Consider the following 144,179-nt stretch of genomic DNA (forward strand, 5'->3'; position numbering starts at 1 on the left):
ACATCAAAATGGTAGGTAATCGTACATTAGAGGAGAGTACATGAAGAGGTGTTTTAGACTGCAAGACCTTGGAAGGCATGTGATTAAGGAGGTATACCGTTGCAGTTACCGCATCGTCCCAATGGCGAGTGGGAACATGGGTGTCAGGAAGGAGAACACATGTTGTCTCCAAGATATGACGATTTTTCCGTTCGGCAACACTATTTTGTTGTGGAGTTTGTGAGCATGAGGTCTCATGAAAAATACCATGTTGTTGGAAGTATGCTTTAAATTGATGGTTAACAAACTCCCCTCCATTATCTGACCGAAGAATTTGAATCTTGGCTGAAAACTGATTCTGAATCATGACATGAAAATTCCAAAATATTTGAAACACTTCATCTTTAGTCTTCATCAAATAAAGCCATCTCATTCGTGTGCAATCATCGACAAATATTACTAACCAACAATGATCAGATAAACTAGTCCTAGGGGAAGGTCCCTACACATCAGAGTGTATTAGAGAAAAAGGAACACTTTTCATTCAAACTCATATGATAGGAGGTTCTATGGCTTTTAGCTAGAATTCAAGTATTATAGGTAAACTCAACATTTTTTAAATTTAAAAATAAATCTGGAAATAAGTGTCTCAAATAACCGAATGATGGATGTCCCAATCGACGATGCCACAACCATATTTCACGTTCTTTGTCACTAACCTGGTGGTGCCCATGATATGTAGTATAGGCCCCCCCCACCCCCTACCCTTCCCCTCCCCCCCCCCCCCCCCCCCCCCCCTTCTTAGTACCACACCCAATAATCTTCTTGCTGAGAACATCCTGAAGAAGGAAAAAAGTATAGTACATCAATACCACACAATTGAGTAAACACATTTCTAGATAGAAGAATGACAGTAAAAAACTGAATGGTCTACTTCATTGCGTTTTAGCCCAAATTTTTGAACAATGGAGCTAAACTTTCCAAACCAAGCAAGTGGAGATTGCTTGAGGCCATATAAAGATCGATGCAATTTGCATACCATACCAGTCTCCCCCCAAGCAACAAACCCAGGAGGTTGCTCCATATAAACTTCTTCCTCAAGATCACCATGTAAGAAGGCATTCTTAATATCCAATTGATGAAGTGGCCAGTGAGAAATGACTGCCATGGCAAAGAAGAGGCGAATAATAGTCATCTTGGCTACAGGAGAGAAAGTGTCACAATGATCAAGACCATAAACCTGAGTGTAACCTTTTGTAACAAGCCGAGCTTTGAGCCAATCAATTTCACCATTAGGGCCAACTTTAACTGCATACACTCATCGACAACCAACTGCCTTTTTCCCTAGGGGAAGGGGCACCAGCTCCCAAGTATTACTATGGTCAAGAGCCTGCATTTCTGCAATCATAGCTTGTCGCCATCCAGAATGATCAAGTGCTTCTTTCACATTCTTGGGTACAACAACAAAGGACACTGAGGATAAAAGAGAAAAATAGGAGGGTGACAATCGATGATATCTTAGAAAATTATAAATGGGATGAGGCTTTCAAGTGGAACGAGTACCTTTTCTGAGGACAATAGGCCATGCTGAATCATTTTCACCAGGAGACGTGGGAGGAGGTGACGAGGGAGAAGAATATGAAGTAGGAGATTCACCATTGTCTTAGGGATGTGGACTATCCATTGGGACCATGTGTGGGATGATCTCAGTATGTGGAGAAACGGGTGTAGGAGGATTGTGATCAAGACTTGGATTGACAGAGACAGTGGAGCTATTTGACTCAGCCATTGGAATAGGAAGGACCTGCTGAAGGATAGAAACATCCTGAACATATGGAGAGAAGTAAGGGGTCTATTCAAAGAATGTGACATTGACAGACATGTAATACTTCTTGGTTTCAAGAGAGTAACACCAATATCCTTTTTGAAGTCGAGAATAGCCTAAAAAGACACATTTGAGAGCTCGAGTGGAGAGTTTGTCTAGACCTGGAGACATGTCATGAACAAAACATACACAGCCAAACACTCGAGGAGATGTATGAAAGAGAGGATCATTTGGAAACAAAATGGAGAAAGGGACTTTATTATCAAGAGAGGAGGAGAGCATCCTATTAATAAGATAACATGCAGTTAAGATGACATCCCCCTAGTGATGGACAAGAATATGAGCACAAAGGAAAAGGGTATGAGCAGTTTCAACAAAGTGTCTATTTTTTCGTTCTGCTATACCATTTTGCTGCGATGTATGAGGATAAGTAGACTGATGTAAGATACCATGGGAACTCAAGATGGTAGAAAAGGAGGATGAAAAATAATCTTTTGCATTATCACTTCTTAATATTTTGATTACTTGACCAAATTGATTCTTGATTTCATTCAAAAAGGATGTAAAGATAGCTAACAATTCAGAACGATTTTTCATAAGATAAAACCAAGTACATCTTGAATATTCATGAATAAAGGTAACAAAATATCTAAAACCAAAGGAGGAGATACGACTAGGTCCCCATATATGAGAATGAATGATGGAAAAACTAGAATTACATATTGATTGAGACCTTTTAGGAAAGGAAGATCTAACATGTTTTCCTAATACACATGACTCACATTCTAAGGTTTGGAGACCACTAAGTTCAAGACACATCTTTTTTAATTTGGACAAATGAGGATGGCCAAGTCGATCATGTAGCACTTTAGGATTAGGAGCAGTAACATAGGACATCCTTGGACGAGATCCAAAATGGTATAATCCGCTAGCTTCATATCCTTCTCCATTTTGTCTCCCCGAACCACGCTCCTGTATAACAAAAGATTTATGATCAAAGGTTATTGAAAAATTTAACATTTTGGTCAACTGGCTTAGGGAAATTAAATTAAAAGGACAATTAGGGACAAAAAGGACAGAGTTGAGATTGGGGGAGGGAGACAAAGAAACATGACCGACTCCTTTGGAGGAAGTTTTATATCCATTTGCAAGGGTTATGAAATGAGGTTTTTCTCGAAAGGAAATAAATGAAAACAAAGAGGTATTATCAGAAATGTGATCAGAAGCACCTGAGTCAATTATCCATGAATTTTGACCTTCTATAGATTGAGAAACGCAGGCGATTGATGTACTGGGAGATTGAGATGGTTGTGCCAATATGTTAGACTTTAACCTTAAATACTCTAGATATTCATCCTCAGAAAAAATAGAAGTGGAAGTTTCAGTCTTCGAAGTGGATGTTTCAGTCTTCGAAATATTGGCGGTTTTGGAAGGGAAACCATGTAAGGAGTATCAATTCTCTTGAGTATGTGCATTGAGGACGTCCCCGACCTCCTCGTCCTCCTCCTCTAGTGTCACGTCCTCCTCTTCCTCGTGTGGCAACCATGACAGATGGTTCCACTAGTTCATGCGTTTCTTGAGTTTGAGGTACCAGGACACGCAAAAGGCAAGTGGTCAATGTTTCCATGAAGGGGACCTCATGACTAGTTAGAAGTTGATCTTTGAGGTGATCAAAATCGGGATGTAGGGCACGAAGGATCAACACCATGTAAAATTTGTCTAGTTTCTTTTTAATATCCTCTAATGGGTCCGCTTCCATAAACATCCTGAGTTCTTCGACAAAAGATTGGGCTTCAGCCATGAAAGACACCATATCATGGTCTGCCATTTTAAGATATGCAAGCTTGTTCGTAGTGTCATAGAGACGTTGAATATCGTGGGCATAAATGCTTTGGGCTTTCTTCCAAAAGGAGTAACAATTTTTGAAAGCCCTCAAAGATACAAGAAGTTTGGGTTCCACTGATTGCCATAACAGGACATACAACTGGAAATCTTCCTGTTTCCACTGATCAGCTTTTTCAGTAGGCACATGGCTTCCATCTCACTCAAGGTGGTCATAATGTCCTTGGCCAAGGAACCACATTTCAACGGCAGCAAACCATGATAGATAATTTTTTCCATTCAGCTTCTCGGAGGTAATTGATGGACTTCCGAAGAAGGAAAGAGTACCGCTAGACGCCATTTCTGAAGAAGACGAATAGTACCAGCGAGGAACAAGAAAAACCTAAGGGTTTAGACGAACGAAACTGTGATACCGATGGATGACGGTGGCCGACGACAGACGACAGTGGCAGACGGGCAGTGACAGACGATGGCGAGCGGTGACAGACTGTGGTGCCGGACAGATATTACGAGACAGAAACCAGAGCGGGATCGACCCGCTCTGATACCAACTTGAGAATTAAATTGTGAAATAATTCTAGAGGCTTGATTGATCCCTCTCATGATCTTCTATTTATAAGAATAAATTGATACAAATGTACATTATAAATGGGGTAACCTAGACACAATATAATCATGATAAATAGGGTAATCCTAGACACAATATAATCATGATAAATAGGGTAACCCTTAACCCACTATAATGATGATAAAATAGGACAAATATCCTAACAAAAACAAAAGAAACCAAGAACTAAGAAAATGATAAATATTCTGTCATATATTTTTGCCTGGTATGCTTTGCTCGTAGCTTTTCAAGCTTTAGATTGTTTTTCAAAAGCTTCATTTCTGTACTTTCAGCTTTAACCTTGTGAGTAGTCATTTGAACAAGTTTTATCAAGGACGAGAGTAAGGATCTTCTGTTTGAAATTCTCAATTGTCTTCTTATCCTCTTCTAACTGTTGAGACATCTTATCATCAAGACATTTCTTTTTCCAGAAACCTTATTTTTCTCTTCTCCAAGTAGCTTGCAAACTTCATTGCCTTTCTTGTTCTCAGAATCATACCTTCTCTTCTCTGTCTCGACAAACTCCTTGAGTCTACCTATTTCCTTTTCCTTTTCAGCAACCATATTCTTCTCATCTTCTAGCAATTTGACAGCTTCAACAGCTTTCTTCTTCTCAGAATCAGCCCTTTGCTTCTCCACCTCTAGCAGCTCCTTGAACTTACCATTTTCCTTTTCCCTATCAGTTTTTATGGTCTCATTCTCATCTTCATGGTTGCTGCACCATGCTGTGTTGAGGGAGTTATGATGACTTGTTTATAGTACACTTTTCACGACCATTACATGTTAAAGCTGTAAGCTTTTTTTTTAATCTTTTTCAAATTAGATGCGAGAAAAACAGTAAATAACTTTATTTACTTGGTCATTTATTTTGGTTCACATGCTTTGTGAGCCCTTCGTATACCTTAACTAAAGAAAAAAAAATTGGAAAAGAAAAAGGAAAGAGAAACATCATGTAATGATAAGCAAATGAGGCTTTGCAAATTGCATTCAATCACAGAGCAAGCTTGCAAATGAGTTGATAGAAGGAGAAACAAAGTAGTCTAATAATGAGATTGGTTTCTTAACATTTTTTAAGACCCCTACTCCTTGATGAAAAGGACGTTGATGTGGAGCAATTCAAATCCCCTTCCACAAATGAAAACAAAAGAAACCCAGAACTAAAGAAATGATAATTGGAAAAGTAAAAAAAAGCAAAAAATTATGTATTAGTTGTTAAAGGGGATTCTTTTCAATTGCCCTTCTATGTTATATCTGCTCGGGAATCGAGAAACACAATGCAAACAAAAACCCAAAATCTTTGTATCATCTTTCATATAATCACGTACATGTTACCTTCTATCAAACTAGTAAACCAAGGTTTACAAGTTACAACACATATTAAACAATTGTTTTCTTTTCTTTTTTTTAAGAACTCTTCCAACATTTTATTCGAAAAATGTTTCTCTTTTATGCTAGTTCAAATTCGTAAGTTAAAATGTATAACTAACTGAGGGTTAATAAAAAAAATTCATCAGAGCAATCAAAGCCAAGGACAGATCTATCACTGTTAAAAAGAATTTGAAAACTTTATTCATTAGGAGAAATTTTCTTTACATGTTTTTCCAGATGAATACAATATATTCCTACAAGAAAGAAGTAAGCTAAAATCACTGAAAGATAAATCATTTTGGCTTTATCTAATAACCAAAAGCTAATAAACTAGAACTGCATGTCCCCTTTTGTGTCAGATGTTATTGCATAGAATCACATCAATCTAAACAAAAAACCTTCATGCATCAACCTGAGTTAAAGCTGGACCATCAAAATAATCTTCAGCAAAGATGCCTATGTCTTTGAAAGAGAAGTTTGACCAGTACTCCATATCTAAATCTGAAAACTTAACGTGTGATAGATCCAACTGTGAATGCTCCTTCTCTGTTTCTGGGATGGAAAACTCATTTGGTATTGAATTTTCCAAAAATACATGAGAGGCATTGCAGTCTAATTCCCTCTTATCTTCTGTGTCAGAATCTGAACTTATAGGAGAAGGGTGAAGGCTGGGTTTGGGATTAGGGATTAGCCTCTGAAAGGAACGATAAGCATAGACGACATTTTGCACTTCCTGCACCAATTTCTCAACTCTGTACTTTTCTTGCATGATCGCAACCCTTTCTTGATTCAAGATTAAGTTTTTTCTCTTCAAAAATATATAATCATCGAGTATATGCTTTAAATTTAACGAAGGCTTGTATATCTAGAAAACAAAAAAGGAAAAATTAAATGAATTTGGTTAAGAGAGAAAGAGAAAAAGAGTTGTGCATTGTTAAAAGGAGAAAAAGAAAACCTGATTGAATGAGGAACCGGCGAAGAGGGAGGATGCTTCCATGCGGAAGGTGGCACGCGTATGCGATAAGTTGTTGGCGCAGAGATACTGGTCTACTATGAATGCAACTTGACTCGGCGAAATGTTAACCTTTCCGAACGATTCTTCCACTCCCAGGCTTTCTTGCATCATCATTTTTTATTTCTTAGAATGCAAGCAAAGAGAAATCGTGATGGCACTGTGTGAGGACAGTTTGTATTTAAACACACCAGTTTCCCACCTCTTGAATAATTTTTTTAAAATATTTTATGTTTTTTTCACTTTTAATTTCCCCTTATCCTTTTATTCAATTCTTTTCTTCACTTCTATTTACTTAAAAATAGTTATTCTAAACTCTAATCACTCTTTTGAAATTCCAAGAAAAATCTATTAATTAGATTCAATTATTCACTCTCAATTATAAATAACTTATATTTAATCAAATCTATGTTAATATATCAGTAAATTAACAATCTTTTATTTTCTAAATTTATAAATATTTTTTTAAAAATTATTCATTTTTCATCCAAAATAAAGTATATTTGAGATTGTTACTTTTAACCCACTACCTAATCTAATTAAAAAGTTGTGTATTGAAAATAAATTCTCGAAATGTTCTTTTTTCTTATATCTTTTGGTTATAAAATTACAAATAGTAAAATGTTTATAACGCATTAGAAAATTCTATGAAATTGTCCATATTTGTGCATAGTTACATTTATTATTAAACTTTCAATCCTCAATTCATGTTGTAGTACTAAGGAAAGGGTTTCAGTAATTAAATGGATTTGAGAGGATTTAAAGTTAATTTTTTTATTGTTTATTTCAGTGGATTTTGGAAGTAAAGTTTGTGAGAATTAGTGTAGAATTTGATTGATGTGACAGATCAAAAAATTTTACTTCCAAATTCATTCTCACTTACCTCCAAAATCCACTCAAATATATAACAAAAGATTTACCTTCAAATCCTCCCAAATTCATTCAAGTGAACAAGGGCCAAAATTTGAGTTCTAATTACATCAAACTCATCATTCAACCTACTAAGGAACTTTATAATGCAATCTTCTTTACCAATTTGTTTTTCGTCGTTGCTAGCTACATAAACACATTTAACACTGGATCATGTGGTGGAAGACCCACTGCACAAGGAGGATTTTCATTTTAGTTATTACAAGAACTTAATGTTTTTCCTGCCATCATGGGAAATAAATATTTAAAACTCTTCAAATTCAAGAGCTATAATTGTAAAATACAGATAAAAAAAAGTCACAAGGGACAAAGAAAATTAAGACTTGAGAAATAATTTCTTCTTCGTTTATTCAATTTAATAAACAGAAAAAACCAGTAACAACATATATAAGTGTTTGATTGTTCGAGACCAAACACTCCTAGTAGCATAAAACCTAACGGGGTCTTACTTACTGTACACCACGATTTCTTTCCACATCCATAAAATTTTCAAAATAACCATTTTATTGTTTGAAAAATTGTCTTCCAGAATTACGTTCTAGAAACCTTACAGAATTTCCAGAATTATATTTCCTAATGAAATTATAGGAACATAGTTTTCGAAATAAATTTTTCAGAATAGAATTTTTCAGTACATGTATTATAGAATAGAGTTTTCAAAAAAAAAAGTTTAAAATAATATATAATATCTTTCGGAACGAGGTTTTTATATACTTCTAATATATTGTGAAAGTCATTTTTAAAATATACTTGGGAAAGAGCTTTTTCAAGATGATTTTTTTTTTGTGCATTTTTTTCTTTTCTATGTCTAGAACATTCTCTCTCGTCTTCTTCCTCTGCAGCAGTAATGATGAAAGCGGCGGTGATAGCAGTAATAATGACAATATGACGATGTGGTAAAGTATTAGAGAATATTTGAGTTTTTTCCTCGATACAATTAGTAATTGTGGGGTGCATGAAGCAACGTAGAGTATTACAACAACTGTCAAGTCTGTTACATGATTAATATTCAAGAACCATGACTAACAATAGTTAGAAAAAACCTGAGCAAACCTATGGATGAAGAACACACCTGAGCAAGACACCAAATAAAAGAAGCCTTTTAGCATCATCAATGTAATTGTTCCTGCGAAAAAACATTAAGAAAACATGGAAAACATAACTCATTAGAATGTATCAAAACTTAAAAAGAATTTGACTACAATAATAAAGTAGGCTTCCTCTCTACTTTAGGCAGCAACGACTATATGGGAAAAAAAAAGGGCATTATTGTATTTTAGACCTTGTCTATATATAAACTATTGAATTTGGTAACTGTTCAAGAAAGGGAAAAAAGAAAAGCACTTGGGTGAGAACACTCTTTTTTCATAAATATCAAAAGCGGTAAGATAGAATCTAATAGGCACCCACGTCTCTGGATTCAATAAGCACTTATCTTTCATAAACATCCTTAGTCCGACACAGAAGTTGTCACTATTTGAATACAAACAAAAGGAAAATTACCTTCTCTAATTTAAAGGAAAAAAATATTTTTTCTAACGGAAAAAGAACATATTGTTTAAATTATCAGCACAAAAGATACATTTATAAATATAGTATAATAATTAATTGTTAGTATGATGTTTATTTTGAGATTACGAAAATTTCGTATAAATGTATAAAAATAATTGAATTTCAAATATATGAAATATATTGCTAAAGCACCAGCATCCAAGTTTGGATTTCAAATTTTTGTAATCAATTATGATTAGTGAAACATCTTAAAACAATTGTCTTATTGTTTTGTTTTTCAAAGATTTTTCATTAAACAATGTTTTATAAACTTAAGTGTTTAATAATTATTACTTACCTTTCAACCCCTGCAAAGAAAATTAAACATCGATTTAACGAAGGATATGTCGTTAACTGCACTCCTTTGTTTAAGGGGGAAGTTGGATTACTTAAAACAAAGAATAATAACATTATTTGAATTCTGGCATATTGACATGTTGGACGTAGTCGAGAACGAAAACTATATACCTCTAAAAGAAGAGAATGAGTTACTGGCTAGAAGCATATGGTTAGATGATTAAAAACAAAGTTACATTCTCAACTCCAAAGCTTGTAATTCTCTAATGTGTGCTTTATCTAAAGAAAAGTATAGGAAAGTCCAGGCCTTCAAAGACATCAAGGAGATGTGGGACACTCTTGTCATCACGAATGAAGGATCAAATGAAGTAAAGAGGAACAAGTTAAGTTTGTTAACCAAACAATAAGAGTTGTTCTCCAAGTTGGACAACGAGAACACTCAAGCCATGTTCAATAGATTCCAGACCATCCTAATGAGATCTATGGGTAAGGTCTATTATAATTTTGATAATATTGATAAAATTCTACATAGCCTCCCAAGGCAATGGAGACAGTAAGTCATAACTCTCATAACATCCAAGAACCTTGATAGTGTAATTATAGAAAAGTAGGTTGGGATCCCGAAGGTTCACGAGCTTGAGCTACAACAGGACAATAGACTAAGAAAAAAAGATAAAAGCGTCACTCTCAAAGCTCAAAGACCATCTCCCACAAAGGCCTTCAACACTGAAGAATCTTCTGAAGAATCTAATGATGAGGAAGATTCGAATGAAGAAGAAGAAGATGACAAATTATTATTCATCTCAAAGAAAATTCACTCCATGTGCAAAAAGAAAAGAAACACTTTGTTTAGAGGAAGAGGCATTGGGTCTACCTCAAGAAGTCAACCAAAGGATAAACAAAAAGAAGGACTGGTGGTTTGTTACAAATGCAAGAAGCCAAGGCACTTTAGATCAGGCTCAAATGAGGAAGTAGATTTCATAGACTTACACTTAGGCGTTCAAGCTTACAATGAACTTTGAATAACAATTTTTTCAAAGAAAATGAATCCTTGAAAATGATTTGATATCATTGAGAGACGAGACGAAATCATTGAAAGGGAAGCTGGTTGAGTATAAACGAGAAGTTGAAAACCTCATTTTAAAGAATGAAAGATTTGAAAAAAAAGGCTCAACGATTGTCGAGGATGCTAAATGCATCAAAATACTTCAACATGAAAATGAAATTTTATATAAAGGGTTAAATAGAACATTTGAGGGAAATGAGCATTTAGGGCTCCTAATCAAGGGTTGTAGACACCCTTATGATAAGAGATGATTAGGTTTTAAAAATAGAAACACTTATCCTATTCCTAAAATTAAAATTACTTATTGTTAAAGACAAAATCGTTTATACGCCTAATCGTCTAATACTCATTTGTAATCATGTGAAGATTATAGTGGAACCAGTATAAAATCTCTTGTGCAATTATCTCTTCTCTTACCTAAATGATCCTCTTGTGAAAACCTGCAATCGTGCTTTATTTCCAAACACAAGAATCTTCCAAGCTAAATGATATTTTTCATGAAGAAAGTTCTTAATAAAATGTTGTAGTATCTACATTCTGAATAGCACGATAAACTTTTTTTATTATACAAATCTATTGAGTCAAGCCTTTAATCATTTAAAGGAAAATTTCAAGAGCTCGGTAGCGTGCTATATCAGGAGGGTTGTGAAAAATTTTCCATTAACACTATTCAACCCCTCCCCCTTCTAGTGTGTTTTTGGTACTTCGCTTATTTTGTTAATCCCAATGATAAAAATACTAGTTATACATCAACTTCTGAAAATAAGAAGATGTCCAAATCCAATAAGAAAGGATAAAATGCTAGATGGGTACCTAAATACAAAATAATCTTTCTTGCAAATATGCTTAGCATTCGAAAAGAAACCCATGTCCTGGTACCTGAACAGTGGGTGCTCATGACACATGACCGGGAGAAAGGTGTATGTTCCAAAGTCTAAGGAGTAAGAAGGGAGGAATAGTAACCTATGAAGGAAACCAAAAAGGCAAAATAATTGGCATTGGAAAGATATGTACAGACATTTCCCCCTTTATTGATAATGTATTCATTAACATAATTTGTTTAACATAAGTCAATTATGTGACAGTGAATATAATGTTGTTTCCGAAAAAGGCCAATGTAGAGTCATAGACAACAAAGGTCTACTAGTATTTTCTGTTGATAGGCAAGGAAACTTATACAAGATAGACCTAAATGAGTTGCATGCTCAAAGTGTTTCATGTCTAGTGTCTATAAAAGATGAGGCAATGATATGGCATAATAAATATGGACATGAAAACATGAGATTAATCTCAAAGTTGCAATACCATGACATTGTGAGAGGGTTGCCTAAAGTGTCATTCAACACAGTCTTTTGTGATACTTACGTGAAAGACAAACATGTCAAAGAATCTTTTAAATGTAAAAATGTTATTTATACTAAAAGACCTTTTGAGTTGTCTCATATAGATGTATTTGGTCTTACAAAAACCACATTTGTAAGTGATAAATGCTATGGACTAGTAGTAGTCGACGACTTCACTAGATGGACATGGGTAAAATTCTTAACCTATAAGGATGGTGCTTTTGACACCTTTTCTAAACTTTATAAGGTAGAAAATGAAAAAGATTGTAAGATTATGACAATCAGAAGTGACCATGGTGGAGAATTCGAAAATGAACATTTTTAAAAAATTTACGAAAATTCTTAAATAAATCAAACTCAAAAGGATAGAAAAAAAACAAAGAAAAAAATCATTACAAAACACAACATCCATTTATTTGAAAATTGAAAATTTTATAAAAAAAGAACAAAATAAAATAAAAATTAACAAGTCTGAATCTATTTCTATTGAACCTAACTATCCGCCTTAGTTTCACTCTTCTCCAATTTCCATCTTATCATTGAAGAAAGAAATAGGGAGGGAAATCCTAGTTCACCTAAAACTTATATATTTTGTGGGACCATTTTGATGAATAATATAAAGCAGTAAATGTAAGGTTCTATATAAAACCAAAGCCGTTTTTGGTTAGTATTGGTTGAACACACTCAAAACACCTGCTGTTAATTGGTCATTGTCTTGTTGCATTCTTTCTCAATCTCACAAGTTCTTTCTCCTTTCCATTTCTTCATTACTGTGTACACAAATATTTCCCAAAACTATTGTCAAATTATAAATCAATTTATAATATATAATTAAGTATAAATCTTATTTTAAGGTTTTGTAGAACTAAATTATATTTAAAATCTATTTCTTAATAATTAAGACTTTAAAATATCTCATTTTATATTTAAATTCAATTCACATATTCAAAGTAGTCAAATTATACAATAATTCTGCTAAAAAGAAAGAAGATAATACAAAACAATATAATAAATAATAAAAATATTGAATTAATATCATTTTTAGTTGGGATGAATATTAGATCTTTTTACAAAAAAATGGTGTAATTCAAAGTTAATATTACAAAACTTAGGCATTTTTTTAAAAATATTTTTTTTATCACCACGAGTAAGTCATGTTAATTTGAGTACATATATTGTGACGTCCCAATATATAATAAAGTCATCATCATGCATAATATAGGAAAGCAATCAAGAGTAATTAGGATTTCAGTCATCCTTAGAATAGTGTGGAATTGAAAACTAGAGTATTAGAGTTTCTCCCCGGAAATTACAAAGAATTTAAAACTTTAGATGCATTAAAGTCCTTCCAAATAATATGAGTTCATGGAATTAAAAGCTAGCAAATCTAAGTTGTAACACTGCCGTCCCCATCAAGAGTTGCTTCCAAAGTGTCCTCCTCGCTCTCTGCTCCCACCCAAGTGGATGATCATCGCAAAAGGAAACATACACAAGCAACAACAACCAAGCAAGCAAGGGTGAGCTAGATATAAAATCATGTTATAACAGTCACAGACAACATGCAAATAAAGACAAATACAATACACTACACACACATGACTTGTTGCACTTAAACTTGACTCATCCGGACTAGAATGATTGCCGAGCTATGGCGAGTTATGCACTCGTGGTGGCCTCTACTGCTTTGCAAAGCCATTGCCAATGGGTTTTACCCTACCACACTCACGAGGTTAGTTCGTCATCATTCACCTTGGGTCATACTGGAAGCACCCAAGACTAGGACCTCCTGCTACTCCTCACCACATGAATCAATCCTCTCTACTTGAGAATGAAAGACCATTGGAGCGTCAGGAAAACCCCCAAGACTGAGCTACCATGCAATTCATTCTAAACATTACTAGGGCACCACCATGAATGTTCTCCTGAAAGATCATGGAATTACGTCCAACACTATAGGGCACCACCATGTGACCTCGCTTTGAAATCCATGGAATTACGTCCATCAACCATACTAGTACAAGCACATATTTTTAACCACCAAACATGTTTCACATACTCACATAATTGTAATATAATCACTTAAGGCTTTGGTCGAACGGTATGACTTTGGCCTCGCATCGAGAGCTTTGGCCGAACGCTACCAAATAAACCCTGACCGAACGGTACCAAATCAACACCTAACCGAATGGTACCAAATCAACACCTAACCGAACGCTACTAAATCAACCCTGACCGAACGCTACCAAATTACACCTGACCGAACGCTACCAAATCAACACCTGCCCGAACGGTACCAATTCAACCCTGACCGAATGGTACCAAATCAACCATAATCAAACGATACCAAATCACCACCTGACCAAACGCTACCAAATAAACCCTGACCAAACGCTACCAAATCAACACCTAACCGAACGCTATTAAATCAACCCTGACCGAACGCTACCAAATAAACCCTGACCGAACGCTACCAAATCAACACCTAACCGAACGGTACCAAAACAACACCTAACCGAACGCTATTAAATCAACCCTGACCGAACGCTACAAAATAAACCCTGACCGAACGCTACCAAATCAACACCTAACCGAACGCTACTAAATCAACCCTGATCGAACGCCACCAAATAAACCCTGACCGAACGTGTTCAAGACCGAACGCTAGGGGTTTTGGCCGAGCATGTAGAGCTTTGGCCAAACGGTTTGATCTTTGGCCGAACACTAAGAGCTTTGGCCGAACGGTTTAATCTTCGGCTGAGCTCTAAGATCTTGGCCGAACGGTAGGAGCTTTGACCGAGTACTGAGACCTTTGGCCGAACGCTATGAGGCCGAATGCTACCCAGATATAGGGTAACTAAAACCGAATGGTACTGACCGAGAGCAGCACCAAACCGAACGATATAAGACTGAGAGCAGCATAAGACCGAACGGTCAGCTGTAGCATTCTACAACAGAAATTTTAAGTTCCACAATTACTCATACAGATTCATACAAAACAAGGTCACTCTAAACACAAATTTGTTCATCAAACAACAGAATATTACAGATCTCAGCACATGTATTGTTCATACAACCCATAGAAAAGTATCTAGCTCCCCTTACTTGGGTTTCTCCAAGCACAACTATTGAAATTGTCCTAGCAGTACCCTTGACAGCACAAGAACTCAACCTGCCCCGATCGGAAAGAAGAAGACGTTCGATAGATAATACATATCTTACAGGAGTATTAGTAGATTAAGAGATAATAGAAGAACTTACCTCAGGATTGTTCTCAATGAAAGGGTCGAGTGCTTCGGAGCGAGGGGGATCTTCACTTCCTTTATTGATATACGCTTCATTGACGGGAACTTCTTCACTAGCAATTTTTTCACTAATTTCTTCACTAGTAATTCCTTCATTAGTAGAAGGATCTTCTTCACTCTGTTCCATTTCTGTAGGTTCATCCTCGATTACTCCTTCAATTTCTTATTCATGCTCTCCAATTTGTTTTTTTTCAAAAACTGATGATGGAGCTGCCAAGTACCAATTTCGCTCTTTATTCATGGACTCCCCCTGGAGAGCATAATTGTGTACTATAGGAGAAAAGAAAGGTTCAGATTCTAGGAAAGTCACATCCATAGTGATATAGGTTCTATCGGTGGTAGGATCATGACATGAAAATTCTGTAAAATTTGAAACACTTCATCTTTAGTCTTCATCAAATAAACCCATGTCATTCGTGTGCAATCATCGACAAATATTACAAACCAACGGTGACCAGATACAATAGTCCTAGGGGAAGGTCCCCACACATCAGAGTGTATTAGAGCAAAAGGAACACTGCTTTTATTCAAACTCATATGATAGGAGGTTCTATGGCTTTTAGCCAGAATACAAGTATTACATGTAAACTCAGCATTTTTCAAATTTAAAAATCAATCTGGAAATAAGTTTCTCAAATAATCGAATGATGGATGTCCCAACTAACGATGCCCAAACCATATTTCCCGTTCTTTGCCACTGACCCGGTGGTGCACATGATATGCTTCTCCTTTGTTAAAATCATCAAGGTAGTATAGCCCCCCCTCCCTCCCTCTTAGTACCACGTCCAATAAGCTTCTTGCCGAGAACATTCTGAAGAAGGAAAAAAGTAGAGTACATCAATAGCACACAATTGAGTTCTTCAGTTATTCTACTTACAGACATTAATTTATTAGATAGTGTAGGAACAAGAAGAGTGTGAGATAAGGAGAGTGAGGGTGATAATGTCACAGTTCCAGCACTTGTGACCGGATATGTAACTCCATTTGCATTTGCAATGCAAGTCCTACGTGGTGGGGTTGAATGAGAGAAGTTTGTGGGATCAAAAGTCATATGGTATGTTGCCCTAGAGTCAATAATTCATGCATTTGCATGTTGAGACTTGGAACTACAAAAACCTTGACCGCAGTTACCTGGTTCCATTGAGACGGAGGAGCTGGTCATAGGAACAAGCGACAATCAAGACTCGGCAGTGACTATCGCAACTTTACCAGTGCCTCCTCTAGTGAAGTGGTTTCTTTTTTCTTCTTAGCTTGCAACTCATGCCACCATTCTCGATACCCATGTAACTTGAAACAAGTTTCACGAGTATGTCTAGTGTTTCCACAATGTGTGCACTTTCCTCCATCGAATGGGCCTTTTGACTTCAAGACGGAGTTGTGTTTCCCAGCCACTAGTGTTGGTTGTTGACCAATTTTTGAGCCTTTAGTGGCCATAACCGCACCACTTTTTATATTCTCTACCCCAGATGTCATCACGGTCTGACGAGTGTCCTCTCTTAGAACATATGGATAAGTCTGCTCGATCGTGTGAAATGGCTTCAGTTGGAGTATGTCACTTCGAATCTTATCAAGTCGGTCGTCCAATCCATCGAGAAAGATATAAATTCTTTCCTCCTATAGCAAATCATTGTATTTTTGTATATCTTTCCCGCATTCCATGGGATTAAGACGTCAAAACTCTATCTCACGCCACAACCCTTGTAGATCATTAGAATATGTTTCAATCAATCCCCCCTTCTGCCGCATCCGGGTTACCTTCCGTCGAAGGTCATAAACCTGTAACGTATCATATCCATCAAAGTATGTCGTACCAATGGCGTCCCATACCTCTTTAGCGATTGGAAAGCGGATAAAATTCCCCACCAGTGAAAGATGCATTAAGTTGATCAACCATCCTTTCACTATCGCGTTCTCAGTTTGCCATTTACGGAATGCGGAATCAGTTTTCGATGACGGAGGAAAAGATCCATCAATATATCCCAGTTTGGCTTTGCTTGAGATGTACATCTCAGCCACCTAGGACCGTAGGGCATAGTTGGAACCATCCAACTTGATGTTGATCGGTACTATTGAAGAATCAGAGATTGACGATTGTGATGTGGGTTGCGCTTTCGAGAAAGCCTCCGTCATTTTGGCCGTAAGATTTTCACAAATGGACTCGGCAGCAGAAGCATTTGATGGCTGCACCGTGGAATCGCCATTCGCTGAAGAATCTCCCATTTCGGATGAATCACCCATCTATTTAGAGTTGTTTGCATCCCAAGATTATGCTCTTGATACCATGTATTAAAACTGAAGGTATTTTATTCACCTTAATCTTTTATTGAGTCGTTTACAGAGTATAAATAGATATAGGGAAGAGGAATTTTAGGCGCTTTTCTAGCCTATTCACGATGCTCCTAACTAAACATAAGTTTATCCCTTGATATACGTGATTTGAAAGCAATTACAATAAATGTTCCTAATTTTATGAGATTATAATGACTCATGCCAACAACTGAGACATGTGACAGTTAACACACCTTCTCCCTAGTAATTTTTTGGAACAAACATCTGAAAAAGAAGAACTCTAGTTACTTCAAGAAGATTACAATTCTTTTCGTTTTTGTAACCCTGTTTTTGTTTAAGAGTGTTTACACATGTTAGTTCATGAACAATACCATTATGAGACAAATAATTGAGAAATTCATTATTCAAATATTCACTACCACCATGAGACCTAATTCTTTTAATATTTTTTCCAAATTGATTTTGGACAATACGGAAAAAATTAACAAGGATTTGGAAAACTTCTAATTTGTGTTTCATAAGGTATGTCCACATGACACTAGTACAATCGTCAATAAAGGTAACAAATCATTTGGCTCCAAAAATATATTCTACGATAGGTCCTCAAACATCATAATGAATTAAATCAAATGGAGAAATACTCTTTTTATTACTAATAGGATAAGATGCACGATGGTGTTTTGACAACTTACAAATAAAAGACTCAACAGACTTCTTGTTAAACAAATGAAAAAATAAGGATTTGATAAGATTGAATGAAGGATTCCCAAGCCTTTTATAGGTAAAATCGTCTCTCCCGTAGCAAGGTCTTGAAAAAGACAATAAGTTGAAAAAAATGTTATTGAACAATTTAAATCATGTGTGACTTTTCTCTTAAAGATAAAACTATTAGCTAATTGTGGAACATGTAAAACATCCTTTAATACAATAGATGAGTCCAAAATTATACTCACAAAGTCGCATATAGGTATACCCTGACCATTCGCAACTGTAGTAAGTTGTTCTCAATTTGTTTTACCATATGAGTTGAAGGACACATGAAAAGGTGGCATATGATCAGTTGCTCCTGAATCAAGAATTCAAATACCTTGAGACACATGACCAACAATATTGAGATAAATCTTAGCTTTCATGGATAGAGTACAGGATCCAGAGGGCTTACTCATTGATTCAACCATTGCTTCCAAACACTCGAATTACTCTTTATAAGCTTTCATATCAAGAGACATAAATGTTTTTCCCCAAACTGAGTTGTCTGTGCGAGAACAGAGATAGAGAAGAAGCTTGAAGCTTTTGGGTTTGCTCGCGAGAAATATAAAAGAGAAGAGATTAGGAAAAAAAACTCCGAATAAAGTTTTTTAGAGAAACCAACAATTGGGAAATTGGGATTTTTAATTAGGATTAGGTAATTTTTTTTATTAAAAGCTTTCCCCTTTTTAAGAGTAATAAAAAGAAAATTTAATTTTAAAAAAAATAAATTAAATTATTATTATTATTTTTTGCAAATAATAGATATCTGCGAGTCGGATAGTATAATACTGACACCCAACCCGTTTAGAAACAGGTATTAAAATACTCGTTATTCGTTACCTGCAGATAATAAATATCTGTGTATAGTAACTATCCGTCATGGATTTTATCCACAATAGTAACTATCCATAATGGATTTTATTCCTAGATATTCGCGGACGCAAATTGTTTTTTCTTTCCCTAATCACAACCAGTAATATTCATTCTTTTATATGCTTTCAAGATTTTAGAAAATAAAAATAAAAATAAATATTAAGATGATGGATAATCTTTTTAAATAAATCTTCATTTAAAATGCTTTAGTTTTAATAAAAATATACAATTTACTTAATTACATCTAATAGTAATTATCAAGATGAATTATTCATTTTAATTATTTTATAAGGGTACTAATAATAATCACATTATCAGAATTACTCTTAAAAGTCTATGTAATAAACATGTAAATAAATAGAAAAAAGTAAGTAAGGGTTACAAAAGAACATGCTAAATAGGCTTTCAACACTAGGCCCAACATGTTTCTCCTTTCTATTTTCACTATTATTCTTGGATTTGTTTGAGAGTAGAACCGCAAAACTTCGGCGGAATTTCATAGCCAAAATAAAAAATGCCATATATTCCATTCCATCACAATGGTAACATATGATATGACAGTGTAGTAAAAAGATTTGCAGTCATTACAACCCATCACTTTTAAATGAGATTGGTTTCTTAACCATTTTTTAAGGCCCTACTCCTTGATAAGAAGCACGTTGATGTAGAGCAATTCAAAGCCCCTTCCACAAATGAAAACAAAACAAACCAAGAATTAAGAAAATGATAATTGGAAAAGTAAAAGAGAAAGCAAAAGCAGAAAATTATATATTACTTCTTTAAGGAGATTCTTTTCAATTGACCTTCTATCTTATATCTCAATTTCCTCCCAATCGAGAAAGACAATGGAAACAAAAGCCCAAAATCTTTGTATCACCTTTCCTATCTAACTAGTCCTTGGTGAAAATCTTTATAGTCAAATTTCCCAAAGTCAAGTTGAAACTAACCCATTGTTGAAAAATTCAATTTAATCCAAATTAAATTTTGCAATAATAATTATAATAGTGATCAGTGACAAAAATCACATACAGGTTACCTTGTATCAAACTAGTAAACCAAAGCTTACAAGTTACAACACACATTAAACAATTGTTTTCTTTTCTTTTTTTAAGATCTCTTCCAACATTTTATTAAAAAAATGTTTCTCTTTTATGCTAGTTCAAATTCGTAAGTTAAAATGTATATAATAAAAAAAATTCATCAGAGCAATCAAAGCCAAGGACAGATCCATCACTGTTAAAAAGAATTTGAAAACTTTATTCATTAGGAGAAATTTTCTTTACATGTTTTCCAGATGAATACAATATATTCCTACAAGAAAGAAGTAAGCTAAAATCACTGAAAGATAAATCATTTTGGCTTTATCTAATAACCAAAAGCTAATAAACTAGAACTGCATGTCCCCTTTTGTGTCAGATGTTATTGCATAGAATCACATCAATCTAAACAAAAAACCTTCATGCATCAACCTGAGTTAAAGCTGGACCATCAAAATAATCTTCAGCAAAGATGCCTATGTCTTTGAAAGAGAAGTTTGACCAGTACTCCATATCTAAATCTGAAAACTTAACGTGTGATAGATCCAACTGTGAATGCTCCTTCTCTGTTTCTGGGATGGAAAACTCATTTGGTATTGAATTTTCCAAAAATACATGAGAGGCATTGCAGTCTAATTCCCTCTTATCTTCTGTGTCAGAATCTGAACTTATAGGAGAAGGGTGAAGGCTGGGTTGATTACTTATTTCTTCTTCAGGACAGACCACAACAGCCTCACAATGAGTAACAACATCCTTATTACATGTTGTAACAGATTTATTGGTTGCTGTTCCAGGTTGTGTCTCTATGATTGATGAGGTGGTGGGAACTTGTGAACCTGTAGCTGTGGAATTCACAATTAATGATTGAGTCCCTAATGGTGGGAGCACGTTTAGACCTGAGAGAGAACATGAAATAAAAGAGTTAAAATTAAATTGAAAAGATATTGTATGCTTAACATAGACAGAAACCATTATACCTTTAACTTGATTTTTCTTCCCAGGTGGTCTACCACGAGGTTTTTTTGCAATTGTGGGCGCATGTATTGCTTCACTATTCTTTCTCTTGTTAGACTGCTGCCCGTGTATTTTGTTGTATGTGTTTGTGTTCTGAACAAAGGAGGTGGTACCAGTACACACACCTAAAAAAATAAAATCAAAACTATAACACTTCGAGGACTGTAATTTCAGGAATGAAAAAAAACACCAATGTTTAAATTCATGTACCTGAAGGGGTTTTATTCGTAACAGGAATATCTATTGGGATTAGCCTCTGAAAGGAACGATAAGCATAGACGACATTTTGCACTTCCTGCACCAATTTCTCAACTCTGTACTTTTCTTGCATGATCGCAACCCTTTCTTGATTCAAGATTAAGTTTTTTCTCTTCAAAAATATATAATCATCGAGTATATGCTTTAAATTTAACGAAGGCTTGTATATCTAGAAAACAAAAAAGGAAAAATTAAATGAATTTGGTTAAGAGAGAAAGAGAAAAAGAGTTGTGCATTGTTAAAAGGAGAAAAAGAAAACCTGATTGAATGAGGAACCGGCGAAGAGGGAGGATGCTTCCATGCGGAAGGTGGCACGCGTATGCGATAAGTTGTTGGCGCAGAGATACTGGTCTACTATGAATGCAACTTGACTCGGCGAAATGTTAACCTTTCCGAACGATTCTTCCACTCCCAGGCTTTCTTGCATCATCATTTTTTATTTCTTAGAATGCAAGCAAAGAGAAATCGTGATGGCACTGTGTGAGGACAGTTTGTATTTAAACACACCAGTTTCCCACCTTTTGAATAATTTTTTTAAAATATTTTATGTTTTTTTCACTTTTAATTTCCCCTTATCCTTTTATTCAATTCTTTTCTTCACTTCTATTTACTTAAAAATAGTTATTCTAAACTCTAATCACTCTTTTGAAATTCCAAGAAAAATCTATTAATTAGGTTCAATTATTCACTCTCAATTATAAATAACTTATATTTAATCAAATCTATGTTAATATATCAGTAAATTAACAATCTTTTATTTTCTAAATTTATAAATATTTTTTTAAAAATTATTCATTTTTCATCCAAAATAAAGTATATTTGAGATTGTTACTTTTAACCCACTACCTAATCTAATTAAAAAGTTGTGTATTGAAAATAAATTCTCGAAATGTTCTTTTTTCTTATATCTTTTGGTTATAAAATTACAAATAGTAAAATGTTTATAACGCATTAGAAAATTCTATGAAATTGTCCGCATAGTTACATTTATTATTAAACTTTCAATCCTCAATTCATGTTGTAGTACTAAGGAAAGGGTTTCAGTAATTAAATGGATTTGAGAGGATTTAAAGTTAATTTTTTTATTGTTTATTTCAGTGGATTTTGGAAGTAAAGTTTGTGAGAATTAGTGTAGAATTTGATTGATGTGACAGATCAAAAAATTTTACTTCCAAATTCATTCTCACTTACCTCCAAAATCCACTCAAATATATAACAAAAGATTTACCTTCAAATCCTCCCAAATTCATTCAAGTGAACAAGGGCCAAAATTTGAGTTCTAATTACATCAAACTCATCATTCAACCTACTAAGGAACTTTATAATGCAATCTTCTTTACCAATTTGTTTTTCGTCGTTGCTAGCTACATAAACACATTTAACACTGGATCATGTGGTGGAAGACCCACTGCACAAGGAGGATTTTCATTTTAGTTATTACAAGAACTTAATGTTTTTCCTGCCATCATGGGAAATGAAATATTTAAAACTCTTCAAATTCAAGAGCTATAATTGTAAAATACAGATAAAAAAAAGTCACAAGGGACAAAGAAAATTAAGACTTGAGAAATAATTTCTTCTTCGTTTATTCAATTTAATAAACAGAAAAAACCAGTAACAACATATATAAGTGTTTGATTGTTCGAGACCAAACACTCCTATTAGCATAAAACCTAACGGGGTCTTACTTACTGTACACCACGATTTCTTAATTTCCCCTTATCCTTTTATTCAATTCTTTTCTTCATTCTATTTACTTAAAAATAGTTATTGTAAATTCTAATCACTCTTTTGAAATTCCAAGAAAAATCTATTAATTAGGTTCAATTATTCACTCTCAATTATAAATAACTTATATTTAATCAAATTTATGTTAATATATCAGTAAATTAACAATCTTTTATTTTCTAAATTTATAAATAATTTTTTAAAAATTAATCATTTTTCATCCAAAATAAAGTATATTTGAGATTGTTACTTTTAACCCACTACCTAATCTAATTAAAAAGTTGTGTATTGAAAATAAATTCTCGAAATGTTCTTTTTTCTTATATCTTTTGGTTATAAAATTACAAATAGTAAAATGTTTATAAGGCATTGGAAAATTCTTTGAAATTGTCCATTTGTGCATAGTTACATTTATTATTAAGACTTGAGAAATAATTTCTTCTTCCTTTATTCAATTTAATAAACAGAAAAAACGAGTAACAACATATATAAGTGTTTGATTGTTCGAGACCAAACACTCCTAATAACAAAAAACCTAACGGAGTTTTACTTATTGTACACTAGATTTCTTTCCAAATCCATAAAATTTTCAAAATAACCATTTTACTGTTTGAAAAATTGTCTTCCAGAATTATGTTCTAGAAACGTTACGGAATTTCCAGAATTATATTTGCTAATGAAATTATAGGAACATAGTTTTCGAAATAAATATTTCAGAATAGAATTTTTCATATACATGTATTATAGAATAGATTTTTGAACAAAAAAGTTTAAAATAATATATAATATCTTTCGGAATGAGGTTTTTTAAATACTTCTAATATATTGTGAAAGTCATTTTTAAAATATATTTGGGAAAGAGCTTTTTCAAGATGATTTTTTTTTCTGCATTTTTTTCTTTTCTATGTCTAGAACATTCATTCTCGTCTTCTTCCTCTGCAGCAGTAATGATGAAAGCGGCGGTGATAGCAGTAATAATGACAATATGACGATGTGGTAAAGTGTTAGAAAATATTTGAGTTTTTTTCTATTAAGTCAAGCTTCTAATCATTTAAAGGAAAATTTCAAGAGCTCGGTAGCATGCTATATCAGAAGGGTTGTGAAAAATTTTCCATTAACACTATTCAACCCCTCCCCCTTCTAATGTGTTTTTGGTACTTCGTTTATTTTGTTAATCCCAATGATAAAAATACTAGTTATACATCAACTTCTGAAAATAAGAAGATGTCCAAATCCAATAAGAAAGGATAAAATGCTAGATGGGTACCCAAATACGAAATAATCTTTCTTGCAAATATGCTTAACAGTAAAACAGAAACCCTGGTCCTGGTAATTGAACAATGGGTGCTCATGACACATGACCGGGAGAAATGTGTATGTTCCAAAGTCTAAGGAGTAAGAAGGGAGGAATAGTAATCTACGAAGGAAACCAAAAAGGCAAAATAATTGGCATTGGAAAGATATGTACAGACATTTCCCCCTTTATTGATAATGTATTCACTAACATAATTTGTTTAACATAAGTCAATTATGTGACAGTGAATATAATGTTGTTTCCGAAAAAGGCCAATGTAGAGTCATAGACAACAAAGGTCTACTAGTATTTTCTGTTGATATGCAAGGAAACTTATACAAGATAGACCTAAATGAGTTGCATGCTCAAAGTGTTTCATGTCTAGTGTCTATAAAAGATGAGGCAATGATATGGCATCATAAATATGGACATGCAAACATGAGATTAATCTCAAAGTTGCAATACCATGACATTGTAAGAGGGTTGCCTAAAGTGTCATTCAACACAGTCTTTTGTGATACTTACGTGAAAGACAAACATGTCAAAGAATCTTTTAAATGTAAAAATGTTATTTATACTAAAAGACCTTTTGAGTTGTCTCATATAGAAGTATTTGGTCTTACAAAAACCACATTTGTAAGTGATAAATGTTATGGACTAGTAGTAGTCAACGACTTCACTAGATGGACATGGGTAAAATTCTTAACCTATAAGGATGGTGCTTTTGACACCTTTTCTAAACTTTATAAGGTAGAAAATGAAAAAGATTGTAAGATTATGACAATGAGAAGTGACCAATGGTGGAGAATTCGAAAATGAACATTTTTAAAAAATTTACAAAAATTCTTAAATAAATCAAACTCATAAAAGGATAGAAAAAAAACAAAGAAAAAAATCATTACAAAACACAACATCCATTTATTTGAAAATTGAAAATTTTATAAAAAAAGAACAAAATAAAATAAAAATTAACAAGTCTGAATCTATTTCTATTGAACCTAACTATCCGCCTTAGTTTCACTCTTCTCCAATTTCCATCTTATCATTGAAGAAAGAAATAGGGAGGGAAATCCTAGTTCACCTAAAACTTATATATTTTGTGGGACCATTTTGATGAATAATATAAAGCAGTAAATGTAAGGTTCTATATAAAACCAAAGCCGTTTTTGGTTAGTATTGGTTGAACACACTCAAAACACCTGCTGTTAATTGGTCATTGTCTTGTTGCATTCTTTCTCAATCTCACAAGTTCTTTCTCCTTTCCATTTCTTCATTACTGTGTACACAAATATTTCCCAAAACTATTGTCAAATTATAAATCAATTTATAATATATAATTAAGTATAAATCTTATTTTAAGGTTTTGTAGAACTAAATTATATTTAAAATCTATTTCTTAATAATTAAGACTTTAAAATATCTCATTTTATATTTAAATTCAATTCACATATTCAAAGTAGTCAAATTATACAATAATTCTGCTAAAAAGAAAGAAGATAATACAAAACAATATAATAAATAATAAAAATATTGAATTAATATCATTTTTAGTTGGGATGAATATTAGATCTTTTTACAAAAAAATGGTGTAATTCAAAGTTAATATTACAAAACTTAGGCATTTTTTTAAAAATATTTTTTTTTATCACCACGAGTAAGTCATGTTAATTTGAGTACATATATTGTGACGTCCCAATATATAATAAAGTCATCATCATGCATAATATAGGAAAGCAGTCAAGAGTAATTAGGATTTCAGTCATCCTTAGAATAGTGTGGAATTGAAAACTAGAGTATTAGAGTTTCTCCCCGGAAATTACAAAGAATTTAAAACTTTAGATGCATTAAAGTCCTTCCAAATAATATGAGTTCATGGAATTAAAAGCTAGCAAATCTAAGTTGTAACACTGCCGTCCCCATCAAGAGTTGCTTCCAAAGTGTCCTCCTCGCTCTCTGCTCCCACCCAAGTGGATGATCATCGCAAAAGGAAACATACACAAGCAACAACAACCAAGCAAGCAAGGGTGAGCTAGATATAAAATCATGTTATAACAGTCACAGACAACATGCAAATAAAGACAAATACAATACACTACACACACATGACTTGTTGCACTTAAACTTGACTCATCCGGACTAGAATGATTGCCGAGCTATGGCGAGTTATGCACTCGTGGTGGCCTCTACTGCTTTGCAAAGCCATTGCCAATGGGTTTTACCCTACCACACTCACGAGGTTAGTTCGTCATCATTCACCTTGGGTCATACTGGAAGCACCCAAGACTAGGACCTCCTGCTACTCCTCACCACATGAATCAATCCTCTCTACTTGAGAATGAAAGACCATTGGAGCGTCAGGAAAACCCCCAAGACTGAGCTACCATGCAATTCATTCTAAACATTACTAGGGCACCACCATGAATGTTCTCCTGAAAGATCATGGAATTACGTCCAACACTATAGGGCACCACCATGTGACCTCGCTTTGAAATCCATGGAATTACGTCCATCAACCATACTAGTACAAGCACATATTTTTAACCACCAAACATGTTTCACATACTCACATAATTGTAATATAATCACATTATCGAATCATACTATGCGTTGCAATCATCCCACACACATAATTCAACCCAAAACAAGAGCAAAAGAGGCTGGAACCAAACACTATGAGCTTTGGTCGAGCACTTAAGGCTTTGGTCGAACGGTATGACTTTGGCCTCGCATCGAGAGCTTTGGCCGAACGCTACCAAATAAACCCTGACCGAACGGTACCAAATCAACACCTAACCGAATGGTACCAAATCAACACCTAACCGAACGCTACTAAATCAACCCTGACCGAACGCTACCAAATTACACCTGACTGAACGCTACCAAATCAACACCTGCCCGAACGGTACCAAATCAACCCTGACCGAATGGTACCAAATCAACCATAATCAAACGATACCAAATCACCACCTGACCGAACGCTACCAAATAAACCCTGACCAAACGCTACCAAATCAACACCTAACCGAACGCTATTAAATCAACCCTGACCGAACGCTACCAAATAAACCCTGACCGAACGCTACCAAATCAACACCTAACCGAACGGTACCAAAACAACACCTAACCGAACGCTATTAAATCAACCCTGACCGAACGCTACAAAATAAACCCTGACCGAACGCTACCAAATCAACACCTAACCGAACGCTACTAAATCAACCCTGATCGAACGCCACCAAATAAACCCTGACCGAACGTGTTCAAGACCGAACGCTAGGGGTTTTGGCCGAGCATGTAGAGCTTTGGCCAAACGGTTTGATCTTTGGCCGAACACTAAGAGCTTTGGCCGAACGGTTTGATCTTCGGCTGAGCTCTAAGAGCTTGGCCGAACGGTAGGAGCTTTGACCGAGTACTGAGACCTTTGGCCGAACGCTATGAGGCCGAATGCTACCCAGATATAGGGTAACTAAAACCGAATGGTACTGACCGAGAGCAGCACCAAACCGAACGATATAAGACTGAGAGCAGCATAAGACCGAACGGTCAGCTGTAGCATTCTACAACAGAAATTTTAAGTTCCACAATTACTCATACAGATTCATACAAAACAAGGTCACTCTAAACACAAATTTGTTCATCAAACAACAGAATATTACAGATCTCAGCACATGTATTGTTCATACAACCCATAGAAAAGTATCTAGCTCCCCTTACTTGGGTTTCTCCAAGCACAACTATTGAAATTGTCCTAGCAGTACCCTTGACAGCACAAGAACTCAACCTGCCCCGATCGGAAAGAAGAAGACGTTCGATAGATAATACATATCTTACAGGAGTATTAGTAGATTAAGAGATAATAGAAGAACTTACCTCAGGATTGTTCTCAATGAAAGGGTCGAGTGCTTCGGAGCGAGGGGGCTCTTCACTTCCTTTATTGATATACGCTTCATTGACGGGAACTTCTTCACTAGCAATTTTTTCACTAATTTCTTCACTAGTAATTCCTTCATTAGTAGAAGGATCTTCTTCACTCTGTTCCATTTCTGTAGGTTCATCCTCGATTACTCCTTCAATTTCTTATTCATGCTCTCCAATTTGTTTTTTTTCAAAAACTGATGATGGAGCTGCCAAGTACCAATTTCGCTCTTTATTCATGGACTCCCCCTGGAGAGCATAATTGTGTACTATAGGAGAAAAGAAAGGTTCAGATTCTAGGAAAGTCACATCCATAGTGATATAGGTTCTATCGGTGGTAGGATCATGACATGAAAATTCTGTAAAATTTGAAACACTTCATCTTTAGTCTTCATCAAATAAACCCATGTCATTCGTGTGCAATCATCGACAAATATTACAAACCAACGGTGACCAGATACAATAGTCCTAGGGGAAGGTCCCCACACATCAGAGTGTATTAGAGCAAAAGGAACACTGCTTTTATTCAAACTCATATGATAGGAGGTTCTATGGCTTTTAGCCAGAATACAAGTATTACATGTAAACTCAACATTTTTCAAATTTAAAAATCAATCTGGAAATAAGTTTCTCAAATAATCGAATGATGGATGTCCCAACTAACGATGCCCAAACCATATTTCCCGTTCTTTGCCACTGACCCGGTGGTGCACATGATATGCTTCTCCTTTGTTAAAATCATCAAGGTAGTATAGCCCCCCCTCCCTCCCTCTTAGTACCACGTCCAATAAGCTTCTTGCCGAGAACATTCTGAAGAAGGAAAAAAGTAGAGTACATCAATAGCACACAATTGAGTTCTTCAGTTATTCTACTTACAGACATTAATTTATTAGATAGTGTAGGAACAAGAAGAGTGTGAGATAAGGAGAGTGAGGGTGATAATGTCACAGTTCCAGCACTTGTGACCGGATATGTAACTCCATTTGCATTTGCAATGCAAGTCCTACGTGGTGGGGTTGAATGAGAGAAGTTTGTGGGATCAAAAGTCATATGGTATGTTGCCCTAGAGTCAATAATTCATGCATTTGCATGTTGAGACTTAGAACTACAAAAACCTTGACCGCAGTTACCTGGTTCCATTGAGACGGAGGAGCTGGTCATAGGAACAAGCGACAATCAAGACTCGGCAGTGACTATCGCAACTTTACCAGTGCCTCCTCTAGTGAAGTGGTTTCTTTTTTCTTCTTAGCTTGCAACTCATGCCACCATTCTCGATACCCATGTAACTTGAAACAAGTTTCACGAGTATGTCTAGTGTTTCCACAATGTGTGCACTTTCCTCCATCGAATGGGCCTTTTGACTTCAAGACGGAGTTGTGTTTCCCAGCCACTAGTGTTGGTTGTTGACCAATTTTTGAGCCTTTAGTGGCCATAACCGCACCACTTTTTATATTCTCTACCCCAGATGTCATCACGGTCTGACGAGTGTCCTCTCTTAGAACATATGGATAAGTCTGCTCGATCGTGTGAAATGGCTTCAGTTGGAGTATGTCACTTCGAATCTTATCAAGTCGGTCGTCCAATCCATCGAGAAAGATATAAATTCTTTCCTCCTATAGCAAATCATTGTATTTTTGTATATCTTTCCTGCATTCCATGGGATTAAGACGTCAAAACTCTATCTCACGCCACAACCCTTGTAGATCATTAGAATATGTTTCAATCAATCCCCCCTTCTGCCGCATCCGGGTTACCTTCCGTCGAAGGTCATAAACCTGTAACGTATCATATCCATCAAAGTATGTCGTACCAATGGCGTCCCATACCTCTTTAGCGATTGGAAAGCGGATAAAATTCCCCACCAGTGAAAGATGCATTAAGTTGATCAACCATCCTTTCACTATCGCGTTCTCAGTTTGCCATTTACGGAATGCGGAATCAGTTTTCGATGACGGAGGAAAAGATCCATCAATATATCCCAGTTTGGCTTTGCTTGAGATGTACATCTCAGCCACCTAGGACCGTAGGGCATAGTTGGAACCATCCAACTTGATGTTGATCGGTACTATTGAAGAATCAGAGATTGACGATTGTGATGTGGGTTGCGCTTTCGAGAAAGCCTCCGTCATTTGGCCGTAAGATTTTCACAAATGGACTCGGCAGCAGAAGCATTTGATGGCTGCACCGTGGAATCGCCATTCGCTGAAGAATCTCCCATTTCGGATGAATCACCCATCTATTTAGAGTTGTTTGCATCCCAAGATTATGCTCTTGATACCATGTATTAAAACTGAAGGTATTTTATTCACCTTAATCTTTTATTGAGTCGTTTACAGAGTATAAATAGATATAGGGAAGAGGAATTTTAGGCGCTTTTCTAGCCTATTCACGATGCTCCTAACTAAACATAAGTTTATCCCTTGATATACGTGATTTGAAAGCAATTACAATAAATGTTCCTAATTTTATGAGATTATAATGACTCATGCCAACAACTGAGACATGTGACAGTTAACACACCTTCTCCCTAGTAATTTTTGGAACAAACATCTGAAAAAGAAGAACTCTAGTTACTTCAAGAAGATTACAATTCTTTTCGTTTTTGTAACCCTGTTTTTGTTTAAGAGTGTTTACACATGTTAGTTCATGAACAATACCATTATGAGACAAATAATTGAGAAATTCATTATTCAAATATTCACTACCACCATGAGACCTAATTCTTTTAATATTTTTTCCAAATTGATTTTGGACAATACGGAAAAAATTAACAAGGATTTGGAAAACTTCTAATTTGTGTTTCATAAGGTATGTCCACATGACACTAGTACAATCGTCAATAAAGGTAACAAATCATTTGGCTCCAAAATATATTCTACGATAGGTCCTCAAACATCATAATGAATTAAATCAAATGGAGAAATACTCTTTTTATTACTAATAGGATAAGATGCACGATGGTGTTTTGACAACTTACAAATAAAAGACTCAACAGACTTCTTGTTAAACAAATGAAAAAATAAGGATTTGATAAGATTGAATGAAGGATTCCCAAGCCTTTTATAGGTAAAATCGTCTCTCCCGTAGCAAGGTCTTGAAAAAGACAATAAGTTGAAAAAAATGTTATTGAACAATTTAAATCATGTGTGACTTTTCTCTTAAAGATAAAACTATTAGCTAATTGTGGAACATGTAAAACATCCTTTAATACAATAGATGAGTCCAAAATTATACTCACAAAGTCGCATATAGGTATACCCTGACCATTCGCAACTGTAGTAAGTTGTTCTCAATTTGTTTTACCATATGAGTTGAAGGACACATGAAAAGGTGGCATATGATCAGTTGCTCCTGAATCAAGAATTCAAATACCTTGAGACACATGACCAACAATATTGAGATAAATCTTAGCTTTCATGGATAGAGTACAGGATCCAGAGGGCTTACTCATTGATTCAACCATTGCTTCCAAACACTCGAATTACTCTTTATAAGCTTTCATATCAAGAGACATAAATGTTTTTCCCCAAACTGAGTTGTCTGTGCGAGAACAGAGATAGAGAAGAAGCTTGAAGCTTTTGGGTTTGCTCGCGAGAAATATAAAAGAGAAGAGATTAGGAAAAAAAACTCCGAATAAAGTTTTTTAGAGAAACCAACAATTGGGAAATTGGATTTTTAATTAGGATTAGGTAATTTTTTTTATTAAAAGCTTTCCCCTTTTTAAGAGTAATAAAAAGAAAATTTAATTTTAAAAAAAATAAATTAAATTATTATTATTAGTTTTTGCAAATAATAGATATCTGCGAGTCGGATAGTATAATACTGACACCCAACCCGTTTAGAAACAGGTATTAAAATACTCGTTATTCGTTACCTGCAGATAATAAATATCTGTGTATAGTAACTATCCGTCATGGATTTTATCCACAATAGTAACTATCCATAATGGATTTTATTCCTAGATATTCGCGGACGCAAATTGTTTTTTCTTTCCCTAATCACAACCAGTAATATTCATTCTTTTATATGCTTTCAAGATTTTAGAAAATAAAAATAAAAATAAATATTAAGATGATGGATAATCTTTTTAAATAAATCTTCATTTAAAATGCTTTAGTTTTAATAAAAATATACAATTTACTTAATTACATCTAATAGTAATTATCAAGATGAATTATTCATTTTAATTATTTTATAAGGGTACTAATAATAATCACATTATCAGAATTACTCTTAAAAGTCTATGTAATAAACATGTAAATAAATAGAAAAAAGTAAGTAAGGGTTACAAAAGAACATGCTAAATAGGCTTTCAACACTAGGCCCAACATGTTTCTCCTTTCTATTTTTACTATTATTCTTGGATTTGTTTGAGAGTAGAACCGCAAAACTTCGGCGGAATTTCATAGCCAAAATAAAAAATGCCATATATTCCATTCCATCACAATGGTAACATATGATATGACAGTGTAGTAAAAAGATTTGCAGTCATTACAACCCATCACTTTTAAATGAGATTGGTTTCTTAACCATTTTTTAAGGCCCTACTCCTTGATAAGAAGCACGTTGATGTAGAGCAATTCAAAGCCCCTTCCACAAATGAAAACAAAACAAACCAAGAATTAAGAAAATGATAATTGGAAAAGTAAAAGAGAAAGCAAAAGCAGAAAATTATATATTACTTCTTTAAGGAGATTCTTTTCAATTGACCTTCTATCTTATATCTCAATTTCCTCCCAATCGAGAAAGACAATGGAAACAAAAGCCCAAAATCTTTGTATCACCTTTCCTATCTAACTAGTCCTTGGTGAAAATCTTTATAGTCAAATTTCCCAAAGTCAAGTTGAAACTAACCCATTGTTGAAAAATTCAATTTAATCCAAATTAAATTTTGCAATAATAATTATAATAGTGATCACTGACAAAATTCACATACAGGTTACCTTGTATCAAACTAGTAAACCAAAGCTTACAAGTTACAACACACATTAAACAATTGTTTTCTTTTCTTTTTTAAGATCTCTTCCAACATTTTATTAAAAAAATGTTTCTCTTTTATGCTAGTTCAAATTCGTAAGTTAAAATGTATATAATAAAAAAAATTCATCAGAGCAATCAAAGCCAAGGACAGATCCATCACTGTTAAAAAGAATTTGAAAACTTTATTCATTAGGAGAAATTTTCTTTACATGTTTTCCAGATGAATACAATATATTCCTACAAGAAAGAAGTAAGCTAAAATCACTGAAAGATAAATCATTTTGGCTTTATCTAATAACCAAAAGCTAATAAACTAGAACTGCATGTCCCCTTTTGTGTCAGATGTTATTGCATAGAATCACATCAATCTAAACAAAAAACCTTCATGCATCAACCTGAGTTAAAGCTGGACCATCAAAATAATCTTCAGCAAAGATGCCTATGTCTTTGAAAGAGAAGTTTGACCAGTACTCCATATCTAAATCTGAAAACTTAACGTGTGATAGATCCAACTGTGAATGCTCCTTCTCTGTTTCTGGGATGGAAAACTCATTTGGTATTGAATTTTCCAAAAATACATGAGAGGCATTGCAGTCTAATTCCCTCTTATCTTCTGTGTCAGAATCTGAACTTATAGGAGAAGGGTGAAGGCTGGGTTGATTACTTATTTCTTCTTCAGGACAGACCACAACAGCCTCACAATGAGTAACAACATCCTTATTACATGTTGTAACAGATTTATTGGTTGCTGTTCCAGGTTGTGTCTCTATGATTGATGAGGTGGTGGGAACTTGTGAACCTGTAGCTGTGGAATTCACAATTAATGATTGAGTCCCTAATGGTGGGAGCACGTTTAGACCTGAGAGAGAACATGAAATAAAAGAGTTAAAATTAAATTGAAAAGATATTGTATGCTTAACATAGACAGAAACCATTATACCTTTAACTTGATTTTTCTTCCCAGGTGGTCTACCACGAGGTTTTTTTTGCAATTGTGGGCGCATGTATTGCTTCACTATTCTTTCTCTTGTTAGACTGCTGCCCGTGTATTTTGTTGTATGTGTTTGTGTTCTGAACAAAGGAGGTGGTACCAGTACACACACCTAAAAAAATAAAATCAAAACTATAACACTTCGAGGACTGTAATTTCAGGAATGAAAAAAAAACACCAATGTTTAAATTCATGTACCTGAAGGGGTTTTATTCGTAACAGGAATATCTATTGGGATTAGCCTCTGAAAGGAACGATAAGCATAGACGACATTTTGCACTTCCTGCACCAATTTCTCAACTCTGTACTTTTCTTGCATGATCGCAACCCTTTCTTGATTCAAGATTAAGTTTTTTCTCTTCAAAAATATATAATCATCGAGTATATGCTTTAAATTTAACGAAGGCTTGTATATCTAGAAAACAAAAAAGGAAAAATTAAATGAATTTGGTTAAGAGAGAAAGAGAAAAAGAGTTGTGCATTGTTAAAAGGAGAAAAAGAAAACCTGATTGAATGAGGAACCGGCGAAGAGGGAGGATGCTTCCATGCGGAAGGTGGCACGCGTATGCGATAAGTTGTTGGCGCAGAGATACTGGTCTACTATGAATGCAACTTGACTCGGCGAAATGTTAACCTTTCCGAACGATTCTTCCACTCCCAGGCTTTCTTGCATCATCATTTTTTATTTCTTAGAATGCAAGCAAAGAGAAATCGTGATGGCACTGTGTGAGGACAGTTTGTATTTAAACACACCAGTTTCCCACCTCTTGAATAATTTTTTTAAAATATTTTATGTTTTTTTCACTTTTAATTTCCCCTTATCCTTTTATTCAATTCTTTTCTTCACTTCTATTTACTTAAAAATAGTTATTCTAAACTCTAATCACTCTTTTGAAATTCCAAGAAAAATCTATTAATTAGATTCAATTATTCACTCTCAATTATAAATAACTTATATTTAATCAAATCTATGTTAATATATCAGTAAATTAACAATCTTTTATTTTCTAAATTTATAAATATTTTTTAAAAATTATTCATTTTTCATCCAAAATAAAGTATATTTGAGATTGTTACTTTTAACCCACTACCTAATCTAATTAAAAAGTTGTGTATTGAAAATAAATTCTCGAATTGTTCTTTTTTCTTATATCTTTTGGTTATAAAATTACAAATAGTAAAATGTTTATAACGCATTAGAAAATTCTATGAAATTGTCCATATTTGTGCATAGTTACATTTATTATTAAACTTTCAATCCTCAATTCATGTTGTAGTACTAAGGAAAGGGTTTCAGTAATTAAATGGATTTGAGAGGATTTAAAGTTAATTTTTTTATTGTTTATTTCAGTGGATTTTGGAAGTAAAGTTTGTGAGAATTAGTGTATAATTTGATTGATGTGACAGATCAAAAAATTTTACTTCCAAATTCATTCTCACTTACCTCCAAAATCCACTCAAATATATAACAAAAGATTTACCTTCAAATCCTCCCAAATTCATTCAAGTGAACAAGGGCCAAAATTTGAGTTCTAATTACATCAAACTCATCATTCAACCTACTAAGGAACTTTATAATGCAATCTTCTTTACCAATTTGTTTTTCGTCGTTGCTAGCTACATAAACACATTTAACACTGGATCATGTGGTGGAAGACCCACTGCACAAGGAGGATTTTCATTTTAGTTATTACAAGAACTTAATGTTTTTCCTGCCATCATGGGAAATGAAATATTTAAAACTCTTCAAATTCAAGAGCTATAATTGTAAAATACAGATAAAAAAAAGTCACAAGGGACAAAGAAAATTAAGACTTGAGAAATAATTTCTTCTTCGTTTATTCAATTTAATAAACAGAAAAAACCAGTAACAACATATATAAGTGTTTGATTGTTCGAGACCAAACACTCCTATTAGCATAAAACCTAACGGGGTCTTACTAGGGATGGCAACGGATCGGGTCGGGCACGGATAGTGCCTACCCGCAACCCGACCCGACAAAAAAAAATCCACCCGCTACCCGACCCGCTACCCGCACGGATATCCGCTTAAAAAATATCCGCGGATATTTTAAAACCCGCGGATATCCGTGGATACCCGTGGATATCCCATAAATATTTAAAAAAATATATTTTTATAAAATATTATAATAAAATTTAAATAAAATTACAAAAAATATATAAAATATAATATATATTTAATTAAATATAAATTAAAATTTAATTTTAATTATATTTAACTTTATAAAATATAAATTAATGTTAATTTTAATTAAATTTAACTTAATAAAATATAAATTAAATTTTTATTTTTATTTTTTGCGGGTAGCGGATATCCGTGGATACGGATAGTATAATACCCGCACCCGACCCGTTTATAAGCGGGTATTAAAAAACCCGCTACCCGCAACCCGCGGATAGTAAATATCCGCGGGTACCAACTATCCGTCGCGGATTTTATCCGCGGATATCCGCGGGCGCGGATTTTTTTGCCATCCCTAGGTCTTACTTACTGTACACCACGATTTCTTAATTTCCCCTTATCCTTTTATTCAATTCTTTTCTTCATTCTATTTACTTAAAAATAGTTATTGTAAATTCTAATCACTCTTTTGAAATTCCAAGAAAAATCTATTAATTAGGTTCAATTATTCACTCTCAATTATAAATAACTTATATTTAATCAAATTTATGTTAATATATCAGTAAATTAACAATCTTTTATTTTCTAAATTTATAAATAATTTTTTAAAAATTAATCATTTTTCATCCAAAATAAAGTATATTTGAGATTGTTACTTTTAACCCACTACCTAATCTAATTAAAAAGTTGTGTATTGAAAATAAATTCTCGAAATGTTCTTTTTTCTTATATCTTTTGGTTATAAAATTACAAATAGTAAAATGTTTATAAGGCATTGGAAAATTCTTTGAAATTGTCCATTTGTGCATAGTTACATTTATTATTAAGACTTGAGAAATAATTTCTTCTTCCTTTATTCAATTTAATAAACAGAAAAAACGAGTAACAACATATATAAGTGTTTGATTGTTCGAGACCAAACACTCCTAATAACAAAAAACCTAACGGAGTTTTACTTATTGTACACTAGATTTCTTTCCAAATCCATAAAATTTTCAAAATAACCATTTTACTGTTTGAAAAATTGTCTTCCAGAATTATGTTCTAGAAACGTTACGGAATTTCCAGAATTATATTTGCTAATGAAATTATAGGAACATAGTTTTCGAAATAAATATTTCAGAATAGAATTTTTCATATACATGTATTATAGAATAGATTTTTGAACAAAAAAGTTTAAAATAATATATAATATCTTTCGGAATGAGGTTTTTTAAATACTTCTAATATATTGTGAAAGTCATTTTTAAAATATATTTGGGAAAGAGCTTTTTCAAGATGATTTTTTTTTCTGCATTTTTTTCTTTTCTATGTCTAGAACATTCATTCTCGTCTTCTTCCTCTGCAGCAGTAATGATGAAAGCGGCGGTGATAGCAGTAATAATGACAATATGACGATGTGGTAAAGTGTTAGAAAATATTTGAGTTTTTTTCTATTAAGTCAAGCTTCTAATCATTTAAAGGAAAATTTCAAGAGCTCGGTAGCATGCTATATCAGAAGGGTTGTGAAAAATTTTCCATTAACACTATTCAACCCCTCCCCCTTCTAATGTGTTTTTGGTACTTCGTTTATTTTGTTAATCCCAATGATAAAAATACTAGTTATACATCAACTTCTGAAAATAAGAAGATGTCCAAATCCAATAAGAAAGGATAAAATGCTAGATGGGTACCCAAATACGAAATAATCTTTCTTGCAAATATGCTTAACAGTAAAACAGAAACCCTGGTCCTGGTAATTGAACAATGGGTGCTCATGACACATGACCGGGAGAAATGTGTATGTTCCAAAGTCTAAGGAGTAAGAAGGGAGGAATAGTAATCTACGAAGGAAACCAAAAAGGCAAAATAATTGGCATTGGAAAGATATGTACAGACATTTCCCCCTTTATTGATAATGTATTCATTAACATAATTTGTTTAACATAAGTCAATTATGTGACAGTGAATATAATGTTGTTTCCGAAAAAGGCCAATGTAGAGTCATAGACAACAAAGGTCTACTAGTATTTTCTGTTGATATGCAAGGAAACTTATACAAGATAGACCTAAATGAGTTGCATGCTCAAAGTGTTTCATGTCTAGTGTCTATAAAAGATGAGGCAATGATATGGCATCATAAATATGGACATGCAAACATGAGATTAATCTCAAAGTTGCAATACCATGACATTGTAAGAGGGTTGCCTAAAGTGTCATTCAACACAGTCTTTTGTGATACTTACGTGAAAGACAAACATGTCAAAGAATCTTTTAAATGTAAAAATGTTATTTATACTAAAAGACCTTTTGAGTTGTCTCATATAGAAGTATTTGGTCTTACAAAAACCACATTTGTAAGTGATAAATGTTATGGACTAGTAGTAGTCAACGACTTCACTAGATGGACATGGGTAAAATTCTTAACCTATAAGGATGGTGCTTTTGACACCTTTTCTAAACTTTATAAGGTAGAAAATGAAAAAGATTGTAAGATTATGACAATGAGAAGTGACCAATGGTGGAGAATTCGAAAATGAACATTTTTAAAAAATTTACAAAAATTCTTAAATAAATCAAACTCATAAAAGGATAGAAAAAAAACAAAGAAAAAAATCATTACAAAACACAACATCCATTTATTTGAAAATTGAAAATTTTATAAAAAAAGAACAAAATAAAATAAAAATTAACAAGTCTGAATCTATTTCTATTGAACCTAACTATCCGCCTTAGTTTCACTCTTCTCCAATTTCCATCTTATCATTGAAGAAAGAAATAGGGAGGGAAATCCTAGTTCACCTAAAACTTATATATTTTGTGGGACCATTTTGATGAATAATATAAAGCAGTAAATGTAAGGTTCTATATAAAACCAAAGCCGTTTTTGGTTAGTATTGGTTGAACACACTCAAAACACCTGCTGTTAATTGGTCATTGTCTTGTTGCATTCTTTCTCAATCTCACAAGTTCTTTCTCCTTTCCATTTCTTCATTACTGTGTACACAAATATTTCCCAAAACTATTGTCAAATTATAAATCAATTTATAATATATAATTAAGTATAAATCTTATTTTAAGGTTTTGTAGAACTAAATTATATTTAAAATCTATTTCTTAATAATTAAGACTTTAAAATATCTCATTTTATATTTAAATTCAATTCACATATTCAAAGTAGTCAAATTATACAATAATTCTGCTAAAAAGAAAGAAGATAATACAAAACAATATAATAAATAATAAAAATATTGAATTAATATCATTTTTAGTTGGGATGAATATTAGATCTTTTTACAAAAAAAATGGTGTAATTCAAAGTTAATATTACAAAACTTAGGCATTTTTTTAAAAATATTTTTTTTTATCACCACGAGTAAGTCATGTTAATTTGAGTACATATATTGTGACGTCCCAATATATAATAAAGTCATCATCATGCATAATATAGGAAAGCAGTCAAGAGTAATTAGGATTTCAGTCATCCTTAGAATAGTGTGGAATTGAAAACTAGAGTATTAGAGTTTCTCCCCGGAAATTACAAAGAATTTAAAACTTTAGATGCATTAAAGTCCTTCCAAATAATATGAGTTCATGGAATTAAAAGCTAGCAAATCTAAGCTTGTAACACTGTCCGTCCCCATCAAGAGTTGCTTCCAAAGTGTCCTCCTCGCTCTCTGCTCCTACCCAAGTGGATGATCATCGCAAAAGGAAACATACACAAGCAACAACAACCAAGCAAGCAAGGGTGAGCTAGATATAAAATCATGTTATAACAGTCACAGACAACATGCAAATAAAGACAAATACAAGTACACTACACACACATGACTTGTTGCACTTAAACTTGACTCATCCGGACTAGAATGATTGCCGAGCTATGGCGGGTTATGCACTCGTGGTGGCCTCTACTACTTTGCAAAGCCATTGCCAATGGGTTTTACCCTACCACACTCACGAGGTTAGTCGTCATCATTCACCTTGGGTCATACTGGAAGCACCCAAGACTAGGACCTCCTGCTACTCCTCACCACATGAATCAATCCTCTCTACTTGAGAATGAAAGACCATTGGAGCGTCAGGAAAACCCCCAAGACTGAGCTACCATGCAATTCATTCTAAACATTACTAGGGCACCACCATGAATTTTCTCCTGAAAGATCATGGAATTACGTCCAACACTATAGGGCACCACCATGTAACCTCGCTTTGAAATCCATGGAATTACGTCCATCAACCATACTAGTACAAGCACATATTTTTAACCACCAAACATGTTTCACATACTCACATAATTGTAATATAATCACATTATCGACATCATACTATGCGTTGCAATCATCCCACACACTTAATTCAACCCAAAACAAGAGCAAAAGAGGCTGGAACCAAACACTATGAGCTTTGGTCGAGCGCTTAAGGCTTTGGTTCGAACGGTATGACTTTGGCCTCGCATCGAGAGCTTTGGCCGAACGCTACCAAATAAACCCTGACCGAACGGTACCAAATCAACACCTAACCGAATGGTACCAAATCAACACCTAACCGAACGCTACTAAATCAACCCTGACCGAACGCTACCAAATTACACCTGACCGAACGGTACCAAATCAACACCTGCCCGAACGGTACCAAATCAACCCTGACCGAATGGTACCAAATCAACCATAATCAAACGATACCAAATCACCACCTGACCGAACGCTACCAAATAAACCCTGACCAAACGCTACCAAATCAACACCTAACCGAACGCTATTAAATCAACCCTGACCGAACGCTACCAAATAAACCCTGACCGAACGCTACCAAATCAACACCTAATCGAACGGTACCAAAACAACACCTAACCGAACGCTATTAAATCAACCCTGACCGAACGCTACCAAATAAACCCTGACCGAACGCTACCAAATCAACACCTAACCGAACGCTACTAAATCAACCCTGATCGAACGCCACCAAATAAACCCTGACCGAACGTGTTCAAGACCGAACGCTAGGGGTTTTGGCCGAGCATGTAGAGCTTTGGCCAACCGGTTTGATCTTTGGCCGAACACTAAGAGCTTTGGCCGAACGGTTTGATCTTCGGCTGAGCTCTAAGAGCTTGGCCGAACGGTAGGAGCTTTGACCGAGTACTGAGACCTTTGGCCGAACGCTATGAGGCCGAATGCTACCCAGATATAGGGTAACTAAAACCGAATGGTACTGACCGAGAGCAGCACCAAACCGAACGATATAAGACTAAGAGCAGCATAAGACCGAACGGTCAGCTGTAGCATTCTACAACAGAAATTTTAAGTTCCATAATTACTCATACAGATTCATACAAAACAAGGTCACTCTAAACACAAATTTGTTCATCAAACAACAGAATATTACAGATCTCAGCACATGTATTGTTCATACAACCCATAGAAAAGTATCTAGCTCCCCTTACTTGGGTTTCTCCAAGCACAACTATTGAAATTGTCCTAGCAGTACCCTTGACAGCACAAGAACTCAACCTGCCCCGATCGGAAAGAAGAAGACGTTCGATAGATAATACATATCTTACAGGAGTATTAGTAGATTAAGAGATAATAGAAGAACTTACCTCAGGATTGTTCTCAATGAAAGGGTCGAGTGCTTCGGAGCGAGGGGGCTCTTCACTTCCTTTATTGATATACGCTTCATTGACGGGAACTTCTTCACTAGCAATTTTTTCACTAATTTCTTCACTAGTAATTCCTTCATTAGTAGAAGGATCTTCTTCACTCTGTTCCATTTCTGTAGGTTCATCCTCGATTACTCCTTCAATTTCTTATTCATGCTCTCCAATTTGTTTTTTTTCAAAAACTGATGATGGAGCTGCCAAGTACCAATTTCGCTCTTTATTCATGGACTCCCCCTAGAGAGCATAATTGTGTACTATAGGAGAAAAGAAAGGTTCAGATTCTAGGAAAGTCACATCCACAGTGATATAGGTTCTATCGGTGGTAGGATCATGACATGAAAATTCTGTAAAATTTTAAACACTTCATCTTTAGTCTTCATCAAATAAACCCATGTCATTTGTGTGCAATCATCGACAAATATTACAAACCAACGGTGACCAGATACAATAGTCCTAGGGGAAGGTCCCCACACATCAGAGTGTATTAGAGCAAAAGGAACACTGATTTTATTCAAACTCATATGATAGGAGGTTCTATGGCTTTTAGCCAGAATACAAGTATTACATGTAAACTCAGCATTTTTCAAATTTAAAAATCAATCTGGAAATAAGTTTCTCAAATAATCGAATGATGGATGTCCCAACTAACGATGCCCAAACCATATTTACCGTTCTTTGCCACTGACCCGGTGGTGCACATGATATGCTTCTCCTTTGTTAAAATCATCAAGGTAGTATAGCCCCCCCTCCCTCCCTCTTAATACCACGTCCAATAAGCTTCTTGCCGAGAACATTCTGAAGAAGGAAAAAAGTAGAGTACATCAATAGAACACAATTGAGTTCTTCAGTTATTCTACTTACAAACATTAATTTATTAGATAGTGTAGGAACAAGAAGAGTGTGAGATAAGGAGAGTGAGGGTGATAATGTCACAGTTCCAGCACTTGTGACCCGATATGTAACTCCATTTGCATTTGCAATGCAAGTCCTACGTGGTGGGGTTGAATGAGAGAAGTTTGTGGGATCAAAAGTCATATGGTATGTTGCCCAGAGTTAATAATTCATGCATTTGCATGTTGAGACTTAGAACTACAAAAAACTTGACCGCAGTTACCTGGTTCCATTGAGACGGAGGAGCTGGTCATAGGAACAAGCGACAATCAAGACTCGGCAGTGACTATCGCAACTTTACCAGTGCCTCCTCTAGTGAAGTGGTTTCTTTTTTCTTCTTAGCTTGCAACTCATGCCACCATTTTGGATACCCATGTAACTTGAAACAAGTTTCACGAGTATGTCTAGTGTTTCCACAATGTGTGCACTTTCCTCCATCGAATGGGCCTTTTGACTTCAAGACGGAGTTGTGTTTCCCAGCCACTAGTGTTGGTTGTTGACCAATTTTTGAGCCTTTAGTGGCCATAACCGCACCACTTTTTATATTCTCTACCCCAGATGTCATCACGGTCTGACGAGTGTCCTCTCTTAGAACATATGGATAAGTCTGCTCGATCGTGTGAAATGGCTTCAGTTGGAGTATGTCACTTCGAATCTTATCAAGTCGGTCGTCCAATCCATCGAGAAAGATATAAATTCTTTCCTCCTATAGCAAATCATTGTATTTTTGTATATCTTTCCCGCATTCCATGGGATTAAGACGTCAAAAGTCTATCTCACGCCACAACCCTTGTAGATCATTAGAATATGTTTCAATCAATCCCCCCTTCTGCCGCATCCGGGTTACCTTCCGTCGAAGGTCATAAACCTGTAACGTATCATATCCATCAAAGTATGTCGTACCAATGGCGTCCCATACCTCTTTAGCGATTGGAAAGCGGATAAAATTCCCCACCAGTGAAAGATGCAGTAAGTTGATCAACCATCCTTTCACTATCGCGTTCTCAGTTTGCCATTTACGGAATGCGGAATTAGTTTTCGATGACGGAGGAAAAGATCCATCAATATATCCCAGTTTGGCTTTGCTTGAGATGTACATCTCAGCCACCTAGGACCGTAGGGCATAGTTGGAACCATCCAACTTGATGTTGATCGGTACTATTGAAGAATCAGAGATTGACGATTGTGATGTGGGTTGCGCTTTCGAGAAAGCCTCCGTCATTTTGGCCGTAAGATTTTCACAAATGGACTCGGCAGCAGAAGCATTTGATGGCTGCACCGTGGAATCGCCATTCGCTGAAGAATCTCCCATTTCGGATGAATCACCCATCTATTTAGAGTTGTTTGCATCCCAAGATTATGCTCTTGATACCATGTATTAAAAATGAAGGTATTTTATTCACCTTAATCTTTTATTGAGTCGTTTACAGAGTATAAATAGATATAGGGAAGAGGAATTTTAGGAGCTTTTCTAGCCTATTCACGATGCTCCTAACTAAACATAAGTTTATCCCTTGATATACGTGATTTGAAAGCAATTACAATAAATGTTCCTAATTTTATGAGATTATAATGACTCATGCCAACAAGTGAGACATGTGACAGTTAACACAGCTTCTCCCCAGTAATTTTTTGGAACAAACATCTGAAAAAGAAGAACTTTAGTTACTTCAAGAAGATTACAATTCTTTTTGTTTTTGTAACCCTGTTTTTGTTTAAGAGTGTTTACACATGTTAGTTCATGAACAATACCATTATGAGACAAATAATTGAGAAATTCATTATTCGAATATTCACTACCACCAGGAGACCTAATTCTTTTAATATTTTTTCCAAATTGATTTTGGACTATACGGAAAAAATTAACAAAGATTTGGAAAACTTCTAATTTGTGTTTCATAAGGTATGTCCACATAACACTAGTACAATCGTTAATAAAGGTAGCAAATCATTTGGCTCCAAAAATATATTCTACGATAGGTCCTCAAACATCATAATGAATTAAATCAAATGGAGAAGTACTCTTTTTATTACTAATAGGATAAGATGCACGATGGTGTTTTGACAACTTACAAATAAAAGACTCAACAGACTTCTTGTTAAACAAATGAAAAAATAAGGATTTGATAAGATTGAATGAAGGATTCCCAAGCCTTTTATAGGTAAAATCGTCTCTCCCGTAGCAAGGTCTTTAAAAAGACAATAAGTTGAAAAAAATGTTATTGAACAATTTAAATCATGTGTGACTTTTCTCTTAAAGATAAAACTATTAGCTAATTGTGGAACATGTAAAACATCCTTTAATACAATAGATGATTCCAAAATTATACTCACAAAGTCGCATATAGGTATACCCTGACCATTCGCAACTGTAATAAGTTGTTCTCAATTTGTTTTACCATATGAGTTGAAGGACACATGAAAAGGTGGCATATGATCAGTTGCTCCTGAATCAAGAATTCAAATACCTTGAGACACATGACCAACAGTATTGAGATAAATCTTAGCTTTCATGGATAGAGTACAGGATCCAGAGGGCTTACTCATTGATTCAACCATTGCTTCCAAACACTCGAATTACTCTTTATAAGCTTTCATATCAAGAGACATATATGTTTTTCCCCAAACTGAGTTGTCTGTGTGAGAACAGGGATAGAGAAGAAGCTTGAAGCTTTTGGGTTTGCTCGCGAGAAATATAAAAGAGAAGAGATTAGGAAAAAAAACTCCGAATAAAGTTTTTTAAAGAAACCAACAATTGGGAAATTGGGATTTTTAATTAGGATTAGGTAATTTTTTTATTGAAAAGCTTTCCCTTCATTTTAAGAGTAATAAAAAGAAAATTGAATTTTAAAAAAAATAAATTAAATTATTATTATTATTTTTTGCAAATAATAGATATCTGCGAGTCGGATAGTATAATACTGACACCCAACCCATTTAGAAACAGGTATTAAAATACTCGCTATTCGTTACCTGCATGTAATAAATATCTGTATATAGTAACTATCCGTCATGGATTTTATCCACAATAGTAACTATCCATCATGGATTGTATTCCTAGATATTCACGGACACAAATTGTTTTTTCTTTCCCTAATCACAACCAGTAATATTCATTCTTTTATATGCTTTCAAGATTTTAGAAAATAAAAATAAAAATAAATATTAAGATGATGGATAATCTTTTTAAATAAATCTTCATTTAAAATGCTTTAGTTTTAATAAAAATATACAATTTACTTAATTACATCTAATAGTAATTATCAAGATGAATTATTCATTTTAATTATTTTATAAGGGTACTAATAATAATCACATTATCAGAATTACTCTTAAAAGTCTATGTAATAAACATGTAAATAAATAGAAAAAAGTAAGTAAGGGTTACAAAAGAACATGCTAAATAGGCTTTCAACACTAGGCCCAACATGTTTCTCCTTTCTATTTTCACTATTATTCTTGGATTTGTTTGAGAGTAGAACCGCAAAACTTCGGGGGAATTTCATAGTCAAAATAAAAAATGCCATATATTCCATTCCATCACAATGGTAACATATGATATGACAGTGTAGTAAAAAGATTTGCAGCCATTACAACCCATCACTTTTTTCTCTTTTTTTCTCCTTTTAAGACATAACATCATGTAATGATAACCAAATCAGGCTTTGCAAATTGCACTAAATCACAGAACAAGCTTCCAAATGAGTTGATAGAAGGAGAAACAAAGTGGTCTAATGAGATTGGTTTCTTAACCATTTTTTAAGGCCCTACTCCTTGATAAGAAGCACGTTGACGTAGAGCAATTCAAAGCCCCTTCCCCAAATGAAAACAAAACAAACCAAGAATTAAGAAAATGATAATTGGAAAAGTAAAAGAGAAAGCAAAAGCAGAAAATTATATATTACTTGTTTAAGGAGATTCTTTTCAATTGACCTTCTATCTTATATCTCAATTTCCTCCCAATCGAGAAAGACAATGCAAACAAAAACCCAAAATCTTTGTATCACCTTTCCTATCGAACTAGTCCTTGGTGAAAATCTTTATAGTCAAATTTCCCAAAGTCAAGTTGAAACTAACCCATTGTTGAAAAATTCAATTTAATCCAAATTAAATTTTGCAATAATAATTATAACAGTGATCAGTGACAAAAATCACATACAGGTTACCTTGTATCAAACTAGTAAACCAAAGGTTACAAGTTACAACACACATTAAACAATTGTTTTCTTTTCTTTTTTTAAGATCTCTTCCAACATTTTATTCGAAAAATGTTTCTCTTTTATGCTAGTTCAAATTCGTAAGTTAAAATGTATAATTAACTGAGGGTTAATAAAAAAAATTCATCAGAGCAATCAAAGCCAAGGACAGATCCATCACTGATAAAAAGAATTTGAAAACTTTATTCATTAGGAGAAATTTTCTTTACATGTTTTCCAGATGAATACAATATATTCCTACAAGAAAGAAGTAAGCTAAAATCACTGAAAGATAAATCATTTTGGCTTTATCTAATAACCAAAAGCTAATAAACTAGAACTGCATGTCCCCTTTTGTGAAAGATGTTATTGCATAGAATCACATCAATCTAAACAAAAAACCTTCATGCATCAACCTGAGTTAAAGCTGGACCATCAAAATAATCTTCAGCAAAGATGCCTGTGTCTTTGAAGGAGAAGTTTGACCAGTACTCCATATCTAAATCTGAAAACTTAACGTGTGATAGATCCAACTGTGAATGCTCCTTCTCTGTTTCTGGGATGGAAAACTCATTTGGTATTGAATTTTCCAAAAATACATGAGAGGCATTGCAGTCTAATTCCCTCTTATCTTCTGTGTCAGAATCTGAACTTATAGGAGAAGGGTGAAGGCTGGGTTGATTACTTATTTCTTCTTCAGGACAGACCACAACAGCCTCACAATGAGTAACAACATCCTTATTACATGTTGTAACAGATTTATTGGTTGCTGTTCCAGGTTGTGTCTCTATGATTGATGAGGTGGTGGGAACTTGTGAACCTGTAGCTGTGGAATTCACAATTAATGATTGAGTCCCTAATGGTGGGAGCACGTTTAGACCTGAGAGAGAACATGAAATAAAAGAGTTAAAATTAAATTGAAAAGATATTGTATGCTTAACATAGACAGAAACCATTATACCTTTAACTTGATTTTTCTTCCCAGGTGGTCTACCACGAGGTTTTTTTGCAATTGTGGGCGCATGTATTGCTTCACTATTCTTTCTCTTGTTAGACTGCTGCCCGTGTATTTTGTTGTATGTGTTTGTGTTCTGAACAAAGGAGGTGGTACCAGTACACACACCTAAAAAAATAAAATCAAAACTATAACACTTCGAGGACTGTAATTTCAGGAATGAAAAAAAACACCAATGTTTAAATTCATGTACCTGAAGGGGTTTTATTCGTAACAGGAATATCTATTGGGATTAGCCTCTGAAAGGAACGATAAGCATAGACGACATTTTGCACTTCCTGCACCAATTTCTCAACTCTGTACTTTTCTTGCATGATCGCAACCCTTTCTTGATTCAAGATTAAGTTTTTTCTCTTCAAAAATATATAATCATCGAGTATATGCTTTAAATTTAACGAAGGCTTGTATATCTAGAAAACAAAAAAGGAAAAATTAAATGAATTTGGTTAAGAGAGAAAGAGAAAAAGAGTTGTGCATTGTTAAAAGGAGAAAAAGAAAACCTGATTGAATGAGGAACCGGCGAAGAGGGAGGATGCTTCCATGCGGAAGGTGGCACGCGTATGCGATAAGTTGTTGGCGCAGAGATACTGGTCTACTATGAATGCAACTTGACTCGGCGAAATGTTAACCTTTCCGAACGATTCTTCCACTCCCAGGCTTTCTTGCATCATCATTTTTTATTTCTTAGAATGCAAGCAAAGAGAAATCGTGATGGCACTGTGTGAGGACAGTTTGTATTTAAACACACCAGTTTCCCACCTTTTGAATAATTTTTTTAAAATATTTTATGTTTTTTTCACTTTTAATTTCCCCTTATCCTTTTATTCAATTCTTTTCTTCACTTCTGTTTACTTAAAAATAGTTATTCTAAACTCTAATCACTCTTTTGAAATTCCAAGAAAAATCTATTAATTAGGTTCAATTATTCACTCTCAATTATAAATAACTTATATTTAATCAAATCTATGTTAATATATCAGTAAATTAACAATCTTTTATTTTCTAAATTTATAAATATTTTTTTAAAAATTATTCATTTTTCATCCAAAATAAAGTATATTTGAGATTGTTACTTTTAACCCACTACCTAATCTAATTAAAAAGTTGTGTATTGAAAATAAATTCTCGAAATGTTCGTTTTTCTTATATCTTTTGGTTATAAAATTACAAATAGTAAAATGTTTATAACGCATTAGAAAATTCTATGAAATTGTCTGCATAGTTACATTTATTATTAAACTTTCAATCCTCAATTCATGTTGTAGTACTAAGGAAAGGGTTTCAGTAATTAAATGGATTTGAGAGGATTTAAAGTTAATTTTTTTATTGTTTATTTCAGTGGATTTTGGAAGTAAAGTTTGTGAGAATTAGTGTAGAATTTGATTGATGTGAGATCAAAAAATTTTACTTCCAAATTCATTCTCACTTACCTCCAAAATCCACTCAAATATATAACAAAAGATTTACCTTCAAATCCTCCCAAATTCATTCAAGTGAACAAGGGCCAAAATTTGAGTTCTAATTACATCAAACTCATCATTCAACCTACTAAGGAACTTTATAATGCAATCTTCTTTACCAATTTGTTTTTCGTCGTTGCTAGCTACATAAACACATTTAACACTGGATCATGTGGTGGAAGACCCACTGCACAAGGAGGATTTTCATTTTAGTTATTACAAGAACTTAATGTTTTTCCTGCCATCATGGGAAATGAAATATTTAAAACTCTTCAAATTCAAGAGCTATAATTGTAAAATACAGATAAAAAAAAGTCACAAGGGACAAAGAAAATTAAGACTTGAGAAATAATTTCTTCTTCGTTTATTCAATTTAATAAACAGAAAAAACCAGTAACAACATATATAAGTGTTTGATTGTTCGAGACCAAACACTCCTAATAGCATAAAACCTAACGGGGTCTTACTTACTATACACCACGATTTCTTTCCACATCCATAAAATTTTCAAAATAACCATTTTGCTGTTTGAAAAATTGTCTTCCAGAATTACGTTCTAGAAACCTTACGGAATTTCCAGAATTATATTTCCTAATGAAATTATAGGAACATAGTTTTCGAAATAAATTTTTCAGAATAGAATTTTTCAGATACATGTATTATACATGTATTATAGAATAGAGTTTTCAAAAAAAAAGTTTAAAATAATATATAATATCTTTCGGAATGAGGTTTTTATATACTTCTAATATATTGTGAAAGTCATTTTTAAAATATACTTGGGAAAGAGCTTTTTCAAGATGATTTTTTTTTTGTGCATTTTTTTCTTTTCTATGTCTAGAACATTCTCTCTCGTCTTCTTCCTCTGCAGCAGTAATGATGAAAGCGGCGGTGATAGCAGTAATAATGACAATATGACGATGTGGTAAAGTATTAGAGAATATTTGAGTTTTTTCCTCGATACAATTAGTAATTGTGGGGTGCATGAAGCAAAGTAGAGTATTACAACAACTGTCAAGTCTGTTACATGATTAATATTCAAGAACCATGACTAACAATAGTTAGAAAAAACCTGAGCAAACCTATGGATGAAGAACACACCTGAGCAAGACACCAAATAAAAGAAGCCTTTTAGCATCATCAATGTAATTGTTCCTGCGAAAAAACATTAAGAAAACATGGAAAACATAACTCATTAGAATGTATCAAAACTTAAAAAGAATTTGACTACAATAATAAAGTAGGCTTCCTCTCTACTTTAGGCAGCAACGACTATATGGGAAAAAAAAAGGGCATTATTGTATTTTAGACCTTGTCTATATATAAACTATTGAATTTGGTAACTGTTCAAGAAAGGGAAAAAAGAAAAGCACTTGGGTGAGAACACTCTTTTTTCATAAATATCAAAAGCGGTAAGATAGAATCTAATAGGCACCCACGTCTCTGGATTCAATAAGCACTTATCTTTCATAAACATCCTTAGTCCGACACAGAAGTTGTCACTATTTGAATACAAACAAAAGGAAAATTACCTTCTCTAATTTAAAGGAAAAAAATATTTTTTCTAACGGAAAAAGAACATATTGTTTAAATTATCAGCACAAAAGATACATTTATAAATATAGTATAATAATTAGTTGTTAGTATGATGTTTATTTTGAGATTACGAAAATTTCGTATAAATGTATAAAAATAATTGAATTTCAAATATATGAAATATATTGCTAAAGCACCAGCATCCAAATTTGGATTTCAAATTTTTGTAATCAATTATGATTAGTGAAACATCTTAAAACAATTGTCTTATTGTTTTGTTTTTCAAAGATTTTTCATTAAATAATGTTTTATAAACTTAAGTGTTTAATAATTATTACTTACCTTTCAACCCCTGCAAAGAAAATTAAACATCGATTTAACGAAGGATATGTCGTTAACTGCACTCCTTTGTTTAAGGGGGAAGTTGGATTACTTAAAACAAAGAATAATAACATTATTTGAATTCTGGCATATTGACATGTTGGACGTAGTCGAGAACGAAAACTATATACCTCTAAAAGAAGAGAATGAGTTACTGGCTAGAAGCATATGGTTAGATGATTAAAAACAAAGTTACATTCTCAACTCCAAAGCTTGTAATTCTCTAATGTGTGCTTTATCTAAAGAAAAGTATAGGAAAGTCCAGGCCTTCAAAGACATCAAGGAGATGTGGGACACTCTTGTCATCACGAATGAAGGATCAAATGAAGTAAAGAGGAACAAGTTAAGTTTGTTAACCAAACAATAAGAGTTGTTCTCCAAGTTGGACAACGAGAACACTCAAGCCATGTTCAACAGATTCCAGACCATCCTAATGAGATCTATGGGTAAGGTCTATTATAATTTTGATAATATTGATAAAATTCTACATAGCCTCCCAAGGCAATGGAGACAGTAAGTCATAACTCTCATAACATCCAAGAACCTTGATAGTGTAATTATAGAAAAGTAGGTTGGGATCCCGAAGGTTCACGAGCTTGAGCTACAACAGGACAATAGACTAAGAAAAAAAGATAAAAGCGTCACTCTCAAAGCTCAAAGACCATCTCCCACAAAGGCCTTCAACACTGAAGAATCTTCTGAAGAATCTAATGATGAGGAAGATTCGAATGAAGAAGAAGAAGATGACAAATTATTATTCATCTCAAAGAAAATTCACTCCATGTGTAAAAAGAAAAGAAACACTTTGTTTAGAGGAAGAGGCATTGGGTCTACCTCAAGAAGTCAACCAAAGGATAAACAAAAAGAAGGACTGGTGGTTTGTTACAAATGCAAGAAGCCAAGGCACTTTAGATCAGGCTCAAATGAGGAAGTAGATTTCATAGACTTACACTTAGGCGTTCAAGCTTACAATGAACTTTGAATAACAATTTTTTCAAAGAAAATGAATCCTTGAAAATGATTTGATATCATTGAGAGACGAGACGAAATCATTGAAAGGGAAGCTGGTTGAGTATAAACGAGAAGTTGAAAACCTCATTTTAAAGAATGAAAGATTTGAAAAAAAGGCTCAACGATTGTCGAGGATGCTAAATGCATCAAAATACTTCAACATGAAAATGAAATTTTATATAAAGGGTTAAATAGAATATTTGAGGGAAATGAGCATTTAGGGCTCCTAATCAAGGGTTGTAGACACCCTTATGATAAGAGATGATTAGGTTTTAAAAATAGAAACACTTATCCTATTCCTAAAATTAAAATTACTTATTGTTAAAGACAAAATCGTTTATACGCCTAATCGTCTAATACTCATTTGTAATCATGTGAAGATTATAGTGGAACCAGTATAAAATCTCTTGTGCAATTATTTCTTCTCTTACCTAAATGATCCTCTTGTGAAAACCTGCAATCGTGCTTTATTTCCAAACACAAGAATCTTCCAAGCTAAATGATATTTTTCATGAAGAAAGTTCTTAATAAAATGTTGTAGTATCTACATTCTGAATAGCACGACAAACTTTTTTTATTATACAAATCTATTGAGTCAAGCCTTTAATCATTTAAAGGAAAATTTCAAGAGCTCGGTAGCGTGCTATATCAGGAGGGTTGTGAAAAATTTTCCATTAACACTATTCAACCCCTCCCCCTTCTAGTGTGTTTTTGGTACTTCGCTTATTTTGTTAATCCCAATGATAAAAATACTAGTTATACATCAACTTCTGAAAATAAGAAGATGTCCAAATCCAATAAGAAAGGATAAAATGCTAGATGGGTACCTAAATACAAAATAATCTTTCTTGCAAATATGCTTAGCATTCGAAAAGAAACCCATGTCCTGGTACCTGAACAGTGGGTGCTCATGACACATGACCGGGAGAAAGGTGTATGTTCCAAAGTCTAAGGAGTAAGAAGGGAGGAATAGTAACCTATGAAGGAAACCAAAAAGGCAAAATAATTGGCATTGGAAAGATATGTACAGACATTTCCCCCTTTATTGATAATGTATTCATTAACATAATTTGTTTAACATAAGTCAATTATGTGACAGTGAATATAATGTTGTTTCCGAAAAAGGCCAATGTAGAGTCATAGACAACAAAGGTCTACTAGTATTTTCTGTTGATAGGCAAGGAAACTTATACAAGATAGACCTAAATGAGTTGCATGCTCAAAGTGTTTCATGTCTAGTGTCTATAAAAGATGAGGCAATGATATGGCATAATAAATATGGACATGCAAACATGAGATTAATCTCAAAGTTGCAATACCATGACATTGTGAGAGGGTTGCCTAAAGTGTCATTCAACACAGTCTTTTGTGATACTTACGTGAAAGACAAACATGTCAAAGAATCTTTTAAATGTAAAAATGTTATTTATACTAAAAGACCTTTTGAGTTGTCTCATATAGATGTATTTGGTCTTACAAAAACCACATTTGTAAGTGATAAATGCTATGGACTAGTAGTAGTCGACGACTTCACTAGATGGACATGGGTAAAATTCTTAACCTATAAGGATGGTGCTTTTGACACCTTTTCTAAACTTTATAAGGTAGAAAATAAAAAAGATTGTAAGATTATGACAATCAGAAGTGACCATGGTGGAGAATTCGAAAATGAACATTTTTAAAAAATTTACGAAAATTCTTAAATAAATCAAACTCATAAAAAGATAGAAAAAAAACAAAGAAAAAAACCATTACAAAACACAACATCCATTTATTTGAAAATTGAAAATTTTATAAAAAAGGAACAAAATAAAATAAAAATTAATAAGTCTAAATATATTTCTATTGAACCTAACTATCCGCCTTAGTTTCACTCTTCTCCAATTTCCATCTTATCATTGAAGAAAGAAATAGGGAGAGAAATCGAAGTTCACCTAAAAGTTATATATTTTGTGGGACCATTTTGATGAATAATATAAAGCAGTAAATGTAAGGTTCTATATAAAACCAAAGCCGTTTTTGGTTAGTATTGGTTGAACACACTCGAAACACCTGCTGTTAATTGGTCATTGTCTTGTTGCATTCTTTCTCAATCTCACAAGTTCTTTTTCCTTTCCATTTCTTCATTACTGTGTACACAAATATTTCCCAAAAACTATTGTCAAATTATAGATCAATTTATAATATATAATTAAGTATAAATCTTATTTTAAGGTTTTGTAGAACTAAATTATATTTAAAATCTATTTCTTAATAATTAAGACTTTAAAATATCTCATTTTATATTTAAATTCAATTCACATATTCAAAGTAGTCAAATTATACAATAACTCTGCTAAAAAGAAAGAAGATAATGCAAAACAATATAATAAATAATAAAAATATTGAATTAATATCATTTTTAGTTGGGATGAATATTAGATCTTTTTACAAAAAAATGGTGTGATTCAAAGTTAATATTACAAAACTTAGGCATTTTTTTAAAAATAATTTTTTTTATCACCACGAGCAAGTCAATTTTAGTATATATTGTGACATCCCAAAATATATAGAAAAGACATACATATAATAAAGACGTCATCATGCATAATATAGGAAAGCAGTCAAGAGTAATTAGGATTTCAGTCATCCTTAGAATAATGTGGAATTGAAAACTAGAGTATTAGAGTTTCTCCCCGGAAATTACAGAGAATTTAAAACTTTAGATGCATTAAAGTCCTTCAAAATAATATGAGTTCATGGAATTAAAAGCTAGCCAATCTAAGTTGTAGCGCTGTCGTCCCCATCAAGAGCTGCTTCCAAATTGTCCTCCTCGCTATCTGCTCCCACCCAAGTGGATGATCATCGCAAAAGGAAACATACACAAGCAACAACAACCAAGCAAGCAAGGGTGAGCTAGATATAAAATCATGTTATAACAGTCACAGGCAACATGAAAATAAAGACAAATACAATACACAACACACACATGACTTGTTGCACTTAAACTTGACTCATCCGGACTAGAATGATTGCCGAGCTATGGCGGGTTATGCACTCGTGGTGGCCTCTACTGCTTAGCAAAGCCATTGCCAATGGGTTTTACCCTACCACACTCACGAGGTTAGTCCGTCATCACTCACCTTGGGCCATACTGGAAGCACCCAAGACTAGGACCTCCTGCTACTCTTCACCACATGAATCAATCCTCTCTACTTGAGAATGAAAGACCATTGGAGCGTCAGGAACACCCCCAAGACTGAGCTACCATGCAATTCATTCAAAACATTACTAGGGCACCACCATGAATTTTCTCCTGAAAGATCAAGGAATTACGTCCAACACTACAGGGCACCACCATGTGACCTCCCTTTGAGATCCATGGTGATGGAATCCTATTTGACTTAGTCTTCCTTTTGTATTTTTAGATTTTCTAGCTTAGTTCTTAAGGAGCATGGGTTACTATAAATACCCAACTCCTCTCTTGTATTAGGACTTTTGAGATTAATGAGAATTAAGTTTTCTGAAATAGAAACAATTCTCTCTTAAAAGTCAGGTTAGAGAGTCCAAAGACTCCCTCTAGCCACCTTCCTTGCACACTGCCTTCATTCTCATTTTCTTTGAATTCCACTGTGCTCCATTTATTTCTCTCGTTTCCTCGCTACTATTCTTCGCTGCTACCTCACGTCAGCACTCCAAACTGCCTACACCTTCAGCAGCCACGCGTCCTCTTTCGTATCCTCATCAGCACATCACTCTTCACTTATTTTTTCATTCACGTTTCTCTCTCGAGAATGTTCTTCATCATCACCAACCATTCTTCATCACAGATCCATTTCTTTGCTTCAGTAAGTCTCAGATTCACCAGTTTCTTCATCCTTATTCCACTGTCTCCGAATCATCTGCACCTTTGGTTAGGGTTTCTTCATCTTTCATCATTTTCTCTGATTTTAGCCGATTAAAATCACTCTTGATTCGTTCCAAACCTTTTCCACCGTTCAATCTTCATTTTGAACCGATTAATCGGTTCATATTGGGTTTCCTTCCATTTCTAGGGTTTCTATCGAGTTTAACCCTCTGTTTTTGTCATTTTCCGCTGCGTATTCTTCGTCGGAGAAGCTTCGAGGAGGTCCGGTTTGTGTTCGCGCAGCTTCAATCGACCTCTCCTCGGGCGTTCGTCCATCAAGTGGTATTCAGAGCTCGGTTCGAGCACGCTTCGAAGGTAAGTATCTCGGTTCGTCTCTGTCTCGGTTTGATTCTGTTCTTTGCGTTTTGTTTCGATTCGGTCTTGTCTGATTCATATTTTGTTCATTTTGATTATGATTCGCGTTTCTGTTTTATGTCATCCTCTGTTCGTTTTGTCTCGTTGGGATTCTTTGTGTTTTGTTTTCGTTCAATTTCAGAGTTGTTCATCATTTTCCTTCATTGTCTTGAGTGTTCTGATTTGTTTTGTGCCTTGAGTCATTACTTTGATTTTTATTTTCATTTTATTCGGTGATTTCACTTTATTTGAGTTTTTATTTTCTAAATCCATTTCTGTCATGTTTTAGTCTTGTGCTTTGTTTTATTTTGTTATTCTTAATCTGAGTTTAACCTTTCAAATTTCCAATTCATGATTTGATTTGATATCTGCCTTGTTTGAATCTGGTCAATCATCAAGAGCCGTGACATTCAATTGAATGAGTTCGATGACAGATTTCAGTGGCAGCATTGGTTGATGTATCATGTGATAATTGTGCGATTCATGATCTGAAATGTGTTTGAATGTGAATGTCATTGCACACCAAATGAGTGATGAATTTCAATTGTGAGCTCGGGTGCAAATGATTAACATCAACACTGTTTTTTCACCAATTACACCGAAATTGGAATTTGCTTTGAAGAGTCTGTGAGTCATTCATACTTGGTTTTAAATTCTTTGCCAAGTTCTGATTCAAAATTTTTCCAGTATTGACTTTGTTTCATTGGCATCTATTGAGGTATTTGAATCTGCAGAATTGCATTAAAACTGTTTACAACAGTGATTGAATTTAGTTTGAACTTCTGAGTTTGTGAGCCATAGTGTGCATTCACTGTTTTCACTTTGCTATCAATTCTGCAATTGAGAATACATTTTTGGTCACTCAAGGAAGCCTAAACCAGTGGTATTTGAAACTATAACTGTGGCTGAGAGTGATTAACCTCTTGTTTTCCTTTGGATTTGTTTTTTTTTTAGTTGAACCATGTTTACTTTCCTTTGGCAAAAATTTGATTAAGTTGCAAAAACTGATTAGGTGATCTGTTGTGAATTGTGACTGAAAATAGCAAGTTCTAAAGTGTTATCCAACTCGTCCATTTGGCTATCAAATTGTGAAAAAAAAAAGAGCAAAGAGAACTGGTGCAATTCACAATATTGTTCACTGTTTCAGTAAACTATTTCTGCCAAAATCAAATCAGATATAACTTTCTTTAGTCATAACTGGTTCAACTTAAGTCCTTTTTATTGTTTTTAAAATCTGTTCTAGTTCTATTCCATAGGTTCTATTTGTTGTGCTTACTTTGATCAAAAGCTTTGTTTCTTGCTTGTCTTGGTTGATAACTCTGGTTTTGTCTCAGTGCACGTGTAAACTCTGATCTGCTGTTCTGTAATTGAGCTTTTGTTTGCTTTCATAATCTGATCTTGAGTCAGTTTCTCTGCTGTGTTGTCCTTATTTGTGGCTGTTCTGTTTTGGTTTCTGATTTTGACCTTAGCCTAGCCATTCTTGATTGAGAAGCTTGTTACACTCTGGTTTCTGGAATTTGAAAGAAGGTTTGTGTGCTTGGTAGCATCTTAGGTGGTGGTGGTCTGGAAGACTCTCCAGCTTTGAACTGCCAAGGGAGAATCTCCCTTCCAAACCTTTCATTTTTTATTTTTGAGTGCTTTAAACTTCCAGAGATAGACCTGATTTTTGTGAGTTTTGTGTGGCTGCATCTAAGAGCCAAATTTCTTGTTGAGAGTGTGTTCTTGTTTAAGTGCTGAAATAACTTCTGAACTTGCAATGTGCTGACCATTTAGTTGTGCAGATTTTGTTCTGATTAACACTGTTCAAAAGCAGTTTGCACATGTGGGAAGTCTAACACAAGAATACCTACAGTGGAGAAAAAGGAGCTTTGCTACCTTCATAAACTACACCAAGTTGAATAGGGAGTTTTTTTTTATTCTGTTGTGTAGTTTCGTGCTATATTGGTGCCTGATTAGAAATAGTTAACCATATTTGATTGAATATTCTGCTTGGATATCATATGGTTTAAACTGTTCCTGAAAATTGAATTTGGTTTAGCAAGTTTGGACATTCATACATTAAGTGATAGTGCTGGTCTAGTATTATTGTTGGCTTAGCAGATTTAACGTAGGCAAACTATTTCTTTGATTCAATTCTGGCTCATAAATTGGATGTTGTAATTGTTGTTTGGAAGCTGCAATAATCCTTTAAGGGTTCAAAAACACCAATGCAGGGAGAAAGTTAAATTAGGGATGGGATTTGTTTTCTGTGTTGATAATAATCCAATCTGAACTGTGCTGTTATAAATACTAATTCTTTTGTTTCTCTGGGATCTTGGTGTATAGATAAACTGCAGCATTGAGTGGGATTTGGGAGTGCAGACCAGAACCTTCACTGATAGCACCTCAACAGAGTTTAGCTTAAGCAACCAGAAGCAGAAGCAATTCACGTGGGAGTGTTAAACTGAAGGGAGTTTCTTTCATCTTAAATTACTTCTGTTGTGGTTGAACTGTTCCTGTTATAGCCTGTATTGCTTAGCATTATTTGGAAGTTGATCTGGTATGGTAATTTTTGTACACTAGGATTAGCCAATCTGAATCTGACTCTGAATTGGAATTGATTCTGCATTGCATTGGATTAGTCAGGTTTTGATTAGTCTGGATGGTTGTTTAATCAGCTTTGATTTACACCTATTTGCATCTGGTTTAATATCCATTTCCATTTGTGCCTTGCTGAAATTTGGTGTGAAATTTTAGTGTGCAGAGCTGATCTGTTTGGTAGTTTAGTTGGAATTACATATTTGACATTGATTTGCATTGTGTTCTCTGCTGAACTAGTTGTGAATTTTCTGTGTAGTTTGGGAAAAGCCATACTGATTGTACTGTAGCAGACTGTAAATTGTGCACTGAATCCTATAAGTTGACACCATTATTTGAGCAACAACAAAATCTCAGTGGAAAGCTTGTGCAGCCAAGAGAAAGGGAAGTTCTTACTGCCCTATATCCTCTTTTGCAATTTGTTTTAACTAAGTGAATACTCACAACAGTTTTGTGTATTTGTGATTATAGGATAAACCAGAAGCTAGAAAAGGGGACAAAGCTGGCCGAACTAGCAACAGGAGGAGTGTACATCTTTTTGGCACAAGGACTTGGCATCAAAGGTGGACTGTAGCTGAACCAGTACCTGACCGTGGCAGTGTACATGTTTTGTAATTTTTTGTCCCATTTGATGTGTAATAGGCTGATAGGCTAGCTTTCTTTTAGTTTCATTTTTTGTGTGTAAAAGGGCCTTTTATAAAGTCCAAGTCTTTGGAAGAGTCCTTGGTGCTCTTTCAAACTCTTGGCAACTTTTCTTGACTATTTTGTTTTTCTTTAACATAGCTAGACAGGTGAATGTGTCTTGTTAGCCAAAGCTACAAGCTTCACCATAGGAGTAGACTTTAATATTGATTTGATTTGTGTTTCTCGTAGGGGTCATTAGAGTCCGCTGGTTTCTTTAGTGTTTTTGTTTCTTTGATTTTTATGTTCACGTTTAGGGATGATTAGGCTGAAAGGGATTAAACTCTAAGCCTTTTCACATTAGAGTCCGAGAGTCTAGTCTTTTATTTGTGCTTAATTGTTTGAGTTGTGTACTTTGTTTCTAAAGGTGATTTTAATTTAAGGGGTAATTAGTTAGTAGCCTAAGACATTTCTGGCAAGGCAAGACTTGGTACTTAAGCAGCTCTTTAGCTCACCTCTCTTACCTGGGACTTGTCTAAGTGAAAGTTTTGAACCCTTTAGATTAAGAAAACTTTTAAAATCAAAGATGTCTTCTTATGGTTCATATAGGTCTTCTAGGTTAGATAAAGCTGATGAAATGTTTAAACAAGCTAGGAATCTTCCATCATTTGGTAAAGACATAGGTGCATTAACATACCTAGCTTGGGAAAAAGAAATTGATAAAATAAATCCTTGGTTTTGTGAAGAGAGTGAATATTATGTTCTTAGTATATATCTCTCTAAGTTAGAAGTGCATGCAAGAGAGTGGTGGAATGAAAGACAATATCATGTTAGGAAAGGTAGAAAGTCCTCCATACGTGATTGGCATGATTTAAAAGCTTGCATGAGAAGAAAGTTTGTGCCTTCAAGCATTAAAAGAAACCTAGAACTAATTAGGGATTGCATTAATGATGGAAAATTATTTCTTGAGAGTTTAAATGATCATGGGTTTCTTCGTAGAGAATTAGAATTTGGGGCAAGACTTAAGGAGATCAAGGATAAGAAAAGAGAACGAGAGATTGAGAGAAAAGAAAAGGAAGAAAAGAAAGAAGAAGAGAAGAGAGAGAGAGAACAAATAGAGAAAAGAGAAGAGAGAAGAAGAGAGGAATTAAGAAGAGAAGAAGAAAGAAAAGAAGAAAAGAGAGAAAGGCAAGAAAGAGAGAAGAAAGAAAAGGAGAAATTGTTACTGATGACAAATCCTATTCTTTCAAAGACTGTGGGACCTAAAAGGGAAGGTTTCCAAATCTTTACTTCTTTTCCAATAATTGATTACTTTTCAATTTTTGACTTCTCTTTCAAACCAATTGTCATGAAAACATTTTCAAAATATGACAATTCAAATCTTGAGTTATTGTTATCTTTAAGAAAACAATTAACTCAAGATAAAATTGAATTTGGACTTCTAAAATTTTCAAAGATTACAAATCAAAGTATTAGAAGTTCTTATTCTCTTGTTTTTAAAGAAAAATTCTTTCTTGGATTAATATTAACCGAAGATATATTTGATGTGTATTGCAGATTCGTGTTTGATCCAGGAGGAAGAAAACTAGATCTAAAAGAATAAGGCCACTCCAAGATGGCCATGCTCCCAAAGATTGTGTGGAACTTCTTCATAAGGCGATTGCCAGATTTGAGGACAAATCTTTTCTTAAGAGGGAGGGCATGATGGAATCCTATTTGACTTAGTCTTCCTTTTGTATTTTTAGATTTTCTAGCTTAGTTCTTAAGGAGCATGGGTTACTATAAATACCCAACTCCTCTCTTGTATTAGGACTTTTGAGATTAATGAGAATTAAGTTTTCTGAAATAGAAACAATTCTCTCTTAAAAGTCAGGTTAGAGAGTCCAAAGACTCCCTCTAGCCACCTTCCTTGCACACTGCCTTCATTCTCATTTTCTTTGAATTCCACTGTGCTCCATTTATTTCTCTCGTTTCCTCGCTACTATTCTTCGCTGCTACCTCACATCAGCACTCCAAACTGCCTACACCTTCAGCAGCCACGCGTCCTCTTTCGTATCCTCATCAGCACATCACTCTTCACTTATTTTTTTCATTCACGTTTCTCTCTCGAGAATGTTCTTCATCATCACCAACCATTCTTCATCACAGATCCATTTCTTTGCTTCAGTAAGTCTCAGATTCACCAGTTTCTTCATCCTTATTCCACTGTCTCCGAATCATCTGCACCTTTGGTTAGGGTTTCTTCATCTTTCATCATTTTCTCTGATTTTAGCCGATTAAAATCACTCTTGATTCGTTCCAAACCTTTTCCACCGTTCAATCTTCATTTTGAACCGATTAATCGGTTCATATTGGGTTTCCTTCCATTTCTAGGGTTTCTATCGAGTTTAACCCTCTGTTTTTGTCATTTTCCGCTGCGTATTCTTCGTCGGAGAAGCTTCGAGGAGGTCCGGTTTGTGCTCGCGCAGCTTCAATCGACCTCTCCTCGGGCGTTGGTCCATCACATGGAATTACGTCCATCAACCATACTAGTACAAGCACATATTTTTAACCACCAAACATGTTTCACATACTCACATACTTGTAATATAATCACATTATCACATCATACTATGCGTTGCAATCATCCCACACACTTAATTCAACCCAAAACAAAAGCAAAAGGGGCTGGAACCGAACGCTACCAAATAAACCCTGACCGCACGGTACCAAATAAACCCTGACCGAACGGTACCAAAACAACACCTAACCGAACGCTATTAAATCAACCCTGACGGAACGCTACCAAATAAACCCTGACCGAACGCTACCAAATCAACATCTAACCGAACGCTACTAAATCAACCCTAACCGAACGCTACCAAATTACACCTGACCGAACGGTACCAAATCAACACCTGACCGAACGGTACCAAATCAACCCTGACCAAACGGTACCAAATCAACCATAACCGAACGATACTAAATCAGCACCTGACCAAACGCTACCAAATAAACCCTGACCGAACGGTACCAAATCAACACCTAACCGAACGCTATTAAATTAACCCTGACCGAACGCTACCAAATAAACCCTGACCGAACGCTACCAAATCAACATCTAACCGAACAGTACCAAATCAACACCTAATCGAACGCTATTAAATCAACCCTGACCGAACGCTACCAAATAAACCCTGACCGAACGCTACCAAATCAACACCTAACCGAACGCTACTAAATCAACCCTGACCGAACGCTACCAAATAAACCCTGACCGAACGTGTTCAAGACCGAACTCTAGGGGTTTTGGCCGAGCATGTATAGCTTCGGTCGAACGGTTTGATCTTTGGCTGAACACTAAGAGCTTTGGCCGAACGGTTTGATCTTTGGCTGCCCTCTAAGAGCTTGGCCGAACGGTAGGACCTTTGGCCGAGTACTGAGACCTTTGGCCGAACGCTATGAGGCCGAACACTACCTAGATATAGGGTAACTAAAACCGAACGGTACTGACCGAGAGTAGCACCAAACCGAATGATATAAGACTGAGAGCAGCATAAGACCGAACGGTAAGCTGTAGCGTTCTGCATATTTCTCCAGAATTGCAACCAGACTCCAGAGTACCATCTCCATTTTCCCCAGATCGATTTACAACACAAATTTTCAGTTCCACAATTACTCATACAGATCCATACAAAACAAGGTCACTCTAAACACAAATTTGTTCATCAAACAACAGAATATTACAGATCTCAGCACATGTATTGTTCATAAAACCCATAGAAAAGTATCTAGCTCCCCTTACCTGGGTTTCTCCAAGCACAACTATTGAAATTGTCCTAGCAGTACCCTTGACAGCACAAGAAATCAACCTGCCCCGATCGGAAAGAAGAAGATGTTCGGTAGAAATGAAGCCCTCTACTCCGCAGACCCTTGGGTAGCACCAAAATCGAATTCCTATGGTTCAAGGAGCTGGGAATCTAGAGAGAAGTCAGAGAAAATTAGGGCTGAAGTTTTAGAGAGAGGATATGGCTTTGAAGAAAATGTGCAGAACTTGATAAAGTTAATATGGTTTATACATTAATAAAATAAAGAAAAAGTCTCTCCTTTAATTTAATTGGCAAAAAGGCAAAATAATTGGCATTGGAAAGATATGTACAGACATTTCCCCCTTTATTGATAATGTATTCATTAACATAATTTGTTTAACATAAGTCAATTATGTGACAGTGAATATAATGTTGTTTTCGAAAAAGGCCAATGTAGAGTCATAGACAACAAAGGTCTACTAGTATTTTCTGTTGATAGGCAAGGAAACTTATACAAGATAGACCTAAATGAGTTGCATGCTCAAAGTGTTTCATGTCTAGTGTCTATAAAAGATGAGGCAATGATATGGCATAATAAATATGGACATGCAAACATGAGATTAATCTCAAAGTTGCAATACCATGACATTGTGAGAGGGTTGCCTAAAGTGTCATTCAACAGAGTCTTTTGTGATACTTACGTGAAAGACAAACATGTCAAAGAATCTTTTAAATGTAAAAATGTTATTTATACTAAAAGACCTTTTGAGTTGTCTCATATAGATGTATTTGGTCTTACAAAAACCACATTTGTAAGTGATAAATGCTATGGACTAGTAGTAGTCGACGACTTCACTAGATGGACATGGATAAAATTCTTAACCTATAAGGATGGTGCTTTTGACACCTTTTCTAAACTTTATAAGGTAGAAAATAAAAAAGATTGTAAGATTATGACAATCAGAAGTGACCATGGTGGAGAATTCGAAAATGAACATTTTTAAAAAATTTACGAAAATTCTTAAATAAATCAAACTCATAAAAAGATAGAAAAAAAACAAAGAAAAAAACCATTACAAAACACAACATCCATTTATTTGAAAATTGAAAATTTTATAAAAAAGGAACAAAATAAAATAAAAATTAATAAGTCTAAATCTATTTCTATTGAACCTAACTATCCGCCTTAGTTTCACTCTTCTCCAATTTCCATCTTATCATTGAAGAAAGAAATAGGGAGAGAAATCGAAGTTCACCTAAAAGTTATATATTTTGTGGGACCATTTTGATGAATAATATAAAGCAGTAAATGTAAGGTTCTATATAAAACCAAAGCCGTTTTTGGTTAGTATTGGTTGAACACACTAAAAACACCTGGTGTTAATTGGTCATTGTCTTGTTGCATTCTTTCTCAATCTCACAAGTTCTTTTTCCTTTCCATTTCTTCATTACTATGTACACAAATATTTCCCAAAAACTATTGTCAAATTATAGATCAATTTATAATATATATTTAAGTATAAATCTTATTTTAAGGTTTTGTAGAACTAAATTATATTTAAAATCTATTTCTTAATAATTAAGACTTTAAAATATCTCATTTTATATTTAAATTCAATTCACATATTCAAAGTAGTCAAATTATACAATAACTCTGCTAAAAAGAAAGAAGATAATGCAAAACAATATAATAAATAATAAAAATATTGAATTAATATCATTTTTAGTTGGGATGAATATTAGATCTTTTTACAAAAAAATGGTGTGATTCAAAGTTAATATTACAAAACTTAGGCATTTTTTTAAAAATAATTTTTTTTATCACCACGAGCAAGTCAATTTTAGTATATATTGTGACATCCCAAAATATATAGAAAAGACATACATATAATAAAGACGTCATCATGCATAATATAGGAAAGCAGTCAAGAGTAATTAGGATTTTAGTCATCCTTAGAATAGTGTGGAATTGAAAACTAGAGTATTAGAGTTTCTCCCCAGAAATTACAAAGAATTTAAAACTTTAGATGCATTAAAGTCCTTCAAAATAATATGAGTTCATGGAATTAAAAGCTAGCAAATCTAAGTTGTAGCACTGCCGTCCCCATCAAGAGCTGCTTCCAAAGTGTCCTCCTCGCTATCTGCTCCCACCCAAGTGGATGATCATCGCAAAAGGAAACATACACAAGCAACAACAACCAAGCAAGCAAGGGTGAGCTAGATATAAAATCATGTTATAACAGTCACAGGCAACATGAAAATAAAGACAAATACAATACACAACACACACATGACTTGTTGCACTTAAACTTGACTCGTCCGGACTAGAATGATTGTCAAGCTATGGCAGGTTATGCACTCGTGGTGGCCTCTACTGCTTAGCAAAGCCATTGCCAATGGGTTTTACCCTACCACACTCACGAGGTTAGTCCGTCATCACTCACCTTGGGCCATACTGGAAGCACCCAAGACTAGGACCTCCTGCTACTCTTCACCACATGAATCAATCCTCTCTACTTGAGAATGAAAGACCATTGGAGCGTCAGGAAAACCCCCAAGACTGAGCTACCATGAAATTCATTCTAAACATTACTAGGGCACCACCATGAATTTTCTCCTGAAAGATCAAGGAATTACGTCCAACACTACAGGGCACCACCATGTGACCTCCCTTTGTGATCCATGGAATTACGTCCATCAACCATACTAGTACAAGCACATATTTTTAACCACCAAACATGTTTCACATACTCACATACTTGTGATATAATCACATTATCACATCATACTATGCGTTGCAATCATCCCACACACTTAATTCAACCCAAAACAAAAGCAAAAGGGGCTGGAACCGAACACTATGAGCTTTGGCCGAGCGCTTAAGGCTTTGGCCGAACGGTATGACTTTGGCCTCGCATTGAGAGCTCTGGCCGAACGCTATTTAGACTACCTACCGAGACCGAGCACCATCAAGACCGAACGCTACCAAATTACACCTGACCGTACGGTACCAAATCAACACCTGACCAAACAGTACCAAATCAACCCTGACGGAACGCTACCAAATAAACCCTGACCGAACGCTACCAAATCAACATCTAACCGAACAGTACCAAATCAACACCTAATCGAACGCTATTAAATAAACCCTGACCGAACGCTACCAAATAAACCCTGACCGAACGCTACCAAATCAACACCTAACCGAACGCTACTAAATCAACCCTGACCGAACGCTACCAAATAAACTGTAACCGAACGCTACCAAATAAACCCTGACCGAACGCTACAAAATCAACACCTAATCGAACGGTACCGAATCAACACCTAACCGAACGCTATTAAGTCAACGCTTACCGAATGCTACCAAATAAACCCTGATCGAACGGTACCAAATCAACACCTAACCGAATGGTACCAAATCAACACCTAACCGAACGCTACTAAATCAACCCTAACCGAACGCTACCAAATTACACCTGACCGAACGGTACCAAATCAACACCTGACCGAACGGTACCAAATCAACCCTGACCAAACGGTACCAAATCAACCATAACCGAACGATACTAAATCAGCACCTGACCAAACGCTACCAAATAAACCCTGACCGAACGGTACCAAATCAACACCTAACCGAACGCTATTAAATTAACCCTGACCGAACGCTACCAAATAAACCCTGACCGAACGCTACCAAATCAACATCTAACCGAACAGTACCAAATCAACACTTAATCGAACGCTATTAAATCAACCCTGACCGAACGCTACCAAATAAACCCTGACCGAACGCTACCAAATCAACACCTAACCGAACGCTACTAAATCAACCCTGACCGAACGCTACCAAATAAACCCTGACCGAACGTATTCAAGACCGAACTCTAGGGGTTTTGGCCGAGCATGTATAGCTTTGGTCGAACGGTTTGATCTTTGGCCGAACACTAAGAGCTTTGGTCGAACGGTTTGATCTTTGGCTGACCTCTAAGAGCTTGGCCGAACGGTAGGACCTTTGGCCGAGTACTGAGACCTTTGGCCGAACGCTATGAGGCCGAACGCTATCTAGATATAGGGTAACTAAAACCGAACGGTACTGACCGAGAGTAGCACCAAACCGAATGATATAAGACTGAGAGCAGCATAAGACCGAACGGTCAACTGTAGCGTTCTGCATATTTCTGCAGAATTGCAGCCAGACTCTAGAGTATCATCTCCATTTTCCCCAGATCAATTTACAACACAAATTTTCAGTTCCACAATTACTCATACAGATCCATACAAAACAAGGTCACTCTAAACACAAATTTGTTCATCAAACAACAGAATATTACAGATCTCAGCACATGTATTGTTCATAAAACCCATAGAAAAGTATCTAGCTCCCCTTACCTGGGTTTCTCCAAGCACAACTATTGAAATTGTCCTAGCAGTACCCTTGACAGCACAAGAAATCAACCTGCCCCGATCGGAAAGAAGAAGATGTTCGGTAGAAATGAAGCCCTCTACTCCGCAGACCCTTGGGTAGCACCAAAATCGAATTCCTATGGTTCAAGGAGCTGGGAATCTAGAGAGAAGTCAGAGAAAATTAGGGCTGAAGTTTTAGAGAGAGGATGTGGCTTTGAAGAAAATGTGCAGAACTTGATAAAGTTAATATGGTTTATACATTAATAAAATAAAGAAAAAGTCTCTCCTTTAATTTAATTTCTTTTCTTTCTTATTTAATATAATTACATGTCCTTACATATATCATGTGGTTAAAATTTGTTTGATAGTGTTGACCTTACGTGTTAATTTTTTAATAACAAAACCCAATTGATTATGATTTAGAACAATCTATTTAAACAATATAATTTTAGTATATAATAAAATAAGTTGAAATGATCAATTTTTTTAACTAATCTCATCAAGATTAATTACAAAATCATAAAAACAAATTTAACAAAAATATAAATTTTTATTTTATTTAAAAATTTGATTGGTTAGAAATGTTTTCTAAATCTTCAATTATTATGAGGTATACTAATATTTTAAAATAGTTGATAGAAATTTAAATATATATTATATTTTATTATATTATAAATATTTTCACAATTTATCACTTTGTAAGAGAAATGTACATAGAAAAAAATTAAACTAATACCTAAAAGCACCTTATTAGCTTAGAAACAAACTAAAATAATGTTTGAATATGATACGGAATATATCATAATATGACAAATAGCGTATACTAGAAAATCCTTGTAAATATATCCTTATAACTTTTTTGGTTTAATAGTGAATTTTGTCCCAGTTACGTTGACAAATCTCAATTTAGTCCCACGTTTTAAAAGTGTTAGAAATGAATCCTCACTTTTAAAATTTTGAGTCAAATTAGTCCCTTCCGTTAAATATAAATAAACGACAGAAAACAGTACTAACATCAAGAGGAGTATTCTGTTTACCGCATCCATATGTTCTTCACTGGGATTATGCATAAATTGGCTCACCACGCTTATAGCATAGGCAATATCAAGGCGAGTATGTGACAAATAGATAAGTTTCCCCACCAATTTTTGGTATCTTCCTTTATCCGCAGGCACTTGGTTTGTGTATTATGAAAGTTTGTGATTTTGAACAATTGGAGTATCTGCTGGTTCGCAATCCAGTAGCCCCACCTCAACCAATAGATCCAACACATACTTTCTTTGAGACAAGAAAATGCCATTTTTCGACCTTGCCACCTCTATTCCCAAAAAATACTTGAGTCCCCCCAAATTCTTCATCTCAAACTCAGCTGCCAACTGCTCTTGTAGTCTTGTAATTTCTTCTGTATCATCTCCAGTAATGATCATATCGTCTACATAAACAATTAGAGTTGTCACCTTTCCTTGTCGAGGCTTAAAGAATAGAGTGGGATCTGTGTTACTTTGGTTAAAGCCATAACTCCTCATAGTTGAGCTAAACCTTCCAAACCATGCTCGAGGTGATTGTTTTAATCCATATAATGTCCGCTCTAACTTGCATACCACCTTGGTTCTAGAAGAGGGCATATAGCCTGATGGGATATCCATATAAACATCTTCTTCAAGATCTCCATGGAGAAAAGCATTCTTCACGTCGAGTTGGAGTAGTGGCCGATCTAAATTTGCTGCAAGTGATAACAAGACTCTAATAGTATTTAGTTTTCCCACTGCTGAAAAAGTCTCTGTATAATCTATTCCATAAGTTTGTGTGAACCCTTTTGCCACTAGCCTTGCCTTGTGTCGATCAATGGATTCGTCAGCTTTGTATTTGATTGAAAACACCCATTTGCACCCCACTGTCTTTTTTCCCTTGGGAAGTGGTATCAACCTCCATGTATTATTCTTTTGTAAGGCCTCCATTTCCTCTCGTATGGCTTGTGCCCACTTAGGACTAGCTAATGCTTCTTCCACATTCTTTGGAATATGACAGGAGAATAACGTCTCTGTGAAGACTTGAATAGGCTTTGATAATTGTTGAGTAGACACATAATTTACAATGGGGTACTCGGATCGCCCTTCTTCTATATTAGGAGAGTACCTATTTGGTGGCTTTCCTCGGTTGTTCCTCATAGGTAATACATATCTTACAGGAGTATTAGTAGATGAAGAAATAATAGAAGAACTTACCTCATGATTGTTCTCAATGAAAGGGACGAGTGCTTCGGAGCGAGAGGGCTCTTCAATTCCTTTATTGATGTACACTTCATTAACGGAAACTTCTTCACTAGCAATTTTTTCACGAATTTCTTCACTAGTAATTCCTTCATTAGTAGAAGGATCTTCTTCACTTTGTTCCATTTTTGTAGGTTCATCCTGGATTACTCCTTCAATTTCTTATTTATGCTCTCCAATTTGTTTTTTTTTTCAAAAACTAATGATGGAGCTGCCAAGTACCAATTTGGCTCTTTATTCATGGACTCCCCCTGGAGAGCATAATTGGGTACTATAGGAGAAAAGAAAGGTTCAGATTCTAGGAAAGTCATATCCATAGTGATATAGGTTCTATCGGTGGTAGGATCAAAGCATTTGTAGCCTTTTTATGCAGTCCATAGCCCAAGAACAAGCACCTAACAACACACGGATCAAGTTTGGTTCGTTGGTTTTTCTGAAGTTGAACAAAAACCACACACCCAAAAATCCTAGATTGAAGTATCAACATGGTAGGTAATTGTACATGAGAGGAGAGTACGTGTAGAGGTGTTTTAAACTGCAAGACCTTGGAAGGCATGCAGTTAAGGAGCTATACCGCTGCAATTACCGCATCGTCCCAATGGCGAGTGGGAACATGGGTGTCAAGAAGGAGAGCATGTGCTGTCTCCAAGATATGACAATTTTTCCGTTCGGCAACACCATTTTGTTGTGGAGTTTGTGTGCATGAGGTCTCGTGAAGAAGACCATGTTGTTGGAAGTATGCTTTAAAGTGATGGTTAACAAACTCCCCTCCATTGTCTGATCGAAGAACTTGAATCTTGACTGAAAACTGATTCTGAATCATGACATGAAAATTCTGAAATATTTGAAACACTTCATCTTTAGTCTTCATCAAATAAAGCCATGTCATTCGTGTGCAATCATCGACAAATATTACAAACCAACAGTGATCGGATACAATAGTCCTAGGGGAAGGTCCCCACACATCGGAGTGTATTAGAGCAAAAGGAACACTTCTTTTATTCAAACTCATATGATAGGAGGTTCTATGGCTTTTAGCCAGAATACAAGTATTACATGTAAACTCAGCATTTTTCAAATTTAAAAATCAATCTGGAAATAACTTTCTCAAATAATCGAATGATGGATGTCCCAACTAACGATGCCAAAACCATATTTCCCGTTCTTTGCCATTGATCTGGTGATGCACATGATATGCTTCTCCTTTGTTAAAATCATCAAGGTAGTATAGCCCCCCCCCCCCCCACACACCACACCTCCCCCACCCTCCCTCCCTCTTAGTACCACGTCCAATAAGCTTCTTGCCGAGAACATTCTGAAGAAGGCAAAAAGTAGAGTACATCAATACCACACAATTGAGTTCTTCAGTTATTCTACTTACAGACATTAATTTATTAGATAGTGTAGGAACAAAGAGAGTGTGAGATAAGGAGAGTGAGGGTGATAATGTCACAGTTCCAACACTTGTGACCGGGTATGTAACTCCATTTGCATTTGCAATGCAAGTCCTACGTGGTGGGGTTGAATGAGAGAAGTTTGTGGGATCAAAAGTCATATGGTATGTTGCCTAGAGTCAATAATTCATGCATTTTCATGTTGAGACTTAGAACTACAAAAAACTTGACCGCAGTTACCTGGTTCCATTGAGACGGAGGAGCTGGTCATAGGAACAAGCGACAATTGAGACTCGGCAGTGACTACCGCAACTTTACCAGTGCCTTCCTTTAGTGAAGTGGTTTCTTTTTTCTTCTTAGCTTGCAACTCATGCCACCATTCTGGATACCCATGTAACTTGAAACAAGTTTCATGACTATGTCTAGCGTTTCCACAATGTGTGCACTTTCCTCGATCGAATGGGCCTTTTGACTTCAAGATGGAGTTGTGTTTCCCATCCACTAGTGTTGGTTGTTGACCAACTTTTGAGCCTTTAGTGGCCATAACCGCACCACTTTTTATATTCTCTACCCCAGATGTCATCACGGTCTGACGAGTGTCCTCTCTTAGAACATATGGATAAGTTTGCTTGATCATGGAAAATGGCTTCAGTTGGAGTATGTCACTTCGAATCTTATCAATTCGGTCGTCCAATCCATCGAGAAAGATATAAACTCTTTCCTCCTATAGCAAAGCATTGTATTTTTGTATATCTTTCCCGCATTCCATGGGATTAGGACGTCGAAAGTCTATCTCACGCCACAACCCTTGTAGATCATTATAATATGTTTCAATCAATCCCCCCTTTTGCCACATCCGGGTTACCTTTCGTCGAAGGTCATAAACCTGTAACGTATCAGATCCATCAAAGTATGTCGTACCAATGGCGTCCCACACCTCTTTAGCGATTGGAAAGCGGATAAAATTCCCCACCAGTGAAAGATGCATTAAGTTGATCTCAGTTTGCCTTTTACGGAATGTGGAATCAGTTTTCGATGACAGAGGAAAAGATCCATCAATATATCCCAGTTTGGCTTTGCTTGAGATGTACATCTCAGCCACCTAGGACCATAGGGCATAGTTGGAACCATCCAACTTGATGTTGGTCGGTACTATTGAAGAATCAGAGATTGACGATTGTGATGTGGGTTGCGCTTTCGAGAAAGCCTCCGTCATTTTGGCCGTAACATTTTCCCAAATGGACTCGACAGCAGAAGCGTTTGATGGTTGCACCGTGGAATCACCATTCGCTGAAGAATCTCCCATTTCGGATGAATCACCCACCTATTTAGAGTTGTTTGCGTCCCAAGATTATGCTCTTGATACCATGTTAAAATTGAAGGTATTTTATTCACCTTAATCTTTTATTGAGTCGTTTACAGAGTATAAATAGATATAGGGAAGAGGAATTTTAGGAGCTTTTCTAGCCTATTCACGATGCCCCTAGCTAAACATAAGTTTATCCCTTGATATACGGGATTTGAAAGCAATTACAATAAATGTTCCTAATTTTATGAGATTATAATGACTCATGCCAACAAGTGAGACATGTGACAGTTAACACAGCTTCTCCCCAGTAATTTTTTGGAACAAACATCTGAAAAAGAAGAACTTTAGTTACTTCAAGAAGATTACAATTCTTTTTGTTTTTGTAACCCTGTTTTTGTTTAAGAGTGTTTACACATGTTAGTTCATGAACAATACCATTATGAGACAAATAATTGAGAAATTCATTATTCGAATATTCACTACCACCATGAGACCTAATTCTTTTAATATTTTTTCCAAATTGATTTTGGACTATACGGAAAAAATTAACAAAGATTTGGAAAACTTCTAATTTGTGTTTCATAAGGTATGTCCACATGACACTAGTACAATCGTTAATAAAGGTAGCAAATCATTTGGCTCCAAAAATATATTCTACGATAGGTCCTCAAACATCATAATGAATTAAATCAAATGGAGAAGTACTCTTTTTATTACTAATAGGATAAGATGCACGATGGTGTTTTGACAACTTACAAATAAAAGACTCAACAGACTTCTTGTTAAACAAATGAAAAAATAAGGATTTGATAAGATTGAATGAAGGATTCCCAAGCCTTTTATAGGTAAAATCGTCTCTCCCGTAGCAAGGTCTTGAAAAAGATAATAAGTTGAAAAAAATGTTATTGAACAATTTAAATCATGTGTGACTTTTCTCTTAAAGATAAAACTATTAGCTAATTTTAGAACATGTAAAACATCCTTTAATACAATAGATGAGTCCAAAATTATACTCACAAAGTCGCATATAGGTATACCCTGACCATTCGCAACTGTAATAAGTTGTTCTCAATTTGTTTTACCATATGAGTTGAAGGACACATGAAAAGGTGGCATATGATCAGTTGCTCCTGAATCAAGAATTCAAATACCTTGAGACACATGACCAACAGTATTGAGATAAATCTTAGCTTTCATGGATAGAGTACAGGATCCAGAGGGCTTACTCATTGATTCAACCATTGCTTCCAAACACTCGAATTACTCTTTATAAGCTTTCATATCAAGAGACATATATGTTTTTCCCCAAACTGAGTTGTCTGTGTGAGAACAGGGATAGAGAAAAAGCTTGAAGCTTTTGGGTTTGCTCGCAAGAAATATAAAAGAGAAGAGATTAGGATAAAAAACTCCGAATAAAGTTTTTTAAAGAAACCAACAATTGGGAAATTGGGATTTTTAATTAGGATTAGGTAATTTTTTTATTGAAAAGCTTTCCCTTCATTTTAAGAGTAATAAAAAGAAAATTGAATTTTAAAAAAATAAATTAAATTATTATTATTATTTTTTGCAAATAATAGATATCTGCGAGTCGGATAGTATAATACTGACACCCAACCCATTTAGAAACAGGTATTAAAATACTCGCTATTCGTTACCTGCATGTAATAAATATCTGTATATAGTAACTATCCGTCATGGATTTTATCCACAATAGTAACTATCCATCATGGATTGTATTCCTAGATATTCGCGGACGCAAATTGTTTTTTCTTTCCCTAACCACAACCAGTAATATTCATTCTTTTATATGCTTTCAAGATTTTAGAAAATAAAAATAAAAATAAGTATTAAGATGATGGATTCTTTTCAATTGGCCTTCTATCTTATATCTCAATTTCCTCCCAATCGAGAAAGACAACGCAAACAAAAACCCAAAATCTTTCTATCACCTTTTATATCTTGGTGAAAATCTTTATAGCTAAATTTCCCAAAAGTCAAGTTGAAACTAACCCTTGTTGAAAAATTCAATTTAATCCAAATTAAATTTTGCAATAATAATTATAATAGTGATCAGTGACAAAAATCACCTTCTATCAAACTAGTAAACCAAAGGTTACAAGTTACAACAAAGGAGAAGCATATCATGTGCATCACCAGATCAATGGCAAAGAACGAGAATTATGGTTTTGGCATCGTTAGTTGGGACATCCATCGTTCGATTATTTGAGAAAGTTATTTCCAGATTGATTTTTAAATTTGAAAAATGCTGAGTTTACATGTAATACTTGTATTCTGGCTAAAAGCCATAGAACCTCCTATCATATGAGTTTGAATAAAAGAAGTGTTCCTTTTGATCTAATACACTCTGATGTGTGGGGACCTTCCCCTAGGACTATTGTATCTGATCATTGTTGGTTTGTAATATTTGTCGATGATTGCACACGAATGACATGGCTTTATTTGATGAAGACTAAAGATGAAGTGTTTCAAATATTTCAGAATTTTCATGTCATGATTCATAATCAGTTTTCAGTCAAGATTCAAGTTCTTCGACCAGACAATGGAGGGGAGTTTGTTAACCATCACTTTAAAGAATACTTCCAACAACATGGTCTTCTTCACGAGACCTTATGCTCACAAACTCCACAACAAAATGGTGTTGCCGAACGGAAAAATTGTCATATCTTGGAGACAGCACATGCTCTCCTTCTTGACACCCATGTTCCCACTCGCCATTGGGACGATGCGGTAACTGCAGCGGTATACCTCCTTAACCGCATGCCTTCCAAGGTCTTGCAGTTTAAAACACCTCTACACGTACTCTCCTCTCATGTACAATTACCTACCATGTTGATACTTCAATCTAGGATTTTTGGGTGTGTGGTTTTTGTTCAACTTCAGAAAAACCAACGAACCAAACTTGATCCGTGTGCTGTTAGGTGCTTGTTCTTGGGCTATGGACTGCATAAAAAGGCTACAAATGCTTTGATCCTACCACCGATAGAACCTATATCACTATGGATATGACTTTCCTAGAATCTGAACCTTTCTTTTCTCCTATAGTACCCAATTATGCTCTCTAGGGGGAGTCCATGAATAAAGAGCCAAATTGGTACTTGGCAGCTCCATCATCAGTTTTTGAAAAAAAAAACAAATTGGAGAGCATGAATAAGAAATTGAAGGAGTAATCCACGATGAACCTACAAAAATGGAACAGAGTGAAGAAGATCCTTCTACTAATGAAGGAATTACTAGTGAAGAAATTCATGAAAAAATTGCTAGTGAAGAAGTTCCCGTCAATGAAGTGTACATCAATAAAGGAATTGAAGAGCCCTCTCGCTCCGAAGCACTCGTCCCTTTCATTGAGAACAATCCTGAGGTAAGTTCTTCTATTATCTCTTCATCTACTAATACTCCTGTAAGATATGTATTACCTATGAGGAACAACCGAGGAAAGCCACCAAATAGGTACTCTCCTAATATAGAAGAAGGGCGATCCGAGTACCCCATTGTAAATTATGTGTCTACTCAACAATTATCAAAGCCTATTCAAGTCTTCACAGAGACGTTATTCTCCTGTCATATTCCAAAGAATGTGGAAGAAGCATTAGCTAGTCCTAAGTGGGCACAAGCCATACGAGAGGAAATGGAGGCCTTACAAAAGAATAATACATGGAGGTTGATACCACTTCCCAAGGGAAAAAAGACAGTGGGGTGCAAATGGGTGTTTTCAATCAAATACAAAGCTGACGGATCCATTGATCGACACAAGGCAAGGCTAGTGGCAAAAGGGTTCACACAGACTTATGGAATAGATTATACAGAGACTTTTTCACCAGTGGGCAAACTAAATACTATTAGAGTCTTGTTATCACTTGCAGCAAATTTAGATCGGCCACTACTCCAACTCGACGTGAAGAATGCTTTTCTCCATGGAGATCTTGAAGAAGATGTTTATATGGATATCCCATCAGGCTATATGCCTTCTTCTAGAACCAAGGTGGTATGCAAGTTAGAGCGGACATTATATGGATTAAAACAATCACCTCGAGCATGGTTTGGAAGGTTTAGCTCAACTATGAGGAGTTATGGCTTTAACCAAAGTAACATATCCCACTCTATTCTTTAAGCCTCGACAAGGAAAGGTGACAACTCTAATTGTTTATGTAGACGATATGATCATTACTGGAGATGATACAGAAGAAATTACAAGACTACAAGAGCAGTTGGCAGCTGAGTTTGAGATGAAGAATTTGGGGGGACTCAAGTATTTTTTGGGAATAGAGGTGGCAAGGTCGAAAAATGGCATTTTCTGGTCTCAAAGAAAGTATGTGTTGGATCTATTGGCTGAGGTGGGGCTACTGGATTGCAAACCAGCAGATACTCCAATTGTTCAAAATCACAAACTTTCATAATACACAAACCAAGTGCCTGCGGATAAAGGAAGATACCAAAAATTGGTGGGGAAACTTATCTATTTGTCACATACTCGCCTTGATATTGCCTATGCTATAATCGTGGTAAGCCAATTTATGCATAATCCCAGTGAAGAACATATGGATGCGGTAAACAGAATACTCCGCTTGATGTTAGTACTGTTTTCTGTCGTTTATTTATATTTAACGGAAGGGACTAATTTGACTCAAAATTTTAAAAGTGAGGATTCATTTCTAACACTTTTAAAACGTGGGACTAAATTGAGATTTGTCAACGTAACTGGGGACAAAATTCACTATTAAACAAAAAAAGTTATAAGGATATATTTACAAGGATTTTCTAGTATACGCTATTTGTCATATGATATATTCCGTATCATATTCAAACATTATTTTAGTTTGTTTCTAAGCTAATAAGGTGCTTTTAGGTATTAGTTTAATTTTTTTCTATGTACATTTCTCTTACAAAGTGATAAATTGTGAAAATATTTATAATATAATAAAATATAATATATATTTAAATTTCTATCAACTATTTTAAAATATTAGTATACCTCATAATAATTGAAGATTTAGAAAACATTTCTAACCAATCAAATTTTTAAATAAAATAAAAATTTATATTTTTGTTAAATTTGTTTTTATGATTTTGTAATTAATCTTGATGAGATTAGTTAAAAAAATTGATCATTTCAACTTATTTTATTATATACTAAAATTATATTGTTTAAATAGATTGTTCTAAATCATAATCAATTGGGTTTTGTTATTAAAAAATTAACACGTAAGGTCAACACTATCAAACAAATTTTAACCACATGATATATGTAAGGACATGTAATTATATTAAATAAGAAAGAAAAGAAATTAAATTAAAGGAGAGACTTTTTCTTTATTTTATTAATGTATAAACCATATTAACTTTATCAAGTTCTGCACATTTTCTTCAAAGCCACATCCTCTCTCTAAAACTTCAGCCCTAATTTTCTCTGACTTCTCTCTAGATTCCCAGCTCCTTGAACCATAGGAATTCGATTTTGGTGCTACCCAAGGGTCTGCGGAGTAGAGGGCTTCATTTCTACCGAACATCTTCTTCTTTCCGATCGGGGCAGGTTGATTTCTTGTGCTGTCAAGGGTACTGCTAGGACAATTTCAATAGTTGTGCTTGGAGAAACCCAGGTAAGGGGAGCTAGATACTTTTCTATGGGTTTTATGAACAATACATGTGCTGAGATCTGTAATATTCTGTTGTTTGATGAACAAATTTGTGTTTAGAGTGACCTTGTTTTGTATGGATCTGTATGAGTAATTGTGGAACTGAAAATTTGTGTTGTAAATTGATCTGGGGAAAATGGAGATGATACTCTAGAGTCTGGCTGCAATTCTGCAGAAATATGCAGAACGCTACAGTTGACCGTTCGGTCTTATGCTGCTCTCAGTCTTATATCATTCGGTTTGGTGCTACTCTCGGTCAGTACCGTTCGGTTTTAGTTACCCTATATCTAGATAGCGTTCGGCCTCATAGCGTTCGGCCAAAGGTCTCAGTACTCGGCCAAAGGTCCTACCGTTCGGCCAAGCTCTTAGAGGTCAGCCAAAGATCAAACCGTTCGACCAAAGCTCTTAGTGTTCGGCCAAAGATCAAACCGTTCGACCAAAGCTATACATGCTCGGCCAAAACCCCTAGAGTTCGGTCTTGAATACGTTCGGTCAGGGTTTATTTGGTAGCGTTCGGTCAGGGTTGATTTAGTAGCGTTCGGTTAGGTGTTGATTTGGTAGCGTTCGGTCAGGGTTTATTTGGTAGCGTTCGGTCAGGGTTGATTTAATAGCGTTCGATTAAGTGTTGATTTGGTACTGTTCGGTTAGATGTTGATTTGGTAGCGTTCGGTCAGGGTTTATTTGGTAGCGTTCGGTCAGGGTTAATTTAATAGCGTTCGGTTAGGTGTTGATTTGGTACCGTTCGGTCAGGGTTTATTTGGTAGCGTTTGGTCAGGTGCTGATTTAGTATCGTTCGGTTATGGTTGATTTGGTACCGTTTGGTCAGGGTTGATTTGGTACCGTTCGGTCAGGTGTTGATTTGGTACCGTTCGGTCAGGTGTAATTTGGTAGCGTTCGGTTAGGGTTGATTTAGTAGCGTTCGGTTAGGTGTTGATTTGGTACCATTCGGTTAGGTGTTGATTTGGTACCGTTCGATCAGGGTTTATTTGGTAGCATTCGGTAAGCGTTGACTTAATAGCGTTCGGTTAGGTGTTGATTCGGTACCGTTCGATTAGGTGTTGATTTTGTAGCGTTCGGTCAGGGTTTATTTGGTAGCGTTCGGTTACAGTTTATTTGGTAGCGTTCGGTCAGGGTTGATTTAGTAGCGTTCGGTTAGGTGTTGATTTGGTAGCGTTCGGTCAGGGTTTATTTGGTAGCGTTCGGTCAGGGTTTATTTAATAGCGTTCGATTAGGTGTTGATTTGGTACTGTTCGGTTAGATGTTGATTTGGTAGCGTTCGGTCAGGGTTTATTTGGTAGCGTTCCGTCAGGGTTGATTTGGTACTGTTTGGTCAGGTGTTGATTTGGTACCGTACGGTCAGGTGTAATTTGGTAGCGTTCGGTCTTGATGGTGCTCGGTCTCGGTAGGTGGTCTAAATAGCGTTCGGCCAGAGCTCTCAATGCGAGGCCAAAGTCATACCGTTCGGCCAAAGCCTTAAGCGCTCGGCCAAAGCTCATAGTGTTCGGTTCCAGCCCCTTTTGCTTTTGTTTTGGGTTGAATTAAGTGTGTGGGATGATTGCAACGCATAGTATGATGTGATAATGTGATTATATCACAAGTATGTGAGTATGTGAAACATGTTTGGTGGTTAAAAATATGTGCTTGTACTAGTATGGTTGATGGACGTAATTCCATGGATCACAAAGGGAGGTCACATGGTGGTGCCCTGTAGTGTTGGACGTAATTCCTTGATCTTTCAGGAGAAAATTCATGGTGGTGCCCTAGTAATGTTTAGAATGAATTTCATGGTAGCTCAGTCTTGGGGGTTTTCCTGACGCTCCAATGGTCTTTCATTCTCAAGTAGAGAGGATTGATTCATGTGGTGAAGAGTAGCAGGAGGTCCTAGTCTTGGGTGCTTCCAGTATGGCCCAAGGTGAGTGATGACGGACTAACCTCGTGAGTGTGGTAGGGTAAAACCCATTGGCAATGGCTTTGCTAAGCAGTAGAGGCCACCACGAGTGCATAACCTGCCATAGCTTGACAATCATTCTAGTCCGGACGAGTCAAGTTTAAGTGCAACAAGTCATGTGTGTGTTGTGTATTGTATTTGTCTTTATTTTCATGTTGCCTGTGACTGTTATAACATGATTTTATATCTAGCTCACCCTTGCTTGCTTGGTTGTTGTTGCTTGTGTATGTTTCCTTTTGCGATGATCATCCACTTGGGTGGGAGCAGATAGCGAGGAGGACACTTTGGAAGCAGCTCTTGATGGGGACGGCAGTCCTACAACTTAGATTTGCTAGCTTTTAATTCCATGAACTCATATTATTTTGAAGGACTTTAATGCATCTAAAGTTTTAAATTCTTTGTAATTTCTGGGGAGAAACTCTAATACTCTAGTTTTCAATTCCACACTATTCTAAGGATGACTAAAATCCTAATTACTCTTGACTGCTTTCCTATATTATGCATGATGACGTCTTTATTATATGTATGTCTTTTCTATATATTTTGGGATGTCACAATATATACTAAAATTGACTTGCTCGTGGTGATAAAAAAAATTATTTTTAAAAAAATGCCTAAGTTTTGTAATATTAACTTTGAATCACACCATTTTTTTGTAAAAAGATCTAATATTCATCCCAACTAAAAATGATATTAATTCAATATTTTTATTATTTATTATATTGTTTTGCATTATCTTCTTTCTTTTTAGCAGAGTTATTGTATAATTTGACTACTTTGAATATGTGAATTGAATTTAAATATAAAATGAGATATTTTAAAGTCTTAATTATTAAGAAATAGATTTTAAATATAATTTAGTTCTACAAAACCTTAAAATAAGATTTATACTTAAATATATATTATAAATTGATCTATAATTTGACAATAGTTTTTGGGAAATATTTGTGTACATAGTAATGAAGAAATGGAAAGGAAAAAGAACTTGTGAGATTGAGAAAGAATGCAACAAGACAATGACCAATTAACACCAGGTGTTTTTAGTGTGTTCAACCAATACTAACCAAAAACGGCTTTGGTTTTATATAGAACCTTACATTTACTGCTTTATATTATTCATCAAAATGGTCCCACAAAATATATAACTTTTAGGTGAACTTCGATTTCTCTCCCTATTTCTTTCTTCAATGATAAGATGGAAATTGGAGAAGAGTGAAACTAAGGCGGATAGTTAGGTTCAATAGAAATAGATTTAGACTTATTAATTTTTATTTTATTTTGTTCCTTTTTTATAAAATTTTCAATTTTCAAATAAATGGATGTTGTGTTTTGTAATGGTTTTTTTCTTTGTTTTTTTTCTATCTTTTTATGAGTTTGATTTATTTAAGAATTTTCGTAAATTTTTTAAAAATGTTCATTTTCGAATTCTCCACCATGGTCACTTCTGATTGTCATAATCTTACAATCTTTTTTATTTTCTACCTTATAAAGTTTAGAAAAGGTGTCAAAAGCACCATCCTTATAGGTTAAGAATTTTATCCATGTCCATCTAGTGAAGTCGTCGACTACTACTAGTCCATAGCATTTATCACTTACAAATGTGGTTTTTGTAAGACCAAATACATCTATATGAGACAACTCAAAAGGTCTTTTAGTATAAATAACATTTTTACATTTAAAAGATTCTTTGACATGTTTGTCTTTCACGTAAGTATCACAAAAGACTCTGTTGAATGACACTTTAGGCAACCCTCTCACAATGTCATGGTATTGCAACTTTGAGATTAATCTCATGTTTGCATGTCCATATTTATTATGCCATATCATTGCCTCATCTTTTATAGACACTAGACATGAAACACTTTGAGCATGCAACTCATTTAGGTCTATCTTGTATAAGTTTCCTTGCCTATCAACAGAAAATACTAGTAGACCTTTGTTGTCTATGACTCTACATTGGCCTTTTTCGAAAACAACATTATATTCACTGTCACATAATTGACTTATGTTAAACAAATTATGTTAATGAATACATTATCAATAAAGGGGGAAATGTCTGTACATATCTTTCCAATGCCAATTATTTTGCCTTTTTGGTTTCCTTCATAGGTTACTATTCCTCCCTTCTTACTCCTTAGACTTTGGAACATACACCTTTCTCCCGGTCATGTGTCATGAGCACCCACTGTTCAGGTACCAGGACATGGGTTTCTTTTCGAATGCTAAGCATATTTGCAAGAAAGATTATTTTGTATTTAGGTACCCATCTAGCATTTTATCCTTTCTTATTGGATTTGGACATCTTCTTATTTTCAGAAGTTGATGTATAACTAGTATTTTTATCATTGGGATTAACAAAATAAGCGAAGTACCAAAAACACACTAGAAGGGGGAGGGGTTGAATAGTGTTAATGGAAAATTTTTCACAACCCTCCTGATATAGCACGCTACCGAGCTCTTGAAATTTTCCTTTAAATGATTAAAGGCTTGACTCAATAGATTTGTATAATAAAAAAAGTTTGTCGTGCTATTCAGAATGTAGATACTACAACATTTTATTAAGAACTTTCTTCATGAAAAATATCATTTAGCTTGGAAGATTCTTGTGTTTGGAAATAAAGCACGATTGCAGGTTTTCACAAGAGGATCATTTAGGTAAGAGAAGAGATAATTGCACAAGAGATTTTATACTGGTTCCACTATAATCTTCACATGATTACAAATGAGTATTAGACGATTAGGCGTATAAACGATTTTGTCTTTAACAATAGGTAATTTTAATTTTAGGAATAGGATAAGTGTTTCTATTTTTAAAACCTAATCATCTCTTATCATAAGGGTGTCTACAACCCTTGATTAGGAGCCCTAAACGCTCATTTCCCTCAAATGTTCTATTTAACCCTTTATATAAAATGTCATTTTCATGTTGAAGTATTTTGATGCATTTAGCATCCTCGACAATCGTTGAGCCTTTTTTTCAAATCTTTCATTCTTTAAAATGAGGTTTTCAACTTCTCGTTTATACTCAACCAGCTTCCCTTTCAATGATTTCGTCTCGTCTCTCAATGATATCAAATCATTTTCAAGGATTCATTTTCTTTGAAAAAATTGTTATTCAAAGTTCATTGTAAGCCTGAACGCCTAAGTGTAAGTCTATGAAATCTACTTCCTCATTTGAGCCTGATCTAAAGTGCCTTGGCTTCTTGCATTTGTAACAAACCACCAGTCCTTCTTTTTGTTTATCCTTTGGTTGACTTCTTGAGGTAGACCCAATGCCTCTTCCTCTAAACAAAGTGTTTCTTTTCTTTTTGCACATGGAGTGAATTTTCTTTGAGATGAATAATAATTTGTCATCTTCTTCTTCTTCATTCGAATCTTCCTCATCATTAGATTCTTCAGAAGATTCTTTAGTGTTGAAGGCCTTTGTGGGAGATGGTCTTTGAGCTTTGAGAGTGACGCTTTTATCTTTTTTTCTTAGTCTATTGTCCTGTTGTAGCTCAAGCTCGTGAACCTTCAGGATCCCAACCTACTTTTCTATAATTACACTATCAAGGTTCTTGGATGTTATGAGAGTTATGACTTACTGTCTCCATTGCCTTGGGAGGCTATGTAGAATTTTATCAATATTATCAAAATTATAATAGACCTTACCCATAGATCTCATTAGGATGGTCTGGAATCTGTTGAACATGGCTTGAGTGTTCTCGTTGTCCAACATGGAGAACAACTCTTATTGTTTGGTTAACAAACTTAACTTGTTCCTCTTTACTTCATTTGATCCTTCATTCGTGATGACAAGAGTGTCCCACATCTCCTTGATGTCTTTGAAGGCCTGGACTTTCCTATACTTTTCTTTAGATAAAGCACAAATTAGAGAATTACAAGCTTTGGAGTTGAGAATGTAACTTTGTTTTTAATCATCTGACCATATGCTTCTAGCCAGTAACTCATTCTCTTCTTTTAGAGGTATATAGTTTTCGTTCTCGACTACTTCCAACATGTCAATATGCCAGAATTCAAATAATGTTATTATTCTTTGTTTTAAGTAATCCAACTTCCCCCTTAAACAAAGGAGTGCAGTTAACGACATATCCTTCGTTAAATCGATGTTTAATTTTCTTTGCAGGGGTTGAAAGGTAAGTAATAGTTATTAAACACTTAAGTTTATAAAACATTGTTTAATGAAAAATCTTTGAAAAACAAAACAATAAGACAATTGTTTTAAGATGTTTCACTAATCATAATTGATTACAAAAATTTGAAATCCAAATTTGGATGCTGGTGCTTTAGCAATATATTTCATATATTTGAAATTCAATTATTTTTATACATTTATACGAAATTTTCGTAATCTCAAAATAAACATCATACTAACAATTAATTATTATACTATATTTATAAATGTATCTTTTGTGCTGATAATTTAAACAATATGTTCTTTTTCCGTTAGAAAAAATATTTTTTTCCTTTAAATTAGAGAAGGTAATTTTCCTTTTGTTTGTATTCACATTGTTGCGTGAGATATAGATGCATGTTCAATTATCTATGAATTTTGAATGATAAGGGATTAGCAATATCAAACTATATGTCAGAAAATAGTGACAACTTCTGTGTCGGACTAAGGATGTTTATGAAAGATAAGTGCTTATTGAATCCAGAGACGTGGGTGCCTATTAGATTCTATCTTACCGCTTTTGATATTTATGAAAAAAGAGTGTTCTCACCCAAGTGCTTTTCTTTTTTCCCTTTCTTGAACAGTTACCAAATTCAATAGTTTATATATAGACAAGGTCTAAAATACAATAATGCCCTTTTTTTTTCCCATATAGTCGTTGCTGCCTAAAGTAGAGAGGAAGCCTACTTTATTATTGTAGTCAAATTCTTTTTAAGTTTTGATACATTCTAATGAGTTATGTTTTCCATGTTTTCTTAATGTTTTTTCGCAGGAACAATTACATTGATGATGCTAAAAGGCTTCTTTTATTTGGTGTCTTGCTCAGGTGTGTTCTTCATCCATAGGTTTGCTCAGGTTTTTTCTAACTATTGTTAGTCATGGTTCTTGAATATTAATCATGTAACAGACTTGACAGTTGTTGTAATACTCTACGTTGCTTCATGCACCCCACAATTACTAATTGTATCGAGGAAAAAACTCAAATATTCTCTAATACTTTACCACATCGTCATATTGTCATTATTACTGCTATCACCGCCGCTTTCATCATTACTGCTGCAGAGGAAGAAGACGAGAGAGAATGTTCTAGACATAGAAAAGAAAAAAATGCACAAAAAAAAAATCATCTTGAAAAAGCTCTTTCCCAAGTATATTTTAAAAATGACTTTCACAATATATTAGAAGTATATAAAAACCTCATTCCGAAAGATATTATATATTATTTTAAACTTTTTTTTTGAAAACTCTATTCTATAATACATGTATAATACATGTATCTGAAAAATTCTATTCTGAAAAATTTATTTCGAAAACTATGTTCCTATAATTTCATTAGGAAATATAATTCTGGAAATTCCGTAAGGTTTCTAGAACGTAATTCTGGAAGACAATTTTTCAAACAGCAAAATGGTTATTTTGAAAATTTTATGGATGTGGAAAGAAATCGTGGTGTATAGTAAGTAAGACCCCGTTAGGTTTTATGCTATTAGGAGTGTTTGGTCTCGAACAATCAAACACTTATATATGTTGTTACTGGTTTTTTCTGTTTATTAAATTGAATAAACGAAGAAGAAATTATTTCTCAAGTCTTAATTTTCTTTGTCCCTTGTGACTTTTTTTTATCTGTATTTTACAATTATAGCTCTTGAATTTGAAGAGTTTTAAATATTTCATTTCCCATGATGGCAGGAAAAACATTAAGTTCTTGTAATAACTAAAATGAAAATCCTCCTTGTGCAGTGGGTCTTCCACCACATGATCCAGTGTTAAATGTGTTTATGTAGCTAGCAACGACGAAAAACAAATTGGTAAAGAAGATTGCATTATAAAGTTCCTTAGTAGGTTGAATGATGAGTTTGATGTAATTAGAACTCAAATTTTGGCCCTTGTTCACTTGAATGAATTTGGGAGGATTTGAAGGTAAATCTTTTGTTATATATTTGAGTGGATTTTGGAGGTAAGTGAGAATGAATTTGGAAGTAAAATTTTTTGATCTCACATCAATCAAATTCTACACTAATTCTCACAAACTTTACTTCCAAAATCCACTGAAATAAACAATAAAAAAATTAACTTTAAATCCTCTCAAATCCATTTAATTACTGAAACCCTTTCCTTAGTACTACAACATGAATTGAGGATTGAAAGTTTAATAATAAATGTAACTATGCGGACAATTTCATAGAATTTTCTAATGCGTTATAAACATTTTACTATTTGTAATTTTATAACCAAAAGATATAAGAAAAAAGAACATTTCGAGAATTTATTTTCAATACACAACTTTTTAATTAGATTAGGTAGTGGGTTAAAAGTAACAATCTCAAATATACTTTATTTTGGATGAAAAATGAATAATTTTTAAAAAAATATTTATAAATTTAGAAAATAAAAGATTGTTAATTTACTGATATATTAACATAGATTTGATTAAATATAAGTTATTTATAATTGAGAGTGAATAATTGAACCTAATTAATAGATTTTTCTTGGAATTTCAAAAGAGTGATTAGAGTTTAGAATAACTATTTTTAAGTAAATAGAAGTGAAGAAAAGAATTGAATAAAAGGATAAGGGGAAATTAAAAGTGAAAAAAACATAAAATATTTTAAAAAAATTATTCAAAAGGTGGGAAACTGGTGTGTTTAAATACAAATTGTCCTCACACAGTGCCATCACGATTTCTCTTTGCTTGCATTCTAAGAAATAAAAAATGATGATGCAAGAAAGCCTGGGAGTGGAAGAATCGTTCGGAAAGGTTAACATTTCGCCGAGTCAAGTTGCATTCATAGTAGACCAGTATCTCTGTGCCAACAACTTATCGCATACGCGTGCCACCTTCCGCATGGAAGCATCCTCCCTCTTCGCCGGTTCCTCATTCAATCAGGTTTTCTTTTTCTCCTTTTAACAATGCACAACTCTTTTTCTCTTTCTCTCTTAACCAAATTCATTTAATTTTTCCTTTTTTGTTTTCTAGATATACAAGCCTTCGTTAAATTTAAAGCATATACTCGATGATTATATATTTTTGAAGAGAAAAAACTTAATCTTGAATCAAGAAAGGGTTGCGATCATGCAAGAAAAGTACAGAGTTGAGAAATTGGTGCAGGAAGTGCAAAATGTCGTCTATGCTTATCGTTCCTTTCAGAGGCTAATCCCAATAGATATTCCTGTTACGAATAAAACCCCTTCAGGTACATGAATTTAAACATTGGTGTTTTTTTTCATTCCTGAAATTACAGTCCTCGAAGTGTTATAGTTTTGATTTTATTTTTTTAGGTGTGTGTACTGGTACCACCTCCTTTGTTCAGAACACAAACACATACAACAAAATACACGGGCAGCAGTCTAACAAGAGAAAGAATAGTGAAGCAATACATGCGCCCACAATTGCAAAAAAACCTCGTGGTAGACCACCTGGGAAGAAAAATCAAGTTAAAGGTATAATGGTTTCTGTCTATGTTAAGCATACAATATCTTTTCAATTTAATTTTAACTCTTTTATTTCATGTTCTCTCTCAGGTCTAAACGTGCTCCCACCATTAGGGACTCAATCATTAATTGTGAATTCCACAGCTACAGGTTCACAAGTTCCCACCACCTCATCAATCATAGAGACACAACCTGGAACAGCAACCAATAAATCTGTTACAACATGTAATAAGGATGTTGTTACTCATTGTGAGGCTGTTGTGGTCTGTCCTGAAGAAGAAATAAGTAATCAACCCAGCCTTCACCCTTCTCCTATAAGTTCAGATTCTGACACAGAAGATAAGAGGGAATTAGACTGCAATGCCTCTCATGTATTTTTGGAAAATTCAATACCAAATGAGTTTTCCATCCCAGAAACAGAGAAGGAGCATTCACAGTTGGATCTATCACACGTTAAGTTTTCAGATTTAGATATGGAGTACTGGTCAAACTTCTCCTTCAAAGACACAGGCATCTTTGCTGAAGATTATTTTGATGGTCCAGCTTTAACTCAGGTTGATGCATGAAGGTTTTTTGTTTAGATTGATGTGATTCTATGCAATAACATCTTTCACAAAAGGGGACATGCAGTTCTAGTTTATTAGCTTTTGGTTATTAGATAAAGCCAAAATGATTTATCTTTCAGTGATTTTAGCTTACTTCTTTCTTGTAGGAATATATTGTATTCATCTGGAAAACATGTAAAGAAAATTTCTCCTAATGAATAAAGTTTTCAAATTCTTTTTATCAGTGATGGATCTGTCCTTGGCTTTGATTGCTCTGATGAATTTTTTTTATTAACCCTCAGTTAATTATACATTTTAACTTACGAATTTGAACTAGCATAAAAGAGAAACATTTTTCGAATAAAATGTTGGAAGAGATCTTAAAAAAAGAAAAGAAAACAATTGTTTAATGTGTGTTGTAACTTGTAACCTTTGGTTTACTAGTTTGATACAAGGTAACCTGTATGTGATTTTTGTCACTGATCACTGTTATAATTATTATTGCAAAATTTAATTTGGATTAAATTGAATTTTTCAACAATGGGTTAGTTTCAACTTGACTTTGGGAAATTTGACTATAAAGATTTTCACCAAGGACTAGTTCGATAGGAAAGGTGATACAAAGATTTTGGGTTTTTGTTTGCATTGTCTTTCTCGATTGGGAGGAAATTGAGATATAAGATAGAAGGTCAATTGAAAAGAATCTCCTTAAACAAGTAATATATAATTTTCTGCTTTTGCTTTCTCTTTTACTTTTCCAATTATCATTTTCTTAATTCTTGGTTTGTTTTGTTTTCATTTGGGGAAGGGGCTTTGAATTGCTCTACGTCAACGTGCTTCTTATCAAGGAGTAGGGCCTTAAAAAATGGTTAAGAAACCAATCTCATTAGACCACTTTGTTTCTCCTTCTATCAACTCATTTGGAAGCTTGTTCTGTGATTTAGTGCAATTTGCAAAGCCTGATTTGGTTATCATTACATGATGTTATGTCTTAAAAGGAGAAAAAAAGAGAAAAAAGTGATGGGTTGTAATGGCTGCAAATCTTTTTACTACACTGTCATATCATATGTTACCATTGTGATGGAATGGAATATATGGCATTTTTTATTTTGACTATGAAATTCCCCCGAAGTTTTGCGGTTCTACTCTCAAACAAATCCAAGAATAATAGTGAAAATAGAAAGGAGAAACATGTTGGGCCTAGTGTTGAAAGCCTATTTAGCATGTTCTTTTGTAACCCTTACTTACTTTTTTCTATTTATTTACATGTTTATTACATAGACTTTTAAGAGTAATTCTGATAATGTGATTATTATTAGTACCCTTATAAAATAATTAAAATGAATAATTCATCTTGATAATTACTATTAGATGTAATTAAGTAAATTGTATATTTTTATTAAAACTAAAGCATTTTAAATGAAGATTTATTTAAAAAGATTATCCATCATCTTAATATTTATTTTTATTTTTATTTTCTAAAATCTTGAAAGCATATAAAAGAATGAATATTACTGGTTGTGATTAGGGAAAGAAAAAACAATTTGTGTCCGTGAATATCTAGGAATACAATCCATGATGGATAGTTACTATTGTGGATAAAATCCATGACGGATAGTTACTATATACAGATATTTATTACATGCAGGTAACGAATAGCGAGTATTTTAATACCTGTTTCTAAATGGGTTGGGTGTCAGTATTATACTATCCGACTCGCAGATATCTATTATTTGCAAAAAATAATAATAATAATTTAATTTATTTTTTTTAAAATTCAATTTTCTTTTTATTACTCTTAAAATGAAGGGAAAGCTTTTCAATAAAAAAATTACCTAATCCTAATTAAAAATCCCAATTTCCCAATTGTTGGTTTCTTTAAAAAACTTTATTCGGAGTTTTTTTTCCTAATCTCTTCTCTTTTATATTTCTCGCGAGCAAACCCAAAAGCTTCAAGCTTCTTCTCTATCCCTGTTCTCACACAGACAACTCAGTTTGGGGAAAAACATATATGTCTCTTGATATGAAAGCTTATAAAGAGTAATTCGAGTGTTTGGAAGCAATGGTTGAATCAATGAGTAAGCCCTCTGAATCCTGTACTCTATCCATGAAAGCTAAGATTTATCTCAATACTGTTGGTCATGTGTCTCAAGGTATTTGAATTCTTGATTCAGGAGCAACTGATCATATGCCACCTTTTCATGTGTCCTTCAACTCATATGGTAAAACAAATTGAGAACAACTTATTACAGTTGCGAATGGTCAGGGTATACCTATATGCGACTTTGTGAGTATAATTTTGGAATCATCTATTGTATTAAAGGATGTTTTACATGTTCCACAATTAGCTAATAGTTTTATCTTTAAGAGAAAAGTCACACATGATTTAAATTGTTCAATAACATTTTTTTCAACTTATTGTCTTTTTAAAGACCTTGCTACGGGAGAGACGATTTTACCTATAAAAGGCTTGGGAATCCTTCATTCAATCTTATCAAATCCTTATTTTTTCATTTGTTTAACAAGAAGTCTGTTGAGTCTTTTATTTGTAAGTTGTCAAAACACCATCGTGCATCTTATCCTATTAGTAATAAAAAGAGTACTTCTCCATTTGATTTAATTCATTATGATGTTTGAGGACCTATCGTAGAATATATTTTTGGAGCCAAATGATTTGCTACCTTTATTAACGATTGTACTAGTGTTATGTGGACATACCTTATGAAACACAAATTAGAAGTTTTCCAAATCTTTGTTAATTTTTTCCGTATAGTCCAAAATCAATTTGGAAAAAATATTAAAAGAATTAGGTCTCCTGGTGGTAGTGAATATTCGAATAATGAATTTCTCAATTATTTGTCTCATAATGGTATTGTTCATGAACTAACATGTGTAAACACTCTTAAACAAAAACAGGGTTACAAAAACAAAAAGAATTGTAATCTTCTTGAAGTAACTAAAGTTCTTCTTTTTCAGATGTTTGTTCCAAAAAATTACTGGGGAGAAGCTGTGTTAACTGTCACATGTCTCACTTGTTGGCATGAGTCATTATAATCTCATAAAATTAGGAACATTTATTGTAATTGCTTTCAAATCCCGTATATCAAGGGATAAACTTATGTTTAGCTAGGAGCATCGTGAATAGGCTAGAAAAGCTCCTAAAATTCCTCTTCCCTATATCTATTTATACTCTGTAAACGACTCAATAAAAGATTAAGGTGAATAAAATACCTTCAGTTTTAACATGGTATCAAGAGCATAATCTTGGGACGCAAACAACTCTAAATAGATGGGTGATTCATCTGAAATGGGAGATTCTTCAGCGAATGGCGATTCCACGGTGCAACCATCAAACGCTTCTGCTGCCGAGTCCATTTGGGAAAATGTTACGGCCAAAATGACCTATGGTCAATTCTCGAAAGCGCAACCCACATCACAATCGTCAATCTCTGATTCTTCAATAGTACCGATCAACATCAAGTTGGATGGTTCCAACTATGCCCTATGGTCCTAGGTGGCTGAGATGTACATCTCAAGCAAAGCCAAACTGGGATATATTGATGGATCTTTTCCTCTGTCATCGAAAACTGATTCCACATTCCGTAAAAGGCAAACTGAGAACGCGATAGTAAAAGGATGGTTGATCAACTTAATGCATCTTTCACTGGTGGGGAATTTTATCCGCTTTCCAATCACTAAAGAGGTGTGGGAAAGATATACAAAAATACAATGCTTTGCTATAGGAGGAAAGAGTTTATATCTTTCTCGATGGATTGGACGACCGAATTGATAAGATTCGAAGTGACATACTCCAACTGAAGCCATTTTCCACGATCGAGCAAACTTATCCATATGTTCTAAGAGAGGACACTCGTCAGACCGTGATGACATCTGGGGTAGAGAATATAAAAAGTGGTGCGGTTATGGCCACTAAAGGCTCAAAAGTGTCGGAACAATCGGTACCGTTATAGAGTCGCGCAGCGGAATAAAATACTCGGAAAGCGTGTTACGGTCACAAATCAAGTTATGATGGTCCGTTTTACAAAATCAATTTTCTTAGAGAAAATTTAACAAACACTTGATGTGCATAAAACAATAATGAGTGTAAGGAATAGAAAAGTTGACACAATGGATTTTTATCCTGGTTCGATTCAAAAGAATCTACGTCCAGTTGTTAATCACTATAAACAGTGATTAACGATTTCACTAAAATCAGTTTCAACAAAAAATACAATTAAGAGCGAATAAGAGCAGAAAAATAAAACCTTCCTTTTGACAAACGAAATGGAAGCAAGCAATCTACACTATCCTTCAACTCCGGAACAGTGCAGAACAGTTCTTCCTTCGACCAACGAACCGGAAGAACAGTAGCGTTGCCAACTCGAAGAGAATTGCTCCGACCTTTGACCCACAAAGCGAGAGCTTCTCCTTTTCACGAGACTAGGCAGTGCAATGAACTAGCTTATGGAACTTTTTCAGATTACACTGTATTCTCAAAAGCTCAAAGTTATTTTTAAGAGTTTTGGAACTCACCTATATAGCCAACTGGTCTGAGTTCGCAAAGATGAATTATAACTGCCGCAGATAATCGATTATTGTTAGTGATAATCGATTATTCGAGTCCGTTACAGGGTTTTCAAAGAGTGATAATCGATTATCCTGAGGAATAATCGATTATTCCAGAGACTTTGGCAGTTCTCATCAGAACTAGTGATAATCGATTATTTGGAGTAATAATCGATTATTCCAGAGCAACGAGGTTTTTCAGAAGGGCTCAGGATAATCGATTATAGCTTCTAATAATCGATTAAATACGTAGCAGTTCTAACAATACGAATTTTTCTAAGTATTACACGTTTAAGGCTTTTCCTAATACATTTATAATCTACAAATTGCTTTTAAAACAACTATAACAATGTATCATCTTTCAGCATCATCAAAATCATTTATCTTCAAATTTACCAATGCTCTTCATTGGTAACAAAAAGTTGGTCAACAACCAACACTAGTGGCTGGGAAACACAACTCCAGCTTGAAGTCAAAAGGCCCATTCGATCGAGGAAAGTGCACACATTGTGGAAACGCTAGACATAGTCGTGAAACTTGTTTTAAGTTACATGGGTATTCAGAATGGTGGCATGAGTTGCAAGCTAAGAAGAAAAAAGAAACCACTTCACTAGAGGAAGGCATTGGTAAAGTTGCGGTAGTCACTGCCGAGTCTCAATTGTCGCTTGTTCCTATGACCAGTTCCTCCGTCTCAATGGAACCAGGTAACTACGGTCAAGTTTTTTGTAGTTCTAAGTCTCAACATGAAAATGCATGAATTATTGACTCTGGGCAACATACCATATGACTTTTGATCCCACAAACTTCTCTCATTCAACCCCACCACGTACGACTTGCATTGCAAATGCAAATGGAGTTACATACCCGGTCACAAGTGTTAGAACTGTGACATTATCACCCTCACTCTCCTTATCTCACACTCTCTTTGTTCCTACACTATCTAATAAATTAATGTCTGTAAGTAGAATAACTGAAGAACTAAATTGTGTGGTATTGATGTACTCAACTTTTTGCCTTCTTCAGAATGTTCTCGGCAAGAAGCTTATTGGACGTGGTACTAAGAGGGAGGGAGGGTGGGGGAGGTGTGGTGTGTGTGGGGGGGGACTCCACACACACTTAAAAGTTTTTTTCACTTTTTTCTTCACTTCTATTTACTTAAAAATAGTTATTCTAAACTCTAATCACTCTTTTGAAATTCCAAGAAAAATCTATTAATTAGGTTCAATTATTCACTCTCAATTATAAATAACTTATATTTAATCAAATCTATGTTAATATATCAGTAAATTAACAATCTTTTATTTTCTAAATTTATAAATATTTTTTTAAAAATTATTCATTTTTCATCCAAAATAAAGTATATTTGAGATTGTTACTTTTAACCCACTACCTAATCTAATTAAAAAGTTGTGTATTGAAAATAAATTCTCGAAATGTTCTTTTTTCTTATATCTTTTGGTTATAAAATTACAAATAGTAAAATGTTTATAACGCATTAGAAAATTCTATGAAATTGTCCGCATAGTTACATTTATTATTAAACTTTCAATCCTCAATTCATGTTGTAGTACTAAGGAAAGGGTTTCAGTAATTAAATGGATTTGAGAGGATTTAAAGTTAATTTTTTTATTGTTTATTTCAGTGGATTTTGGAAGTAAAGTTTGTGAGAATTAGTGTAGAATTTGATTGATGTGACAGATCAAAAAATTTTACTTCCAAATTCATTCTCACTTACCTCCAAAATCCACTCAAATATATAACAAAAGATTTACCTTCAAATCCTCCCAAATTCATTCAAGTGAACAAGGGCCAAAATTTGAGTTCTAATTACATCAAACTCATCATTCAACCTACTAAGGAACTTTATAATGCAATCTTCTTTACCAATTTGTTTTTCGTCGTTGCTAGCTACATAAACACATTTAACACTGGATCATGTGGTGGAAGACCCACTGCACAAGGAGGATTTTCATTTTAGTTATTACAAGAACTTAATGTTTTTCCTGCCATCATGGGAAATGAAATATTTAAAACTCTTCAAATTCAAGAGCTATAATTGTAAAATACAGATAAAAAAAAGTCACAAGGGACAAAGAAAATTAAGACTTGAGAAATAATTTCTTCTTCGTTTATTCAATTTAATAAACAGAAAAAACCAGTAACAACATATATAAGTGTTTGATTGTTCGAGACCAAACACTCCTAATAGCATAAAACCTAACGGGGTCTTACTTACTATACACCACGATTTCTTTCCACATCCATAAAATTTTCAAAATAACCATTTTGCTGTTTGAAAAATTGTCTTCCAGAATTACGTTCTAGAAACCTTACGGAATTTCCAGAATTATATTTCCTAATGAAATTATAGGAACATAGTTTTCGAAATAAATTTTTCAGAATAGAATTTTTCAGATACATGTATTATACATGTATTATAGAATAGAGTTTTCAAAAAAAAAGTTTAAAATAATATATAATATCTTTCGGAATGAGGTTTTTATATACTTCTAATATATTGTGAAAGTCATTTTTAAAATATACTTGGGAAAGAGCTTTTTCAAGATGATTTTTTTTTTGTGCATTTTTTTCTTTTCTATGTCTAGAACATTCTCTCTCGTCTTCTTCCTCTGCAGCAGTAATGATGAAAGCGGCGGTGATAGCAGTAATAATGACAATATGACGATGTGGTAAAGTATTAGAGAATATTTGAGTTTTTTCCTCGATACAATTAGTAATTGTGGGGTGCATGAAGCAACGTAGAGTATTACAACAACTGTCAAGTCTGTTACATGATTAATATTCAAGAACCATGACTAACAATAGTTAGAAAAAACCTGAGCAAACCTATGGATGAAGAACACACCTGAGCAAGACACCAAATAAAAGAAGCCTTTTAGCATCATCAATGTAATTGTTCCTGCGAAAAAACATTAAGAAAACATGGAAAACATAACTCATTAGAATGTATCAAAACTTAAAAAGAATTTGACTACAATAATAAAGTAGGCTTCCTCTCTACTTTAGGCAGCAACGACTATATGGGAAAAAAAAAGGGCATTATTGTATTTTAGACCTTGTCTATATATAAACTATTGAATTTGGTAACTGTTCAAGAAAGGGAAAAAAGAAAAGCACTTGGGTGAGAACACTCTTTTTTCATAAATATCAAAAGCGGTAAGATAGAATCTAATAGGCACCCACGTCTCTGGATTCAATAAGCACTTATCTTTCATAAACATCCTTAGTCCGACACAGAAGTTGTCACTATTTTCTGACATATAGTTTGATATTGCTAATCCCTTATCATTCAAAATTCATAGATAATTGAACATGCATCTATATCTCACGCAACAATGTGAATACAAACAAAAGGAAAATTACCTTCTCTAATTTAAAGGAAAAAAATATTTTTTCTAAGGGAAAAAGAACATACTGTTTAAATTATCAGCACAAAAGATACATTTATAAATATAGTATAATAATTAATTGTTAGTATGATGTTTATTTTGAGATTACGAAAATTTTGTATAAATGTATAAAAATAATTGAATTTCAAATATATGAAATATATTGCTAAAGCACCAGCATCAAAATTTGGATTTCAAATTCTTGTAATCAATTATGATTAGTGAAACATCTTAAAAGAATTTAAAGGAAAACGAGACGAAACTCAATTTAGAGCAAAGCGAACTAGTATAAAAACAATTGTCTTATTGTTTTGTTTTTCAAAGATTTTTCATTAAACAATGTTTTATAAACTTAAGTGTTTAATAACTATTACTTACCGTTCAACCCCTGCAAAGAAAATTAAACACCGATTTAACGAAGGATATGTCGTTAATTGTACTCCTTTGTTTAAGGGGGGAAGTTGGATTACTTAAAACAAAGAATAATAACATTATTTGAATTTTGGCATATTGACATGTTGGACGTAGTCGAGAACAGAAACTATATACCTCTAAAAGAAGAGAATGAGTTACTGGCTAGAAGCATATGGGCAGATAATTAAAAACAAAGTTACATTCTCAACTCCAAAGCTTGTAATTCTCTAATGTGTGCTTTGTCTAAAGAAAAGTATAGGAAAGTCCAGGCCTTCAAAGACATCAAGGAGATGAGGGACACTCTTGTCATCACGAATGAAGGATCAAATGAAGTAAAGAGGAACAAGTTAAGTTTGTTAACCAAACAATAAGAGTTGTTCTCCATGTTGGACAACGAGAACATTCAAGCCATGTTCAGTAGATTCCAGACCATCCTCAATTAGATCTCTGGGTAAGGTCTATTATAATTTTGATAATATTGATAAAATTCTACGTAGCCTCCCAAGGCAATGGAGACAGTAAGTCATAACTCTCATAACATCCAAGAACCTTGATAGTGTACTTTTAGAAAAGTAGGTTGGGATCCTGAAGGTTCACGAGCTTGAGCTACAATAGGACAATAGACTGAGAAAAAAAGATAAAAGAGTCACTCTCAAACTCAAAGACCATCTCCCACAAAGGCCTTCAACACTAAAGAACCTTCCGAAGAATCTAATGATAAGGAAGATTCGCATGAAGAAGAAGAAGATGACGTATTATTATTCATCTCATAGAAAATTCACTCCATGTGCAAAATGAAAAGAAACACTTTGTTTAGAGGAAGAGGCATTGGGTCTACCTCAAGAAATCAGCCAAAGGATAAACAAAAAGAAGGACCAGTGGTCTGTTACAAATGCAAGAAGCGAGGGCACTTTAGATCATAATGTCCTAATCTGGAAAGGTCCAAGAAAAAGGTGGTCTTCCCTAAAAAGGAAATGAAGAAAGTTCTTATGAGTACATGGGAATACCTAGACACGTCTGAATACGATGAAGAGCTAGAGGAAAAAGCAAATCTTTTCCTTATGGCAACAACATCAAATGCTCAAAAGGTGACTCTAATGAGGAAGTAGACTTCATAGACTTACACTTAGTCGTTCAGGCTTACAATGAACTTTGAATAAAAAGTTTTTCAAAGAAAATGAATCCTTGAAAATGATTTGATATCATTGAGAGACGAGACCAAATCATTAAAAGAAAGCAATAGCGACCTGAAAGGGAAGCTGGTTGAGTATAAACGAGAAGTTTTAATGAATGAAAGATTTGAAAAAAAGAAGCTCAACGATTGTCGAGGATGCTAAATGCATCAAAATACTTCAACATGAAAATGAAATTATATATAAAGTGTTAAATTGAACATTTGACGGAAATGAGCGTTTAAGGCTCCTAATCAAGGGTTGTAGATACCCTTGTGATAAGAGATGATTAGGTTTTAAAAACAAAAACACTTATCCTATGCCTAAAACTAAAATTTTTTATTGTTAATGACAAAATTGTTTATACACCTAATCGTATAATACTCATTTGTAATCATGTGAAGATTATAGTGAAACAAGTATTAAATCTTTTATGTAATTATCTCTTCTCTTACCTAAATGATTCTCTTGTGAAAACTTGCAATCGTGCTTTATTTCCAAACACAAGAATCTTCCAAGCTAAATGATATTTTTCATAAATAAAGTTCTTAATAAAATGTTGTAGTATCTACATTCTGAATAGCATGATAAAATTTTTTATTATACAAATCTATTGAGTCAAGCTTCTAATTATTTAAAGGAAAATTTCAAGAGTTTGGTAACGTGCTATATTAGAAAGGTTGCTAAAAGTTTTCCACTAACATTATTCAACCCCTCCCCCCTTCTAATGTTTTTCTAGTATTTCGCTTATTTTGTTAATCTCAATGATAAAAATACTAGTTATACATCAACTTCTGAAAAGAAGAAGATATCCAAATCCAATAAGAAAGGATAAAATGCTAGATGGGTACCCAAATACGAAATAATCTTTCTTGCAAATATGCTTAACAGTAAAACAAAAACCCATGTCCTGGTACTTGAACGTGGGTGCTCATGGCACATGACCGGGAGAAAGGTGTATGTTCCAAAGTCTGAGGAGTAAGAAGGGAGGAATAGTAACCTACGAAGGAAACCAAAAAGGCAAAAACATTGGCATTGGAAAGATATGTATAGATATTTCCCCTATATTGATAATGTATTATTAGCATATGACATTAACATAATGTGTTTAACATAAGTCAATTATGTGACAGTGAATATAATGTTGTTTCCGAAAAAGGACAAGGTAGAGTCATAAACAACAAAGGTCTACTAGTATTTTCTGTTGATAAGCAAGGAAACTTATACAAGATAGACCTAAATGAGTTGCATGCTCAAAGTGTTTCATGTCTAGTGTCTATAAAAGACGAGGCAATGATATGGCATGATAAATATGGACATGCAAACATGAGATTAATCTCAAAGTTGCAATACCATGACATTGTAAGAGGGTTGCCTAAAGTTTCATTCAACGCAGTCTTTTGTGATACTTACGTGAAAGGCAAATATGTCAAAGAATCTTTTAAATGTAAAAATGTTATTTATACTAAAAGACCTTTTGAGTTGTCTCATGTAGATGTATTTGGTCTTACAAAAACCGTGTTTGTAAGTTATAAATGTTATGGACTAGTAGTAGTCGACGACTTCACTAGATGGACATGGGTAAAGTTCTTAACCCATAAGGATGGTGCTTTTGGCACCTTTTGTAAACTTTATAAAGTAGAAAATGAAAAAGGTTGTAAGATTGTGATAACCAAAAGTGACCATGGTGGAGAATTTGAAAATGAACATTTTTAAAAAATTTACGAAAACTCTGGAATAAATCACAATTTCTCAACTCTAAGACACCACAAAAAAATGAGGTCATCGAGAGGAAAAATTGCTCTTTACAAGAAATTACTAGAACTATGTTAAACAATTTTAACACCCCTAAGCACTTATGGGTTAAAGTAGTTAATGTCATAGTTAGACAAAGCCTTTGTAGATATGCAGGTTAGCGAGGAAGCGTCAAAGGCTGTCAATGAGTCATTTGATCCTAAAGCGTGGAAACAAGTAGACGAATCTCCTAAAGAGAAAAGAGAGCCTAATGATTCACATTATCTAGCGATAAAAAATAATCCTCTTGAAAAGATCATAGGAGATCTTAAAAAAGATATTAAGACTAGGACATTTTATAAGCAAAAGCTTTCAGCTCTAATTTCTCAAATAGAATCATTGAACGTTAATGAAGTGTTGGAAGATGACTCTTGGGTAAAGGCTTTGTAGGAAGAGTTGGACTAGTTCCAGAAAAATGATGTTTGGAAGCTCGTTGAGCTACCTCAAGGAAAGCACGTCGTCGAAGCAAAATAGGTCTTCCAAAAAAAGTTATACGAAGATGGCAAAGTCGTGAGAAACAAGGCAAGGCTTGTAGCCAAAGGCTACTCAGAACAAAAAGGCATAAATTATACAGAGACATATGCTCTTGTTTCCATATTAGAGGCAATTAGAATTCTATTATCTTTAGCTACTTATAGTAAAATAAAGTTATTTCAAATAGATGTCAAAAGTGCATTTCTCAATGGTGACATCAAAGAAGAATTTTATGTGGAACAACCCTCTAGGTTTTAGTGCTCTACTAACCCCAAACATGTTTTTAAATTAAACAAAGCTTTATATGGTTTGAAACAAGCTTCTAGAGCTTGGTATGAACAATTAAGTTCTTTTATAGTTCAAAATGGCTTTTCAAGGGGTAAAGTAGATACAATTTTGTTTCGCAAATACCTCAATAATGATTTCATTATTGTGCAAATTTACGTTGATGATATCATTTTTTGTGTTACTAACGAGTCTCTCTGGAAGGAGTTTTCTAAGATAATGCGGAATGAATTTGAGATGAGCATGATGGGAGAGTTGAAGTTATTCCTAGGTGTGTGTCAATACCAAATTTCGTCCGGATCGATTTTTTTTGGCTTTTACATTTTTTTATTTTTATTTTTTATTATTTTTACTGTTTTACTTTATTTTTGCTTTTTATCCTGTTATTTTTATTTTATTTTTTGTTGATTTATTTATTTTATGACTTTTTTTTAATATTTATTTATTATGCCTGATTTTATTCTTATATTATGTTATCTTTATTTTTTATTTTTATTTCTCACTTTACTTATTCTCTTTCTTTTCTTCTTTTTTTTATTTATTTTATTTTTATTATTATTTTTATTATTTTATTTTCATTTTTGTTTTTTTTCTAGTTTTATCTCTTTATATTTTATTTTGTTCTAATATTATATAACTAAAAAAGAAGAAGAAGAAAAAAGGCATTTTTGTCTTAAAAAAAAATGATGAGAAAAGATACGAGAAAAGAGAGAATGTTTTGGGTTTGGGGGACAAGAAAAAAGAACAGGGTATGTGCTGGAGGGGGAGAGGCAGAAACGGTTTTCTGCAGAGAGCGAGTGGTGGCAGATGCGTTAGGGGTGTACGAAATTGGTACAAGGCGATTTGGGCATACGGGCTGGGTACGGAACGATTCGGGGGCAGAGAGAATTGCACAAAAGCACAGAGAAAGTAGAGAAAAGGAGAATTCTAGTTTTGGGACAGAAAAGCAAAGAGCAAATATACACACAGCGGGGGTTGTTTGGGGGGGGGGCATCCATCATCTTCGATCATTAGTGAGGACTGCTGGGGGACCTTCACCATGGGCACCTGCAAAGAAGAACAAGAGACATTATTTACAGCAAAAGAGAAGGGAGAAGTCAGCCACTCAAGGGAGAAGGGGATTTTCCTGGAGATCTTCACTACCAGCACCAACTTCACTCGCAGTTGCAGCAGCCACTAGAGACGCCAAGCAATAACATAGGAGCTCCAAGAGGTAAGCAACTACTTCACTCGTTCATATTGTCATGTATGATGGAATGAACACTGGAGCTTTTATGGTTGCTATTGCCTTTTTATACTTGTTATTGTGTTTTTTACGCTTGATATTGCTCTGTTTAAGATTGGTCCTGTATATGAACCTTCACCATCGTCTCCGGCTACTATAGTAACCAACACCCTTTCAGCCACCTTTTTCTTCCACTCCCAATTTTCACCCTTCAAGTTTCCCTTCATTTCCAATCAACAACACCTTATCCCACAGCCAAACAACCTATGATCTTCATCCTTATACCACGGGGGCACCTAACATCTTCATCCTTATACCACCTCCAACATCATCATCTCTAACACTACTACCAACACCCCACGGCCAACCCATCATTTTCATCCCTTACCTTCTTCATTGTCAACACATCATCTCCATCTTCAACCATAATCCACTCTCAACATCCCTTTTCTTCTTCTCAACACTTATCCATAAAACATCATGATGGTCAAATCCAGAGAAGCATGGTTTCCCTTTTTGCTCAAGGCGCCATCGCCATAGCCTTCGTCTTGCCTCTCTCGGCCGGGGCAGCCATTCGCCTTCTCGTATGTACCCCATCCGTAACCACCTCAACCCAACGCCTTCATCATCTATCATACAGAAACTCATAACTCCAGCCCACCGTATTCATCCTTACCGTTCGGCCAACATCATCTCCAACACTGAGCCGTCACCTATCCTCTGCGTCTTCAACCATCTACCTTCAACTATACCCCAACCTTTGACCCCTCTCTCCGGAAACCACCTCATCTTCATCCATTTCCAATAACTAACCCACAACCTTCACGCTCCCACTTCAAACTTCCGCCATCTTCATATTCATCTTCATCATCTTCAACTCCGCCATCCACGATACCTCCAACGTCTGCCCATCACCCCGTGAACCCGTCATCCTCCTTCACGCAATCATCGCCGCTCCCCACTTCATCATCTTCATCTCCGAATCAGCCTTCACCTTCGTCACCACCGAACAACATCCACACACATAGCCCATTGTACATTCAAGAAGACAACAAGAGGAAAGAGAGGAAAGGTTGGAACGAGAGGCGGTGGCGTGGTGACTGGGTCGCGGTGGTGAGCGGCGGCCAGTTAGGCAGGCGCGGCGCAGAGACGCCGGAGAGGAACCCCTCCCTGGGTGGCCGAATCGAGGCGCGACGTGACGTGGTGGCTGGTCCAGAGGGGGCAGTAACGCGGTGCCCATCTTCGTCGCGGTGGCTGGTTTGGTTCGGAGGTGGCGGGGGCGTGCCTCCCAGCCCTAGCTTTTCCTGGTCAGAGAGAAAGAGACCTGGGTCTCGATGGAGGGAGGCAGCATTGAGTGTAGAGTGAGAGAACCCCTAGGGGAATTCTAGGTTAGAAACCACCCGGGTGGGCCAAGCCTAGAGTAAACGCACGTTTTAGGCCTTTTTCGAACGTTCGTCGTCTACCCCCTCTCCGAACGTCCGTCCGGCCACTTCTTGGACGGACCGTTTGGGTGACCATCTCCCCAACGAACGCTCGCCCACAACGAGCGCTCGTCTTTCAGCCTCGTTTCCCAGCGTCCGTTCGCCAATTCCCCAACGAACGCTCGTCCCCCAACGAGCGTTCGTCATTCAGCCCGTTTCCCAGCGTCCGTTCGCCAATTCCCCAACGAACGCTCGTCCCCAACGAGCGTTCGTCATTCAGCCCGTTTCCGAGCGTCCGTTCGCCAATTCCCCAACGAACGTTCGTCATTCAGCCCGTTTCCCAGTGTCCGTTCGCCAATTCCCCATCGAACGCTCGTCCCCAACGAGCGTTCGTCATTCAGCCCGTTTCCCAGCGTCCGTTCGCCAATTCCCCAACGAACGTTCGTCATTCAGCCCGTTTCCCAGCGTCCGTTCGCCAATTCCCCAACGAACGCTCGTCATTCAGCCCGTTTCCCAGCGTCCGTTCTCCAATTCCCCAACGAACGCTCGTCCCCAACGAGCGCTCGTCATTCAGCCCGTTTCCCAGCGTCCGTTCGCCAATTCCCCAACGAACGCTCGTCCCCAACGAGCGCTCGTCATTAAGCCTCCTTTCCCAACGTCAATTCAACCTTCTCACCAACGGACGCTCGTTATCCAAACGAACGAGCGCTCGTTATCCAAGCTTTTCGACTGACCGTTCGACACCCCTTTTTATTTATTTTGGCAACCCCATTTTGTTGTTTTTTTATTATTTATTTATTTATTTGCCTTTTTATTCATCTTATTTCATTTCATTTTATTTTATTTATTTCTTTTAAATATCCACTTATTTCAAAATATATATATTATAATTTTACTTATAAAAAATAAAATTAACAAAAATATTTTAAAAGGTTTAGGCACATGTGTGATCGCACGCATCGTCCTTGTGCTAAAACCTTTTCTTCTTCTTTTCTAAAATTACAAAAAATATATTTAAAAGGTTTAGGCACATGTGTGATCGCACGCATCGTCCTTGTGCTAAAACCTTTTCTTCTTCTTTTCTAAAATTACAAAAATATATTTTAAAGGTTTAGGCACATGTGTGATCGCACGCATCGTCCTTGTGCTAAAAACCTTCTCTCTTGCTTAAATGAAATTACAAAAGATATATTTAAAGGGTTTAGGCACATGTGTGATCGCACGCATCGTCCTTGTGCTAAAACCTTTTCTTCTTCTTTTCTAAAATTACAAAAAATATATTTTAAAGGTTTAAGCACATGTGTGATCGCACGCATCGTCCTTGTGCTAAAAACCTTTTCCCTTTTTTAAGTAAAATTACAAGAATATGTTTTAAAAGGTTAAGCACATGTGTGATCGCACGCATCGTCCTTGTGCTAAAAACCTTTTCTCTTTCCAAAATACAAAAAATTCAAAAAAAAATATAAAATCTTCAAAGACTAAAAAAAAACATCCATATTTTCGAACAACAAACAAATGGCTATCCAGAACTACGTGATCCTTGATTCTCCATCAAAAGTGGAGATACGTAGGAGCAAGGCCAGTCCTTGTCAGGTTCACTTTCCCAAAAATCCAAATTTATCCATAATCATTTTCCAAACAAAATTTTCTAAACAATTTTCAAACCAATTCTCAAAGCAGTTTTCTAAAAGAACTACGTAACCCTGATTTCTCATTTTGAATGAGAATACGTAGGAGTAAGGTCAATCCTTGTCAGGCCCCAAAAAACTAAAAAAACATGTTTTGTTTATTTAGAATTTTATTTTAGGGGATAGTTAAACATTTTGAAAACCACATCATATTCGTGCATTTAGTTAAAGGTATTGCCTTAGGGCAGGCGTTGTGGGGTGCTAACACCTTCCCCACGCGTAACCGACTCCCGAACCCAGAATCTGGTTTTCGCGGATTGTGCTTTATCGTTTTATGGTTTTCCCGTAGTTTCCCATAATAAACTATGGTGGCGACTCCAAAATCTCTTTTCCAAATCTCGATTTTCTTTTTTGGATCGTTGTCCCGTCGCGATTCCGGTTGCGACAGTGTGCAAATCAGATAAGACCAAGATGTTATATTCATCCACCACACGAAGTATGTAAAGGAGCTTTTCAAGAAGTTCAAGTTGGACAACGCAAAGGAGATGAAGACTCATATGCATCCAACAACCACCTTGGGGCTAGATGAGAGCCTAACAAAAGTGGACAACAATATCTATCAACAAATGATAACTTCACTTTTATATCTTACAACATTGAGGCCTAATATAATGCTTAGCATTTTCCTATATGCTAGATTCCATTTTGACCCTAAGCAAACCCATATAACTGTTGTAAAATGAATCTTTCGTTATCTTATTGTAAGGCTATTATGGTGTAGATTATGCTAGAGGCATGATTGAAAAGAAGAGCGCTTGTGGAGGATGTCACTTCATTAGAGACAACCCTATATCTTGGATGGGCAAGAAACAAGTTACAATATCCATCTTGATAGTTAAAGCTTAATTAATCTCAATTGTGAGTTATTTCTCCTGGATAAAGAATCAGCTCGAAGACTACGACGTCAACGAGAGTAAGATTCCAATATTTTGTATTAATAATGTTTTCATTAGTTTATCTAAGAATCTTATCTTGCACTCGCATGCTAAACATATCGAAAGTAAACATCATTTTATTTGAGATCATGTGTAAAAGAGTATTATGGATTTATATGTAATCACAAAAGATCAGCTTGTTGATATTTTCACAAAACCCCTAGTCAAAGAAAGGATCATTCGTCTAAGAATCCCTTTTATGCATGAGCTTATTGAATGAATAAGTTTAATTTGACGCGTTTATCATGTTAGATTTATATGTCATGCATTGTCTAAGGCATACTGTCTAGGAAATATCGTCTTAAACATATTGTTTGAGGACATCATACTTAATTGTATTGTCTAAGACAAATAATCTAAGGACACATCATAGTGCATGAATAACATTGTTTAGCATTGAGTCCTTAAGTTGACCCAATAAGGAGACCGTCTAGGTCAAGGGAAATTCAAATCTTTGTCAGCTCAACAAAACGTACAAGATCTTGTCTCAAGATTTGGTTGCTTAAGATTTCTTCATTTAGTGTTGTTCATTAAACTTTAAAACTAGAGATGCTCTAGACGATTTTGTCTCAACATATGCAACCCTATAGAAAAAACAACAACCAAAACTAAACAAAAGTCTTATTCCAAGTTTTCCAATGTTTCAAGTACGTGATACTCAATAGTGCTATTAGTTGAGAATATAAACAAGAAATATGTTATGGATTTGTTTTATATGCACTAGTACACTCAAGGGATACGACCTCGGTTATTTTCGGTTATAGGCACCGGTTCCGTAACCGAGGTATATACAGACGAGGTAAAAAATCTACCTCTTTTTGCCTCGGTTGCTACCCGAGTCAAAAAATGATAAGATTTTGCCTCGGTTTCTGCTGAACCGAGTCAATATCTTGGATTCTACTGTCCCGCTTGGACCTGAACCGAGGCATATAGTGGCTTTTATTTTCCAGAAAACGTTCCAGGAAGTTGCAGAAAGCACTGAAGCATGAAAACACAGAAAATGTTCACGGTCTACTGAGACAGACGACGAAGCTACATCGATTACAAAAAAATCCAGTGGTGGCAGACCCTTTCCCGGCCCCTACAATCAAGCAACCTCACCAATGTGAATGAAATAAAGGGCACCACATACATCTCGACTAGTTCGTGCCTGCGGAGCGAACAAAAACCATCCAAAATTGCAGACCCAACTAAGCTCAATTTGCCCCCAATCCAAGAGTCTACTGCCATCCAGTGCCCTCAATCTACCTCATGGTCAAACCCAACACAGATGCAACGAGCTCTAAGCTCTCAAAGAAACCCATGTGCAGCGAACAGACCCAAATCTCACCTTCTCAGACCGACCACCGAACAGAGCCGCTTCTCCTCCTCCTCCGCCATTATCAAACCCTAATTTGCACCACCACCATCAACATCAAACCCCAATCGCACAACTTTTTCACCAAAAAATCCATTGACACACTAGCACAGGGGAGGGACTCGAGAGCGAAGGGGAGGGACTCGAGAGTGAAGGGACGCGAGACCGAGGGGAGGGAGGCGACAGCGAGGGACGGGAGGCGAGAGCGAGAGCGAGGGGCGGGAGGCGAGAGCGAGAGCGAGGGGCGGGAGGCGAGAGCGAGGGGCAGGAGGCGAGAGCGAGAGCGAGGGGCGGGAGGCGAGAGCGAGGGGCGGGAGGCGAGAACGAGAGCGAGGGGCGGGAGGCGAGAGCGAGAGCGAGGGGCGGGAGGCGAGAGCGCGGGGAGGGAGGCGAGAGCCAGGGGAGGCGAGAGCGAGGGGAGGGGAGGGGAGGGGAGGCGCGAGCCAGGGGAGGGGAGGGGAGGCGCGAGCCAGGGGAGGGGAGGGGAGGCGCGAGGCAGGGGAGGGGAGGGGAGGCGCGAGGCAGGGGAGGGAGGGGAGGCGCGAGCCAGGGGAGGGAGGGAGGGAGAGCCAGGAGAGGGAGGGAGGGAGAGCCAGGGGAGGCGAGAGTGCGGAGGGAGCTAGGTTAACTTGGGGAGAAAAAGAGAGGCTATATGCCTCGGGTCTGAGGCAGCAGAGGCTTATGCCTCGGTCCTTCCTACCAACCGATGCCGTATAGCTCTTTTACCTCGGGTTTCTCTTAACCGCGTCAGAAACTGCGTCAGACACTAATAATTAGGTACCGGTTGCCTTCACAACCGAAGTGATATATCTTTTTGACACCGGTTTCGTCTGAACCGAGGCCTATAAGGTCTCTTTAATTACAAAATTGCCACCGTGTCTGAATAGGCAGCGGTTTTGTGTAAAAAGATGTCTATTGTGCGAGTTTAAATGTCTATTTTGTACTAGTGATGTGAAACTTTTTGTGAAATGAAAATATGTTGGTTCTAAAGTTGATATTCACCGAAAAAAGGAGCATTAGACAACTATTATAAAAAATGAAGGAGTTGTCACTACAACTCAAATATAGAGTTTGGGTAGTTACGTGACATAAGAATATTTGAAGTTTTGTTAGAAAAGAAATTATACGAAAAGATTTGCAGTTTTTGCTAGAAATACTATATGAGATGATTTTGTAATTTTAGTAGAAAAATTATACAAAAATATTTATAATTTTTATCAAAACAATTGTACGAGAATGTTTACAATTTTCATGGAAAAAATTTACAATGTTCATTAAAAAAATTGTATGAGATTGTTTAAAGTTATTTTTCTTTAAAAATTATACGAAAATGTTTAGTATATTTATTAGAAAAATTGTACAAAAATTTATACTTTTTACCAGAAAAAATTAAATAATAATACTTAGGTTGAATATTTGTGAATATGAATTAAAGGTAATAAACCACATTAAATTTACTAAATACTTATATTTGTAGATGTGTTTTCTTAAAAAAATTACTTTTTTTATTGTGTAACTTTCAATCTCTTCTTGAAAAAATATATATTTAGCAAATTATCAACCGAATGTAGCAGCAGTATATGAATTTCTTATCTCTATCTAAAATTAGATTATTGAAAGATAGTGACACCAACCGAATCTGACAAGAAGACTGATTTTTTTTCTGCAGTTGAAGAAATTTACTGTTACATCCAATGAAATGGCAAGGGTGTCATTGTTGAATAGGGAATCAAATCAGATGGCGATATTGTTAAACTGTTAAATGAAGAAAGTTACACCATGTATAATTTTTTTTATCAAGTAATAAACGCCAAAACTTATGAAAATGTGTATCATCCCAGATTAGACTTTTATACATATATAGGAATCTTGTACCTCAACGACCACATTGGAAGTGGCTAGTTATCTTGTCCAACATCACTGTAAATTTTATTATAGGCACATGTTCTGAACTCTGAACAGAAAACAACGTATCAACTATGCAGTTGTTGGTTTCAGAATGGTCCTGGAATGACACAAGATAACATTTTTATTGGTTCAGAATAAACATTACTTTCATGGGACAAGCTTTAGCAGATTAACAATTTGCAATGTTATTAACATATTAGACAAGCCTTATGATTGAACAAACATCTATTGAAAAGTGTTTTATGGTGGTCCTTGTTGTGAACCTTCTTCAGACATGTGACATACATGCTCTGTCTGACTCTGACATCAGAATGAGTAAGAGTACATATAATGCAATCTAGCCACTAACCCCATCACCAAATTCATATCATCTACAACCCTTAATTTGGAACATAGAGATTTACAGAGTACTAAAATAAAAGACAGTTTGGTACAGTAATATTAAGAATGTAAGTGCACAAATAAAATAAAATAAAATACATTGTTTTTTAATGACTAAAAATAAGAAAGTTAAATAAAATATAAAGAAGAAAAACAAACAAATAGATTATTTTGTTTTTTATTTGAAGTTGTATAGTAAATGAATGTTCTTTATCCTGTTTAGTATTTGGAGAATTTTAATTAGATGTTAGTTAAATAAGAATATCCAAGAATTTATTGTGTTACCTCTATTAAATTAGAAGTGGTGTCATGTTAGAAAGGTATGTCTCTCAACCCTACACATTATATGCAAAAACATTTTGACACCCACCGTGGGGTCAAGCGGCATCCTACTGAAACCACAAGGAACCAGACAAGTGGATCAAGACAAAGGCACTTGGGATAGCTAACACCTTACAAATGGGAAAACCTTTGGCAAGATGAACCTTCAACATCTTCAACAAAGCACCAGAAAACTTCATGAAGAAGTAAATTTCAGACAGACTAGAGTTTTCTCAAATCATTTTGTGATGGTGTTCCTGTCAAAAATAGACGTCTCAACATCTAATACAACTGTTTCAACATGGACGGGAATGTAACCCACAATATTTTTTCTTTAGCTTCTTGCAGAGGCAATAGATGTCATACCAAGAAGGGTTCAAGTACAATGGATATTATAAAATCAATTTCTCTTAACTCAAAGTCATCGTTTTCAATATGTGCAAGTATAGATCATTATGATCACAACAACTATCTCTCCTTCTGAATGTAGAGATCATTGAGCTAATTCAAACTTGTTTTATTCATCAATAATCATTACTATCACCTTTGAACCTAACACGTTACCAGTGTCACCAACTCATAACTCACAATAGCAAAAATCTTCAACATCTTATGTTATTCTTTTATACAGGATGGAAGGTAGTAAAACACCTACAAGCTCATCCGTAACACATCCTAATATGGATTTCAGCTTTGGTCTCCAAACATTCGTCCGAACACTGAGCAATCTTACTTGCTTGGTCGTCTGGCCTTATAGCATAAGCTATTTTGATATTAGACTTGTAAATGGATTGTTTTCTCACCATTCAGGATCAAATTGTTATTATTTCTTCAGTGCATGTAGTAGGATCTTGCATACAAATCACTTGGCCAATTAGGAGCTTACCGTTCGGGCCATCTAACAAAACCCAGGGAACGCTCTCCGAGAATCCCTAGTCCTAAACCGAGCGGTGAGGAATGTTCTCTGTGAACTCTCACTCTCGTCCGCAAAACCCACAGAATGCTCTCCGAACAGTGAGGAATGTTCTCTGTGAACTCTCACTATCGTCCGCAAAACCCACAAAATGCTCTCTGAGAACCCCTGGTCCTAAACTGAGCGGTGAGGAACGTTCTCCGTGAACTCTCACTCTCATCCACAAAACCTAGGGAACGCTCTCCGAGAACCCCTGGTCCCAGAGCTGTCAAAATGGGCAACCCGGCCCGACCCGACCCGACCCGACCCACCATAGGTTGGTCACTTAGTGAGTCAATCCAACCCGACTCATTTATTAGCGAGTTAGAAAAATTTGAACCCGGTCCGACCCACCACGGGTTGGTGGGTAAACGGGTTGGCTCATTGGCTTACTTAATTACAATATTTTTTAAATAAAAAAGTTACAAACTTTCTATAATTCAAATCTAAAGAAATTTCACTTTCAAATTTAATTCCTAACATAGGTGTTTAATTAATTTTTAAAATAAGGAACTTAAATAATATTTTCAAGCAAAAACAAAATAATAAATATTTTTTTATAAAATTAAAATTAAATTTTAATAAAATAAAATTAGGTAGGTGGGTTGGTGGGCTAACCTGGCCCACCACGGGTTCAACCCGCATGAGCCGGGTTTAAATGAGCCGGGTTTAAATGAGCCGGGTTTAAATCTGACCCGCATAAAAAAAATACAATATTTTCAAACCCAACTCGGCTCAAACCCGTGGTATGTCGGGTTGGCCCGCGGGTTGTGACCCATTTTGACAACTCTACCTGGTCCTAAACCGAGCGGTGAGGAACGTTCTCCGTGAACTCTCACTCTCATCCACAAAACCCAGGGAACGCTCTCTAAGAACCCCTAGTCCTAAACCGACCAGCGAGGAACATTCTCCGTCAGGGAACGTTCTTCGGAAACCCATGGTCCTAAACCGAGCAGTGAGGAACGTTCTCCTTGAACTCTCACTCTCGACCACAAAACCCATGGAACACTCTCCTAGAATCCCTGGTCCTAAACCGAGCGATGAGGAACGTTCTCCGTGAACTCTCACTCTCGTCCACAAAACCTAGGGAATGTTATCTGAAAAACTCTTGGTCCAAACCCAGGTGATAAAAGTTCTCAGTGAATTGTCACTCTTGTCTAGAAAACCTAGGTAATGCTATTTGAAAAAGCCCTGGTCCAGACCAAGGTGACAAAAGTTCCCAACGAACTGTCACTCTCGTATACAAAACTGAGGGAACGTTATCCGAAAAAACTCCTGGTCTAAAACCGAGTGGCAAAGTCTCGTCATCAAAACCAAGGAAATGTTGTCCGACAAACTCATGGTACTAAACCGAGTGGTGAGGAACGTTCTTAGGGAACTCTCGTTCTCGTCCAAGAAACCTAAGGATCATTTTCAATGAATTCCTAGTCTAAAATCGACTAGTGAGAAACCTTCTCAGTGATTGTGCCTATTAATGGTCACCTTGTTATTTATTTTGTAGTTCACAAGATAGTAAAGCACCTATAGCTCACCAGGGACACATCTTAATATAAATGTCTCATCTTGGGCTTCAAACGTCCAATCAAATAACAAGCGGTTTTGCTTGATTGGCCATCCGGCTTTATAGTGCATATGCTCAACATGGTAAAAAGTTCTAAAAAGAACTTTCATTAGTCGCCACTCGGCCTAGAATATGTCGTTCAGACCAGAGAAGAACAACGACTTAAAACACATTGAAAATAAGCTCCTCAATACAACGAGAACGACCCCTCTCAAGCTCATATAAGTCCTATAATTAACCTTGGCTAAAGTCGAATGGTTAACTCGGACTTGGGGGCATATGTATGGTATATAGTATAGACCGAACAGTTAACACTCAAGACTGTTCGATCCATCCGCTACATCAACAATGTTGGGCTAGCGCTTAAGTTATTATTGGGCCAATAGTTCAGCAGACGATAAAATAATTAAAGATATCTGATTAAAGATGTTGATAAGTTGTTTATGAGTAACTAACTAAATTTAAAAATAAGTTTGTTTTTATTTTATTAGATAGTTTAGGATCCATGAGATGATTTATAAATATAAAATCAGATACATTATTCAAAATACTCAATAGTGTTAAACAATTATCTAAATAAAGCAGAAAAGTCATGTAAGAAAAATACGTCTCTAAGTGTTACATATTATATTTATATTGAGAAACAACAAACTATAACAGGGACAAATGTGGTGCTTATGATTGAGTACTTTTTATATTTTTCCTTTGGTTGAAGCTAAACACATGCTCTGAAGTGATCCTACGGGGCAAGTGAGAGACATAAAGAAATAGAAAGAAAAAAGCAAAAATGTCTCCGGAATTGAATAATGGCACTGAAAAGTGAAGGATGACAGAGGGCGCACAAAATTAATGTGTAGGCTGTGTTTGTGGTAGGACATGCTTTTGTGTTGTGTAAATTGAATGAATTGTCACTGATAACAGTGGAGACATTCATAAATGGAATTGTTGTTTTGTTGTGTAGAAGTGAAGAACATGAGAAGAAGCAAGGAAAGAGCGTCTTCTTCAGCAACATTGAATTGAATGGGTTTATGGTGGGGTCATGACCTATGCATGAAACCCTATCAAATCTTCTTCACCCTCTAAATCAATGCTAACGTAACGTTCAACTTCATCTTCACCTTCACCTTCAGCGCCGCGCCTATTCTCTGTCTTAACATCTATTGCTTCCTATAGCTCTGCCCTACCTAAGCTCTATTTATTATATTCTTTTCTCTCAATTTTCTTTTTTTTTTCTTTTTCTTATTTCTTTTAAATTTCTCAGTTTGTAACATAAACTTCGTTTATAATCTCAGTTTGTCTTCACGAGATAACATCGACGCATCTTCTTGGGATATATGAGAAACAAACCATATCCCCCAATTTCATAGCTTTATATCTTTGATAACAAATTCTACACAACTCAACAACTATTAATGACATTTAACATTTTTTTATAATTATGTAACTCGCATGGAAACATTTGTTAATGTTTAGTATAAAATTAAACTAAAACCAGAATAATACTTCGGGAATCTTATTTTGTTTATTGAAACAAGTAAACAATAATAATAATAATATATTAATAATAAATAAATCGTTTTAATTTTCAGTTTTTTAATCAAATTTTGCTTATGTGTATTCGTGATTTTTATAGCTACAAATTATATTGTCACTTTACAAAATGTAAAATTGAAGATTCTATCAATTAATTGTTTATAAAGTGAAACTATATATGAGATACGAATTTTTTTTGTGGGAATCAAAATTATTTCCATACTGTTTGAAATCAAAATTTGTTCTAGTAAACATTTTAACATTAAGATTATTGACACTTTATTGACTAACTAAGTGTTGACAAAGTAGAGTGTATATATATTTTGATGATGTATGCATTTTATTGATAATTATTCTCTTTTGTAAAAACCCAATTATAGTAGTTTAGGTTATCACATAATTAATATTAAGTACACGTATCAAAATCGATAGTATAGTTATATTATGCACCATACTCTAAATTTGAGAATTTCTAAAGTAGAATTTCAAAATAAACAAAACTTTATTCTAATATAAAATATACAATTATTGTATATGAATATCACACCCATAACAAATAACACAAGCTAGAAAAAATTTAAATCATACTAGTTTTAAATATTAATTACAAAGATCATACATCTTTTCACAATTGACAATTCACATACACACTTAATCATCAAATGTCTAAAGTGTATCACACATACAAAGGTCATCATGACTCTTTCATACACACAAATAAATAGATATTTGATTCAATCTTAAGAGAGGACTGATGTATTGAATAAAATCTAAGACTTTAAATCTTTACTTATTTATTCACTCCTCTTTCTTAATAGTTATATCAATTTTTAGTCTCATCTCAATTCTGTAAATTCTATATTTACAAGTTTGATCTCTTATCAAAATCTTACATTTTCTTTGATTTATTGAAACAAAAATATTATTAATGCATATTTTATCTTCTTCAATACTAATTTTAAGAAGAATTTTTAAAATAGAAAGAAGTCAATTTTTCAACCAATTTACCATTTTAGGTTGTGATTAATATTTGTCTTTGTTTTTCACCATTAGTACAAAAATCGTGTATAACGAGAAATATTTTGGACTTTTAACGACGAATTCGCGAACGACGTCATATCAGAAGACGTTAAATTTACGTCGAATTTTGTAAATATACGGCATTAACTTAACGTCGATTTTTGTCAATTCGACGTCAAATATTTTGGGCTTTTAACGGCGAATTCGCGAACGACGTCGTATTAGAAGACGTTAAATTTACGTTGAATTTAAAAATTCGACGTTAAATTAACGTCGAATTTTGTTAATATACGACATTAATTTAACGTCGATTTTTGTCAATTCGACGTTAATCAATTTTTTTTATTTTTTTTAAATTCTGATTCTTTTTTACAACTCTATAAAATCTGAAAAACATAAAATTAAATATAAATTAAATTTTAATTTTAATTTAATTTAATCTAAGTATGAAAATATTCATTCTCCATTACCTATAAACAGTAGATAATTTATGTTAACATAAATATTTTTGTCATTCTTCTTTGTAAACAATCACTCTAAAAAATTAGAATAATACCGTTATAAGGTTTATTGGAATATGATAAGACGCTAAACCTAGTATAAAATTCAGAATATTAAATATCAACTGTTTCTTGAAATAAAATTTAATAATAAAATATATCTAAACGTATAATATTATATTTCACTACAATAAAATACAATAAAATAGTTATGCAGTTTATTATTTTATCTTTTCTCTGTCCATCTAACTGAAAATTATTTAAAAATTAAAAGTTACTTAAAAATATAATTAAGACAAGAATAACTTATCTGATCTTAAACTTTGCAAATAACAAATAAGTAAAAAAAAATCTTCAGAAGTTTGAAATTTCAGATGAAAAAAAGAAAATATCAATAAAATATAATGTAATTAGCCAATAAAGTAAAGTAATAGTAAAATATATCTTAATTAGTTTTTTTTAATGTGCATGCGATTTTTTTTCTTATTTATGTGAAAAGATTAAGAAAAAATAGCATATTATAAAATTAAAGTAATCAGCTTTTGAAAAAATTTGAAAGGGTTAAAATAAGATATATAATTTAAGAGGAGGTATTAAATGAGCAGAAAATATGCACATAATTGTAATAAACTGCACAGACCCCGACATTTTGAATACGTCCAAATCTAAGAGCTTTGACTAATTTAGACACTCCAGTTGCATTAATAAAGCATGAATAAATTCATAAGAAAATAAATTAAATTAAATTAAATCTCTAATTTAAATTTTTACTTCTCGTAGCTGATTTTGTAGTATAAAAGACAACATTGACTAATGCAGTACTAGTGTAAAGTGCAAAGATACTAAAAAGACAAAGTTGTACCAAAATAATTGAAATTTCAGGAATAATAAATTGTAGCGTAGAAGAGTGAGGAACCGTAGGGGGGCACAAGAGTGTGCTGGTCCTAGTCCTCGGAAAGTGAAACAAGCAAAGAGTGCAATGTGGTGTATGTGGAACAACGTGGAGAGAAGAAATTAGCATTGCAGGATCCGACCGAAACCTCAGTCATTTTTGTTTTGTTTTTTTTATCTTCAACTAAATTAACCGAAACCATTCCCTCAAATTACAAAATTACCCTCTCCTTTCTTTCTGAAAAGGGCTCGCTGGTCGAGACTCTCCCACCAACCTCTCAACCCAAAACTCTTAACTGCACTACTCTCACCACCCATGGCCCCTCGCATTTACCGCATTTACTGTTTTGCCATTCCCTCTTCTATATTTCCCTCCCTGCATTCAGCACTGCTTCTACAACATTTATCTTTTTTTTTTCTCTTCCCAGGTTTTTCCTCTATAAAACTTTGTCCTTTCACTTTGTTTTTTCTTCCCTCATGCATTATTTTATGTTATGGAAATTTGAACTTCAGATTCTCTCCCTCCCCTCCTTTTTTTTTTCTTTCACTGTTGTTTTATTTTATGTTTTTTTGTTTTTGTTTTGTTTTGATATTGCTGTGGGAATATAAACGGGGCATGGGTTCCACTGCAGGGTAGTGCCTCAATGGGAGTGCTTGCTGCTGCTGTTCTGTGTTGTTCAAGGTCGTTTTCTGCTGCTGGAAATCTGTTGTCCTTTTTGGCCATTAAAGGATTCATCTAGTTTGCTTACTTGTCGGTCAATTGCATGTGTTGTTGACATTAAGCTATGCTTGATTTTCTCAGTGGTTCTATCACTTTTCATCTGTCTCATTTTCTTTCTTATTTCTTTTTCTTTTCTATCCTTTTTGTTTATTGTATTTGTCTCTCTTTTTCAGTTCCCAATCACCAGTAGGGGTAAACTTTTATGTTTTTCTACAGATCATAAAAAAAAAATGACAGATAGACACACCTAGAGATTTTAAAAAAGAAAGTGGAAGCTAGAGAGATAAAGAAAGAAAAAAAGGAGAAAGAGAGAAATGTAAAATGGAGAAGGTTAATAAAGCGTTCAGGATGATAAGCTGTTGATGTATAATTATTGTTTATTTTGACAGCATTATCTTTTTGTGTTTTCTTGAAGGGGTGTATTAGGAGGTATAAAGAACTGCGATTTGGTGCTCTGCTTTGCTGGGTTGTTTTATGTGCCCCCACCCCTTTTGTCTATGTGTGTGTGATTTGTATTTTGCATTGTATTGATGTTATCTTTGTCTTGTAGGTGGTGAAGGTTGAATTGTGTTTAGTGGTGTGAGATAATGATGGAAGGACAGCGGCATTCAGTTGATATTCCAATTTCTAAAACTCTTGTGGCACTGAGGAGAGTCAGGTCATTGAGGGATCCCTCAACTAATTCTATGAGCAAGCTCTGTTATTTGGTGGATAATCTGCATTGGGAAAATGGTTCTGCTAATGACATTTCTCTTAGGTTTTCTGATGCTGCTAAGCCATGTGATTCTGATGATAATGCTGCTCTCATATCAAGAAGTTTAGGTTTCAAGGGACAAAAGGAGCAGAAAGATGCTGATTCTGCATTCAACTCAAGGTTGAGGCCTAGTGGGATTTCTTGTCAGGGTCTCCAACAAGATGGTGAACCAGTAGTTTACTCTAAGCCTAATCTTCAATGCATTTCTGGAAACAAATCACCAAGTGAAAGTTGTGGTAGCAACCATGGGGGTAAAGGATTGGACTTGGCTTCTATTGTGCTTCCACGTAATAATGATTTCAAGGATGGGGATTCATGTTATGTAGCAACTGCTAGATCATCTCAATTAGAGAGAATAGATTGCTCTAAGTCAGCAAAAAAGTCTCTGCGCAAGAATCAAGTAAAACCATCAGAGTTAGTAGGCAGTGTTGATGGCAATGTCAGTCCATACCCTTCTGGTTATGATGATTTCTCACCCTATAGTGGTTCAGTTGGCATAAATCAAGGTATGGATAGTTTAGATGATAATGATAATGGGTGTGGAATAAGCTGTTGTTGGTCAAAATCACCAAGATTTAGAGAAGCAAATCTATATGGTGAGATAGAAGACCGTCCTTTGGTATCTCACCGTGTTGATGAGTCAGATCTTCACGCACACAGAAGCATGAGAAACAATGGTGGTGGGATTGGTCTGAATTTGGAAACTCCTAGAAGTTTGTCCATGAAATTTAGGCCTAAAACATTTAGTGATTTGGTTGGACAAGATGTGGTAGTAAGGTCTCTGTTGGGGGCCATCTCCAGAGGAAGGATAACATCATTTTATCTGTTCTATGGTCCACGTGGAACCGGCAAGACATCTGCCTCTAGGATATTTGCTGCTGCACTGAATTGTCTTTCTTTTGAGGAACAGAGGCCATGTGGCCTATGCAGAGAATGTATTGTATTCTTTTCTGGAAGAAGTAAAGATTTTAAGGAAGTGGATTCTGTGAGAATCAATCGCACCGACCAGGTTAAGTCCCTTGTTAAGAGTGCAAGCACGCCTCCAGTCTCCTCACGTTTCAAGGTTTTCATTATTGATGAGTGTCAGCTATTGAATGGGGAAACATGGGCAAGCATTTCAAATAGCCTAGACAACCTTTCTCAACATGTGGTTTTCGTGATGATAACTCCTGATTTGGATAAGCTTCCTCGGAGTGTAGTTTCCCGGGCTCAGAGGTATCACTTTCCAAAGGTTAAAGACCCTGACATTGTATGCAGATTACAAAGTATTTGTGCCGAAGAAGGTCTTGATTTTGAACAGGAAGCTTTGGACTTTATTGCTGCAAAATCTTGTGGGTCTGTTAGGGATGCAGAAATGATGCTTGATCAGATGAGTTTGCTGGGTAAAAAGATCAATATCTCTTTAGCTTATGAGCTTGTAAGTCTAGCACTTTTGTTTATGTATTCCCTCCAACTTCAATTTTTCCTTTGCATTCTTGCTTACCCATTTGTTGTTCGGCAGACTGGGATCGTTTCAGATGATGAATTACTCGATTTGCTGGATCTAGCTTTTTCATCCGATACTTCAAATACAGTCATTAGAGCTCGGGAGCTGATGAGATCAAGGATAGATCCTTTGCAACTTGTATCACAATTAGCAAATCTCATTATGGACATACTTGCAGGGAAATGTGAAAATGGTGGTTCAGAAGTCAGAAGTAGATTTTATAGGAAATATACCTGTAAGTGGTGTTTTGTTTCTCAAGCATAATATATTTTATATCTTATTTAGCTCTCTGGTAAAATCCTATTCTGCTCATATCTTAGTTCTGTTATCCGACTAGTTTTTTTTCTCTATTACAGCGGAAGCTGATCTGCAGAAACTAAACAATGCATTGAAAATACTTTCTGAAACTGAGAAGCAGCTGAGAATTTCGAAGAATCAAACAACATGGTTCACCGTAGCTCTCCTACAGCTAAGCTCTGTAGATTATCAATGCGTGGATGCAAATGACACCAAATTTAGTCTTAGAGGTGCATGCAATGGAGGTGAGCTTAACTTTTTTGCTTGGCCTGTTAACATTATTTTCAATTGCTTTTCTCGTTGGTGTGTTGGATGAGATTGGCAGAATGGAGTGGTTTTGTCAGGTAGAAAATTCTAACCTTTCTCTTCATTCCTTGAATGGATAAAAATAGTAACACCGGCATTACACTATCCACAGTTCAAAACTTGGAGCATTTTGCTAACAAGTCATACAGATTAGAAGTGCCGGAGGATCACAAAGGAACATTGGATTCCATTTGGTATAAAGCCACTGAGATTTGTCATTCTAGTCAGCTCAAAACTTTTCTCAGGAAGAAGGGGAAGTTGTCGTCACTTCATGTTGATCGCAGTACAGCTTGTAATTTCCTTTTCCTTTTCTCTGGTGTAGCTGTTCATTTACCATTCAGTTAAAAATTTCTCTTATCACAGTATAACTTCTTTCTGCTGTTCTGTTTGGTGTTTCTGTCACACTTCTACTTTCAGAAATTTGCTTCTTTATGAGTGTCTGAAGAGAAAGGCTACCAACTCGCCCTTTTAGAACACACCCTTTTAAATATGCTTGTGTTGATTAAAATTTATTAGAAATGACAATTTTGTGGGTCTCACTTTTATTCTATAAACTATTCTCTTAATTTGTGTACTTTCCTTATAAATTTTAACCATTTGAAGGAGTGTATTTCTACTAGATTTTAAATGTACTTGTAAATTTTAAATATTACCCATGTCTAAATTTACTAGAATTTTTACCTGAGATTAATTCTTTATTTTTTTATATTTTAAAAAAAGTTAAAGATTACTAAATTTTGTGGAATGAGCAAAATACTGAATGAGGAATTTAATAATGCACTAATTTGCAGGTCTTGCTATTGCCGAGATAGAGTTCCACCATAGTCACCATGTATCCAAGGCCGAGAAGTCATGGAAAATGATTGCAAGCTCTTTGCAATTCATATTGGGTTGCAATGTGGAGTTGAGGATCACTTATACACCTTGTGCTTCAGATTCTAAGTATTGCAAACTGAAGAGATCAACTTTCAGTTTCTTCACTTGTTCCCGCAGAAATCGGCAACAGAAGTCACTGTCATCTAATGAACAAGGAAGTGAATCAGATTATGGTGATTGCGCCTCTGAAAATCCCATGATGAAGGACAAAACTTCTACCTCTGATTGTGGAATGGATGCTGTAACAGCTTTGAGGAGTTATGAAGGGAATTTGCTGAGCTCAGGGGAAAGATTTTTGAATAGATCATTTCAAGAGAGTACGAAGACAACGTGTGCTGAAGTTGATTCTTCCAAGGAAAAGGGTTGCAACGGTGCTCATCTAGATCCATCAATCCTCGATTCAGATAATGACCACTTTAACTGTTTTCCTAAAACCCTTTGGCTTCAAAAGAAGTTCCGTTCTTCGTATTCATCCAAGTTGTCTTTTCAAGGCATTCAACAACAGAAAGATTTTGTTTTGTCTGTCCCGAAGTGTACATGTTCTGGGACATATACCTATGCTAATGAACCCTGCATTTTTTCTGGTAGTTGTAAGAATTGCACCAAAGCCTCTTAGAAGAAAGTAAGTTAACTTGTTATGTGTTTACATTGTTATAATTGTTTTTGAGACTGCACTACAGTGATAAAGTAGCATAGTTGGATAGAATGAAATGGTATTGACATTCTTGTGGTTTATCGTGCATGGATAGGACCTGTTGTTTGATTAAAGTGCTTCCTGATACTATTGTTTTGCTGCGAGATTACTAAATGATTACTGAAATTGTTACACATTTGTTTGCTCAAATAGATTATCCAGTTAAGAAAGTGATGCCAAATACAAATTTTTTCTAAAATTGATTGCAATAATCATGCATGTGATCCGAGAATTATCCAATTAAGCAGTTTTATGGTGACAATATTTTATTATTATCCTCCTTTATAGCAATGAATATAAAAGAAAAAAATGTTTACAAAGGTCATAATTGAGTATGACTAAATGCAATTATGTAATGCAGCTTAATCGAACATCCATTTAATTATAACTAATTATGCTTGATAAAAAAAAATGTCAAATCATATATAGAGAAAATCAATTAAGTTTAATTTGACAATTTTGTTTAATAAGTTTTTTTCCTAATATTTATTCAATTTAGATAATGTGGTCCTTTTGTTTTCAATTTAGTTCTCATTTTAGTTAAAATGAATCAATGTATTCTCTTTTATTAGATTGGTGTTGATAGGTAACAATTTGACATATTTACTTTAAAACGAATGATTTAAAACACTAGTATGTTGGAGACGAGAACGTGTCATGTTTTTCCTTTTTGTATAGTTAAGATAGCTTCTTCTTCTCTTCCTTTTCTCTTTAACATTTAATCGTCCTTCATTTCTCATTAATGGCTAGCTACTAGTCTTCATCAAGTACAATTGTAATTGAAACCTCCACAATGAATAATGCTTTGAGGATTTAAAAACCAATATTCCTCTTGGTCATGGTCGTTTTAAATTTGGAATTTTTTTTTGTATGCTTTATTTTTTGTTTTGTGAAGATTAGCTGAATGAGTATACTTGATTCGTCTTGTGTTATGATTTTGTTAAAAACCAGAGTGGCACAAAAGAAGTGGTAGGGTGCAACTTTTCCAATGGTGAATTGAAAAAGTTGGTGATAAAAGAGATCAATTATCATGAGATAAAGGAAGAAGATGTATAATCTAAATAAATTTGTGAAGGTCTCCATAAAGTAGGTGCAATTGTTGTTAGCCATTTCGTGTTTTCTTGTTGTAATTAACACAATTACGGTGTCATCGTTGTTAAAATTATTGTGAGATGTTGTACAACCTAGATCTATTTGTGGTCACATTATGTTTATACATTACTCAAGACATTTACCATTTTGTAATGTAACATTCAATCAGTATATGTAATCTTGATCCCAAGCAATGAGTATAAGATTGTTGGTATATTTATATTGAGTATATTATAAAGGAAATCAATGGGAACATGAACTTAATTATAATAAAAGAAAGCAAGCGCACTTAGTTGTGGTTGGACTGCATAACTTATTAATAATTGTGTTATTTAAAGACAAATTGTTATGGAAATACTTCTTGATAATAAATACATTTTAATAACACAAGTGTGCTTCAAAATACATCTAGATAATAAATACATTAGAATTACATAATTGTACTTCAAAATACATATAAAAAACAATAAATTAAAATGCATTAAAGAAATCATGGCTTTCAAATAACATCTCTCCTTCAATTTATGTCTATTGTTGGGTCAACATATGTTAATCTTGATAAGAAACTTGTTTTGGTTGATGTTGTATTTTGAATGTTTTTAGTAACCAATGTCTCGGTTAGTTTAGAAGATTAGGATAGTTGAGGTGGTTGAGAATGATGAGTTGGTTGAGGTGGTTGAGTTGGTATGTTGAGAAAGTTGGATTGGTTCAAGTGGTTAAGTTAGAATGATTGAGCTTGATGGTTAACAATGAAAGGTTAATTCAGGTGGTTAAGTTGGGATGGTTGAGCTTGATGATTCATGTGGTGAAGAAGTATGAGTTTGATCAGAGGATTGTTTTGATTGAGGGGCTTTAGGATTTTTTTTGGAGTTATGGATATGATTTTCTATTATGTTTAATCCCTTGAAAAGGCCACACTTTGCATATACCAACACTTGAAAGGATTAATTTGAAAGAAAGAATATTCTTATTCAATTGATTTATTTGAAGCAATACATCAACCTATATAGAGAACTCTAATCCTAAAGTAATGATTACAAAGAGACCTCTACAACCTTCTAAGAGCTTGTAACAACTTCTAGTAGTACTTTTAATATCCTACTAAAAACACTATCAAGCTGGTGAATGGATATCAATCATTCTCATCTTGCATGTGGATCATGGAATCACTCAGTGAGTGATTAATGCATATTTATGTCCTCATTTAGACTTTAACTTTATATTCTTGATTGGTTTTTGTAGTTTAAAAGAATATTTTAATTAGGATTTGTTATAATTAGGTTTATTGAACATGATATACAAAAATATGTTAAAAATAGATTTTTAATTCCATAAATATTCTTTGAATATTTTGAGGTGTTAGTGCAACTGCAGCTAAGTTAAGCTCATGAAGATATAGAAATAAATTAGTTAAAGTTTCATGACACCTTAATGATAAATTCAGAAATAGAAAATAATCAAAACCACAAGAAGTCAAGCCAAACATTTCATGAATAAGGTAATGTTACCAATGAAGAACATTGGTAAATTTGAAGATAAATGATTTTGATGATGCTGAAAGATGATACATTGTTATAGTTGTTTTAAAAGCAATTTGTAGATTATAAATGTATTAGGAAAAGCCTTAAACATGTAATACTTAGAAAAATTCGCATTTTTAGAACTGCTACACATTTAATCGATTATTAGAAGCTATAATCGATTATCCTGAGCCCTTCTGAAAAAACCTCGTTGCTCTGGAATAATCGATTATTACTCCAAATAATCGATTATCACTAGTTCTGATGAGAACTGCCAAAGTCTCTGGAATAATCGATTATTCCTCAGGATAATCGATTATCACTTTTTGAAAACCCTGTAACAGACTCAAATAATCGATTATCACTAACAATAATCGATTATCTGCGGCAGTTATAATTCATCTTTGCGAACTCAGACCAGTTGGCTATATAGGTGAGTTCCAAAACTCTTAGAAACAACTCTGAGCTTTTGAGAATACAGTGTGATCTGAGGAAGTTCCATAAGCTAGTTCATTGCACTGCCTAGTCTCGTGAAAAGGAGAAGCTCTCGCTTTGTCGGTCAAAGGTCGGAGCGATTCTCTTCGAGTTGGCAACGCTACTGTTCTTCCGATTCGTTGGTCGAAGGAAGAACTGTTCTGCACTGTTCCGGAGTCGAAGGAAAGTGTAGATTGCTTGCTTCCATTTCATTGGTCGAAGGAAGGTTTTATATTTCTGTTTTTATTCACTCTTAATTGTATTTTGTTGAAACTGATTTTAGTGAAATCGTTAATCACTTTTTATAGTGATTAACAACTGGACGTAGATTCTTTTGAATCGAACCAGGATAAAAATCCAGTGTGTCAACTTTTCTATTCCTTACACTCGTTACTGTTTTATGCACATCAAGTGTTTGTTAAATTTTCTCTAAGAAAATTGATTTTCTAAAACGGACCATCATAACTTGATTTGTGACCGTAACACGCTTTCCGAGTATTTTATTCCGCTGCACGACTCTATAACGGTACCGATTGTTCCAACAATTGGTATCAGAGCTTGCTTTGATATTCTTTCAAACTTTTGCGAAAATGGCTGGTCATCAAAATCAAGTATATGCTGAGGGTGCATCCATCAACAGACCACCTCTTTTTACTGGTGATAACTATGCATTCTGGAAAGTCAGAATGGAAATTTTTATGGGGTCTGTTGACAGAGGCATCTGGGAAGCTGTGCTAAATGGTCCCTATATTCCTAAAAGAACTGTTGATGGTGTAGAAGAAGAAAAACCATACTTTAACTGGACTCCTGAGGAAAATAGAAGAGCCCAATTTGACATTAAGGCTCGTAATATTATTTCATCTGCTGTAGTACTTGATGAATTTTATAGAATTTCAGTGTGTAAGACAGCACAGGAAATGTGGGAGGTCCTCAGAGTCACACATGAGGGTACAGACGACGTGAAACGTGCAAGGAAGAATACACTCATTCAGGAATATGAGATGTTCAGAATGCAATCTGGAGAAACAATATCTTATGTTCAGAAGCGTTTCACTCACATTGTGAACCACCTGACAAGTTTGGGTAAGACTTTTGACACTGACGAATTGAATGTGAAAATTTTGAAATCATTAGACAGGTCTTGGCAACCAAAGGTGACTGCCATCTCGGAGTCTCAAAACCTCACTCAGATGTCAACGGCGATTCTCTTTGGAAAGCTTCGTGAGCATGAGCTTGAGCTAAGAAGATTAACTACAGAAGAGGATCAAGGCAAAAGAAAGACGCTTGCCTTCAAGTCTGAAATCTCAAAAGGAAAAAGTTCTAAGAGAATTGAGGATGATGATTCCGATAACGATGAGGAAAACATGAGTCTTATGATTAAGAAGTTTGCTAAATTTATGAAAGCAAAGGGAAAAGACAAATACCATGGAGAAAGGAAAGAAAATCGAGGATCTCCATCAAGCATTAAATGTTATGGATGTGGAGAAAGAGGTCATGTGAAGACTGACTGTCCTAAGAATAGGAAAAGTGAAGAAAAGAAAGAAAGAAAGTTTCCAAAGAAGAAGAAAGCTTACATAGCTTGGGAAGAGAATGCTTCTAGTTCTTCAAGTTCAAGCGATTCAAATGAAGAAGCAAATTTATGCTTAATGGAAGACTTAGAAGATGTAGGAAGCCAAGTAAGTGATTATAGCTTAGAGTCAAGTGATGAGTTTGACTTACAAAAGGCATTTCTTGATTTGTTAAATGAATCTGAAAAACTTGATGTTGCTCATAAAAAGCTAAAGAAAGAGCATAATGAATTGAATTTGAGGTATGAAAAAGTACTAGATGATGAAGTTGTTTTGAGAAACAAAGTTAGTAATTTGGAAACTAAATTATCTGAATTTGATACTGTTGTACAACCTGTTGAATGTCTATCGTGTAAAAGTCATATGTTTGATATTGACATTCTTGAGAATTTACTTGCAAAGGCAAATAAGTCTAAGTCACATGCCAAAACAAACATTGAGAGAAGCAATGCCAGAAGTGGAAACACGCATCTACACAAAAAATATAAAGTGATAAGAACTCGTAGAGTTTAGGTAGAAAAAGGAACTCTTGTGAAAAATAAAGTGTATGAGGCTTGTTGTTTTTACTGCATGAAACTTGGTCACACCTCAAACAAATGCAACATCAAACATTTTGGTGTTCCAAATGGTAAATATGCATGGGTTAAAATTGTAAAATGATGTATGTTTGCATAAACTAACCCCAAGGACCCATAATAAGATTGGGGACCTAAAGTCTTGCTCAAATTTGTTTTGTAGGAACTTACTAAGTCAAAGAAGTCACTGTGGTATCTTGACAGTGGTTGTTCAAGACACATGACCGCTGACAAGAAAAGGTTTATTTCTTTTGAGAAGAAGAAGCAAGGATTTGTGACCTATGGAGATAATAACAAAGGTAGAATCATTGGAACTGGAGACATTGGAGGAGGAAACACATTGACTATAAAGGACGTATTATGTGTTGAAGGTCTCAAACACAATCTCCTAAGCATAAGTCAATTATGTGACAAGGGTCTCAAGGTAACCTTTGAAAGTGATAGATGTACCATATATTTTAAAAATTCTACTGAAATTGCTTTGCAAGGTGTTAGGCATAATAACATTTACTTGATTGATATTGAAAATGCATCTAGTCATAGTATAACATGTTTAGTTGCTAAAGAGGAAAATCCTTGGTTATGGCATAAAAGAGCTGCGCATATTCATATGCAACATTTAAATAAATTGATTTCAAAAGATCTTGTGATTGGTTTGCCTAATTTAAAATTTGAGAAAGACAAAATATGTTTTGCATGTCAAAAGGGAAAGCAAACCAAATCCTCTTTTTCGTCTAAAAACATGATTTCAACATCAAACCCTTTAGAACTTTTGCATATGGACTTGTTTGGTCCATCTAGAATTAAAAGTTTTGGTGGAAACTACTATGCTCTTGTGATTGTTGATGACTACACTAGATTTACTTGGACATTTTTCTTAACCTTGAAAAGTGAAGCTTTTATGTTACCAATAAGGAGTATTGGTAAATCTTGAAGAAATTTGTTTTGATGATGCTACAAGAAGTTTTAGTTGCAGAAGATATTAGAATTAGTTAAAAGCAATTTGTAGAAATTAAATGTAGTAGGAAATTCTTGTAAACCTTGTAAACTTGCATTTTTAACTACAATAATCGATTATGATTAAGCAATAATCGATTATCACAAGTCATACTTGAATAATCGATTATCACTTCATATAATCGATTATCACATTTTTGAAAACCTATAACGGACTTGAATAATCGATTATCACTTACAATAATCGATTATTCATGGCAGTTGGGAGCTGACCTTTGGCACTCAGTGTACTTGGCTATATATTTTGTTTTGGAGAAATTAGAAAGGAACGTTTTTTGAACTGAGAAAGCTTAGAACACTGTGTGTCAGAGGAACGTTCTTAGAGAGCTTTTTGTTCATCGTTCCCTTGCTTGGCCTTGTGAAAGGAGAGGCTCGCGTATCGTGTGTGTCGATAGTCGGAGTAGACTCTCTTCAAGTTAGCAAGGTGCTCTGCCTGGTCTTGTGAAAGGAGAAGCTTGTGAATCGTTGGTCGATTGCTAAAGCGGTTCTCTTCAAGTTGGTAGAGTGGTTCTTTTCATTTTATTCCTGTTCATTATCTTGTAATCTGTTAAACCATTTTTAGTGAAAAAGGTTAATCACTATTTATAGTGATTAACGACTGGACGTAGAATCTTTTGATTCGAACCAGGATAAAAATTCTGTGTTGATCTTCTTATTCCCTACACTCATATTATTTTACGTATATCAACTGTTTGATTAATTTTCTGAAAGAAAATTATTTTTACTAAAAGGACCAAATTATTTTTAATTGTGATCGAACACGCTTTCCGCTCTCTGAGTTTTAATTCCGCTGCGCTATACTCTTCGAAAAATACCCCCTCCGATACCATCAATTGGTATCAGAGCTTGCTTTGATAGTTTTTCAAAATTTGCGAAAATGGCTGGTCACAATCAAAACCATGTATATGCTGAGGGTGCTTCCATTAACAGACCTCCATTGTTTCTGGTGATAACTATGCTTTTTGGAAAGTTAGAATGGAGATTTTTATGGGGTCTGTTGATAGAGGTATTTGGGAAGCTGTACAAAATGGCCCTTATATTCCTATGAATACTGTTGATGGTGTAGAGACTGAAAAACCTTATTTTAATTGGACTGCTGAGGAGAATAGACGAGCCCAATTTGATATTAAGGCTCGGAATATAATTTTATCTGCACTAACCATTGATGATTTTTTCAAAGTATCTGTTTATAAAAGTGCTCAGGAAATGTGGAAATTTTTAAGAGTCACTCATGATGAAGTATTGAATGTGGCTAAGTTGACTTGTTCGAACTCATGGTCTACATCAAACTCCTCAAGCTCAAGCGATTCAAATGAGCAAGAAAATCTATGCTTGATGGCCAACGTTAAATCATCTGACAGCCAAATCTTGAAGAAAAAGAAGGACTATCAAGGTTCTTCTTCAAGTTTCAAATGTTATGGATGTGGTGAAAGAGGCCATCTGAAAGCTGACTGTTCAAGCAACAAAAGAAGTAAAGAAAGAAAAGAAAAGAAACTTCACAAGAAAAAGAAGGTTCACATTGCTTGGGTTGATAATGACTCAAGTAGTTCAAGTGATTCTGTTGAAGAAACAAACTTATGTTTGACAACTAATGTTGATGACACTGCAAGCCAAGTAAGTTGTTCTAATTCTGAATCTAGTGAATTTGATTTGCAAAAAGCTTTTCTTGAATTGCTTGATGAATCTGAAAAATTGAATGTTGCTCATAAAAATTTGAAAATAGAATTTAAACAATTGCAAATTAAGTATGATAATGCATTAGATGAGGAAGTCATATTAAGAAACAAAGTTGGTAATCTTGAAACAAAATTGTCTGAATCTAATCCAAATGAAAAACCTGTTGAGTGTTTATCTTGTAAAAGTCACATGTTTGACATTGACATACTAGAAAATTTACTTTCTAAAGAAATCAAGCCTATCTCACATGTTCAAAATGTTTTTAGGAAGAGCAATCTTAGAAATATAAACATGCATCTTCATAAAAAGTCTAAAGTTAAGAGAACTCGTAGAGTTTGGGTTGAGAAAGGGACTTTTGTGAAAAACAAGGTGCATGATGTTTGTTGTTTTTATTGTATGAAAAAGGGACATATTTCTAACAAATGTAGAATTAAACATTTTGATGTTCCAAATGGAAAATATGCTTGGATTCCTGTTTTAAAGTAAATTGTCTCTAACCTCAAAGGACCCAAATGAGATTATGGGGACCAAAACTCTATTGTTTTTACTTTGCAGGTTAAGTTTTCAAAAGGATAAGAGAGCTCTATGGTATTATGCTCTTTGAAGTGATGCTACAAACCAGGATGTAACTCCATCAAGTGGTATCCAAAAGCCTTCATTCAAGCACCAAGTATTTGAGCTAAGTGTTGTTTAAACTGTGATGTTACATCTTGTTTTTATTTAATCTTTCATTATTTAATTACTGTTATATTCATTACTGGTTAGGCAAATGATATGTTCATCACTATTTCATTCATCCTGTGGTGTGTTCTTGTCTGTTTACACATTTTGATCAAGTGAAATTCATTTATTTAAGATATTCATGTGTTGAATTTCATTCATGTCATGTAAAGCCATGTGCATTGTTATTTCAGTGCTTTGTTGATAATTATCTATAGAATTTGTGTTTAACTGGCTTAGTATTCAATTTCATGAGTACTTTGAAGTTACCTTTGGTGTAATCTCTGTCAAGCATCAAAAACTATGAAAAAGTCATTTAAATGAGTTGGCTGACAAATTTTCATTAGCAATTTTTTGATGATTAAGATATGTTAAAATTAAATTGTCATTTCTATTTCAAAGTTGGTTCTGTGGAGATTTGTTTTTAAGTTCAAATGCATAATGAATGAGCTATGATAATATACATTGAGAGCCTGGGTGCAGAAAATGAACTTATCAAATTTGCATAATTTTGATGTAAATTATTTTGTTTAAAAAAAAATGTTGAAAGATAGCACCTGAATCAGCTCTTGTGGTTGAATTTTTGCATATGTTGTTTTGATATGCATAGTTGAATATATGAAGTTGAACAGATTGGGATATGAGAGTGCATGAATCATAGTTGTTGTTTTGAAAGTTGTAAATTGTGTTGTCAAAGTTTTTTTTAACTGATTGTGCTAGCTGAAATGCTTTCATGTCAAACCTGTAGCAGCTGTGATCATTTCCATTTAAGCTACTGTTGCATTCATTTTAGTTTATAAATTGGTTGCTTAATCATTGATATCTTAATTGTTTGAAAAGTGGTTGTTGATTTCGTGGGTTAATTGAGTATGCTAAAAACTAAATTTGAATTGCATATTTAAGGGGGTATCTTTACTTTATGGACTTAGAAGAGAGTTAGGAGTGTTAGACATATCTTAGAATCAAAATCTATGCAAATTTTTGCATTTTTCGTAAACTTAACGCTTCATAATCGATTATCACCAAGTCATAATCGATTATTCATGCATAAATTTCAATTCTGGAAAATCTTGAGCAGATAATCGATTATCATTATGCATAATCGATTATCATGCAATTCTGGGCAGTAATTATTGAACTGATAATCGATTATCACGAGCCATAATCGATTATCACGCTGACAGTTTCAAAAATAGAGCCGTTGGAGCATCTCATAACGGCTATAAACGACCATAAACGGCTAGTTTGTCCATTTTTCTTATAAATAGCCCCCCATAATCGATTATTAGACACTTCTTTGCACCCAAATACTGCTGAAATCAAATCTAGAGCTCAAATCTTCTTCATTTCCCTTCACCTTCTCAAAATCTCATTTTCCCATTCTTCCTCCATGGCTGACTCAAGAAGGCACCGTCGCAGAACAGCTGGAGCCTCCTCTTCTTCTCAACCACGTCTTGCAAACATAGATGGATGGATTTCAGATCAAGGGAAACACGCAGACTTTGTTAATTCTTGGCAAGGTTATCTAAACAATTGGAGGATATGAGTCTTGCACAAAAGACTCACTTTGAGGAGATTTATGAGTGGCAACGATCTGTTGATGAGTACATGGTTGATCAATTTCTTGATCTTGATGTTCGTCTATCTAACATCGAGAATCATCTCAACATTCAACCTCCCGAGAGATCTCCTAGTCCTGAGTTTTAGATATAGGTTCTGTGTTAGACTGTTTTGTTGTTTACTTGCCATTTCATCTATGTTATAATTATGTCTGTTATGTGTCTTCTTATAATGTAATCTTTATTTTCATAAATAAAATGATCTCTTGATTATATGCATCCTTTGATTATTTGAGGGGGAGATCATATTTAGGGGGAGCCTTTAACATCCGATCTTTTTGCTTCTGATCAAAAAGGGGGAGAAGAATAATACAAGGGGAGAAGTATAAATTATTACAGGTATTGCTAACCTTGTTGTTGTTTGTTAGCTTGTATGTTTTGCAGGTAAGCCAAACTTGCTTTTAAAATTGAATTTTTGATCATCATCAAAAAGGGGGAGATTGTTACCAATAAGGAGTATTGGTAAATCTTGAAGAAATTTGTTTTGATGATGCTACAAGAAGTTTTAGTTTAGTTGCAGAAGATATTAGAATTAGTTAAAAGCAATTTGTAGAAATTAAATGTAGTAGGAAATTCTTGTAAACCTTGTAAACTTGCATTTTTAACTACAATAATCGATTATGATTAAGCAATAATCGATTATCACAAGTCATACTTGAATAATCGATTATCACTTCATATAATCGATTATCACATTTTTGAAAACCTATAACGGACTTGAATAATCGATTATCACTTACAATAATCGATTATTCATGGCAGTTGGGAGCTGACCTTTGGCACTCAGTGTACTTGGCTATATATTTTGTTTTGGAGAAATTAGAAAGGAACGTTTTTTGAACTGAGAAAGCTTAGAACACTGTGTGTCAGAGGAACGTTCTTAGAGAGCTTTTTGTTCATCGTTCCCTTGCTTGGTCTTGTGAAAGGAGAGGCTCGCGTATCGTGTGTGTCGATAGTCGGAGTAGACTCTCTTCAAGTTAGCAAGGTGCTCTGCCTGGTCTTGTGAAAGGAGAAGCTTGTGAATCGTTGGTCGATTGCTAAAGCGGTTCTCTTCAAGTTGGTAGAGTGGTTCTTTTCATTTTATTCTTGTTCATTATCTTGTAATCTGTTAAACCATTTTTAGTGAAAAAGGTTAATCACTATTTATAGTGATTAACGACTGGACGTAGAATCTTTTGATTCGAACCAGGATAAAAATTCTGTGTTGATCTTCTTATTCCCTACACTCATATTATTTTACGTATATCAACTGTTTGATTAATTTTCTGAAAGAAAATTATTTTTACTAAAAGGACCAAATTATTTTTAATTGTGATCGAACACGCTTTCCGCTCTCTGAGTTTTAATTCCGCTGCGCTATACTCTTCGAAAAATACCCCCTCCGATACCATCATTTTAAAGCATTCAAATCATTTGCAAAACGTGTTCAAAATGAAAAGGAATTGAAAATCAAAACCTTGAGAAGTGATCACGGTTGTGAGTTTGAAAATGAATCTTTTGAAAAGTTTTGTGAAGAACATGGAATTGCTCATAATTTTTCTGCTCCAAGAACTCCACAACAAAATGGTGTTGTTGATAGAAAAAATTGGTCATTAGAAGAACTAGCTAGGACTCTTTTAAATGAATCTAATGTGCCAAAATACTTTTGGGCTGATGCAGTTAGTACTGCTTGTTACGTGTTGAACAGAATGATAATTAGGTCTATTCTTAAGCTAATTCCCTATGAACTGTTTAACGGTAGAAAACCAAATGTACCCCATTTGAAAATCTTTGGATGCAAATGTTTTGTTTTGAATAATGGTAAAGATAATCTAGGCAAATTTGATGCTAAATCTGATGAGGCAATCTTCTTAGGATATTCTTTAACTAGCAAAGCATATAGGGTGTTTAATAGAAGAACCTTGAAAATTGAAGAATCAATGCATGTTGTCTTTGATGAAATTGTGGACCTTGAGGTGAACCCTCTTGAGTCAAATAAACCAATTGCAGGTGATGAGGATTATTTGAGGGAAGCTCTTGAATAGATGTATCTAAATGAAAACTATCCTCTAGAAACTCAAAATGAACATCAAGTAGTTGATCCTAAAAGCTATCAACAACCAAGAGGACTTTCTCTGGACAACATCATCGGAGATATATTAAAAGGGGTAACTACTAGACACAATCTTAATAATTTCTGCTTAACAGTAGCCTTTGTGTCTTAGGTAGAACCTAAGAACATAAAGGAAGCTCTTCAAGATGATAAATGGTGTGTTGCTATGCAAGAAAAACTTAATCAATTTGAAAGGAATGATGTTTTGGAACTCATTCCTAGACAAGATGATTATCAAATCATTGGAACAAAGTGGGTGTTTAGAAACAAGCTTGATGAAGATGGAAACATCACAAAGAACAAAGACAGGTTAGTTGCAAAAGGCTACTGTCAAGAGGAAGGTATCGACTATGATGAAACTTATGCCCCAATAGCCAGGTTAGAAGCAATTAGATTGTTACTTGTTTATGCATCTTTGATGAAGTTTAAATTGTATCAAATGGATGTGAAAAGTGCATTTTTAAATGGTTTCATTAAAGAAGAGGTATACGTTAGTCAACCTCCTGGTTTTGAGGATTTTAAATACCCTCATCATGTTTATAAATTGAAAAAGGCCTTGTATGGTCTCAAACAGGCACCTAGATCTTGGTATGAAAGACTTAGTACTTTCTTGATTGAAAATGACTTCTCTCGAGGAAAGGTTGATTCAACCTTGTTTATTAAAAAAGTAGAAAAACATATCTTGATTGTTCAAGTATACGTAGATGATATCATTTTTGGGTCTACAAATGATTCATTGTGTGAGGGATTTGCACAAATAATGCAAGGTGAATTTGAAATGTCTATGATGGGTGAGCTTAACTTCTTCTTAGGACTGCAAATAAAGCAAATAGATGGGGGAACTTTTGTCTCCCAAACTAAATATTGTAGAGAAGTGCTTAAGAAGTTTGGTATGGATACTTGTAAAGAGGCCAACACACCTATGGCAACGTCTTGTTCTTTAGATAAGGATGAATCTGGTGAAGGAGTAAATGAAACCATGTTTAAAGGAATGATAGTTTCCTTACTTTATCTAACTGCTAGTAGACCAGACATTATGCAAAGTGTGTGTGTGTGTGCTAGGTACCAAGCTAATCCTAAAGAATCTCATCTAATTGTTGTCAAACGGATTTTGAAATACCTTAAAGGAACCCCATCTTTTGGACTTTGGTATCCTTTTGATGCTTTACCTAGTTTGATAGGTTATTCTGGTGCAGATTATGGTGGCTGTAAAATTGATAGGAAAAGTACTAGTGGAACATGTCATTTTCTGGGCTGTTCTTTAGTGTCTTGGCATTCAAAGAAACAAGCTTGTGTAGCCTTGTCTACCACTGAAGCTGAATACATTGCTGCTGGAAATTGTTGTGCCCAAATTTTATGGATGAAACAACAACTGGAGGATTTTGATATCTTCCTTGATCATATTCCTCTGAAATGTGATAATACTAGTGCTATCAACCTAACTAAGAACCCCATAATGCACTCAAGAACTAAGCACATTGAAATTAGACATCATTTCTTGAGAGACCACATTCAAAAGGGAGATTGCCAAGTTGAATACATTGACATTACATCAATTGGCTGATATCTTCATTAAAGCACTACCTAAAGATAGATTCTATGAGCTTAGAAGAGAGTTAGGGGTGTTAGATATGTCCTAAATTCAAAATTTATAAAATTTTCTCATTTCTGGTACGATCAGCGCTTTTAATCGATTATCATAGGATAATAATCGATTATTTTTAGCTTTGGCAAAAACCCCTATTCGCAGATAATCGATTATCACTTACAATAATCGATTATTCATATTCAAACCCAAAACTGGACTTTTATGCGAAGATAATCGATTATCTTCATACATAATCGATTATTACACAATTTCTGAAAAGTGACTTATGAGCAGATAATCGATTATCACTTACAATAATCGATTATTACGCGATCTGTTTCAAAAATATAGTCGTTACAGTGAATCCTAACGGCTGGAAATGGTCATAAACGGCTAGTTTCTCCATTTTTCTTATAAATAGCCCCCTATAATCGATTATTACTCACTTCTTTGCACCCAGAAACCTGCTGCACCCAAATCTGAACCAAATCTCTCCTCTTTCTTCTTTCCTTCCAAAGTTTCTTTTTGCCCACTTCTCTCATGGCTAATTCAAGAAGAACCCGAAGGAGGACTGCTGATGCTTCTTCCTCTCGCTCCCGCAATGTTCGTCCTGCTTCCATCGAAGGTTGGATTTCAGATGAGGAGCAACATGGTGACTATGTTCATTTCTGGCAAGAATGCCGAATCATGGCGGTAAAGTTCATCCGTCTCGACTTTTATCGTTTTTATGGCTTTCAATTTCTAGATCTGTTTCATGCTCAAAGACTTACTCATCTAGTGGAGCAAAAGGGGTGCATCTACCCTGATCTTATCTGTGTCTTCTACTTCAATATGTGTTATCGTGACGGCATCATCACAACAAAAGTGAAAGGTGTCCCTATAATTCTGGATGATGACATATGGACAAATGTCGCACAACTCACACTATGGGATGATGTTGTCAAAGTCCATCTTGGAGTTCCGAACTTCAATCGTCTCCTCGCCTTTCAATCTTTTTTGCGCCATCCTGAACAACAAATCAATCGTCGACAACTGCTTGTGGGTGGATTCAAGGTTGAAGAAAGGATGATTCATTACTTAATTGTATGGATCCTATGTCCTCGTGCCACTAACCATGCTCAATGCTCGGAGCAAGATCTTCTACTACTATATGGGCTTTTAAATCACATCCACATTGATTGGCCAGCCCTAATCTCCAACACAATGGTAAAGGCCAAGAAATATTCTTCTTATCATTTTCCATATGCACTTCTCATCTCTCGAATTTTAGAATACAAAGGTGTAAGTGTGGACGGCGAACTCACTACCTCCATTCAAGCCATTGGCACTGAAATTAGTGAGACAACATTTCGCCAAATGGGTTTTGTTGCTCGTGGTCGTGTGATAATTCACAAGGATGATGATCACCACAAAAATGTCAATGACGATATGGACGCCCATATGATTGATCCAGTCCCTGCTGCTACCTCTGTTGATGCTGGTCCTTCTCACATGCCTTCAACTTCATCCCTGACTATGGAGGAGCATTTTGCAAACCTGTCAAAACAACTGGAGGATATGCGTCTCTTTCAACAAACTCACTTTGAACAAATATATGAGTGGCAACAAAATCATGAAGAGTTTGTGATCGACCAGTTCAATGACCTTGATACTCGCATTGGAAACATTGAAAATCACTTTAATCTCCAACCTCCAGAGAGACCACCAAGTCCTGAATTTTAGATTTAGGATTTTATGATTAGTATGCTTTCATGTTTGTTTGTTTTGAATTCCTAGGATGTTTTATAATGTCATGTCTTGCTTTATGTGTCCTTGTAATCTTTAATGTTTTCCTGAATAAAATGATCTATTGTTTTAGTACATACACTGTTTAATTGAGGGGGAGCTCATATTAAGGGGGAGCATTATCACTCTTTTTGCTTCTGATCAAAAAGGGGGAGATATATGTGCAGTTACTACTAACTCCTACTGTTGTCTATCAGTTTGTATCTTTTGCAGATAACCCAAAGTGCTTTTAAAAAGTGATTTTTGATCATCATCAAAAAGGGGGAGATTGTTACCAATGAAGAGCATTGGTAAATTTGAAGATAAATGATTTTGATGATGCTGAAAGATGATACATTGTTATAGTTGTTTTAAAAGCAATTTGTAGATTATAAATGTATTAGGAAAAGCCTTAAACATGTAATACTTAGAAAAATTCGTATTTTTAGAACTGCTACGCATTTAATCGATTATTAGAAGCTATAATCGATTATCCTGAGCCCTTCTGGAAAAACCTCGTTGCTATGGAATAATCGATTATTACTCCAAATAATCGATTATCACTAGTTCTGATGAGAACTGCCAAAGTCTCTGGAATAATCGATTATTCCTCAGGATAATCGATTATCACTTTTTGAAAACCCTGTAACGGACTCAAATAATCGATTATCACTAACAATAATTGATTATCTGCGGTAGTTATAATTCATCTTTGCGAACTCAGACCAGTTGGCTATATAGGTGAGTTCCAAAACTCTTAGAAACAACTCTGAGCTTTTGAGAATACAGTGTGATCTGAGGAAGTTCCATAAGCCAGTTCATTGCACTGCCTAGTCTCGTGAAAAGGAGAAGCTCTCGCTTTGTGGGTCAAAGGTCGGAGCGATTCTCTTCGAGTTGGCAACGCTACTGTTCTTCCGGTTCGTTGGTCGAAGGAAGAACTGTTCTGCCCTGTTCCGGAGTCGAAGGAAAGTGTAGATATCTTGCTTCCATTTCATTGGTCGAAGGAAGGTTTTATATTTCTGTTTTTACTCACTCTTAATTGTATTTTGTTGAAACTGATTTTAGTGAAATCGTTAATCACTTTTTATAGTGATTAACAACTGGACGTAGATTCTTTTGAATCGAACCAGGATAAAAATCCAGTGTGTCAACTTTTCTATTCCTTACACTCGTTACTGTTTTATGCACATCAAGTGTTTGTTAAATTTTCTCTAAGAAAATTGATTTTCTAAAACGGACCATCATAACTTGATTTGTGACCGTAACACGCTTTTCGAGTATTTTATTCCGCTGCACGACTCTATAGCGGTACCGATTGTTCCGACAGGTAAGAAAAACATGAAAAAGTGAAGAAATTTAGGTAAGCCAAGAACAGGTAAGAAGTAACAAAAATTAGACCTTGCGATTTTCTTTATTTAGTATACAAAAAGGGATTTGATAATTAATAAATATTTATGATAAAAGATAATTTGGATAAAATATATCTTTAGATATTTTATTTCATATTTTTAAATAATTACCTTATTTAATTGTATGAGTAAATATCAAAAGATAATATTTGCCAAATCTTTTTGAATCTAGCAAAGATCTTCTCAAATATTTTTAGATTTCCACAACAATCAAATATATCTTGAAGATATTGGATTATATAAAAGATAATTGGAGGATACTATATTATTAGAAAAAATATTACAACAACAGAAAAGTCTAAAACAAAGCCTTGTCCAATTTCTATATAAAGAAGACTTAGGGAAACACATTAGGGGAGCTTAAGAACCCTTTGAGGAACCTAATCTCATCCTCTCTCCATAGTCTTTCACGTTATCCACCATTTTTTCTTATATTTTTATGTTATTTCTACATTGCAAGGAATATTAAGCCTCTAGAGTTGATTCTGCTATAATTTCTTAATTAGATTCTATGGTTAGATAAATAAATTTATTTGTTCTTTTAATTCTTGTCGTGATTTATTTTTATCTATGTCTTTTGCTTCTTAATAAAGTAAAAGTAATGGTTTTTATATTGTAGTAGGTTATCATAATGTTAAATCTACATATTTATCAATCATATGAGTCCAAATGTTTTTAATTTTAATTGAGAATTTACTTTGATCAAAGTTAGAAATTTACATGTGATTGAATGAATTTTTGCAAATAATTGATAATGTACTTTGATTAAATATGAAATCTTTAACAAGAATTAATCAACAATATGTTTTTGTTAATTAGCTTTTACTTGATATAAGAGGTAAAAGAATAGATATGATTAGACGTAATAATATTTAATTGAAAATGTACTTTGGTTAAATTTACTATGATTAATCTACAAAGTTCTTGTTTTTGACTTTTGGTTAATAGTGAGAATGTCAACACATTAATTGAGAATTTACATTGATTAATTTGAAAATCTAAGACAATAATTAATTGAACAATCTTCTTTAGATAACTAATGATGAATCTTATTTTGAAAAAGCATTAGAATCAACATATTTTTTTTATCTTTTTATAATTTATTTATTTCTTTATTTAAATTTTGTTATGTAATCTCTTATTTATTTTGTTCATCTTTATCTTCTTTTTATTGCATTTGTTATTTTATTTGACTAACCCTTTGTATAATTGTTATAAGAACTAATTTGTTAGGAATCAATTTCATGTTTGTTGGGAGACGACTTACACATAATAACAAAGCAAACAACCAAGACAATGTATAACCAATCAATGGAAATGGTATCTTTAATAGCAATGTATTCACTTAATTATAAAATGTTTAACAAAGAATCCCTTTACCTCAACAACAAATTTCTAATATTATAAAATATCATTACACTTATGTCAAGACCATCAATCCTAACATTTCAAACCATTCACATAGAATTTTAGTTAACCACAACAAATGGGTTGGCATTTGTGACTCAGACCAACGAGTTTACTTAGCTCACTCTCACTCCCCAAAGCTCCAAAAAATTTCGAAAATCAGGTCTGAAACCACAAATATAACGTCTCAATTTTGGGAGTCACTTAAGTGCATCAAAGTCGACATTTTCGTAAAGACAAAGTTAAAATTTCAAAAGAACTGAAATTCATTACAACTTTAAAACTAAAATATCCATAACTCCAACTAGTTTAAAGCGTCAAAACTACAACTTATAAATAAAACTGTTTTCATAAAGCATCATTTGATCTTTAAGCTCCCAAAAGAATATCCCCTCTCACGTTATTTATTCTAATCCATTGGCTTCAACATTCCTATCTGCTCCCGTACAACATATGTCATACGATCATCGTAGTAAACAAACACAACAACAAACAAGTATGGGTGAACTATTTGAATAAGAACAAAGTATATATAACATACAAGTACAATAATCAAAATATTATGACTATTACCATTCACCCAAACTTACCCTTAGTGGTAACATGTCACACAGATAAGCACACATCTCATAACCATTAAGTCAAGCTTATTTCGCTGACAAAATGACAATTTAATATCTATTTAAGACCCCTTATTTCGTCTATTTCCATTTTAACTCCATCAATTTTTATTTTATTTTATTTTTCTTTAAACATAGACATATTAACGAGGTATTTACCCCACCACATTAAGCTCTAATCAAATAACCACATGGTACTTTTATTAAATAAATTTAAAACTGACAAACTTCTCATACAACTCAAACATTCAATGGTGTCTACCACCAGGATCTTACATTTTAAATATGGTAAACTGGTCACATCAAGCTTGAATGTCCAGTTTTCAATTTGAAAGAAACTGCAACAAAAGAATGAATCCAACAAGTATAAGAAGAAGAAAGCTTACACAACCTAGGAGGACAATGCCTCAAGTACCTGTAGTGATTCTAATGAAAGCCTTAAAGAGGAGAAACTTGTTTTCCTAATGGTTGATGTAGAATCAGAATCTTCTAAGAGCAGTGTAAGCAGTTTTGAAACTATTGATGAAAATATGTTTTATCAATTGCTTCATGTATTCAATGAATTGCATGAGGAAGCTAGAAAATTGCAAAATTCAAATAATACGTATAAAGGAGACTAGCTTAGAGAATAGATTAAAACAACTAAAGGATGAAAAATGAAAATATGAAAACTAGCTTAGAAGCTCTTAAAAATGTTCATAAAAACCCTATTTATAATTGTAAGGAAAGTGCACATAGTTTTGAGAATTACCCAAAACAAATAGAAAGAATCAAGTATTTGGTGGTGAAAACTCTTTCTAAGTTTACTATAGGTAGCTCTAATCTTAATGTCATCCTTAATTCCTAAAGTAGTAAGCTGAAAGAAAGGTATAAGTTATAGAGAGCAGTTTAAAACTTAGGAACTTCCTTAGCATTAGAGAACCATAATCCCTTACATGTTTTTACTATTGTGAAATTAGTCATTCATCAAATTCATCTTATTTCAAGAATTATGGTGTTCCTAAAGGAAAGTACAAATGAGTACCTAATGGAACACCTCAAGCCACTAACATGAAAATACCTAAATTCAATTAGTTACCTGAATATTCCATCTAACCTATTTTTCAATTGAGTCATGAGGCCATAAATCAATGTGTTCAATGGTCTCGTCACTTACAACGATATACAAGGGAAAAATATTGGGCAATGGAAAAGTAAAGAGTTCATCTTCCATTATGATCGAGAATGTGTTGTTAGTTAAATGGTTGAAGCATAACCTATTAAGCATTAGCCAACCATGTGATAAAGGTTTAAAGATAATTTTTAAGATAAGTCATTGCCTAATATGTTGGGCTACATAAAATAAGGTAGTGTTTGTTGGTAAAAGAATTTTAAACATTTATATGATTGAGTTTGAAAATACATCATTTGAATCTATTACATGCTTGTTCACTAAAAAGGAAGAACCCTTAGTTTGGCATACTGGACATGATGCCTTGATAAACCATCTTTCTCATCAACACTTTTTACACTAGAGACTTTGAAAATCTATGATGAGAAAGTGACTATAGGTTTTGTCATTACTTGGGTGCTTTTTCCTAAGGGAAGAACCATGCCTTTAGCTCTTAGGATCATGATTGTTCTTCTATGATTGGTTATACTTTGAGTTAATCTGATAAAATTTGTTTGCACATTAAGTCTATGATGTTCTTTTCTAGGTACTTGATTAAACATTGATGCTTATACTTTAATATTCCATTTATTAGAAAGTGGTTTTTAAGCCTAACTCAACCCCACAAAATCGGCTTGTAAGGTGAAATTTGCATCCCACTTATATATTATAATTTGACATTTATCTCTAGTCGATGTGGGACTTCCAACACACCCTCATTCACGCCGAGGTATAGACATTTCGAGTGTGAGAGTATAATTAATGGGTGGTCCGGTAGTAGCCCGAAAATGGGTGGAACATAATGTCCACATAAACCTCGCTAAGATAGGCTCTAAACCAAGCTCTGATACCATATTAGAAAGTGGTTTTTAAGCCTAACTCAACCCCACAAACCGGCTTGTAAGGTGAGGTTTGCACCCCATTTTCACATATGTTGCCTTTTACTTTAGTATCATATTATATAATGACATGCATTCCATGACTTTCACATTCTCCGCTTCCTTCATTACTCATCACTCACAAAAACCTCACTCTTCTTTAATGGTCTATTTATCACTATAGGGTGTTTCAAGTTAGGGGGAGCAAAGGTAAGCTAGGATTTTGAATGTTTTTCTAATGTTTTGGTTGGATTGATTGGATATATACTACAACATGTTTGGTTATATACTTCATTGTGATTGACTATTTTTTGCATTCTTTTCTCTCCTTTTCTTTTGTCCCTTTTTTTATCATGTCCAAAGGGGAGAAAGGTTTTGTTGTTTAATGTAGGGTTGTTCATCATCAAAAAAGGAAGAGATTGTTATTAATATGTCAAAGAAGATAAAGTTGTTGTCTTTTATGATGTCCAAAGCAAATATTGGTACAAGTATGTGATAATTAGTGTTAAGTCATGTTTTATTTATAGAATAATTTTTAGAGTATATTAGTTGCTTATTGAATCTAGAAATGTTGTAAGTCAAGCTAGAATGTTCTTAAAATCAAATTAATCACAACATAATAAATTAAGATTAGTTTTCACGTGAAAATAATTAATTTCAAATTATATACCTGTCATTGATTTGTATTAATCGACTACCTTACTAATCTAATCTAATCGATTAATACATTTACAAGTTTTCAAAGTTGAAAGACATTAATCAATTACGTTTTTTTCATAATCAATTAATATCATCAATAAATATATTTGTCTTTAAAAGCAACTTCCTTCTCATTCTTATCACCTTTGAAAAAAAAAAATAAGAGAAAGAAATATTTGAGAGTTCTTAGAGAGGTTAACACAATTTTTCAAGTTTCTATCAAGATTCAATGAAGATTGGATTGGTTCTAAGGTTTTCTTGTTTTGCCTAAGATTGAGATGTAAAACATGCAAATCATTCGTATGTATCTGTTTTATATCTTTATGTTGTTGTTCTTTTATATTTTATTGATTATGCAAATGATATGTTACAGTTATTGTCTTGGTGACAAGCTTGGACGAGTATAATGATCCTTATACTGAAAGTCTTCCTGGAAAAGGGTATCTAGGTAAGCAAGTACCGTTAAGATACAACCGTTGGAAAGGGCTACTCA

General features: G+C 34.6%; 8 protein-coding genes and 1 pseudogene across 9 annotated transcripts; 2 read left to right on the top strand and 7 right to left on the bottom strand.

The window, feature by feature from the left end:
- Nucleotides 1-6,021: 6,021 nt before the first annotated feature.
- LOC148203490 (uncharacterized) lies at nt 6,022-6,827 on the bottom strand. The gene is made up of 2 exons (XM_088106311.1): nt 6,577-6,827; nt 6,022-6,486 (listed from the first exon to the last, which is right to left on the bottom strand). Exons 1-2 carry the CDS (start codon nt 6,748-6,750, stop codon nt 6,022-6,024), a joined length of 639 nt encoding a protein of 212 aa, XP_087962437.1. The 5' UTR covers nt 6,751-6,827.
- A 9,037-nt stretch (nt 6,828-15,864) lies between these two features.
- On the bottom strand, nt 15,865-17,129 carry LOC148203491 (uncharacterized). Its single transcript, XM_088107620.1, has 3 exons — nt 16,878-17,129; nt 16,332-16,736; nt 15,865-15,933 (listed from the first exon to the last, which is right to left on the bottom strand). Exons 1-3 carry the CDS (start codon nt 17,127-17,129, stop codon nt 15,865-15,867), a joined length of 726 nt encoding a protein of 241 aa, XP_087963746.1.
- Nucleotides 17,130-20,491: 3,362 nt separating this feature from the next.
- Nucleotides 20,492-21,892, bottom strand: LOC148203492 (uncharacterized). Its single transcript, XM_088106187.1, has 4 exons — nt 21,603-21,892; nt 21,296-21,512; nt 21,049-21,210; nt 20,492-20,967 (listed from the first exon to the last, which is right to left on the bottom strand). Exons 1-4 carry the CDS (start codon nt 21,774-21,776, stop codon nt 20,492-20,494), a joined length of 1,029 nt encoding a protein of 342 aa, XP_087962313.1. The 5' UTR covers nt 21,777-21,892.
- A 7,129-nt stretch (nt 21,893-29,021) lies between these two features.
- LOC148203493 (uncharacterized) lies at nt 29,022-30,286 on the bottom strand. The gene is made up of 3 exons (XM_088107621.1): nt 30,035-30,286; nt 29,489-29,893; nt 29,022-29,090 (listed from the first exon to the last, which is right to left on the bottom strand). Exons 1-3 carry the CDS (start codon nt 30,284-30,286, stop codon nt 29,022-29,024), a joined length of 726 nt encoding a protein of 241 aa, XP_087963747.1.
- A 3,357-nt stretch (nt 30,287-33,643) lies between these two features.
- Nucleotides 33,644-42,140, bottom strand: LOC148203494 (uncharacterized; annotated as a pseudogene).
- A 615-nt stretch (nt 42,141-42,755) lies between these two features.
- Nucleotides 42,756-44,019, bottom strand: LOC148203495 (uncharacterized). The gene is made up of 3 exons (XM_088107622.1): nt 43,768-44,019; nt 43,222-43,626; nt 42,756-42,824 (listed from the first exon to the last, which is right to left on the bottom strand). Exons 1-3 carry the CDS (start codon nt 44,017-44,019, stop codon nt 42,756-42,758), a joined length of 726 nt encoding a protein of 241 aa, XP_087963748.1.
- A 3,501-nt stretch (nt 44,020-47,520) lies between these two features.
- Nucleotides 47,521-48,882, bottom strand: LOC148203496 (uncharacterized). Its single transcript, XM_088106211.1, has 4 exons — nt 48,632-48,882; nt 48,325-48,541; nt 48,078-48,239; nt 47,521-47,996 (listed from the first exon to the last, which is right to left on the bottom strand). The coding sequence occupies exons 1-4, from the start codon at nt 48,803-48,805 to the stop codon at nt 47,521-47,523; spliced, it is 1,029 nt and encodes a 342-aa protein (XP_087962337.1). The 5' UTR covers nt 48,806-48,882.
- Nucleotides 48,883-87,605: 38,723 nt separating this feature from the next.
- Nucleotides 87,606-88,896, top strand: LOC148203497 (uncharacterized). Its single transcript, XM_088106322.1, has 4 exons — nt 87,606-87,785; nt 87,876-88,092; nt 88,178-88,339; nt 88,421-88,896. Exons 1-4 carry the CDS (start codon nt 87,612-87,614, stop codon nt 88,894-88,896), a joined length of 1,029 nt encoding a protein of 342 aa, XP_087962448.1. The 5' UTR covers nt 87,606-87,611.
- A 28,167-nt stretch (nt 88,897-117,063) lies between these two features.
- LOC124823078 (protein STICHEL-like 2) lies at nt 117,064-121,938 on the top strand. 2 transcript variants are annotated; one of them, XM_047295210.2, is made up of 6 exons: nt 117,064-117,365; nt 117,955-119,575; nt 119,660-119,879; nt 120,001-120,186; nt 120,360-120,539; nt 121,039-121,938. In XM_047295210.2, exons 2-6 carry the CDS (start codon nt 117,992-117,994, stop codon nt 121,737-121,739), a joined length of 2,871 nt encoding a protein of 956 aa, XP_047151166.2. In that variant the 5' UTR covers nt 117,064-117,365; nt 117,955-117,991; the 3' UTR covers nt 121,740-121,938. The 2 variants fall into 2 exon arrangements, with proteins under 2 accessions (XP_047151166.2, XP_047151168.2); XM_047295212.2 differs by lacking the exon at nt 117,064-117,365 and adding an exon at nt 117,495-117,833.
- Nucleotides 121,939-144,179: the final 22,241 nt, after the last annotated feature.

The sequence above is a fragment of the Vigna umbellata genome, chromosome 2 (assembly GCF_029865625.1).
Source record: "Vigna umbellata cultivar VRB3 chromosome 2, Vumbellata_1.0, whole genome shotgun sequence".
Lineage (NCBI taxonomy): Eukaryota > Viridiplantae > Streptophyta > Magnoliopsida > Fabales > Fabaceae > Vigna > Vigna umbellata.

Coding starts and splice junctions, on each gene's coding strand:
- LOC148203490 (XM_088106311.1), bottom strand. CDS start 6,750: ATGATGATGCAAGAAAGCCTGGGAGTGGAAGAATCGTTCGGAAAGGTT. Junction 6,487..6,576: donor CCGGTTCCTCATTCAATCAG/GTTTTCTTTTTC, acceptor TTTGTTTTCTAG/ATATACAAGCCTTCGTTAAA.
- LOC148203497 (XM_088106322.1), top strand. CDS start 87,612: ATGATGATGCAAGAAAGCCTGGGAGTGGAAGAATCGTTCGGAAAGGTT. Junction 87,786..87,875: donor CCGGTTCCTCATTCAATCAG/GTTTTCTTTTTC, acceptor TTTGTTTTCTAG/ATATACAAGCCTTCGTTAAA. Junction 88,340..88,420: donor GAAGAAAAATCAAGTTAAAG/GTATAATGGTTT, acceptor GTTCTCTCTCAG/GTCTAAACGTGCTCCCACCA.
- LOC148203496 (XM_088106211.1), bottom strand. CDS start 48,805: ATGATGATGCAAGAAAGCCTGGGAGTGGAAGAATCGTTCGGAAAGGTT. Junction 48,542..48,631: donor CCGGTTCCTCATTCAATCAG/GTTTTCTTTTTC, acceptor TTTGTTTTCTAG/ATATACAAGCCTTCGTTAAA. Junction 48,240..48,324: donor TACGAATAAAACCCCTTCAG/GTACATGAATTT, acceptor TTATTTTTTTAG/GTGTGTGTACTGGTACCACC.
- LOC148203493 (XM_088107621.1), bottom strand. CDS start 30,286: ATGTACATCTCAAGCAAAGCCAAACTGGGATATATTGATGGATCTTTT. Junction 29,894..30,034: donor TTTATGACCTTCGACGGAAG/GTAACCCGGATG, acceptor GATTTGCTATAG/GAGGAAAGAATTTATATCTT. Junction 29,091..29,488: donor CTTCACTAGAGGAGGCACTG/GTAAAGTTGCGA, acceptor TTCCTTCTTCAG/AATGTTCTCGGCAAGAAGCT.
- LOC124823078 (XM_047295210.2), top strand. CDS start 117,992: ATGATGGAAGGACAGCGGCATTCAGTTGATATTCCAATTTCTAAAACT. Junction 119,880..120,000: donor ATTTTATAGGAAATATACCT/GTAAGTGGTGTT, acceptor TCTCTATTACAG/CGGAAGCTGATCTGCAGAAA. Junction 120,187..120,359: donor TAGAGGTGCATGCAATGGAG/GTGAGCTTAACT, acceptor CACTATCCACAG/TTCAAAACTTGGAGCATTTT.
- LOC148203492 (XM_088106187.1), bottom strand. CDS start 21,776: ATGATGATGCAAGAAAGCCTGGGAGTGGAAGAATCGTTCGGAAAGGTT. Junction 21,513..21,602: donor CCGGTTCCTCATTCAATCAG/GTTTTCTTTTTC, acceptor TTTGTTTTCTAG/ATATACAAGCCTTCGTTAAA. Junction 20,968..21,048: donor GAAGAAAAATCAAGTTAAAG/GTATAATGGTTT, acceptor GTTCTCTCTCAG/GTCTAAACGTGCTCCCACCA.
- LOC148203495 (XM_088107622.1), bottom strand. CDS start 44,019: ATGTACATCTCAAGCAAAGCCAAACTGGGATATATTGATGGATCTTTT. Junction 43,627..43,767: donor TTTATGACCTTCGACGGAAG/GTAACCCGGATG, acceptor GATTTGCTATAG/GAGGAAAGAATTTATATCTT. Junction 42,825..43,221: donor CTTCACTAGAGGAGGCACTG/GTAAAGTTGCGA, acceptor TTCCTTCTTCAG/AATGTTCTCGGCAAGAAGCT.
- LOC148203491 (XM_088107620.1), bottom strand. CDS start 17,129: ATGTACATCTCAAGCAAAGCCAAACTGGGATATATTGATGGATCTTTT. Junction 16,737..16,877: donor TTTATGACCTTCGACGGAAG/GTAACCCGGATG, acceptor GATTTGCTATAG/GAGGAAAGAATTTATATCTT. Junction 15,934..16,331: donor CTTCACTAGAGGAGGCACTG/GTAAAGTTGCGA, acceptor TTCCTTCTTCAG/AATGTTCTCGGCAAGAAGCT.